The sequence below is a fragment of the Miniopterus schreibersii genome (assembly GCF_964146895.1).
Source record: "Miniopterus schreibersii genome assembly, chromosome: 3".
Classification (NCBI taxonomy): Eukaryota; Metazoa; Chordata; class Mammalia; order Chiroptera; family Miniopteridae; genus Miniopterus; species Miniopterus schreibersii.
This window is the reverse complement of record NC_138103.1, coordinates 7,178,115-7,300,010: the sequence shown is the minus strand read 5'-3', so window position 1 is coordinate 7,300,010 and position 121,896 is coordinate 7,178,115. Positions and strand designations below refer to the sequence as shown.

The window sequence follows — 121,896 nt, the reverse complement described above, 5'->3', positions numbered from 1 at the left end:
AAAATGATAAAAATGAAATCTATGATAACTTAACTTATAAAATCAATATAAAAATTAAAAAGGTTTAAATCGTTTGAAAATTAACTTTGATCTTTTACAAACCAAAATATCATGCTGGCATTATTTTCCATGGCAAATTTAAAGCCCTAGATCATGTCAAACGCTCTTCTTTTTATCTTGGAACTAAGGTCTTTTCTTATCTTATAACTGTAATACTGAAGCCTATCACACATAAATACACTTTTCAGTGCCCACGGAGAAAACATACATAGTTTAACAATTCTTTAAGACATTTTTAACTGTTTAAGTGGACTGCTTATTCCTAGAGTACACACATAAAATGGAAGTTTTTAATAGTTAATCTTTAAAGTTTTCCAAGAGTGGGAAACAGCAAAAAAAGGTGAGAGGGAGCTACTTTAGAGAAATATGAAATTACCACTTTAAAAATCTAATCAATGACCCCTCTGCTAGGAGAGGAAAAACAGTTTGAATGTAGAAAAACAGATTTTGACATATACGTGTACACACAAAAAGTGACATCCCAGCTTATTTTAAAAACTTAGGCACTTGACAATTTAATAGAGCATTTATTAATCTACAAAGTACAGAAATGAAATATTGCCTACACTAAACCAAATAATCTCTTTTTGACAGACAAGACAATCTCTTCATGAGGGTTTCTTCCTCTTTTCTGAGGTACCTCTCAAATAAACAATCTTATTCTTGTCAAAAGTTCCCCCAAATGGTCACTGCAATTCTAAATTGTTTTGAATGAAATTGTATCAGAAAGATAAAGGTACAAACTAGAGTAATAGTGAGAAAACATGAAGGAAGCAGATATTTGGCCGCAGATATCTGGCCCAGTTTTAGTTGGCACAAGGATCCATAAGGATGGTGCTGTGCAACCTGGTATCTCTAGAACTTTGCCAAAGGCCAACTGTCATTGATCCGACCAGAGAAAATGTCCTAATTCTAGGCAGAAGGAATGAAACAAAACAGTTTTCAGTGGCACAAAACACCTCCTCCCCCAGTTCTTCAACTCTAGTCTTCCCTCCTGAGACTTCCCTGACAGACATTAAGCTCTTCTCACCACACTTTCTCGTCAACGACGTGTTTCTATCTTATTTCTTTCTTTCAGGGTTGGGTATCTCAGGACATTCACTGGGATTCTAAGACCTTTTTGCTCAGCTACTCCAGCGACTCCTGACATTCTTTCTGCTCCGTATTACACCAAGCCTGTTCCGGCCTTGGAGTCTTTGTACCGGCCCTTCCTTCTGCTTGGCACTCTCTGCCTCATGCCTCCACCTGGCCACTTCTCAGCTTCAGCTCAGTATCAGCTCGGCAGAGAGGCCCTTCCACGACGACCTTCCCTACTCACACCCTGCATGTCCTCGCACTGCCGCCTCCTCCCCTGGGAAGCCACCCCCCCTTAGCCTTGTTTAAAAGAAGTAACAGCCCTGCCGGGTGTGGCTCAGCCGTTGAGCATCCACCTGGGATCCAGGCGATCAGGGTTCGATTCCCGGTCAGGGCACATGCCTGGGTTGCGGGCTCAACCAATGAATCTCTTGTCATTGATGTTTCTATCTCTCTCTCCCTCTCCTTTCCTCTCTCTGAAATCAATAAAGATATATTTAAAAAAAAAAAAAAAGTAACAACTGGGAGTGATTTGTGCTAAGCCCCACATCAGCAAACCAAAACTTAACACCTAACCTAACTGCAACCTCAAGATCTCCCAGGAATGCAAGCTTTAGTCAACATGGGATGAGCGGGTCAGCACCAGTGAGATACCCCACCCCCCCAGGCCCTCTTCCAGTCCCCTTAGGAGGGCCGCCTTGCCTGAAACAATGCATTCTTGGCTAATAATTTCCCTTTTTTTCACCCCCTTTCTGCCTTTAACAACCTTTTCTATAGCTTGGGGAGCTCTTTTCTATTTGCTAGATGGGATGCTGTCTGATTCATGCATAGCTGAATAAAGCCAATTTGATCTTTAAATTTACTCAGCTGGATTTGTTTTTCAATAGCCTGCTTTAAAAGCGCTTCCCTTGGTGCCTGTTCGCAGCTCTCTTCTGTCCAGGGCGAGGGGCTAGCGGGCGGATACCCTACCCAATCCCAAGCTTCTCTGGGCCTCAGTTTCCCTGTCGTGCCTGGGAATCGCGCCAAGAGCTGAAACCCAACCCCGGCACCACGACGTCCGTTTCCGCATCAGGCGGGGGGCCAGGCGCCGCCAGCATCTGGTCTCCGGTACTAACGAAGCGAACGCGCCTCAACCGCCGCACCCGCCGCACCCGCCGCACCCCGCGCGCGACTCCTTTACCGGCCGAAGGCCACTACGCATGCTCCGCACTCGCGGGCTCGCGAGGTCCGGACGGTACGCTGACGCGCCTGCGCGGCCGCTGGGCCGAGCCTCGGGGAGGTGCCGGCGCCGCGGGGCTGAGGGCCCGCGTCTCCGAGTAGCGGCGCCGTGGGGGCGTGTTCGCGCGGCCGCCCGGCGGGAGGGCTCGGGTCCCCGGGTCTTTGCGAGCGGCCGGAGGGCGCGGAGAGGGCTTAAGGTCGCCGGCCGCCGCCGCCGCCACCACCTGGCATGTCGGCCGAGGCCTCGCGCCCGGCGGCGGCCGAGGCCCTGTCCCTGGAAGCCCCGAAGCCCTGGGGACTCGAGCCCGGCTCCGCCGCCGATGGTCTCAAGCCGCAGACCCCGAACAGCAAGTACGTGAAGCTGAACGTGGGTGGCTCGCTGCACTACACGACGCTGCGCACCCTCACCGGGCAGGACACCATGCTCAAGGCCATGTTCAGCGGCCGCGCGGAGGTACTCACGGACGCCGGAGGTACTGCGATGCCCTTACTTGTGCCGTCCTCCTCCAACGGATCGGCGGCTCCCCTACCCCTAGTCTTCCACCGATCAGTGTCTTCATGTCCCTTCTCTTCTCACTGCCGTCCAGTCAGCTCATTCTCACCTCCTCCAGCCCCCACATTCCCTCTCTTCTCCCCCTTTTCGTTCATAATCTCCCTCCTCCCCCGATCTTGACTCTCAGCAGTAACCTACACTTACGGAACAAACCCCTCTCCAGCGCTGCCAGGCACTGTGGTAAGTGATGGAACATGTCACTACAGAACTTTCATTACCACCTCCACCCAATTCTCCCACCCTTCACTCCTCAGCTCAAAAAACTTGAGAACCAGCCCTGCTGCCACCGGCATCCGTCCAGGCAACCTTCATCAGTTTTTTCCAGCTGCCCAGCCTTTTGTTCCCCTCTGTATCTTAGCACTGCCGACAACCAGCCTGGAGAGCTGGAGGGTCTTGTCTGTCTCTGTGTTTTGCCTAATACACTCTAGGAATCCATTTGTAAGTGCAGATTGTAGAAGGAGAAGGCTGCTTTAGGTTTGCCAGGGACGCGGGAGTGGAGGGTGGAGAGTTCTCTTTGGCAGGTGAACCTTACCTTCTCCCAGGGTGCCATTCAGGTTTGGGCCTCACATGCCCAAGTGGAACCTTAAAGTTTTGGAGGGGAGATTCAGAGATGGTTAACAGAGATTGTGAGAGCAGGAAAATAAACATTTGGGAGGTGGAACTTAGTCTTCAAATATCTAAAGGTGAAGAAATTATTTATTCAATAAGTATTTGTAAAGTGCCAGTTAGTGCTGGAGATACTTTGTTTAGGTAAATAAACCTGAGGAGATTAGCCTTGTTGAGTTTACTTTTTTGTGGGGACAGGGGAGAGCAATAAGCAAGTAAACATACCGAAAAAAAAAGGGCATGTGCCCTGGCTGGGTGGCTCAGTTGGTTGGAGCATGGTCCCATGCACCAAAAGGTTGCGGGTTTCATTCCTGGTCAGGGCACATACCTAGGTTGTGGATTCGATCTCCAGTAGGGAGCACATACGGGAGGAAACCAATTGATGTTTCTTACTCACGTTGATGTTTCTCTCTCTCTCCCTCCCTCCCTGTTCCTCTCTCTAAACATATACTCAGGTGGGGACTTCAACAAAAAAAAAAAAGAAAAAAAGATTGGCCGGTGTTGCTCAGTGGTTGAATGTCGACCCATGAACCAGGAGGTCATGGTTCGGTTCCTGGTCAGGGCACATTCCCAGGTTTGGGCTCCATCCCAGTTGGGGGCGTGCAGGAGGCAGCTGATCCATGATTCTCTCATCATTGATGTTTCTCTCCCTCCCTCCCTCTGAAATCAATAAAAACATTTTTTTAAAAAAAAGACATGTAATTCCAGATAGTAATAAGTTCTATGAACAATATAAAGGTTAAAATGGTAGTGAACTTAAGAGGGTGGTGTAGACATTTTAATTAAATAGAATGCTCAGAATTAACACAAGAGATTAGAGATTTATTGATAAGGTAATCTGTAAGAACTTTCTCATGGTGAGAACCTTCTCAATGTAGAACAGACTTGGAAAGGAATTCTCTTTGGCTGGATACCTTAAAAAGGAGCCTAGCCCTGGCCAGTGTGGTTCAATTGGTTGGAGCATCCTCCATGCACCAACCAACTGGGTTCAATTCCCAGTCAGGGCACATACCTGGGTTGTGGGTTTGATCCCTGGCCCTGGTTGGGGTGCATGTGGGAAGCATCCCATCTATGTTTCTCTCTCTTTCACAATCAGTGAACTTGTTCTTGGGTGAGGATTTTAAAAAAAGGGGGGCCTATGGAAATACAACATGTTTTAACGGTATTTTCTTGGGTAAGGCAGAGGTTTGAGAAAAATTCAGACTTGTAGCTTTAAAATCCTTTTGTTCATAAAAGTTTAATAGTTCCAAGGCCCCCAGCAAAGCCATCCTTTCTCCTTCCTCTCCCTACCCCACCAGGTTGGGTGCTGATTGACCGGAGTGGCCGCCACTTTGGTACAATCCTCAACTACCTTCGGGATGGGTCCGTGCCACTGCCTGAGAGTACCAGAGAACTGGGGGAGCTACTCGGCGAAGCACGCTACTATCTGGTACAGGGCCTGATTGAGGACTGCCAGCTGGCACTACAGGTGAGGGTCCCTCCCCCACCTCCTGAGTCCTATGCCCATGTCCCTGTGAGAGCTACTCAAGTAGTTAGATACAAGGACATTAAAAAACTATAATAAAAGGAAATATGGGACACTGCCTAGAGAGGCTGCCTCTGTCCTGGCTTTGACCAGCCATGACCCCAGAAAATTTGGGGGTGCTGTCTTCTGCATCCCTGCTGTCTCAGGCAGGCCCCCCCACATCTCATGCTAAGACGATTGCAGTGGTTAAATGACTGCTCTCTCTGCTTCTTGCTATTTCTACCCAGCCAAACCAGCTGTTATACTACCATCTGATTAATTATCCTCAAACGTAATCCCAATCTAGTCTCCCCTTTGCCCAGAAATCAAATCATAAATAACTCTCTTGTGCCACTAGGAAAAAAATCTAAGTTTAAACTGGAATATAATGACCTCCTTGATCTTGTTCTGTCCTGGCAGAAAACACCCCACCCTGCTCCCATGGGCTTAAGATTTTTTTTTTTGCAATGAAATCTCATAGAAATAGGGTCACTCCCAATAAAATGGGGGTTCCAGAGCCCCACCTGCTGTGCTTAATTTCTGTGGATCTCTTGGGTTTTGAGATCTTAGAAAGCATAGCCAAGACATATGGGTTAAGTGTCATCTCCACCACAGCTGACTGGGTGACCTTGAGTGAGTCAGTTCCTACCTCTAGCATTCTGTCTTCATGTTCCTAAAGATAGAGAAGTGAGAAAAATTGTACAATGTAATGAGTTTTACATAAAGCCTTTAATTCTGTCCTGTTTTTACAATGTTAAAAATGTCCTTTCTTTTATGATACAATATTAGTGGAGACTATAAGGGTTTCTTTTTTTGATGTTTTTTATATATTAAAAAGTGGCAACTATGAACAAGTGTCTATTGTCTTGGGGAATACTTATTCTTGGAATCCAAAAGCATAGAATTTCTTCTGGCTGTATCCATGTTTTTCAAACTTTGTGACTGCATCCCATATATGTGACTATGAATTGTATTTCATAGTCACATATATACAGAGTGTCCCCCCAAAATATATATACTACTAAAAAGCTAATAGCTCAATTGATGTTTCTTTTTTTTTTTTGCATTTAAAAAAAATTTTTTTTAATCCTCACCCGAGGATATTTTTTCCATTGCTTTTCAGAGAGTGGAAGGGAGGGAAGGAGAGAGGGAAAGAGGGAGAGGGACAGAAAGAAACATCGATGTGAAAGAGACACATCAGTTGGTTATCTTCTGCACGTGCCCGGACGGGGGCCAGGGATTGAGCCTGCAACTGAGTTATGTGTCCTTAACTGGAATCGAACTCAGGACCCTTCAGTTCGCAGGCCAACGCTCTAACCACTGAGCCAAATTGGCTAGGGCTGATGTTTCTTTCTTTTCAGATTTAACCCATTGGATTTAATAATTATTCAAAGTGTGTATACAGTTTTTTTGAGATACCCTATATATATAACTGAAATAAGAGTTTTATAAAATGATACTTTCAGTGACATACTCTCTGATATATTGTTTTCTTTCCTTTTAATGCTGTTTGAGATCCATTAAACTTATTTCATGACCTGTTAATGGGTCACCACTTGCAGTTTGAATGGGATGATCTTGGAGAAGTGCATTCCTGAGTAATGTTATCCCACACCCACTCCTGAATCTAATGTTTATCTAGTGTTATCCACACCCACAGAATCACTCCTTGTGTCAGGAGTGGTTCTGCTATCTGCTTGTATGCACATCTTGTATTCCTGTTTGATTATTTTTTTTAAAAAATGAGGAAGTTGGGGATGCATCCAAGGTCAAAGAGCCAGTAAGCAGCAGAGCTCACATTCAGCCCCAGGTTATCTGACTTTCAAGCACAGTGCTTTTTCTTCTATGCTCCAACTACCTCTGTTACAGGTTTCCCTGAGACCATTCCCATCTCTACCCCACTTGGCTAGTGTTTGCTTGTTTGTTTGGAGGTTTTTTTGTTTTTGTTTTTAAGACTTAGGTACAGAATGTTGAGTTCATCATACTCCTCAGTGTGTGGCACTTAATCATCATTTGTCTATGCAAATCCTTTTCTCTTTTTATTTTTTTCCTTTATCTCCAATCCCCTGCCCACTCCCCTTTTCCGCATAGATATCCCTCCATATGCTTGGATTATGTTTGTACCCTGGAAAAGCTAAAGCATTGTTTTGTATGCATTTTAAGTTTCCATAAATGGCACTGAATTATGGATCATGTGTTTTGTTTCTTAATTCAATACTCTTTTCAATATCTATTCATGCTGCTCTTATGTACATTTAGTTCTTTGCTTCTAACTACTGCACAGAAATCGATGGTATGCATTCACCATATTTTATTTATGCATTCCCCTGAGGTTGGAGACCTAGACTAGATTGCCTCCCCACTTTCTGCCTCCACAAATGGTGCCACCGTGAGCATCTTCATACATGTGTCCTTGTGGGCCCAGGGCCAGAGTTTCTCATAATTGTAGCTGGAAGTGGAATTGCTGGGTCACAGGACACATACAAATGAATTTCAGCAATATCATCAGATTACTCTCCCAAATGGCTGTAGCATTTTACACTCTTGATCAGGAGTTCATAAGGGATCTCAGTTTTGCATATCCTTGACAGCACATAGCATGATCCAGTGTTCTAATTTTGCCAATCTGATTGGTATAAAGTGATCTCATTGTAATTTGCATTCCTCTGGTTACTAATGAGATCTTTTCATGTACTAGCTCTTTTGGTTTCCCTGTCTATTCATATTCTTTTTTCCCCCATATGTTTGTTAATTTTTAGAGAGAAGAAGTGAGAGAGAGAGAGAGAAAGGGAAAGAAACATCAGTGCAAGAGAGAAACATCATTTGGTTGTCTCCTGTATGTGCCCCAACCCACCCCAACCAGAACTGAACCTGCAACCTAGGTATGTGCCCGGACTGGGAATCGAACCCATGATCTTTTGGTGTACGGGACAATGCTCCAACCAACTGAGCCACACCAGCCACATACATTCATATTCTTGACCAAATTTTCTATTGAGATTTTTTTTTTTTTAATCTTTTTCTTGTTGCTTTACAGGAGATCCTTGCATAATTTAGTTTAGTTCCTAGGGAGAATTAAGCCCTCTTACCCTAAGACATGTATTATACATAATAAATTTAGTGTTCTCCAATGTATCTAGAATGGTACTATTTACCTACCATCCTTGGGAGAGTTGAGAAAATAGTTACTTAGATTACTTGCTAGGTTTTCAGATTCAGGAGAGGAATCTCAGTTGAAGAAATCTGTTTCTGATGATAATTTCTAGTTGGTTTTAGGTGTTGCCAGTGTTTTCCCTTAGAATGTCACCTCTCTGTAGCATCTATTCTTAATGGATTTTTTTATTGTAAATATTTATCTTTTTAAAGTAGTATGTATATATTATAGAAATTTAGAAAACACAGATAATTAAAAATATAAAAGTACCAAATATCCTTCCAGGTCTTTGTGTGTGTGTTTGCCAAAATATAATCATACTGTATGTGCTTTTTATAATCTGCTTTGTTAATAATTGCTATCTTTACATGTCAATAAAATTTTATCTAATATCCAGGGCATACACAAATTTCTCCATTCATACGAGAAATGTCTTTTATAGCTGGTTCATCTAAACAAGGGCCCAATCTAGATCCTTGCATCATGTCTGGTTATTATGTTCTTTAAGGCTCTTCTAACCCAAATCAGTCGCTTTTTTTTTCATGATGCTGACTTGCTAAAAAGACCACTAGTTTCCAAATTTGCCTGCTTGTTTACTTGTGGTATCATTTGGTTTGTAACCTACCCCATTCTGAGATTTATATAAACTAAGTGGTAGATTTAAAGGCTTGATATTAAACATTTTGGTTAGAATACATTTTAGGTAATTTTATATATTTCATATTGCGTTATATCGAGATGCATAATGTTAATATGACTCATCATTAGTGATGCTCAGAATTAGCCCCTTGATTCAAGTGATGTTGGTGTAATCCTTCCATTGTAGTTACATTCCCTCGTTGCCAACTATTAAGTAATCTGTGTGATGTTATTTTGGCACTATATGAATGGCAATTACCTATCAACCACACACCAGCTGATAACCCTTACCTGAAATCTGAATCAATAATTTCATTAGGGTTGTAGAATAATTATAATTCTATCATTCCTTCAACATTATTACATGGGATTATTTGTAAGGTTTCCATTGTCAGGAAGAGAAATATATATATTTTTTCTTTTTAATTTTTTTTTTTTGTTTAAAATATTACATATGTCCCTTTTTCTCCCCAATGACCCGTTCCACCCCGTCCCATCCCTCTCCCCACCATTGTCCATGTCCTTGGGTTGTGCATAAATGCGAAATTCTTTTTCTTAAATATATCTTTATTGATTTCAGAGAGAGGAAGGGAGAGGAAGAGAGAGAGATAGAAACATCGATGATGAGAGAGTCACTGATCGGCTGCAGCCCGCAACCCGGGCATGTGCCCTGACCGGGAATCGAACCCTGATCGCCTGGATCCTAGGTTGACGCTTAACCACTGAGCCACACCCGGCCGGGCACGAAATTCTTAATTTAATGTAGTCAAATACTTTTTCCTTTTTTTTTTTTTTGCCTAAAGATGTTTCCTTTTAGGATCTTGTTTAAAACTTTTTCCCATTCTACATTTTTAAAATAGCTTTATACTTTTATCTTTTTTATATGGGTCTTTTAATCTAAATGTAGAATCCACTGGGGTAAATAGGAATTTTGAGGGGATTTAACTCTTGTCCTCCTTCCTCCTCAGAGTGAGCTGGCTTCCCAGTGCATCTATTAACAGCCTGTGCTAGCCACTGTCCGAAATGGCCACCAAAAGTGTTCAGAATTCTTGCCTCCTCCTCACTCTGGCTCATGTTTAGTCCCCTCCCTCACTGAGTAGGGCTAACCTGTGTAACCAGGAGGATATTACAGAAATGATAGTGTGTGACTTTTAAAGCTAGGCCATAAAAGACATTGCTGTTTCTGCCCCTGTCTTGGATCACTTATTCTGGGGGAAGCCAGCTGCCATGTGAGGATACTCAAGCAGCCCTAGGGAGAGGTCTGCTTGGTGAGGAACCGAAGCCTCCTGCCAACAGCCAGCACAAACTCCCAGTCATATGGGTGAACTATCTCAGAAGCGGATCCTTGAGGCCCAGTCAGGTCTTCAGATAACTACAGCCCTGGCCAACATCTGGACTCCAGCTTCATGAGAGACCGTGGGCCAGGACCACCTAGCTAAGCCAATTTCAAGTTCCCAACCTCCAGAAACTGTGAGAGAATAAATGTTTATTGTTTTAAGCCAATAAGTTTGTAGTAATTTGTTACCCAGCAGTAGATAACAGATTTTGATATCTGGAGTGGGATTCTGCCATAACAAAAACTTAAAATGTGGGTGTGGCTTTAGAACTGGGAAATGGGCAGAAGCTGGAAGGACTTTGAAGAGGGTGTTAATAAAAGCCTAAAGAGTTGACCTTTGAGGAGGCTGCAGTGAGGAAAGTGTTAACTGGTGCAAAGGCGATCCTTGTTATGTAGTGGCAGAAGTTTAGCAACACTATCTGGACTCCAGTAATGTAGAAAGTAGAAAACATACTGAAGCTGAGGATGCAGTTGTTAAATCTTTTGTTAAAATCTCAAAAATTTCAAAGAAGATACCTCAGAGAATCATTCAATCAAATAATAGTGCATCTAAGAAGCTTAAAGGTGTTGTCCCTAGCAGTCTCAGCACAAGCCCAAAGTAGAGGAGAACTTATTTCACAGAGATTTGTGAGTGTGTGGCTTTTGCCTAATGAAGTGAATCTCAAGACTCACAAGAGAAGACACCCAATAAATGTTTAAGAGAATTCTATTGGCAGAAACACTGAAAGGAACAGAGGCAGTGCAAGAGGAGAAGAGGCCTTCAGACACCTCCTCCCCCAAAGTTCTATAGGCAGCAAGCAGGCTAAGGAAATCATGGAGCTGTAAGTATGGACTCTTTCATGGAAAAGGAAGGATGACTCAGGGCAGAGCCAAGAGCCAAAGAGAATCATTTTGGGGCAAGAATAGGCATCAGAGAGCTCCCAACATGTGTCCATCTGAATCAAGAATTTCCGTGAAGCCCTGGCCAGCATGGCTCAATGGTTAGAGCATTGGCCTCTGCAACTGGAGGGTCTCGGGTTCAATTCGTGGTCAAGGGCGCATACCTGGGTTGCAGGTCCAACTCCTTCCCCCCGGGAGGGGGTGTGGGAGGCAACCAATTGATGTGTGTCTGTTACATCTGTGTTTCTCTCTCCCTTTCCTCTCTCCCCACCCTCCCCTCCCTTCCATTCTCTCTAAAAATAAATGGAAAAAATATTCTCAGGTGAGGATTTAAAAAAAAAATTTCCGTGATACAGTGACTTCTAGGTGTCTCCTGTCCCCTGCCCTGCCCTTTTGAACAAGAGTGTGCTAGTGAGTATCCTAATGCCTATTCTACCATTGTGAATTGTGTGTATGGAAGAGACAACTTGTCTCTAGTTCACTGGTCTTCAGATCAAGAACAGATGTACTTAAGGAGCTATAGTTAAGGAACTACATCCAAGATGCCTCATCCTCACGTGGACCTGATTTAGATAACAAGATTCTGTACTTCAGGCTGATGCTGTAATGAGATGAGACTTTGGAGGACCATTGGAGGGGGTGAGTGTGTTTTGCATATGGGAGGGACTTGAATCAGTGGGAGCCGGCCTCTAAGGCAGTCCCCAGTGATTCTTGTTTTCAGTGTTCTCTTTGTAGCTTCCTCCCACACTGAATAGGACTGACAAAACTAGGTCATAAAAGCCACTGAGGCCTCCACCTTGCTCCCTCTGGAATTACTTGCCTTGGAAAAGCCAGCTGCCATGTTGTGACCACCCAGCTAAGCCACTCCTGAATTCCTGCTCCACAGAAACTGAGACATGTTGATTGTTGATTTAAACTGCTAAATTTTGGAAGTTTGTTACACAGCAATAATCAATACACATTCCGTGCTTTCCCCACTGATTTGTGGTATCTTCTTTGTAAATATCAGTTCTCAGATATACATTAGTCTTGTTTCCAAGTTCTCTGTTTTGTTCCATTGTTTTTGTTTGTTTCTGCAACTAAACTACCCTGTTTTCATTATTATGGTTTTGTAGGATATTTTAATATCTGGTAAGGTTGGCTTTTCCCCTTGGCTCTTTTCTAAATTGACCTACGAATAGTAGACTTTTATTCCATATTAATTTTAGGAAAAGTTTTATGAGTGTCTCAAAAATTTTTTTTGGAATTTGTGTTAGAATTGCACATCTAGTTTTTAAGTTGGGAGAGGTGAGAGGAGTTTTGGCATGAAGATTCTAGAAGACAGAGAAAAGGAAAGAAGCCTATGTGTCTGGTTCTGATTCTGCCTCCAGCCTCCCACCCAGTCAGGTTCATTCATTTAACAGATACTTACTGAGCACTATTGTACATGAGGCACTTATCACCTAGATGGGAAGAGACAGACCATTAGCAAATAGACCAGAAACTGAGAAAAAATGAACTGAGTGCCATGAAGAAAGTGAACTGATTCTGTGAAAAGGAAGTAGAGGAGGCTGCTTCAGCCTGGGAGCTTAGGGAGGAGGACCAGCACCCTCTGAGGGGCACTATTTGAGTTGAGATCTGAATGGTATAGAGGAGCCAGTCATGCAGACAGCTGAGTGCACACTGTTTCTGGTAGTGGGAATAGCAAAGGGCTAGGTGGGGACACACTGGACATGCTACACAACAGGCCATTGGTGGGGCTGAAGCCCAGCAGGCAGGGGAGATGGGTAGGGACAAAATCAGAGATGTCGGATGCTGCAGAGCCTTGTGGACAATTGAGTCTGGATTTTTTCCCAAAGGCTGCAAGCAGCTTTTGAAAGCTTTTAAGTGGTGAGTGAGTGACCTTTGGTTGTGCTGTTAACCACCTTCCGCTTCTTCTCCAGCAAAAAAGGGAGAACCTGTCCCCGCTGTGCCTCATCCCCATGGTGACATCTCCCCAGGAGGAGCAGCAGCTCCTGGCCAGCACCTCCAAGGTGAGGCCCCTGAGCCCTGTAGGGTGGAGGTTGTGGGCCTCTTCCTGCAGCCTGAGCCCCATGCTTCTCCATCCTCTCTCCCCCAACAGCCCGTGGTGAAGCTCCTGCACAACCGCAGTAACAACAAGTACTCCTACACGAGGTGACTGCCATGGGGCTAGGGAGGTGCACTGGGTGGAATCCTGGGCTCCAGACAGCCCTGCTCCTGGCTCAAGGGGAGGGCTATGGCCACACACACGGACGAATAGAGTGCCTGCCTGAATGGGAATTCCAGCTCTGCCACTTATCCACTGGGTACTTCGGACAGGTCATTTTCGCTTCTGAGCATTAGTTTTAATCAGTAAACGGGTTCTGGTGAGGATTAGATGATAATAACTAGCATTTACCAAGTGCTTATTTTATAACAGGCATTACTCTAAGTACTTTACATATATTAACTCATAATCCTCACAGTTGTTTGAGGGAGGTACTGTTGCGATCTCCTTTTTACAGCTAAGGAAATTGAGGCACCAAGAGGTGAAGTAATTTGCCTGGTTTCACCCAGTTACAAAGTGGTGGAGCTAGGATGCCAGGTGATGCAGCCTGACTCCAGAGACTGCACAGATAGCCACTGTGCCATGCTGGGGTTTGCTCAGATAATGCTACTTCCTTGCTGAAGCCTGCTTGGCCTGGCCCCAGGGGTGGAGGAAACTCGCTGCTCTGGGCAGGACCAGAGTGCTGGGTATATGGGCCCTGTCCTGGGGGGAACAGAGGGAGGGAAGCCAGTTGTGCTGAGGCCTCCTGGCCCCTGGTCTTCAGCACTTCAGATGACAACCTACTTAAGAACATCGAGCTGTTTGACAAACTGGCCCTGCGCTTCCACGGGCGGCTGCTCTTCCTCAAGGATGTCCTGGGGGACGAGATCTGCTGCTGGTCTTTCTACGGGCAGGGCCGCAAAATCGCCGAGGTGTGCTGCACCTCCATTGTCTATGCCACGGAGAAGAAGCAGACCAAGGTCAGAAGGGGCTCAGGGCCTGGTCAGGGAGGGCCATGGTGGTTGGCAGGACCAGGGCCCTGGACAAAGGCAACTCAGCAGATCAGGCAGGGGAAAGTCCATCACTGAGAGGAGCCGGAGTTCCAAGTTCTGGGGTCTTAACTGTAAATCATGATGTCATACCATCTAGCCTCTGACGATCTTATCAGCCTGGTCTCTTCTGACCCTCCTATGAGTGATGTGCCTCAGGTACACCAGGGTTCTTGCAAGTCTCTAAGTACCCAGTGCTATTTCACACTCCCCAAGTTTGTACACAGTATTCCTTTATCTTTTTTTTGTTAATCCTCACCCGAGGATATATATATATATTTAAATGTTTTTATTGATTTTAGAGAGAGAGGAAGGGAGAGGGAGATAGAAACATCAATGATGAGAGTCATTAATAGGCTGCCTCCTGCACGACCCCTACTGGGGATCAAGCCTACAACCTGGGTATGTGCCCTGACCAGGAATCGAACCTTGACCTCCTGGTTCCTTGTTTGATGCTCAACCACTGAGCCACGCCGGCCAGGCCTGAGGATATTTTTTCCATTGACTTTTAGAGAGAGTGGAAGAAAGAGAGGGAGGGAGAGAGGGAGGGGGAGAAACATTGATGTGAGAGACATCAATTGGTTGCCTCCCGCATGTGCCCCAACTAGGGCCAGGGATTGAACCTGCAACCCAGGTATGTGCCTTTTACTAGGAATTGAACCCAAGACCCTTTAAGTGCATGGACCGATGCTCTAACCACTTAGCCACATGGGTCAGGGCAACATTATTCCTTTTTCTTGGAATTAATTTTCCTCATTCCTGTCTGCCTGATGAACTTGTGCTTAATCTTTAAGACCCAAGCCAAGCATCACTTTGAGACATGTCCACACATGAACTTTCGCCCCAACAACCCCAGACAAAGTTGGTCATACTCCTTTCTTAGCTAAATACAGTGTTTATTGTGGTCTGGAGATGGCGAGGGTGGTGAGGGGGTTTTCTTCAGTAGTAAGGTGTTAGCTCCTTGTGACTAGGGCTGTATCTTTTTTCTCCTATTTCTCTACCACTAGTGGAGGCCAGTAGAAGTGTTTCTCACACAGTGGAAGCTAGGAAACATTTATTGAATGCATGACCCTGCTTCTAAGAGGCTTCCTCTGTTGTTGGGAAGACAGGAAGATAAACCAGTAATTAGAATGCAACTTGTTAAGAGTTATGTTAATTATATTTCTCCAAGCCACACAAGAGGAACCCCCAATCACCTCTTTGCCTCATCCCTTCTACTCTCTTTTCATCACTGTCGTTGCATTGGCCTTGCTGCTTATGTTCAAATAATACACTAGCTCAGTGCTGCCCCAGAGCTTTTACACTCGCCATTGCCTCTTCCCAGACTGCTCTTCCTCTGGTTACGCACTGGCTCCTTCCCTCCCCTCCTTTGGCCATTGGTCAAGTGTCATCTCAGTGAGGCCTTCTCTGAATTCCCTTTTACAGTATTCCTGGCCATCACCATCCCCACCCCTTTTCCTGCTATAGTTTTTTTCATAACATTTGTGATCATCTGACAGTTTGTATTTTATTAAATGTATGTCTGCGTCCTCCCCCTAGAATGCAAACTTCCTGTGGATAGAAACTTTATTTTGTTCGCTGCTCTATTTCCAGTGTCTAGAACAATACCTGTTTGTAGTCATTTAGTAAATATTTGTCTAATGAAAGAATATATCAAGAGACTTGGTAGCAAAGGAGAGAAAATAAATGACTGCCTGACTTCAGAGCTGCACCTTGAAGTATAAGTGTGACTTTGCTGAGTAAAGAACTTGCAAAGAGGACAGTTCAGGCCAAAGAACCTGTGATTGCAAAGACTAGGAGGTGTGCCAGTGCAGGAGCATCCGGGGGGAAAGGGGTCACTGTGTGGCTGGACCAGAGGATGGGAGCTGGGGATTGCTGGCCTTTTGCAGGTGGAATTCCCAGAGGCCCGGATCTTTGAGGAGACCCTGAACATCCTGATCTACGAGACTCCCAGGGGCCCAGACCCAGCCCTCCTGGAGGCCACAGGGGGTGTAGCTGGAGGTGGTGGGGCAGGCCGAGGGGAGGATGAGGAGAACCGAGAGCACCGTGTCCGCAGGATCCATGTCCGGCGCCACATCACCCATGACGAGCGTCCTCATGGCCAACAAATTGTCTTCAAGGACTGATCTTGACCTTTCTCCTTGTTTTCCGCCTGCCACTGGGGCCCAGTCCCTCTTTCTTTTCCTCCCCTTCCCACACCTTCACCCCGGCTTTGCTGGCCAAGCCGTGGGTCTCCCTTCTGTCCCTTTACTGCATGGTACAGTTCACTTTGGCCCTTTTCCATTCATTCTCATATCATTGCTAATAACATGGTACATTCCAGCCCCTTCCCTCAGATCCCTTCAGAAGGCCTACATTCATTCCCTCATCACCACCCTTGCTCTGCTATTTTCCCTTATCAGCTGGTTTAAAATGATTTAGAATTACCTTTCTCTTTTTTTAGTACATTGTACATGCCAAAGTGTCAAGGCAGCCCCTTAATAATTCCCTCCACATTCTGAGCTGCCTCCCAACCATTGTTCAGGGTATTGTTCCTCCCTCTTTCCCTTACCATTCTCCCTACCCCCTTAACTTTGTATTAGGCTGGCCTCGGCCTGCACCAGCTCAGCTATCTTCTCAGTCTGTTTCATATTATTTATTATTTTAATTTTCTATTAAATTATTGGAATAAAGTTGAATTGAGGATCTGGTGCTAACTCCCAGGGTGAGGGCCAGGGAGATGGCTTGTGTTAAGGAGGTACTTAGCTAGTTGGATGGGAGAAGACCTGTGCCCCTGCCCTGGGGCTGGTAGCTGGGAAGAAAGTAGCCAGGAGTTAGGAGAGGATTTAAGATTTGTATTTCAATGTTCACTAGCCAGTTCCCACCCTCAGCCCCACCCCACCTCCTGCAATGGAGAGGAGGTCCTAGCTACCATGCAAGCCATCCCTGAGTGCTGCATCTCTCTAGCCCAGATGTCTGAAAGCAACACCTTCCTTCCTTCAAGGGTCTGGTGCAAAGACAAAGTCGAGGGCCTGGCGCTCAGCCCCAGCCACATTGGGATGCCAAAGGTCCACGATGAATACCACTCGAGGCCCATCTTCAGGGGAGCCTAGAGTACATGGGAATGGAGATAGGAGAGTAACTGACATTAAGTACTTATGTGCCAGAGAGCTCACCATATACTGAAAAAAGCAAACACTTTGTAAGTAAATGCCAGGCACTGTTTTAACCCCTTATGTGCATTAACTCAACCATCAAAACAAACTCTGAAGTAGTTCCATAATTATTCCTATTTTATACAAAGTAACAGGTTAAATAACTTTCCCAAGTTCATACAGCTAGTAAGTACCAGAGGTATGTGTTGTATAAAAGAAGAGAAGATTAGCGCTCCCCTCGACAAGGGTGGAGGAGGCCCTCAGGCCTGACAACATGTATGTGGTTAGGTTACGGCATTGCCACTTACTTGGTGGCATCTAACCATCGTAAGTGCCAGAGGTAGCACAGGAACCCAGGTGGTCTAGGCCCAGGGTCTTGTGCTGTTAACCACTTTGCACCTACATTAATTTATTTAATGCTTCAGACACCTGATCAAGAAAGCAGTTTCCCCATTTCACAGGTGATTGGAAAAGTTATGTGACTTGTTCAAGGTTATGCACCTGGAAAATGGTGATGCTGGGACAGCAAGCCAGTGGGCCTGATTCTGCAGCCTCTCATCTATTCCCCTTCACTCTTTGTCCCTCCTAGCAGAATGGGAGCCCCATTACCATTATGAGCCACTGTGTGCAGGAAGGAGTCATCCACCAGTAGACAGTGTCCTTCAGCCCAGCACTGGGGCTCACCCCCAACCACCAGCTCACAGCCAGGGGGGATCTTCAGACCTGTGAAAAAAGATCCAGGCATCCAACATTCCTGCCTCCATGGAAGGGGCCCACCCCATTCAGTCAAAAAACAGACTGAGGGTCTTAAACACCAGGTTCTATGGTGGTTCCTCCTTGCTCTGGAAGATAACCAGAATTTAATTATAAAACAATACTGGCTGAAAGAAGTGCTAGGAGTTACAGAAATATGCAGTGCAAAGCGCAGTCTGTTCAGTTTCAGAGAAAAGGGAGGGCTTCCTGGAGGAAGTGGCAGTTTAACTCAAGAACCTATTGTTTTCTGGGCCTTCCCTCCCTGCGAGAGAGAAAACTAATGACTCCGTCCTTGCCCAGGGACCACACAGTAGAGTACTGTGAGAAAACTGAGCAGCCGCTTCCCGTGACAAGGAGTAAGAAGACATCCCAGAGGAGGTGACACTTGAAACATAAGTCCTGAAGGCTAAGTAGGAGTTTTCCAGGAGGTGATAAAATGATAAAGGTAAAGACATTTTAGGTTAAGGGTATAGCATGAGTGTGGTGTCTGCCAGGATTAGCCAGCAGGCTTTTATTTTTTAGAGCATGGTGGGAGGGAAGGCAAGGAAGGGAACAGATGGGAGATGAGGAGAGAAAGGATCTAGGCTTGATCCTGAGGCCAGTGTACCTCAAAGTGGAGGACACATCCACCTGGTAGCACAACACAGTCATGGAATTAAATAATCGGAAATTTGTTTTTCCATTTTCTCTCAGTTTTTAAAACACCAAAAAGAGAAAATCTCAGTTTGGTGCTACCATGACATTAACAACCACTAACATCACTCCCTCCTAAGCGAAGAGAGTGTAGGCTTGTCTCGGAGAGACTAGAGTCCTTGGCCAAAATTTGTAAAGCCTTTTTTTAAGTTTAAATTTGTTTTTATGAGTCCTTTCTATTTAGGACAAGTAATACTGATTATCATTGTTCTATAAAAATTCCTTTTAAATAAGTAAAATGTGGTGGAGTCCATATGAAGAAACATAGTACAGGTGGTAAATGACTATGGCAAAGCTTATGAAGATGGTTTGCAGATAACTGAAGCTTAGGGGAGGCCGCTGCTGTAGTGGAAGATTTCTGAGAAGAGGCATGGTCAGAACCACAGTGTAGAAAGCTCTGGTGGCAGAGAAGAGGCAAGGATGTTGTCTGCAGGCATCATCTACTTACCCAGATGGCATCTCACCCGGGCATTGGTGGGCCCACAGCGGCCTTCAAGCCGGGCTCCAGGAAGAAGGACAGAAAAGCCAGCATTGCCGAAGGTGTTGGCGCTCATGAAGCTCCGCAGCCCCCTCAGTGCCCGATAGGCCCTGGGGCACCGGCGGCAGTTGCTGGGTTGGCACCGGCCTGCTTGGTACAGCAGGAGCTGGTAGCACCCGGGAGCCAGTGCTGGGGACCAGCCCCGAGGCAGAGGGGTAGTCCCTGAGAAATCCCAGCTCACAGCCCCGAAGTCCCGCAAAATAGCAGGGAAGCTGCTTTCCAGGAGCTCCACATCATGTCGCTGGGCATCCCGCGGCACGAAGGGCACTGAGGGCAGGTCTGGCAGGAAAAGCAGGCCTGGGCGCTGAATGCCCAGGACACCTGGCCCTCCCCCAGGGACTGGGCCACCTTGAGCTGCCCGCCTCACCCTACCCATCCCTGCCCAGGAGTAGCGCCTGGCGTAGGCCCGGAGGCGACGGCTCACTAGACCTTCTGTCCTAGGTCCTTCCCCAGGCTCCCCAGAGCTCCCTAGGCTTGGCCTGCCAACCTCAGAGCATCCCCCAGGCCCACCACTGACACCCCCAACCCGACTCCCAACTGCCAGGGCCTGCATGTCTTGGGAGCCTAAGCAATAGCAGTACCAGAGGAAGAGAGAAGTGAGGGCTCCGAGGAGCAGGGTGAAGGCTGAGGAGGCCAGTGGCAACGGCCATGAGGGAACGATGGGCGGGGAGGCCATGGCCAAGAGGTCTGGGGCATCCTCCAGACCCCAGTCGCCCTGGCCCCCCAGTTCTTCCTCCATAGCTGCTCCCTGGTTACCCCCCAGGCTGTCTCCCTTCCACATTCCCACTCTATTCTCTCTCCTGAGCTCTTCCCCCCGCCCCGTGTCTCCCTTTCTCTCCTTCCTGCACCTTTAACCCTCCTTTCCCTCTCTTTCCTCTGCCTCTCTCCTCTCTGTTACCTCTTCTTTCTCCTTCCGGCAGTTTCCTCTCTCACCCTCTGTCTCCCTCTCCCCTTTCCCCTCCTCCCTGCACCCACCTCCCGTCCCTTTCCTTCTAGCTTCCCCGACAGCAGTCCCGACCCCACCTGGACCCGCAGCCCTGGGGACCTGCAACCAGCCGCCCTCCGCAGAGGCTTCTCTCCTCCCCGCCCCCTCTCCTACCTGCCCTCTAGTCTCATTCCACCCGACCGGCGGGTTCTCTCCCTCCCTCCCTCCCCCCGTCTCGCTCGAGCTCTCCAGCTCTTTCTCCCTCCTCGCTGCTTCCTTGGCTCCCACACACCCTGACGTCACTCCTCCCTACTTGAGTCTGCTCAGCTTAGCTACCCCAGCCCCTGCCCAGTGGAGGCGGCAACTCAGCCGGGGAAAAGGGGGGGGTGGTCTCCGGATTTCCCTCTCCCCAGACCCCAAAGGGGCGCCACGTGCGGCGCCAGGGGCAAGATGCCAACCTCCTGCCGCCCCGCAATGCGTATAGAAGGGGCGGGGCCTCCTGCGGGACAAACCAGGGGGCGGGGCAAGCGCGTGGATTGCGGACACAGATGCCCCGGCCCGTCCTTGGGTCCGCAGAGCCCTGGACCCGTCTGCCTGCGACTCCTCGCCCATCTCTCTCCGGAGCCAGCCCCCGGTGGCTGGCGGACGGGAGGCGGCCGCAGCCAATCGCCCAGGGCGCGGGGCGGGGCCCACAGGGCGGGGCCGGGAGCTGTCCGCGCCCGTGGTGCTGAAAAGGCGCTTCAGAGACGTTGCGAGAAATAAAAAATCAAAGTTGAAACCCCTGCTGGCTGGCCCGGCTCATGTTGTCCGTGAGATGACGGGCCTCTCCTCCCCAGATGCCAGCCTGTTTCCCCTTAGACTTCTCACAAACGTGCAAACTTGCCATTCTCCTAGAGGAGGGAAAGCCCATTACGCACGAGCTGCTGTAGGAAGGAAGGGGAAGTCCCATGGGGAGCCTGGATATGGGCTGGGGGCACACTGGGAACTGAGCAGGCGCAAGCCCAGCTGTGCCGCCCCTCTGCACCCTGGAAAGAGGAGATTCAGATTCCAGATGTTGCTGTAACGGCAGGGAGAGGGGCCCATAATTACTGCTGGGACCAGAGTTTCCCGTGCCTCCCCTAGGGGCCGCGGGAGTGAGGATTACAGTCCTGGCTCATACGGTCCTTCCTTCCTCCATCTGCACTTCCTCCTCCTCCCTCCCGCCCCCCAATAAATCCTAGGCTCCTCCCTTCGCCCGTCCCCAGGATCTGACGTGGGTTCGACACCTTTCTCAGCTTCTCCCTCCTTCAGCTCTAGTGCCCGAGCCTCGGCTCTCTAGGTTCCGCAACCCCCTCCACTCCCCGCCAAGCCCCTCTAAGGCCCAGTAGGGACCTTCCCGATCCTCGACCCCACCCCAGGCCCCCGGAAGCTATCTTGCCTTTCCTCAGCTGGATCCCACCTTGGGGTCCAATCAGCCTGGTGGACCCAGGAGCCCGAGCAAGAGAGTAACCCAGGAGGCCCGGCTCCTTCGGCCCTCTTGGCTCCACCCCCTGCAGCCGGAGCCGCGCCCCCTCTCCCACAGATCCCGGAGCGGAGAACAGAGATTGGGAAAGAGGGGTGGGCTCCAGGCGACTCCCCAGTCCAATTCTGCCCCTCCATCCCAAGGGGTAGAGAAATTGTCTTCCTTGCTAACTGCTAGCAGGAAAATAATTAAAGGGAAAGATAGGAGACAGAAGAAAGGTGACAGCTAGATTATTTAAGAGAGGCGCAGAGAAAAGAAATCAGTGTGAGTCGCCATGGGGACTCCCAAGGCCCAGCATCCGCCGCCTCCCCAGCTGCTGTTCCTAATTCTGCTGAGCTGCCCCTGGATTCAGGGTAAGGACATGGGATCGTGGGGGTGGGCCCCATGAAGGCCCCCAGGGGGGTCCTTTTCCCTTCTTTCTTGGAACACCCTGGGTCTTCCAAGCTCCTGGGGGAGGGGAGGGGCACAGCTGATGGGAAGGGACAAGTCAGGCCTTTCTAGTTTGTACCTGAAGCCCCTAACCCCACTATAGAGGAGGTGGGGAAATGAGTAAGGGTATCTTTTAGCAGCATCTCAAGGGTTAAATCCAGGAAGGAGGGCTGGGAAAGTTGGGGGGGGGGGTCTGTGGAGGCGGCAGAACACGCAGAGTACCTGAGTAGGAGATGGAGATGCTGGGAGAGATGCCAGGCACTGCACACACAACTGTTCTTGGATGTATGGACAAAGACAAATGAACAGAGGCACTGCTCTGAGACCAGATATTCAGTACCCCACTCTGCCCCTCAGCCAGACTCCAGGGAGAGACCACAGAGAATGAGGGAGAGAGAGAGAGAGAGAGAGAGAGAGAGAGAGAGAGAGAGAGAGGGAAGGGAAGAGAACACCACACTGCAGAGATAGAAATCCAGAGAGAAAGCTGGGCACTGCGGAAGCAAGGGCTGGGAGGTGCTGTCAGACCCTCCGCAGAGACCAGAAGACCACTGAGGTGAAAATGAATGCAGCACCAGTCCCGCTTCTCCACCCTGCCGGCGCTGTCCAGGGTTCATTAGAGCCAAGGTGCTCACTGAAGGCCCACACGGCCTGGGGGAAAACAGGGAAAGGGGTAGGATTGTGAGGGGCAGCTGGGAGCCCCTCCTTCCATCTTAGCTCTCAGCTCAGCCTGGGACCCTGTGAGCTCCTGCAGGCCCAGCGGAGGAGGGAGGAATAGCTCCAGGAAAGATCTTTCTGGTGAATCTAGGAGTGTGGGACAGTAAAAGGACTCCTACAACTTCATCTCTTAGGTCTTCCCATGAAAGAGGAGGAGGCACTGCCGGAGCCTGAAAGTGAGACCCCCACTGTAGCCTCAGAGGCCTTGGCCGAGCTGCTCCATGGGGCCCTGCTGAGGAAGGGACCAGAGATGGGCTACCTGCCAGGTGAGGCTCCCAGAGTGGCAAGAGTGACATAGAGGAAGAGGGAGAGACATGAACTCAGGGGAAGGGGGAACCAGGCCAGTAAAATCCAGAGGGAGATGGAAGGTGATGGTTAGAAAAAGACCAAACTGGGCATAGACAGAAAAATTGAGTCAGAATGGTCAAGAGACAGACAGAAACATAGACAATCAGAGAAAAAGACAGATGAAAACTCAGAGAACCAGAACCAGAAAACTGGTGAGAGAAAGACACAAAAAGAGAAAGAGAGAAATACAGAGGTTAGTAAACCTAGGATCATAAAATCAGAGAGTGATAAGAATTCTAATCAGAGAAATAGGGAGTTCCAGAGAGAGCCAAAGAGAGAGCAAGGCAGAGGAGAGAGGAAGGGGAGGAACCAGGTCTGACTGGGTGGCAGAGAGGGGCTCAGGGAGACTGTCAGGATGGAAGGGCCTGGTTCCCCGGTGCATGGGGGACAGAAAGGGGGAGGGTGTCAGGCAAGCCTTGGGAGGAGGTGGGGAATTTGGGTGAGGAAAGTAGAAGTGGGGGATGTGCACCTTGTGGTGGAGGTCTCTTGGGCTCAGTGGGGAACCTCCAGTCTCCCTCAGCCCTGTGCCCCACTCAAGACCCACCCATTTGCTCTTCCTGTGCCCTGACTTCCCTTCCACTGTCCCAGGATCTGATCCAGACCCCACACTAGCCACCCCTCCAGCCGGCCAGACCCTTGCAGCGCCCTTCCTGCCACGGGCCACTGAGCCAGGGACAGGGCCTCTGACCACAGCCGTCACCCCTAAGGAGGGTAGGGGGGCTGGCCCCACCGCGCCCGAGCTGCTGACCCCGCCCCCCGGGACCACGGCCCCACCCCTTGCCGGCCCCGCCTCCCCAGGCCCGCCCCTCGGGCCTGAGGGCGGAGAGGAGGAGACCACGACCACCATCATCACCACCACAACTGTCACCACCACGGTGACCAGCCCAGGTGAGGCGATTGAAAGGGAAGGGTACAGTGTTCCGGAGGAGCAGGGTCCGAGAGGCGGAGGGGCTGCCGGGAAGGTGTGAAAGAAGGGGTCTGGGTGCAGGTGGAGGAGCTTGCGCTTGATCACCAAGGCCGCCCTTACACACCCACGCTGCGTGCGCTCGCCGGGCACGGGGGCAGAGGAGCTCTGGGTACAGCTGGGGAGGGGCGCTGGGAGGAGGCAGAGCGGCCCCCCAGAGTTGCTTGGCTGGCAGGGCAAGAACACGGGTTTGTTCAGCTCCAGCCACTTATATCTTTTTAGTTTTGTGTAATAACAACATCTCGGAAGGTGAGGGGCATGTTGAGTCTCCAGATTTAGGGAGCAGCACCGGCGGCGCCTTGGGACTCCTGGACTGCACCTACAGCATCCGTGTCTACCCCGGCTACGGCATCGAGATCCAGGTAAGCGGACTTAAGCACATGATTGTGAAACCACCAAGCCCTTTCCTCTGGGCCCTGGGGTGTGCACGGGTTTGACCTGAGAGCCAGAGAACCTGTTTCCTAACACAAATGGGCCTGTTTTCTGATGGCCAGGAAGACGCCTGAAGTTCTACAACTTGCCAATGTCATTGTGGTGTTTGGGCTGCCACATACAGGGGAAAGGAAAGCGAGGGGCGGGGGCAGCTTCAGGGGTTTCCCGCTCCTGTTGACTTGTCCTGGGGGATCTGGGTCTTGGCTTCTTTAGGTGCAGACACTGAACCTGTCTCGGGAGGAGGAACTCTTGGTGCTGGCTGGTGGGGGAGCCCCAGGCCTAGCCCCCCGACTTCTGGCCAACTCCTCCATGCTGGGAGAAGGACAGGTCCTCCGGAGCCCAACCAACCGACTGCTCCTGCACTTCCAGAGCCCTCGGGTCCCAAGGGGAGGTGGCTTCAGGATCCACTATCAGGGTGAGGAGTCCAGGGTGCTGGTGGAAGGGCAGGGGCCACACTGGCACAAGGGACATCCCTAGGAGACTTCCAAGCACAGGGCAATGCTGGGGACTTTTCCTCCTGACTAGCTCCCTGGGGGCAGAATTCTCAGAAGAGACCTGTGCACAGTTATTTCACACACTTACAGACCTGCGCCTGAGTGTGCATGCATCCAAGTGAGAATTCATCCATTCACTCAGCAAATGTTTATCTAGCACCCACTTCATACTGGCCCTGTGTTAGCTTTGGGGAGAGGAATGAACAAGCCACATGTAAATCTGACTTCAAGGAACTCAGAATCCAGGTAGGAAGATGGACAAGTAACAGAATGATTATAGTTCAATGTGCTAAGGACCCATATCCCTATGGTGGAGGAATTCAGGCAGAAGGAACGAATATCAAAGGGACCTAAACTTCTCCTATGGAATATGGGGACACTGTCTTGGAGGAGATGGTGACTAAGCTGAAACCTCAAAGATGAGTTAGTTAGGGAAATGGCAGGAGGGGGCAAAAGAGAAAGGGAGATGTCTCGATGGCTGGAAAGGCACACTCCAAGACCCAGAGAGGAGAAAGAGCGTCAGCCCTTTGAAGAGTTGGAGTAATTCACCATGGGAGATAGAGTTGTCGTAGTTGTGTGATCTGGGACAAGTCACTTAACTTTTCTGTGCCTCGTTGTCTCATCTGAAAAATGGGAATTATAATTCTTGCCTTGTGGTGTTATTAGGATGATCAAATGAGTCAATACATGTCAAGTGCTTAAAATAGCATCTGATACACAGTGGGAGCTAAAAAATGTCAGTCATGCTGTTACAGTAAAAGCACAGGAAGGGGGAGGGGGGAGAAGAAAGCTAAGAGACCAGACCAGGAGGTAGGCTGGATTTGGATCATGAAGGGTCTTATCAGCTTCAGTAAGGAGTTCAGACTCCTTTCTCCTGCAAGGGAGGAGGGAATATTTTGAAGTGTTTAAAGCCAGATAGTGACAGCCTCAGATTTGAGACCTAGAAAGATCCTGCTGACTTGTGGGGACAGGGAAGGGGATATATTTGTGCATGACTGTATTCATGAGCACCCACCCACAGACAACCTATACACATGTACATCCACGATTGTCTGTGTGTACGGGAAACCTTCCCACAATGCAAGTATACATTCTAGCATACATGTGTGCATGATGCAAGGGGCCAAGCCCACTGTCCCATTCCACACACAAAATGCCTTCCTATGCTCCTCAGAAACAGGGGACTAAGTTGAGCCAATGTCCCCTTCATATCACCTCATGGCCTTACCTGCCCCCTTTTAGTTTTGCTGACCCCAAATCCCCTTCCCAGGACACACACAACTTATTCTCTTCATAACCTCTCTAGCCTATCCTGAGGCTTCCATTGGGGACCTGCCCCAGGGACTCGTATGTGCAAGGTGGAGGCACCCAACACTAGACCTATTTGTGGAGAAACCAGTGAACTGAGGGACATATAGTTGGTGGTCAGGGTCATATACAGTTGTTGGGGAGCAAGGGCATTCCTTGTGTCTAGGGCAGAGGGCTGGACTTCAGATATTACAGAATGGCCCCCTGCTGCCTCCTTGAAGCAGCCACTTCCCTGGGGCATTGAAAATAGGACTCTAGGCTAAGTAGAACATTTGGGGAAGCAGGGCTATTTCATAAATTGGCCTTCATTACCTGTCTCAGTCTTCTCTCTTTACGGCTTTTCCAGGCACCTTTGGGACCAAAGCCCTGTTTAAGCCCTTCCAAATCTGCCCTAGCTGGGGCCTCTGGTCCAGTGTGGCCTCATTAGCTTCTCTGACAGGCCAAAGTCTCCATCACCCCTCACCCCAAGCCCAGCAACTGTTGTTTCATTTGCTTCCCACAGAAACCCTGGGGATGGCCATTGTCAACTCCATCTCTGAGAGGAAAAAAAAAGACTGAGGTTATGTGGATAGCTGTCACCTGCAAATTCTTTGCAGAGTCAGAAATCAGAATCCCAAGTCCCTGACTCTTAGTCATTCATTAATTAAGGCTGGTTAGAGGCAGGTGATTAACATTTTCTGAGCACTTTTTATGTGCTGGGTGCTTTGCATGTTTGTTTGTTTGTTTTACTTTAAGGCCAGTCCTCATTGATAGGGATTATTATTGCCATTTAATGGGTTAGAGGCCCTAGCGGCGGAGTCACCTACTGAAGGTCATAGAGCTAATAAGTTATAGAACTAGAACTGGAATTCAGATCTGCCTGTCTCCAAATCCAGTGCTCTTTGCACTGTTCCACACTACCTCTTGGCTGCATCAATTGATCAGCTAATCCAGACTTTTAGGAGACAAAATAAACAAGGCTTGATTCAGTCTCTTAATGACAATAGACAGTAGTTAATGTGATGATAAAATTATATGTGTGGGACTGTGTATAGGCAAGAGAGCAACCAATTCTATCAGAGAGAGGAGGGGTCAGGAAGCCTTCCTGGAAGAGATGGCACTTCAGTTACTCATTGAAAGATGAGAAAAGCAGGAGAGGGCCTTGCAGGTAGGGGAAATGGTGTGAAAAAACATGGAGGTGAGACCATAAGGAGTCACAGCCTACACTGTGAAGGATATGTGGGTCATAGATGATGAGAATTGGAGGTGGAGGTGCTGGGCTTGAATGTCAATCTAAAGCACTGAGACTCGATCCTGTCGATCATGGAGAGCTATCACTGAGGCTAACATTTATTCAAATCAATGTTTTCTAGAAGGTTGTTTTTATGTCTGTCTATCTTAGTAGACTGTAGATTCCCAAAGAGCAAGGCCTGGGTCTTTTCATCTCTCTCTCCCCAGGAACCCATCAAGGAAATACTTGTTGAATTTTGAATATAGGGAGAGACCAGGTCTCTTACAGAATCGCTGAGGGCTAGAGAGTCAGAAAAAGCAAAGGCCTAGGCAAGCTGGGATCTCCCAAGCCCCCTGCTAACTGTAGTCTGCCCCTCCTACAAGACCCAGCTTTGGTGTATTTCTTCCAAGAAACCCTTCTTGATGAGCTCCACCTGGTCTGAAACAGACACACAGAGCTCTATCAAGATTGAATTCAGAGTCCATCATTTACTACCAAATCACTTTCCATTTATTTGTTTTATCCTGTATGATTCCACAAGAATTTCAGGAGGCTTTCAGAAATAATTCAAGTAATAAAATGAAATGGAACAAGTAAGAAACAATTGGTACCAGGTAAAGTTTATTAAAGTTGAGAAAATAGGGTGCAGATGGACAAGACTTTGTTGCTGGGGATAAGCCACAATGTAGTTCCAAGCTTCCTAGCAGCCGGTGCAAAAAAGGATTACAGGGTTCTCACAGCAAGAAAGGAGAAGACAAAACAGTTCCTTAACAAAAGCAAAGTTGTCCCTAGCACTTCACTTGCACTGGGAGATTCACTTAGGGAGCAGTGAGGATAAAGGCCTTTAGTGATAAAATATCCAGGTTCCTAAAGGAGTTTCATTTGGTTCCTCTGGGTGAGAACTGAGGGTAGAATACCATAGTGTAGCCCAGAGAAAGGCCACCGTGTGTGCAGAGGGGAGAAACTGCTCCGAGGCACCTAATAATTTGGAGCCACATTTTCTGCACCTGGAAAATAGGTCACAGTGTTTCTCTGACCACCTCAAAAGCACCATGTGAACTCACTTTGGAAGGTGAACAAGCTCTGCAAATATTATTTGTTATTATTAGAGCTGGATGGGGTTCAGAGTGGTCAATTGATTTGCCAGAGGTCACATAGCAAATGAGTGCTAGGATCCAGAATTTCTTTGAGTCTTTGGTACTTTATCTATAAAATAAGGGCCTAAGTGGGTAGGTAAGGGATGTTGAAATGACCTCTTCATGAGACAATGTTCCCACATGAGTATGGAGCCCATTTGTGCCCCCAGGGGTCCTGGAAAGAGGGGAGGAAGTGCTGGGGGACTGGTGAGAGAAGGAGGCATGGGAAAATGAGGCCCTGTTCCCTGTTCCAGCCTACCTCCTGAGCTGTGGTTTCCCTCCCCGGCCCACCCATGGGGATGTGAGTGTGACAGACCTGCACCCTGGAGGCACTGCCACCTTCCACTGTGATTCAGGCTACCAGCTGCAGGGTGAAGAGACCCTCATCTGCCTCAATAGCACCCGGCCAGCCTGGAGCAGTGAACCCCCCAGCTGCATGGGTGAGTCTCCTGCTACAATAGGTGGGGAGCTTCGGTCCTAGGAGTCCCTTTGGAAGGATCCTGTCCTGGGGGTCTCCATCTTTGGGGAACACCCATCTTGAAGGGGTTTCAACCCTGAAGAGTTGCTATCCTGAGGCCTCCATCTGGAGCTCTTTATAGTGAGGGTCTCTATCCTTGGAGTCTCCATGCTTGGGGGATCTCCATCTGGGAATGTCCATATCGGGAGTCACCATTCTGGAGGTCCCTTCTTTTGGAGACTCTTCATCCTAGAGGAAAACATTCTTGGGGGGGGGGTCTTAAATCTTTGGAGGGTCTCTATCCTGAATAGTCCTCATCCTGGGGATCCCAACTTGAAGACTTTCCATCTGAAGGCTTAAATTGGGGGGTCCCCCATAATTCCCCATCCCAGCATGTCCATATCTGGGGAGTCTTCATTCTGGTGGAATCTCCATCCTGGGGGGTGTCCATCCTAGGCTTTCCTATTCTAGGTCTGGGTGCCTACCTGGGTGGTAGCCCGGAAAAGGTCCTGTTCTCTGGGATGAATGTGTAGGGCAGAGGCCATGCTGAGGCCAGGTCCCAGGCAAAGGTGTGGATGCAACAGCCCTGAAGATGGGAGGACAAGTCACCTTAACCTCCTCTCCTCTGCCCACAGCATCCTGTGGTGGCACCATCCACAATGCCACACTGGGCCGCATCGTGTCACCTGAGCCTGGGGGAGCTGCAGGGCCCAACCTCACCTGCCGTTGGGTCATCGAAGCAGCTGAGGGACGCCGGCTGCACCTGCACTTTGAGAGGGTCTCACTGGATGAGGACAATGACCGGTGAGGGTTTGGGTCTTGGGTCAGAGGTCCCCACCTCAGGGAAATAGGGAGGCTGCAGTGGGGGTCAGACTGACCTTGGGTAGATCCTACTTGGGATCTGTGTCAAACGCAGGTTAGTCCTTCCTTTTCTGAGGCAATATAGCTCTGCAAACTTTGCCGAGGCGAGTCTCAAGCTCTCTGTGCCTCCGTCTCCTTATCTGTAGAATGTTGATAATAGTGCCTCTCTCAAGGTTTCTGTGAGGATAAATGCATTAAGATGCGTAAAGTGCTTAGAATGGTGCCCAGCACACAGTAAGCACTAGAAACGTGTTTCCCATTGTCATTTGCCATTGTGGTCATCAGTATCATTCTTTAACTGACAAACTGCTACCCCAGCTCTTCCAGCAGTTGCTATGTGACATTAGGCAGGTTACTTCATCTCGCTGTGCCTCAATTTCCCCATCTATAAAATGAAGGATAATAATAATAGTATCTGACTCAAGGACTCTTGTGAGGATTAAGATAAAATATGTAAAGGCTTAGAAAAGTACATGGCGTAAAATTAATGTTTGAAAATAATAGCTATGAAAATAACTAGAAGAGTAGGCAAGAGATGAGGCAGCTTCTCAGGGGAAACTGAGCTCCTGGCCACCCTCTGTCCACCCCAGGCTGATGGTGCGCTCAGGGGGCAGTCCCCTGTCCCCAGTGATCTATGACTCCGACATGGATGATGTCCCGGAGCGGGGTCTCATCAGTGACGCTCAGTCCCTCTATGTGGAGCTGCTTTCAGAGACACCTGCCAACCCCCTGCTGCTAAGCCTCCGATTTGAAGGTAACTACCCTCCACCCCCCTGCCCCCAGCCATAACCCCTGCACCTTCCCCTCTTCCTGATGCCCACACATGGCTACAAGCACATACTCTATCCCTGCTCATCTCTGTGTTTAGATTCCTAAAATCTGACTTGCCTCCCCACCCCAAAGCTACAAGGATCCCTTCATAAGAACCCCTTCTAATTTCATGAGGTGGCCTTTTCTATTTAAGCTTCATGTATGGCTGGATCCAGGTACACAACCAAGAGGCCAATTACCTTAAACTCTCAGTTCTTTTCTCTGCATTGGCTTTATTCTCAGGCACTCCAGTCTGTGGTGAACCTAGCACTTCTAGACTAACATACTACCAACTTAGTAACTCTATCAGAAAGAGCTTCGGCAAAACTTTCCTAAGAGCTTCAGCAAAAAAAATGCCAGGAAATGTTCTCATTAGCCTGGCTTAGGCCATCTGCCTATGCCTGAGCCAGTCACTGCAGCTAGGGGCAGGTGGTGCTGTGATTGGCAGATCCACATCACGTGGTCATCCCTAGTTGGCTCCAGCTGAATCTCATGGACTGGAAATGGAGGAGGCGTGTGTGCCAAAATGAAGGGGGATTGGGTGCTGGACAGATAGAAATAGGAGGTCACTGATCATGGGTGAAGAAGCATTTGAGCTGGGCCTTACAGGATAGAGATAATTTTAAAAGAGAGAGATTGGGAATTAGCATTTTGGGTGAAAGGAACAGTGTGAGCAATGGTAAAGAGGTAGAGAAAGGCCTGTTTGGGAAATGGAGCATTTCAGTGTAACTGGAGCAGAGGATTTGTGCAAACAGTAGCAGGAGAGAGACAAAGAAAGTGAAATGCTCAGAATGGGAGGGGTTAGTTCCTGGTATGAATCAAGAGAGAAATGGAATTGGCTCTGGGCCCTAATGGATGTGTAGGATTTGGCCATGACAACTTATAAGGTTAAGTAACAGTGAAATAGACAGTGAATGTAAAAAATAAATTGCATGTTATATTCTGAGAGTGCAAAGAGAATTCCTAGGTTCGAGGCCTGCCTGCAAAGTTGTGGTCCATGAGCTTCAGATTCCTGTTCTGTATCACAGGCACCTAAGTCTTAGCTCACAGATAGTTTTGCAGCTAAGGTATGATCAGGTGGGGAAAAACAAAAATGCTCTATAAATGTTCATTTTTGCTGATTTAGTCCAAAGTCAAAGCTGAGTAGCTTTTGCGTTAGCTGCACTTTTAGCTTCTAGCCACAGCATGGACAATCAGGACTTATCAGAATCCAACTGTTATTTTTGAGAAGACAGCACACCTACATGAGTGCTCCAAAGTCATGCTCCCCCCGCCCCCCTCACTCCCACTCCTTTGCAGTTTCCAGAGCCAAGTGTTTCTGGCTGGGAATTAAGCAACCTTGGTTTCAGATGTGGTTCTGCCACTGCCCTACTGTGTGACACTGGGCAAGTGGTTGTCTGTGGACCTCAGTTTCCTCATTTGTAAAATGGTGGCTGGGATTTGACTAGCTTAGGGGCTTCTCTCCAGAGGCTGGGGAGGTAATATAAATGTACAAATGAGGAGTGTTAGGGTTTTGGGAAAACTGGAGAGTGAAAGCTGAGTCCAAAGGCATTCAATTTTAAACAACCCACTGAGTAACCAAACAACACTTGAATTCAGCCCAAGTCCCCCAGTTTGAGACCCCTTAAGGCCTGTCCTAATGCTTAATTTGTGTGATTGACTCCTTAGCCTTTGAGGAAGATCGCTGCTTTGCCCCCTTCCTGGCACATGGCAATGTCACCACCACAGACCCTGAGTACCGCCCAGGGGCGCTGGCTACCTTCTCATGCCTCCCAGGATATGCCTTGGAGCCCCCTGGGCCCCCCAATGCCATCGAATGTGTGGATCCCACAGAACCCCACTGGAATGACTCAGAGCCAGCCTGCAAGGGTGAGCCTTACATATCCCCAATAAGTCCTTCAGTCTATAGACTACCCTCTGAGCTGGGAATCCTACGAAGGCCATTCAAGGAGACCTGCGTATCCAAACCTAATAAACCCAGGCCTTGGGTAAATCCCTGACCCTTTCAGAGACTCAGTTTTCTTAGCTAAATAATGGTGGGCTTGTTACAGAATTCAGGGTCACAACCCAAATGTCTCCAAGAGCTAGAAGTGGAGTTGGGCTAAGTCTTGAACTGGGTGGAGAGTGGGCAGAGTTTATTAAGAGCAGGGCTGGGGATTGGACACAACAGGACTAGGGGTGGTGAGAAAAAACAGGTGGGTGATAGATAATAGGAAACCTGTGAGGCGGTCTGGTGCATACAATTGGGAGTGGTGAGGACTGTGGTGAAATGGCCTGCATGCCAACCAGGGTCCTGACCCTAACACCCCTTCTACCCTAGCCATGTGTGGAGGGGAGCTGTCAGAGCCAGCTGGTGTGGTCCTCTCTCCAGACTGGCCCCAGAGCTATAGCCCCGGCCAGGACTGCGTGTGGGGCCTACATGTCCAGGAAGAGAAGCGCATCTTGCTCCAAGTTGAGATGTACGTTTGGGTGCTGCAGAGGGTGCGATGGGTGTGGGCTCAGCAAACTGTGGAGTAACAACACACTAGCCTGCCTTCGGAGCCTGACTGGCTCCTCTGTCTGCACAAGATTCGGTGAATATATGGTCTGAGGAAAGAGGCGACTAACGGTTCCTGACCGGGGTGCGGGTTGTCAGGTAGACCCAGGTACAAATCACTAATTAGCCAGGCCTTGGACAAGTAACTGCAGTAATGCAGCCTTCCTCAGGGGCCCTTGTGAAAAAGGGGCTCGGTCTGGTGTCTCTCACTCAGGCTGTTTCTGAGCCCCCCCACCCCCCCAGCAGGTCTCTAGGGACTGGGCTCAAGCTGCTGCAGCATCAACAGAACATGAAGTGGGTGGGGGGAGAGTCCAGGGAGCTGATTTGGGATGAGGCGGTCACGTGACTGGACAGAACCAGGGCAGAACCCAAAAGCAGGTCCTCAGGCGGGGCCTAGAGTTGGGCCGAATGGCCCTGAGCTTGAGGAGCCACAGAACTGGTGGGACCTGGAGAGACTAGCATAGAGAAGCCCATGACTGGTCAAAGCTGAGGAGGGGCCGGACGGATCGTAGGCCAGCCCCCATATCTGGTCCTACTCCCTGCAGCTTGAATGTGCGAGAAGGGGACATGCTGACACTGTTCGACGGGGACGGTCCCAGCGCCCGAGTCCTGGCGCAGCTGCGGGGACCTCAACCGCGCCGCCGCCTCCTCTCCTCTGGGCCGGATCTCACGCTGCAGTTCCAAGCACCGCCTGGGCCCCCAAACCCGGGCCTGGGCCAGGGTTTCGTGTTGCACTTCAAAGGTACCGAGGTCTAGGGTCCCAAGATGGGAATGGCTCCAGTAGGCCAGAGACCCTAGGAGGAGCGAGGCCCCGAGGCTGGAAGGGTGCCCTGAGCCGCAGGACAGCCTCTAAACTCGCTGTGTCTACACTGCAGAGGTCCCCAGGAACGACACGTGCCCCGAGCTGCCACCTCCAGAGTGGGGCTGGAGGACGGCTTCCCACGGGGATCTGATCCGGGGCACCGTGCTTACTTACCAGTGCGAGCCTGGCTACGAGCTGCTCGGCTCCGACATTCTCACCTGCCAGTGGGACCTGTCCTGGAGCGCAGCGCCGCCCGCCTGCCAAAAGAGTGAGCCGGGGACCCACCCCAGGCGCCCTCGCCTGGCTGGGTTTGCAGCTCCGCTTGGGCCCCGCCCCCATTTCCCTCTGCGCCCCGCCTCCGCCCTTTGTCCCCACCCCAGTCCTGCCCCAGTTCAGTCCCTTCTCGCTGGGTCCTGCCTGCATCTTCCTCAGGCCCCGCCCCTATACCCTTTGGGTTCCACTCTTGCTTCTCGGTGCCCCGTTTCCTCTGGACTCGCTGGGCCTCATTCTCATCTTCCCCAGGCTGCATCCCACTCTCTGCACCGCTCAGGGCCCTGACCCCGTTTCCTCTGGGCCCCGCCTCATCTTTTCAAGGCCCCGTCTGAGCTCTACCCCTTCCTGGCCCTGCCCCATCAATGCTTGGTTGCGCTCTACCAGTTCTAGGTCCTGCGCCAGCCTCTCAGTCCCCAACTCTTGACATTACAGGGAGTCACTTTGCTAGGGCCCAGGCAGCCATTGAAGGCCCATGCTGGGTTGGGGTTGGGGTTATGCGGAGGGATTGGGGTCCCTCCCTACCCTGACAGAGTTCACAGTCTGAGAAAGGGACAGCTAGTTAAACAACTCAGGATGTTACAGAGTGGTAACCACAAATACTTAACATCTCTGAGCCTCGGCTTCCTCATCGGTGAAGTAGGAATAGGGAGGGGGCTGTGAAGAGCCAATGACAGTTTTTCACACAGTGCCTGGTGCGTGTAAACAGTAAGTAGTAGCTGCTGTAAGTATGAAGAACAGCTGTGGGAAGAGGGGTAGGTTACTTGTCCCAGGGAAGGGGCAGATTTCACAGAAGAGGTGACATTTTTTATTTTTTATTTTTTATTTTTTTAAATCCTCACCTGAGGATATTTTTTCCATTGCTTTTTCGAGAAAGTGGAAGAGGGGGAGGGAGAGAGAAACATCCATGTGAGAGAGACACATTGATTGGTTGCCCTCTGCACTCCCCCTGACCTGGATCAAACCTGCAACCCAGGTATGTGCCCTTGACTGGGAATTGAACCCATGACCCTTTGGGAAGGCCCATGCTCCATCCACTGAGCCACACTGGCCAGGTCCAGAAGACGTGACATTTAAAGCAGCTGGGGGCCAGGCCAGCATGGCTCGGGTTGGTTGAGCATCATTTCATGCACCAAGAGGTCGCTGGTTGGATTCTCCTGTCAGGGGACATTCCCAGGTTGCAGGCTCGATCCCTAGTAGGGGGCATGTGGGAGGCAACCAATCCATGTCTCATCGATGTTTCTCTCCCTCTTCCTTCCTCTCTCTCTCAAAAACCAATAAAAACATATTTTTAAAAAACCATATACTTTAGAAATAAATAGAGGAGCTGGGAGTTTTTATCTTTTAGAAGAGCAAAAAGGGGTGGCATCTCACCGCTTTCTCCGTTTTGGGAAGCCTGTTACTAGGATAAGGGTTGTAGGTATTCCACCTAGCAGCCACTGGGGACAATGGTGGGTCAATGAGCGTAAGTTTCAGGAAGCCAGATTTGGGTTGGACACAAGCCTAGTTGATGCAGCTTCCCATCTCTGGGAGGATTCATAGGATATCCAGTTTGGAACCCAGACAGGACAGGGACAGGGACAAGGACAGAGAAGGATGGAGGCAGGATCCAGAGGGGGTAGGGCCTGGCCCCACTGCTCCAGGAGGGAATCTGCCTAAGGAGGCACATTGAGCCCAAAGCCGAGCTGAGATCCAACTCTCTGAATCTCAGCCCAGTGCTCCACAGCCATGACCCTGGGTGGTTCCAGCTCTGCCACTCCCTGTCTGAGTGGCCATGCACCAGTCATCTGACTGCCCCCAGGCCTGGGCCCCAAGGCAGATGACAGTGGCATTGACCTCTCAGGATTATCAGAGTAATGTCGCGTTTGTAAAACATTTAGCAGGATGCCTTGCACAGACCTATATACAAGAAATGGCTATGATTGCGTCTCTTCCACAAGGTCGTAAACTCAGGCACCTGCAGGGCCAGGCAGCACATCAGCGAGCAGGACGGGCTGGGAATGATGAGAATGGGGGGAGCAGGAGGGCCGGGCCCCTCTAACGAGGACAGCTGCTGTTCTGCTGCTGATCTGCCATGCAGGCCTGACACTGCTGGGATTTAGCTGGCATGTTCAATACAGTGGTTAAATTTTTAAAATTTTATCCTAGGATGGGGGCCTGGGTTGCCCCAATTACTCTGTTTTCCCAAAGAAGCCGGAAATATTGAATTATAACTTTTTCTAACTCCTGCTCCCTTCATTCTGAAGAAATAGTGGGAAGTAGGGGGTTCAGACCTCTCCTGGCCCTAAGCTTCTGGGAGACCTTTTAAGGCACTAGCTCCCCTTGACCTTGCCCTCTTGCCAACAGTCATGACTTGTGCTGACCCTGGTGAGATCACCAATGGGCATCGTACCACCTCGGACGCTGGCTTCCCTGTTGGCTCCCATGTCCAGTACCGCTGTCTGCCGGGGTACAGCCTGGAGGGAGCGGCCGTCCTCACCTGCTACAGCCGGGACACAGGCACACCCAAGTGGAGTGACCGGGTCCCCAAGTGTGCCTGTGAGTCTGGGGACATCTGGGAAGGATGGCTGGGTGGCTTGCTCAGCAGTGTGGCTGGCATGTGACTGACATGTTCCCTGCAGTGAAGTACGAACCATGCCTGAACCCCGGGGTGCCAGAGAATGGCTATCAGACATTGTACAAGCATCACTACCAGGCCGGCGAGTCTCTGCGCTTCTTCTGCTATGAGGGCTTTGAGCTCATCGGCGAGGTCACCATCACCTGTGTGCCCGGCCACCCCTCACAGTGGACCAGCCAGCCCCCGCTCTGCAAAGGTGCCTGGGCAGACAGGGCAGGAGGGGGCATAGTAGTGTTCAGGGAGTGACAGGGCTGAGAAAGTCAGGCAGCAAATTTGAGACCAATGGTAACCCTGCTGAGCTCCCCATTCACCTCCTGCGGGCTCTCATCCTCATGGCTACACCCAGAAGTCCTGGGGAAGTTCACAGTCATAAAGTTATCCTAAGGGGTTTAGAAGAAGGGGCTTCAGTTTGGAAGCCTCTTGTGCTCTGGATGGGTCTCAGTTTCCCTATTTTTGAAAGTTCTACAGACCTGGATGGTTTAGACTGCCCAGAGTTAGGAACCCTGAACTTTTAGTGGTCCGCAGGGAGAGGAAGAAGGCCCTGCCCTGACTCCTCCTACTCCATCCCCACCAAGGGAAAGATAAGGCCCAGGTTGAGCAGCGGGCAGGGAGAACCAGGCTCTCCAGCCCAGCCCCACTGGGCTCCCGGCCCTCTACCCAGCCTCCTTCCCTCCCTGGCTCAGACCCCGTCCCCTCCCCCTCCTCTCCCTGCAGTGGCCTATGAGGAGCTCCAGGACAACCGAAAACTGGAAGGTCAGTGAGGGCACAGGTGGAGACCCAGGCCTGGCTGAGTCGGGAGGGCAAGGCAGAGGCTGGGGGCAGGCCAGGCCCCAGAGGGATGAGGCCCAGGGTTCAGGGCCCAGGGCAGGAGGCTGGGAGAGCCCGGGGCTCAGCCTCTGCTCCTCCCACCAGTGACCCAGACCACAGACCCATCGCGGCAGCTGGAGGGTGGAAACCTCGCCTTGGCCATCTTGCTGCCCCTAGGCCTGGTCATTGTCCTGGGCTGTGGCGTTTACATATACTACACCAAGTAAGTACCGTACTCAGGGAGCTGGGTCCGGGGCGGACGTCCTGCCTGCCTGCTGAAGCCTGGGTGAGGCGGGTTGGGGGCTCACCTCTCTATAAGCCTCTCTGTCTCCTCCCTTTCCCAGGCTGCAGGGAAAATCCCTCTTCGGCTTCTCGGGCTCCCATTCCTACAGCCCCATCACTGTGGAGTCAGACTTCAGCAATCCACTGTATGAAGCTGGGGTGAGCCCTTCCCCTACCCCGGGAGTGCCACATAGCTCAGCTCCCCCAGGACTCCATAACCTTCTCTCCAGGTTTCTATCTTGGGAATTTCAAACTTAGCTGCCTACAAAGGCCACATCAATGAACAAAGCAAGTCAGGTGTGAACAATAGGGAGTGGTAAGGACTTTGGCTAATGGGAGAATTTGTGCCCCATCTAGTCCATAGTGGAAACAGGCCTAATTGCCAGATTGTTCAAGACAATCCAGAAATTCCGATTTTTATGTCATTTTAATTTACTGTAGGATGAACGAAACATATCCACTGGCCATATTCACCCCTATTTCCACCCCACGGCCCCGAAACCACCAATGATGTTACTTTAAAAGTCTAGGGTCTTTCCCCTTCTTTGTAGCCTCCCCCATGTTGCTGCTTCCTCCACCTCCATCCCACTCAGCAACTGATCCCATCTCTCTGTCTCCAGGATACACGGGAGTATGAAGTTTCCATCTGAACCCCAAGACTAAGGCAGCAGGATCCAAGACGCCCCTCCCCTCCTCATTCTGGGCAGGGAGGAGCACAGGACCTGGTCTCCAGCTCCTTTCCTCCCTGTTGTGTAAATAGTCTCCTGGTCCCATAGGGGGGCTTCGATGGTTCTGGGGACCCTACAGTAAATAAACCAGCATCCTGCCACCCAAACCTACTCTTCTCAGTTGCCAAACAAGGGGCCTACCCCACCCTACTGGCTTTTGGACCCTGGCATGGGAACTCAGCTCCCCTACAACTCCTGGGGCCCCTCCAGCCCAGGGTACCCCATAAGGACTGCCCCTGAGAGCTCTGCTGTTCCCTTGGCCATGAAGCCTCTGCCCTTCCCAGATGCTCTGGCCCAGGCCTAACCCCTGGGCCTTGGAGGGTCAGAAGAGGAGAGATGAAGGGGAGAGCTGGGACAAGGCCCCTATGCCCTTCCTGCCATCTACTCAACCCACAATCTCTACCTTTGCTTCTGGATTTTTGTTTTTGAGCAATAAACAGAAAATCACCATTTGTAATTGGGCTGGTGGGGTGTGGGAAGGTGGGTCACTGAGTTGGAGACGGTGATGGTGGCCTCTCTGGAGAGAGAGCTGGGAAAAGGGGAACAATTTTTTTGCGGGGGAGGGGGATGGAAATTAAAGACTAGGCTCAGGGCAATGTCAAGGGGTCAAAAAACCTGGCTTTAGGGTCAGCCTTTGTGGAGGAGAGACTGGGACAAGCCCGCTCTGGGCCTCAGCTGTCTGCCCACCAGGGCCTGATGGTTTCAGGCTCTTCTAGCAGGGAGAGAGCTGGCAGTAGCCCCCTCTCCTCCTGTTTGGCAGGAGACAAACAGTTGTCAATTTGTTTCATGACCAGTTTAACCCCCTTTGGGAATTTTTGTATCCGTCTAAGTATGCTATCTCCCCCGACTCACCTTTTTGGCATTTAAACATATCTGCTCTTAAGGGTCTACCAAGTATTGGTCATATTTGCAGCATGTCACAAACAGTGAGCTTGTTTTGTATCCTGTGTCATTTTCTACTTTAATTTTGAACATTATAAGGAATCTCTAGCCTGTTTGTCTAGAATTTTACTTAAAATTTTATATTTAAATACAATTAAACATTTAGGACCTTCAAAAAGATACTGAAATACTCAAAAGGGGGTTGAATTTTAGGAGAGCACAAGGCAAACTGATCTTGATAATAGTCTAAGTTTTGGGGCATTTATTCTGTGCCAGGCATTGTGCTAAGCACTTTGTATGCATTGTTTTTAACCCTCACAAGGACCCTGTGAGACAGTTATTCCCATTTGCAGCTAAGGAAACAGGCTCAGACATGTGAACTGACTTCCTCAGGAAGCTACAATAGTGGCCAGACTGGGATGTAAATGCAAACTTCACAAAGCCTACTGAACGGCCTTCTGGCTAGTAATGGATGCGATATGTCCCCATAGGCATGAGACCCCAAAGCTCAGAGGGGGGACTGCAGCACTGATTTTGATGGCAGAGGGGCACCAGAAGCAAGGGTAGACCTCAGATGCCACAGGCCTGGACCTTAAAGTGCTAAAGTTTGGCTAGGAGACAGACAAAGCCCTGAATTTAAACCACTCCAATAATATGCCATTCCAATAATATGCTCACACATCTGGCAAAGGAAAAAGGACACTCCTCCCACATTTCCTGCCAGAGAAGTCACGCTGGAGCACTGCCTGGGTTGGGAGGAGGGAAGGATCTCCGTCTCTTTATTAAGGCCTTGGATTTCTGGTGGTGTCCTTGCCAGCCGAGAGTGGAAAGCTGTGATGGTTCCAGATTGTTTTGGAGGCTTCAGGGGTGATGCTGCTCATGACCAGGAGTCCCCCCCCAAACTGAAGTGATTGATGAGTTGTGAAAGAGGACCTTTGAGGCACGTTCTAGAGGGGAATGGGGGAGGGCATGAGAGGCCAAGGGCAGCACCAAAAGGTTGGGATCATCCTCCAGATGTCAAGCTGTTAGGCAGAGCTCCCTAGAAAAGAAAAGGCAGCTTTGACTCTTTAGATCCAAGGCTCGTGTATTTTGTGTGTGTGTGTGAATCCTCACCTGAGGATACTTTTCCATTGATTTTTAAAGAACGGAAGGAGGGGAGAGACAGAGAACATTGATATAAGAGAGACACATCGACTGGTTGCCTCCTGCACACACCCTCTGGCCAGGGCGGCGATCAAGCCTGCAACCAAGGTGCGTGCCCTTGACCGGAATTGAACTGGTAGCCCTCCGGTCCGCAGGCTGACACTCTAACCACTGAGCCAAGCCAGCCAGGTGGTCGTCAGCTCATGCATTTTTATTCTTCCGTCTTCATCTATCCATCCAGCCCGTCCCCCACCTGCCATTCCCCATCCATCCATCCACTCACCATTCTGCTTCCTTCCTTCCTTCCTTCCTTCCTTCCTTCCTTCCTTCCTTCCTTCCTTCCTTCCTTCCTTCCTTCCCTCCATCCGTCCACCCACACACCTACCCGTCACTCCCCACCCAACTTTCCACTCTGCCCATCCATCTGGCCCTCACCCACCCACCCGCTCGCCCATCTCTCTACCATCTAATCCCTCACCCCCCATTTCAACTTCCTGAAGGCAGGCCCTCTATCCGGCTCCCTTCTACACTCCAGCTCCTAGAGCAGTACTGGCACATAGCAAGAGCTTATTGAACGTCCAGTGAATTTAACCATTTACCCATTTGCCCATTACCCGCCCTCCCCAAACTATTCATTCCCCCACCCAACATCTGCCCACCTACAATGCCCTACAATTCAAGGGGGAACTGGAGGATCTGTAGGCCGCTTTGTTCTTTCTTGATAAGGGAGTCTCCCGGGACCATCGGGGCTGGCAGGTGGGTGAGGGAGTTATTTAGCTCAGGATGAAATCCTCAAGTACCATGTGGGAAGGGGAGGTAGGGGATGGTGGGGCCCGCATGGGGCATTGTGTCTAAAGTTCCCATCTGACACATGGGGGAGGGGGAAGCAACTTGCGCAAGGCTAACTATCTAATAAATAGCAAATGGCTACTTAGGCCCCGGGCTTTTTTGCTACTTCAAGCTGCTTCAAAGCCCAATCGGGAGAGATCAAATGTCCCAAAGGTACTAGAAAGTTCCTTGAGGACAAGAACAATGGCTTGCTGTCAGCTGTATTTGCCTCTGGTCTTGGTCATGAACATTTGAAGTAGCAGCCTGGGTCAGAGACATGAGTATTCCCATGGCCTGCTGGACATGAGACATGGACACTCAATAAACATTCGGCGACTGTCAGTTCCTCTTCTGCCTTCTTCGTGGGCCCCTCTCCCCGCCTCTGCCAGTCTCAAAAGCAGAGGTGCTCCAAGCCTCCATCCTCAGCTCCTTCTCTTTCTTGCTCTGTACACCACCCCCACCCTGCCCCGGGCAATCGCACACCCTTCACGTGCCACCTCCCTCCCGGGTCAGATCTCTATCACCGGCTCAGACTGCTCCAATGAGTTTGAAGCCATGTTTTCAACTGGCTACAAGGTATTTCCACCTGGAGTTTCTACAGGCACCTCAAACTCAATCTGTTCAAAGGTGGGAGGATGACTTCCACGCTCCAGGAGGACTGAGAAGGATGGCATGACCGCGAGTGGGGTAAACCAGGGGGGCAGTTCTGGGCAACGAGGTCAGAGGGGCAATGGGGTGGGGGAGGAGTGAGATCATGTAGGGCCTTGTAAGCCAGGGAGGACTTTGGCTTTTACTCTGAAATGGAAACTATTGTAGAGTTCTGAAGAGAAGCATGACATCATCAGACTTAGGCCACCCAAATCAGAAACATGGCAGTCATCTGATTAATGAATTTCCCCCACTAACATTTCTAATCAATTACCAAACTTAATCTTCTTGGTCTTTATTTTTTTTTCTTTTTCCATTCAAAATTATATTACTTTCAGGTGTACAGCACAGTGGGTAGACAGTTACACAATTTACAAAGTGATCCCCCTGATAAGTCTAGTACCCACCTGGCACCATACATAGTTATTACAATATTATTGACTATATTCCCTATGTTGTGCTTTATTTGCATCTTCATGACTATTTTGTAACTACCAATTTGTACTTCTTAATCCCTTCACCTTTTTCACCTCACCCCAACCCTCCTCCCATCTGGCATCCCTGTTTGTTCTTTAGGTTTCACAGATAAGCAAAGTCATATGGTATTTGTCTTTGTCTGACTTCTTTCACTTAGCATAATACCCTGTAGGTCCATCCATGTTGTCGCAAATGGTAAGATGTCATTCTTTTTTATGGCTGAACAATATTCCATTGTATATATGCACCACATCTTCTTTATCCAGTCACCTATTGATGGGCACCTGGGTTGCTTCCATATCTTGGCTATTGTAAATAATGCTGCAACGAACATTGGGGTGCATGTATCTTTTCAAATTAGTGTTTTTTACTTCTCTGTATAAATACCCAGAAGTGGACTTGCTGGGTCATAAGGTAGTTCTATTTTTAATTTTTTTAAGAACCTCCATACTGTTTTCCATAGTGACTGCAACAATCTGCATTCCCAACAGTGCACAAGGGTTCCCTTTTCTCCACATCCTGGCCAACGCTTGTTTGTTGATTTACTGATGGTAGTCATTCTGACAGGTGTGAGGTAATACCTTATTGTAGTCTCAATTTGCATTTCTCTGATGATTAGTGACTTTGAGCATCTTTTCATGTCTATTGGCCATCTGTATGCACTGTTCGGGTCCTCTGCTAATTTTTAATTGGATTGTTTGCTTTTAATGGTGTTAAGTTGTATGAATTCTTTATAAATTTTGGATATTAATCCCTTACTAGAGATATCATCGGCAGATATCTTCTCCCATTAGGTAGGCTTGTCTTTTTGTTTTGTTGACAGTTTCCTTTGCTGTGCAAAAACTTTTTTTTTTTTTAAATATATCTTTATTGATTTCAGAGAGAGAGAGAGAGAGAGAAAGATCAATGATGAGAGTCATTGATCAGCTGCCTCCTGCTGATCAGGTCCCCAACTGGGGATCGAGCTCGCAACCCAGGCATCTGCCCTGACCAGGAATCGGACCGCAATCTCCTAGATCCTAGGTCAATGCTCAACTGCTGAGCAACGCCCAGCTGGGCATGCAAAAACTTTTAGTTTGATGTAATACCATTTATTTATTTTTTGTTTCCCTTGCCCAAGGAGATATATCCAAAAAAAATTACTAAAAGCAATGCCAAAGAGTTTGCTGCCTATGTTTGCTCCTAGAAGATTTTATGGTTTCAGGTCTTAATATTTAAGTCTTTATTCCATTTTGAATTTATTCTTGTGTTTTGTGTAAGAAAGTGGTCTAGTTTCATTTTATTGCATGTATCTGTCCAGTTTTCCCAACAACATTTATTGAACTGTCTTTACTCCACTGTAATTTCTTGCTTCCTTTGTCATAGATTAATTGACCATATAGGTGTGGGTTTATTTGGGGGCTCTCTATTCTGTTTCATTGATCTATATTGTCTGTTTTATGCCAGTACCATGCTGTTTTGATTAACATGGCCTTGTAGTATAGTTTGATATCAGGTAGCATTATTCCTTCAACTGCTTTTTTTTTCTTTTTTTTTTTTTTAAACATATCTTTATTGATTTCAGAGAGAGGAAAGGAGAGGGGGAGAGAGAGACAGAAACATCAATGATGAGAGAGTCATTGATCAAGCCCATGACCTGGGCATGTGCCCTGGCCAGGAATCGAACCCCGATGCATGGATCCTAGGTCGATGCTCAACCGCTGAGCCACGCCCAGCTGGGCTCAACTGTTTTTCTTTCTCAAGATTGCTGTGGCTATTTGGGGTCCTTTGTGGTTCCATATAAATTTTAGAATTGCCCTGGCTGGTTTGGCTCAGTAGTTAGAGCATCAACCCTCAGACTGAAGGGTCCTGGGTTCGATTCTAGCTAAGGGCATGGCACGTACCTCGGTTGCAGGCTTGATCCCTGGCCCTGGTCAGGACGCATGCAGGAGGCAACCGACTGATATGTCTCTCTCACATTGAGGTTTCTCTCTCTCTCGCCCCCTCTCCCTCTCCCTCCCTCCCTTTCACTCTATCTGAAAAGCAATGTAAAAAAATATCCTTGGGTGAGGATTAAAAAAATTTTTTCTAGTTCTATGAAAAATGCCATAGGTATTTTTTTAAAAAATATATTTTTATTGATTTCAGAGAGAGGAAGGGAGAGGGAGAGAGAAAGAGAAACATCAATGATGAGAGTCATTGACCGGCTGCCTCCTGCACGCACCCTGCTGGGGCTCAAGCCTGAATCCCCAGCACGTGCCCTGACCGGGAATCAAACCACGATCTCCTGGATCCTAGGTCAAAGCTCAACCTCTGAGCCGTGCCGGCCAGGCGCCACAGGTATTTTGATAGGGATTGCATTGAATATATAAGATTGCTTTGGGTTGACCTTTATTATTTTTTAAAATATATTTTTAATGATTTTAGAGAGAGAAAAAGGGAGAGGGATAGAGAGATTTCTGAAACATTGATGTGAGAGAGACACATCAATTGGTTGCTGTGTAGCCTGCAACCGAGGTACGAGCCCTCAGCTGGAATCAATCCCAGGACCCTTCAGTCCACAGACCGAAACTGAGCCAGACTAGCTAGAGCTGATCTTTATTTCTTATATCTGCCCCTGCTCTCATCTCTACTATCACTGTGACAATTCAGGATCTAATCATCTCCAGCTTAGTCTCTTGGAATAATTTCTAACTGGCCTCCCTACCTCTGGTCTCTCCCCTTTCCAGTGCACTCTTCCCACTGACCACCAGAATGACCGATATAAAATTCCCTGATCCAAACTCTTCAATGACTCCTTGGCTAGGAAAATATCAAGAACACACACACATACTCACACTTGATCTACTGAGACTCGCCTCTGTGCCTTTGCTCACACAAGCCTGCCACTTGCAATATTCCTACTAACCCATTTTTTTCCTAGAAAATTCTTTCTGTAGGTGACATCTCCTCCAGGAAGCCCCATGACTCCTTTTGTTTATGTCCCAACTAAGGCTGGGATTAGTGCTCTTCTTCCCGTTTCCATTTCTGTTATGGGCACTCACCCAAATTATGTTGTAATTGGCTGTACACTTGACTGGCCCCACGCTAAACTCTGAACCATACAAGAGCAAAGACTGTATCATTCCTTTCTGTGTCCCAAGTTCCTAAAACAGGGACTGACATATCATGCAGACTCTGAATGTTTGGTTACTACTGAATGACCTTGTCATCCGGAGACCCTGTACGTACCTTGTCATGAGAGGATGGCAGAAGGTGTGTGTTGGTGCAGAGTTGGTCTCTGTCAGAGCTAAAGATGGTGGAAGGGAAAGGAGAGGGATGAGAACTCTGAATTTGAGGGTCAGAGCAGAATAGAATAGGGCTGAATGGTTTAAAATCCCCCTACCCTGCTGGGATGTTGTCAAACCCTCACTCTCTCCCTCTACAGGCTCATCTTTCTCCCAGGACAAAGGGCATCTCCCCTGAAGCCTCACTTACCTAGTGTCCGTGCCTTGGGTCTTGGTGAAGAACTCTGGAAGTGGAGGCCCCAGGCAGAGAAATTACTACCCCCCAATTACATAGCCAGGAAGATATGTGGCTGGGGAGGAAGGGGCTGAGGTGGTCCTTAGCTAGCAGTGAGGAGTGGGTGCTGGGTTAGTGGGTCGGGGGTAGTCTGGCTGTGACATGGGCACAGACTCCTGGAGAAGTCAGCTATGGTTGGGAGGGAGTCAGGAACTGGAACTAGAGTTATTGGAAAGAGTCCCTGGACACAGCGGTCCTGACGTGGGGGGATCACCGTGTTTGAATATCTGAGTCCCTTGGTCTTGTGTCTGTTTTTCTTTGGTGGGCTCGGGGTTCATGTGGTAGCCAGCAGTAAACAAGGCCTCATCGGTGAGTTCTGTGCTGACCCGGGTCAGGAATTCCTCAGAGCGGGACAATGAAGCCTTCTGATAAAGGGAAAGTCGGAAGGGCTCAGCCTGGGAGTCCCCACGTGGGACCACGGGCCTGGCGGCTCCCAGGCTGGGGTGCGGCCTAAGGAGTCTGCTGGTGAAGGGCTGGGCCTTGAGGTTTGGCCCAGGAGGCCCTGGGAGTGGGCCTGGGGCCGAGCGCGGGGGTCTGTGGGCTAGCCTAGCGGGGGGCCCTCGGCCTAGGAGCTCTGGCTTCACTTCGCCCCTCCAGCAGCCGCCTCCAATGCTCACCAAACCTCCACTCAGGGACGCCGCAGCCTGGGACAGCCCGCTGCCCCGCTTCTCCTTATTCCGGGCGGGCGCGGATTCCATCCCCCTGGGGGCGGGTGGAGCCTCCGTGAGGCCGAGAAGCCAGCCCACCTCCCGAACCCCTTCCGGCACCGTTCCCCACGCCCAGGTTTAAAGGCGGCCTCCAGACAATCCATCCCGACTCAGTTCCCCCTGGGGGGTGGCGGGGGCTGGGGGCTCGGGTTGAAGAAAGTAACAAAATCGTTGCCTTAAATCTCCCCGGGGTGAGAAGTTCCACAACAATCCCCTCCCCCGCTTCGCCCCCGCTTCTCCTTCCTTCCCACCCAAAGCCCCTCCCGAGGTTAGGCGGCCGGCTGGCCGCCCCCGACCTGGCAGATGGGTTGAAATCCTGGGCTACTCGGCAGCAGGGAAGGCGGGGAGGTTTAAGGAGACCCTATTATAGGTCGCTGGCGACGGGGAGGTGAGGTGGGGGAGGAAGGAAGGGAAGAGGGGGAACGGGGGGTCGCGCCGCTACCCGTCGCTATAAAACCCTTGGCGGTTCGGCAGCCCGTTGCCAGGAGATTAGGGATTCTAGAACCCAAGGCCGGGACTGGGGAGGGGGGGGCGCGCTTTCCCACCCTGTAGCACTCGCTCCTCCAGTTTCTCCCCCACCCACCTCCAGGTCCCCGCTTGGGGTCCGTGACCCCGGCGCCGGAGGCTGGGGAGGCTCGGGAAGGGAACGCCGCTTAGGGTGGAGCCCGGGACCTAACTCTCCCACCACTAGGGGCACGCGAGCAGCGGCCTCGCCCGGGCCGGCCCAGCCTCTCTAGCCCGAGGCCAGCGAGAGCGGGGCGGCCGCGGCGCGGGGCGGGGAAGAAAACCATGCGGACTGTACTACGTGACCTGGCCTCGTGGGGACGCGGAGACTCAGGAGGGCGGAGTTTTTCCTCCTTATCTTTGTCTCCGGGGAGCCACACCCTCCTCAGGAAGCAGAGTGGCGATACCTACCCAGGCCTGCCGCTCTCTGGGCCTCTCCCGTGCCGTTCCTTCCTCCGTTCCGCGCCCACGCTTCCCTGCCCCCTCTTCTCCCTCTGTACTTTGGTACGAGCCGATGGAAAGGGGCGGAGGGACGAAAAGGAAAAGGAAGCGGGCGGGTCTTAAAGGGGCCGCAGCCATTTTTTAAAGCCTCTCTTTCCTTTCTCCAATTTCGGAAGTACGAGTGCAGAAGAGTAGGTTCTCGGAAGCTGAACACAACTGGAGCAGGAGGGACCGCTGCTGGAGGCTGCAGCGCCCGCGGGGCGGGCGGAGGGGAGGGTCCGCCCATAGGCAGGGCGGGGTGTGCGCGCCCCCAGCGCCCCGCGCACATCTGGGGCGGCCCATGCGCCCGCCCGCAGCGAGCTTCAACACCTGGGGCCCGGCGGGGGCGGCGGGGTCTCGCTCGCTGTGGGCGCGGCCGGTGCGCCAGGCCGGAGGGTGAGGCCGCGCAGCGGGGCCGAGACAGAGCTGGCACCTCCGGATCGGGCCCCGGGCGGCCAGGGGGCCGCCGTGATGCCCAGCGAAAATATCTTCCTGTTTGTGCCTAACCTAATCGGTGAGTGCTGCCCGCGGCTCCGGGCGGACGGCAGGGAGCGGGGCCCTGGGCAGCCATCCTGATCCCGCCCTGTCTGTCTTCCCTGTGCCATCCCAAGGTTATGCCCGGATTGTCTTCGCCATCATTTCTTTCTACTTCATGCCCTGCTGCCCCCTCACGGCCTCCTCCTTCTACCTGCTCAGCGGGCTTCTGGACGCTTTCGATGGATACGCTGCTCGAATCCTCAATCAAGGTGACAACTCCCAGCCGACCTTGAGGCACAACAACCCACTGCCCCCTTTTCCTGTCTCCTCAGGACCTAGGGGTGGGCGGGTGCTCTGGAATCAGAGGACTCCATCATTCCCATCTCCATAAGGCAGAACTGATGGCCTGGTTTTGTAGCAGAAGGGATTTAGGTTGGCTGTTGAGAAGAACCCACTGATAGTGCAGGGCTGTAATAGCAAGGCTGCAGGTGGCAGTGCTGGAGGTCTCTGAATTAATGTCCCTTCAGGTGGTGGTTACTGGGTATGTACTGTGTGCCAGGCACAGCAGTCCTGATTCCAGGAGGCCCGTTTAGAGGGAGGTTGGAGAGGGAAGGGAGTTGGCCCCTGGAGGGCCAAACCTGCCCTCCAGGCCCACCTCCACGACTTCCCCTAGGACTTCAAGTCTCCTTGTCTTGAGACCTGGACCCTTGGTTCTGGGACTGATGAGTTACTTGTAAACTAGCTTTCTCACTCCCTCTTCCACTCTCTCGTTTCATGTCATGGTGACCCTTGCCCATTGACCTCATACCCCATGAAGAGCAGCCTGTTTTCCTCCCCGGGCAGTGGATGGTGGACATTTTTTCTTCTTTTAGGCTTTGCATCAGAATGATCACCAAATATGGCCCCTGTTGTAGATCTGCTGCCCCCTAACAGTCCCTTTCCAACTAATAGCCCCTGTTTTTCAGGGACCCGGTTTGGGGCCATGCTGGACATGCTGACGGACCGCTGCTCCACCATGTGTCTGCTGGTCAACCTGGCCCTGCTGTACCCTCGCGCCACCCTTCTCTTCCAGCTCAGCATGAGCTTGGATGTGGCCAGCCACTGGCTGCACCTCCACAGGTCTGTGACTCTGGGGTTGTTGATCAGCTGAAGAAGGCACTGCAGTGGGGAGGAGGGAGACTTTCTGGGAGGGTGTCAGGATTGGCTTCAGGCTTCTTGAGAGGTTCCTTTTCGGCTTGCTTTGTTGAAGGGCAAAGTCTCTCTGGGTCAGCTTCAGTCCCGTTTGCAGTTGGATTAAGCAATCCCTAAAACGCTTCTGATTGGATATTTGAAGATTCCAAATAGCTAACAGCTCTTAGGAAGGGGTTTGGGGGCTTTTGAATGTGGCATTTGAATCCTGACTCTGCCCCCAACTAGGTAGTTGTGTGGCTTTGGGCAAGACAGTGGTCCTCAGCTGGGCTCCTGGTCCTCCTCTGTACAACAGAGGCAATCCCAGTACCTTCCTTGTAATGGTCGCTCTGAGGAATAGATGGGTGGCAGTGGTAATGAACGCTCATGGATTCCTCTACTTTCTCCCAAAGTTCTGTGGTCCGAGGCAGTGAAAGTCACAAGATGATCGACCTGTCTGGAAATCCAGTGCTTCGCATCTACTATACCTCCAGGGTGAGCATTTCCTACCACTCCCTTACCTACTCAGTTTAGGCAAACCCTGGGCTGGCCCCGGTCCCAGGTTAGGAGAGGCGAGGTCCCAGGTTAGGAGAGGCGAGCTTATGAGCACAAAGGAGGGATAACCAACCCAGGGGAAGAGAGCCCCGTAAGCTGAGGAATGGGGGAGGGTGGGATTAGTGGGGAGGGCCTATGTGAATTGCTCCACGCAGTAGGTGGTTTTTAAAGAAAGGAGTAATATGCTGAGGTTGCTCTTTACTCCTCCCCCCAGCTGCACCCCTACTTCCCCAGTACAGTTCCAGCTCCCCATCCTCAGAGTTTTGGCCCCTTGTCCCTGTGTGTGCTGGGGGAGGGTTGTGCACACTGGCCCACGGTCTTGTTTAAGCAGCCTTTCTGCTGTTTGTGCAGCCTGCCCTGTTTACCCTGTGTGCCGGAAATGAGCTCTTCTACTGCCTCCTCTACCTGTTCAGTTTCTCCGAGGGACCTTTAGGTAGGAAATGAGGGGCTGGGCTAGAGGGTGGGGTGGTTCTGGCCCGCCCAGGGAGATGAAGGCCAAAGACTTCTGGGCCCCCTCCCTCACCTCCATCCCATTTTCTCAGTATTGCCTTTGCTTCCCTTCCCACAGTTGGCTCTGTGGGTCTTTTCCGAATGGGACTGTGGATCACCGCCCCCATCGCCTTGCTCAAGTCCCTCATCAGTGTCATCCACCTGATCACAGCTGCCCGCAACATGGCTGCCCTGGATGCGGCAGACCGTGCCAAGAAGAAGTGACCCTGGAGTTCCAGCCTCTGGCTGCCCACCTGCCCTGGGAGGCTCACTGTGCCACGCGGCTCCCCTCTCCCTCCTAGGAGGTCCAGGCTCATGTCTTCCTAATATGTAGTCCAGCCTGCTGGAAGGGGTCAGCCTCTTCAGTGATGTCATGTTCTCCTGAAGTGATTTCATGTTCAGTGATGTCATGAAATCCTGAAGGCCAGTCCCACCCCTGGACTCCAGATCAGGACGGATGCTCAGGAGCCCCAGTGCTTCTGGGACGCTAAGAGGCTTATCTGAGAGCTGGCTTAGCCCTGGGGTCCGGCTTGGCCCAAGACTTTAGGGACACTTGCGTGAGGGAGATGGGGGAAGGGCCAGTTTCTCAAAAGGCAGGGGATCGGAACTCTGCCCCTGGCCAGAGGAAGCGCTGACTTTTCTTGTTTCTTCTCTATTCCTACAGTGAAGATTAACCTTAACCTGGCCTATCGCAGTTGCTTAATAAATATTCACAAGTAGTTAAGTTGGTTTCTCAGCGCAGTCCTTAGACCACCTATGGGGTATTTTTTAAAAATTCAGCTTCTAGGACGTGGCACCAGAGTTGGAATCTCTAGGGATGGCCCCAGAAGTCTGCACTTTTAATAAACTCCAGGTGATTGATTCTTCCTAGGGTTGAAGATCACTGTGCTCCTTAAACAGTTTTTGGGTCCCTACTGGATGGTAGACATTGTTCTGGGCATCTGCCCCTAACAGTTACCCCTATCATTTGAGCATTCTCTGCTGTCTGGCAATTGCTTTCCTTTTTAAAACTATATTGAGCCTACCATATGCCAGACCCTGTGCTGGGGGTTGTTTGCAGCTGTTATCCATTTTATAATAGCTTAGCCAGGAGGCCTGCATGTCCAAGAGAGCTGAAATCCAGCAGGTGTGTGTTAAGCCTCAACCCTGTGCTAAGCCCTCGGACTGTGGAGGTTACAGTCCGATAGGGGGCGTGCAGGAGTCCAGCAGTTAGGGAGGTGTTTGTTGGGGGATTGGAGCAGATATTGCTGTACTGCTTTGCTTAGGTGCCAGTGAAGGGTGTGGCATCTTAGGAAGCTGGTAGAGGTTGGGGCCAGAAGAGTTAATGCAGAGGAGAAGGCTGGTTTTCAGCTGAGGACGGAGGCCAGAGAGCAAGTTTCCAAAGTGGAACCTGATATAATCATGTTGCTGGTACGTGCTGGGGGTTGGGGGAGTGGAGAACTGGTGAGAAATTGGGGGAGCCATCAGGCAGCCTGAGGAGCCCAGTAGGGCATTTGGACTATCCTGAGGGCCACATGGAGCCATTGAAGGAATCTTTCAAAATAATAGGCAAAATATTCACAGGGTAAGAAAATGCAGTTGCACACTATACAAGGATGGGCCCTGGCTGGTGTGGCTCAGTTGGTTGGGCGTCCTGTGCACCAAAAGGTTGCTGGTTCGATTCCCGGTCAGGCCACATGCCCGAGTTGCGGGCTTGGTCCCTGGTAGGGGGCGTGCAGGAAGCAGCCTATTGATGGTTCACTCTCACATCGATGTTTCTCTTTCTCTCCCTCCCTCTCCAAAAATCAATAAAAACTTTTTTTTTTTAAAAAAGGATGAAGTCCACTACCACCTTAAGCTCTCACTTCTCCCCAGAAGCGACCACTGCTACTCATTGCTTATGTGTCTAAATTCTTCATGCTTACACATCTATCTTTCCATATTTTAAAGTATTTTGTATATGCTGTTCTGCTAACAAGCTACTGCTGTGCCAAGTGCTTTTTGCTTGTATTGCCCCATTTCACCTGACGCCTACACTGCACTGTATACTAGACAAATGCAACAAGCTTTGCCCATTTTCCAAAAAGGAAAGGGGTTCTAAAAAGGAGGCCAACCTGGTGAGCTTGACTCCAGAGCCTTAGCATTTACCACACAGCAGTCCACGTACGTGGTCTTACTGGCGGCGGTGGGTTCCATTATTTGTTTAATCCGGTTCTGCCACCGTGAACAGTACTGCAGTAAGTCACCCGGACTCTTGGACACATAGGATGGTGGCAGGGACACATACTTGAGGAAGATGGTGGTTCACAGTTTGAATCACTCCAGCTCTGCAGGTGTCCCCTTACCCAGCCTGTTCCCAGTCAAGGTGTGAGACGACCATCCTTCCTGAGTCGACTCCAGCCAATGAGGCTTCTGAGCACTCGAGCCCTCTGTCCCTGAAGGGCTCCTGGCTCTTGGGCCCTAACCAATTACAGTGATGTCTGGAGTCTAACTGTAAATTCAGCTACTCAACCAGAAAAAGAAAAGGGAGAGTTGGGCCGGGGTGTGAGCATCTTCCACTCAAGTACAGCATGTGCCGAGGCCTGAGGAGCCAGCACTGAAGACGGTTCCATGTCCAGTGGTCAGACATCCCAGGGGGAACCTGCAGAGGACAAGCCTGATTTTACAGCCTAGGATCAGGTGGCCCTGGGACCTCCTGGAGGAGGGGGCAGGGAAAGTCTGGGCCGAATTGGAGTCACTATATTTGGTCAGGGGGATGTAGTGGAGTCATCACATATTGCTATGTTCTGAATGTTTGTGTGCTTGCAAAATTCATACGTTGAAACCTAATGCCCAATGTGATGGTATTTAGAGGTGGGGCCTTTGGGAGGTGATTAGGTCATCAGTCCTCATGAATGGGGTTATTGCCCCTTCTAAAAGAGGCCTGCAAGCTCTCTTACCATGTGAGGACACAGCCAGAAGGTGCTGGCTATGAAAAAGAAGAGGGACCTCACCAGAACTTGACCATGCTGGTGCCTTGATCTTGGACTTGCAGCCTCCATAACTGGGAGAAATACATTTTTGTTGCTTTTAAGCCACCCAGTCTGGTAAGCCCCCCAGAGAATAGGCACATACTACCCCCCCCCCCCCGGGATGGATTAAGATATGTGCAGCAATCACTTTCTGGAATTCAACGCTATGCTTTCAGGCTAAATGAAGAACCTCCATGCAATGCATTCCATTTGGCTCACTTCCCTCAAGGGGCTCTGCCTCAGAGAGGTCACGGGAAGGGCACCTTGAATCTGCTGCTCCCTCAGGTGGTCTTGAGTCTCCTGGCTCTCATACTGTGATTAGTTAAAGGGGCCCTACCTGCTGTATCAAACCTCAAGATGTATGGTGCCTCAAAGATGATAGAACTTTATTTTTAACATGTTAAGCCCTAATCCGTGCTCCTGATTGTGAAGTAGCTCTCCTGACACAAGATTTGGGCCCTCGGGCCCCTCCCATCTTGCCGGCGTGGGCAGGCAGGGGTGATGCCCCTGGAGGGTGCGCACCGCTTTGTTTGGAAAGGCAGACAATGGGCACATATACTTCGCTGGCATTGCCTGCGCTGCAACTTCGTTACAGGCCACATCTGTGTACAAGGGAGGTTGGGAAGTAGAGATGAGTTTGTGCCTAGGAAGGAGAGAAAATAGATTTGGTAAATACCATCCTACCATGCTGAGTGTGCTTTTTGCTCTTTAAAGACAGATTTTTCTTTAACAAGAGCCCTTAAACAAAGCCGTTCCTTTATCTGGTATTCAACCAAGGAAAGACATTTGCTCCACTGCTGGAGAAAATCAGGCTGTGTTGAACTTCATCAGAAATCACACTGTTCCGTATTTTATGGGCAGTTTAAGGGACCTTCAAGGATAAGTTTGGTACCCAGGGACTGACAGAATCTGCTCCAGTGCGAGCTGGAATCCACTGTATTTCTATCAGGGCCTGCTTTCCTGTCAGGGAGGCAGATCTTGTCTCCCTGACCATACAGCCTGTGCTGACCCCCTCTTCATGCATACAGTTCAAAGAGCAGCCCCCTCTCCTACCTTTTAGTATCTCACAACTTTGTGAGCTGCACGTAGTCAGGATGAGCTAGACTGTGCTGCGGTGATAGCCCCACCCCCAAATCTCAGGGATGTAATACAGCAGATATTTTCTTCTTGCTCCTGCTGCATGTTTCCTGTGGGTGAGCTGTTTCTGCTTCATGCCACTCTTCTCTCTGGGACCCAGGCTGATAGAGCAGCCCCTACATGGAATATTGCTGGTCACCAGGGAAAAGGGAGATGAGAGGATGGTGATGGGACTTCCCCTGAATTTCATTGGTCAGAGCAAGTCATATGGCCACGCCTGATAGCCATTAGAGATTCCTATGGAGACTCTGAGTCATCAATGGAAATGAGCCCAGACCTCAGGGGTGAGGTCTGAGATGGAGAAATGGGTTTTGAAGTCGGTGGCATAGAGGTGATCTAAAGCCGGGAGACTGGCCAAGAATGTCGCTGAGTAAGGGATCAGGGTCCAGGGTGACTCACAATTTAGACTGAGCAGAGGACATGGAGCTGGCAAGGATACTGAGGAGTGGCCAGTGGGGTGGAAAGAAAAGTGGAGAGGGTGGTGTCACGGGAACCCGGTGTGAAAGGGGTGGACGCTGTTGCGCGATGGCAGAGGCTGAACAAGGAGAACCTAACTACTGGGTCAGCAACGGGGACACCATTGGCGATGCTGCAGTTTCCGTGAAGCATGGGGTGGAGACAAAAGCTAATTGGAGTGGCTTGAGGAGGTAATGAGAGGTGAGGACTGGAGCTAAGGAATTTGGCTGTGAAGGAAAAATAAAGGAGGGGTGGCAGCTGGAGGGAATGTGCGGCCGAGGGAGAGTTCACCTGTTGGTTCTATAAGGGAGAGAGTGGAGCATGTTAGTGTGCTGGTGACAATGACCCAGGGGAGGAGGAATTGGGGCGGCAGAGAAAGGTGATGGATGCAGGAGTGGATGCAGGACTTGAGATGGGGGGGACCTAGAGCCCAGGGGAGGAGGAGCGAGGCTCCTTGGGAATAGGAGGGGGGACAGAGAGAATGGATGCCTGTAGTTCGTTAGATTTGCTGGGGTGGGGCAGGCCTTCCTGCCCAATTTACTTCTGTTTTCTCAGAGGTGAGAGAACGCGGGCAAGGTGTGGAAGGTTGAGAGGAGAGGGTGTGGGAAGAGTTGTCCTGAAGGGGATCTAGCGCAAGCTCAAGAAGTATAGTCAGAGGGCATTAGGCCTCCTTGAAATTTGTTGCCACGAGTTTAAAATCAGATCAGTCAGCATGTGGCATGTTCCTCCTCCCGCAACACCCAGCCAGTCAGGGCGGGAGGAGAGAGGCGAGGGAGTTAAGGGAGGTTTTGAGTGAGTGAATTACAGGGACAAGGTCAAGGTCACCGAAGCCTTGACTTGGAGGAAGGTTGTTGGAAGGTGAGGGTGAAGAAGCAGCAGTTGAGGTTTCAGAGGTGGAGACCGCCGTGGGAGCTGGTGGCTAGGATGGGAAGGAATGTCCCCATCATGACCTTGCCTGCAGACACCCCCAGAGGCCCTCGGCAATAACAGTGCTAACATAACAACACCTGCCGGGTTCCAGCTGGAGAGCTTTAAATTAATTACCGCCCTCAGGGGAAGTTGGAGGAGAGTTGGGAGGAAGTGGAGGTGAAGGGGCTGACTCACCTGGCTGTTCCAGAACTCTGAGCCAGCACCAAGTGCTGTGGGCCAAACAGCCAGCCCCTGGCCTCAACAAGCTCAGACCCGAGTGGAGCCAAGAGCCACACAAGTGCAGCTCAACTGGAAAGGGACAGGGCTCATGGGGTCAGGCCCCAGTGGGGGGAAAAGGAGTCAAGACCCTCAAAAAAGCTGCAACCCTGCTCAGTAGGGGGACTGCTGGACCATTTCACAGACCAAGAGATCAGAGGCTGATCTGCCCCCTCTAGGCACACAGCCAGTAAACCCAAGCTTCCCTCCACCCCAGGATCTTTGTGCTTCCTCAGCAGAGACTGGGCAGGCCTGGCAACTACAGCGCTACAGGGCTGAAGGGATGGTTCACCTTGCAGTCCCCATTTGTGTGCCCAGATTGATGGCACAGGGACTGTTCTCCTAAATAAACGCTCCTCACTATTCGTGGGGGAGGGTGGGGAGGGGGTACCCTGCGTGCTCTCAAAGAACCGGTACTAAAGCCCAGGGAGGCGCTCCAGCTCCTACCGCCCCAGGCAGGATTCCCCTCCCCACCCGACATCCCCCTTCGAGGCAACACAAAGGACAGGTGCGGTGCGCGCAGGCCCGCCAGGTGAGGCGTGACCAGCAGGTGGCACCAAAGGGAGCCTCCCAAGGGCAGGGTGGATGCGCCTGCAGCCAGGGCATTAGACTCCACAGCTCCCTGACCAAGCTGGGGTCCTGGAGGAATCGGCAGAGATGTCGCTAGTGCAAGCCCCACCCCCCCGGAATCTCCCCCACCTGGAGTCTAGGGAAAGCTGGCTACCAGAGGGACAGTCTGGCAGATGAGTAAGACCTTGGGGCCGTCTGTCAGTGTGACCTTGGGTTAGTCTTCTCCCTGCCTCAGTTTCTTCTCCAGGTTACATATGGGAGGAGTCTCTGGTAACTATCTCAAGATTTCAGAGGTATCCTCTATCCCTCCCCCCAGCCTTCCCCTCCTCATTAAGTTTCCCTTTGACACAGGCTTGAGGCAACAGAAGAGGGTTTAAATGCCCAGGGTGTAAGTTTTATTTGTCCACACTGTGCGGAGCTAAGGCACGATGGGTTTGCTTCCAACAACTTGAGGGACAAGAGCGGACTGGAGAAGCATGTGTTCTTCGGAGCCGGGCACGTGGGCCGCCTTTTTGGCTGGTGGCTGGGCCTCCGACCCCAGCCCCAGCAGACCCAAGGCTGTGCTGAAGAGGTTGAGAGGAGTGGAGCCGTCAGTGATGAGGGTCGATTTCAGGCCCAGGCTCTGAAGCAGTTTTACCTGGAGGGAGCAAGAAGAGGGCGAGAAGATAGTCAGGCCCTGGTCCCTTCTCTCGTCCCCCTGGCTGCCTCTCTAGGGTGGCTGCCACCCGCTCTGATCTGCCACTGCAGCTTCCATCCAAGCCGTCCTCATAGGATTAGTCAGTGATCAGTGAGGTGCATAAGTGGAGCCTGACAGGCTAGTCCTCCGGGTCCTAGCAGGCCTGAAAGGTCTTGCCCTCCCTGCAGCTACCTGCATTCTACCCTGTGCTCTTTAATGTTCCTTTCTGTTCCTTTAATGCAGCAAGTTTCATTCTCTATGTGTCTTTGCACTTGGACCCTCTCCTGGGAAGCTCTTGTCAACTCTGCATAGTGCTCAAGGATCCCCTCTTCAGAGTGACCTTCTTTAGGGCACCTAATTTGAAATGTCACCTCTCCTTTCACCGTATCACCCCACTTGACTGGCTTTGAAGCACTTGTCACACTGATGTCCCACCTGTTTATTGTCCCCCCAGAAGCTCCAGTTCACTGCTGAGTCTAGTACAGTGCCCAATGACACCGTGCTCAAATGACACAGGTCAGGACATGGATACAGGGTCAGTTCCACCACTCCCTAGCATCACTCTCTAGATGTATCTGCCTCCCCAACTCTGCCGTCTTGGTTCCAGGTATGGCCCCAAGACACACACACACGTCCCTGTCCTCTCCCACTCTCACCTGCAACTCTGGCCCTGCCACTGCAAGGTCCCTGATGGTGCTGGGGCCCAGGGCCTCGGTCATCTGCTGGAACTTCTTCACCTCCACCTCAGCCAGCTGCTGGGCCTTGCTCACCTCCAGCTCCAGCTGGGCCCGGGCATACTCCAGTTCTAGCTCTCGCACTTTCTGTACCCGCTTGAGCTCAGCCTCCTGAAAGGGAAAACCCAGCATCCTTTCAATCATGTGGTCCCAAGGACAGTCCAGCAAGTCACCTAGCCAGCAAGCCTGGGGGAACTGAGGTGGAAGGGATGGAATTGTAAACTTATAGTCAATTAGGTATGAATCCTGACTGTGTCACCTTTTAGACAGTGACCCATGGGAGCCCCTTAATCCAAGACCCAGTTCCCACATCTGTAAAATGCAATCATACCCACCTTCATGGGATTTCAAGCGTTAAATAAGATCACGCATGTAAAACATACGCAATACCTGACACAAAGCTGTCCAATGTTTGAGCACGTATTACACGTAAGACTAGTGTAGTAATCATCTGTGTCTTCCAGGCAGGTATTAAGTGAACTGATAGAGGGCAAAGGACTTGGAAAACCACCAAGTATGTGAATAGAGCTGTACATTAGGGTGCTTGGTACCCCACTCGTCTTAAGGGGCTGCAGGGATTGGGCGTCTTCCAGACCCCAAGGCCACACCCTTCCAGGGGCATCCCCCCCACTCACCGTCTCAATGGCCAAGGCCTCTGCTTTCAGCTTGGCCTGCAGCACAGAGCCCTGTCCCTCGATGCGTGCCGCCTCTGCACGGGACTCGGCCTCTGCCTTGGCGGTCCCAGTGCTCTCCACAGCAGTGCTGGAGACATCCCACGGTCAGGAGGGACCCAGGGGAAAGCCCTGCCCTCCTCCAGCCTTGACTTATGCTACAGCAGCTCTCACAAACACATCCCTGGCTCCCCCACCAGCTGCTTTGCCAAGACCCTGGGTAGGCCACCTTTCCCTTTCATTTTTTTATTGATCTTTTTTGAGATAGATGGAAACATCGATTTGTTGTTCCACTTATTGATGCATCATTGGTTGATTCTTGTATGTGCCCTGACTAGAGATCGAACCCACAACCTTGCATATGGGGACAGCACTAACCAACTGGGCTACCCTGCCAGGGCTTCCTTTAGTTATTGACCCACCTCAGAGCCTCCAGCTCCAAGAGTTCCCTGCGAGCTTTCTCGGCTTCTGACTGGTCCAAGATCTTCTGCCGCTCAAGCCGGCCTCGGGCCTCTTGTTCTAGTCTCTGAGCCTCGTGTCTGAATGGGAGAGAGGACAGAGAAGATGCTGGTGTGGGGCCAGAGCTGGGACAGGAGCTCCAAAGGCAGGGACCACCGATCTACCCTGGCCCATGGGAGGCACTCAACATGAAACAGAAGAGCGGCGTGAGCACTCGAGCCTGGCATGGTTCTAGGCTCAGGGGAATGCGGTCCTGACCAAGGGCCCTGCTTTCACACAACTTGCCTTCCAGGGGGAAAGAAACGAGTAAAGGAGGGTGGTTTCAGACAATGACAAATTCCCTGAAAAGGAGCGATGATAACGACTTGGCAAAGAGGGCACTGCTTCAGTTAGGGTAGAAAGCAAAGGGCTCTCCAAGGAGGTGACCTTTGGGCTAAGGCCCAGGAGGAGCCTGCTAAGCCCAGCTGTGCATTTGAGGAGCAGAGAGACTCCAGAGTGCCTGGAAGACAGCAGAAATGAGTTCGGGTTCTAGCACAGCAAGGTGAGAAGCCAAAGGAGCAGGGTGGCATCTGTTCACACTTTAAGTGGGTCATGCTGTCTGCTGCGTGAGGATAACAGCAGACTGACGATCGGGGATGCCATGTTCTGGGCTAGAGATGGAGACCCTGGAGAGGTCTGGCCCCACAGTGGGCACTGTGGGCAGCTGCCCTCACTCACTTGGCAGCTGCCTCCTGGGAGTTGGTGGTGATCTCGATGGCCAGCTGGACGCTGCGCTGCAGGGCGTCCCGGGTCCTCTGGTCCACAGGTTCCACTGACTGCACATCCACGCTACTGACCACCAGTCCGTTTTGGGGGAAGATGGCCCGGTCCCGGGGCTGGAGCAGGGCCTCAGCTTTGGGCTCCTTGGTTCCCGGAGGCTCAAAGCCAAAGACAGCAGTGCGAATAATGCGGGCCGAGTTCTTATGGAAGTCGTCGAAGGTGACAGAGGCCACGGCGCCACGCACCCGGGATGCTATGGCCTTGCAGGCGTCTCCCACGAAGTCAGGCACAGAGAAGAGCTTAGCTGTCTCCTGGGGGTCCTTCCAGTCACTCAGCTCAAAGTGCCTGTGAGCAAAGGGAAGCATTTTCCTCCAGGAAACAACTTGCTCATCTTCAACTGGGACTCTGACACCCTCCCTCCGAGGCCGAGCAGGGTCTGAAGTCCTAAGACCCTTACACGTGTTCCCATCTCATTCTCTCAGTCACTCTATGAGGTGGGGAGGAGCATTATCCCCATTTTACAGACGAGAAAATAGAGGTCCAGAGAGATTATGTGATAGGCAGAGTCATACAGTATATGTCAGGCCAGAAAGTTGAACCCAGACAGTGTGGCTTCTAGGGTCTATGCTCTTGGCTGTCATGCTCTAGCACCCCAAAGATATCAGTGCCTCATCTGCCTCTGTCACGGTCCTGGCCACTCAGCCGAGAGGTAAAGAACACCTTGGGAGTTGTCGAGCACTGCTCCTCAGTGTGACATCTTTTCTATCTCTAGTCACTGCCATCTGAGCTCTAACTCTGAACAGGGCATCGTTCTGATGCTCACTGCATCCTCTCATTAGCCTGTGAAATTGATGGTCATGTGTCATCCTCATTTTACATATGGGGAAACCGAGGAAAGTGCCAAGTCACTGGCTCAGATCCACAGCTAGCAGATGGCAGATGGGATGCAGACGCCGGCCCCAGAGCAAGTGCTCCACCCACTCCCATCCCTAGCATCTGATAGATCTTCTGACAGCCTTACAGTTGTGTGTTTGGCTCAACACATGCTGGGACTTTGGCAGGGAAGTGTCCTCCTAACTTGTCCCCAAACTCCTGCTCCCAAGAGGTGAGCCCACACCCTCTGCCATTCCCCTGGGCATCAAGCTGGATTTGCGGGAACCCGCGCATGTCCCTCTTGACCACAGCCCTGAGTCAGGCGCTCTGCCCTTATTCTCAGCCCAGCACAAGGAGGCACCCCTTGTCCTCGGGGTTCTCCTGGGGCTGCCCCCTCCCCCTTACCAGTTGTAGGCCAGCTGCAGCTGCAGCCGGGCGTGGTCCGCGGTCTCGATGGTGATGACATCTGTGAAGAAGTCGGGCCCCAGCAGCAGGCAGAGCGCGCGGCGGGCGTGGGGACGCTTGGGCCGGCCGGCCGAGAGGGACAGCACCGTGAACTGCTCCTCGGGACCCAGAGACACCAGCTCCGGCCCAAACACCACGCTGCAGAGGGAGCCGGGCGTCAGGCACCCGAGGGCCTCCCCTGCGCCCACCCGCAGCCCAGCCCGCGGCCGCTCACCGCGCTCTCTTCTCTCTGTAGTCGTACACCTGCACCGCAGCGTTGTGAGGGACGCGGTAGCTGACCACGCGGGTCTTGTTCCGGGGCGCGGAGGGCTGAAGGGTCTTGGACATCTCCAGCCCCCTGTCCGCCAGGGGGTCCTGCCCCTTGTTCAGCAGCTCCTCGACCCCGGGAGGCAGCTCCTTCTCCCACAGGACCTCGTCCTGGGTCAGCATGTAGGTGCTGCCGATCACAGCGCGGACCTGGGGACGACAGGAGGGACGCTGCCAGGGAAGGTAAAGGGGGAGAGACCTGCCCCAGGCCTGAGGCAGAACTGGTCTGGGGGTAGTGGGGCTGGTGGTGACACAGTCTCTGGGATGAGCCGCTGGGTGGGCCCGACAGTGGCTACCTCACGGGGCTGAGGAATGAATGATATCGCACATGCCTAGCGCTGCGAGCGTGGGGTACAGTAAGTGCGTGATATTATTCCCCTGGAATTTTCCTTCCTGGGGCAGCTTGGACAGTGTCCTAGGGACAGATGCAGCCCTAGGAAACAGGGAATGTCCACTAACACTGCCTGGATTCTGAGCTCGACTGCTAGGCTGGACTCTCAAAGAGGTTGGAGATGTGGTCCTAGGTCAAACCAAGGTCAAGGTTTCAGGTGAGGGGGTGAAGAGGAAGGATTCCATGAGGGTAAGGGCTGGGGGGGGGAGGGAGGTGGGTTCTTACTGTTCCTACGCCACACCCCTCTGACCTTTACGCCAGGGACCAGACCCGCGGTGGGAACAGAGCCCCCACCCTGAACCTCGCTCACCTTCCCCTTGGGTGTTTCTAAAATTTGAAGTTAGGTTTTTAAGACAAAGGGAGGGCAAAGGCAAATACTCTGCAGAACGCCTGCGGCCCAGCTGCTGCTGTCGAGGCTGCTGAAGTCCCCTCGCCGCCTCCACCCTGCACCTCTCCCCACCAGCGTCACCCACTTGCCCAGAGCAAGCCACATCCACAGCCACAGCAGTGACAGTGTCCAGCCCTCAGCCGTTACCCTTCCAGTCTTGATGTCCTGCACGTAGATGCCCTCATTCTCGTCGAGGGGGATGGCCTGGCGCTCTTCCACCACCTCCACCTTGGCAGACGGCACATACTCCAGGGGCCCACGGATGAGCCAGTGGTCGCCGGCCTTGTGGGAGACCTTCTCCTCATCTTCCCCCTCCTCCAGGGCCTGCAGGGCCCTCAGCAGCAGCCCCTGCTGCTCCGAAAGCACATACACGTCCTGGATGCCTCGTTCCAGCCTCTCTCCCGGCTGGAGGAAAAAAGACTTCTCTCCCTAGTGGGGAGACATGGGTTTAGGAGCAGTTGCCACCCAGTTGCAGGTGCCTCTGATGGCACCTCTCCCAGCCCCATGGGGCCCCATGTTGAGCACAGGAGCCCCCAAAGCACCTTTCCCACCCCCCGTTATAATACAGTGAAGTGGTATCTGGACTGTGAGGCTCGCTACAAATGCCTGCAGATCTTATTTGGTCAAACCTGCCCTTAAAAGATCCTGTGAATTGTCAGGACCTGGATCCTCAAAAGCTCAAGAGATAAGAATTAACATATTGTTACTCTTCGTTTCTCCTATGTTTTGTTTTCTTGGGATGGTGTAGTCTGGGCATTGACAAACTCTGGTCTTTGGGCCAGATCTGGCCTGTTCCCTTTAAAAATATATATATACAGTGGTGGGCAAAAGTAGGTTTACAGTTTTGAGTACGTGAAACAGTTTATTCTTGTATTATTTATTTATTATTATTAACCTATTTTGCCCACCCATATGTATTTGAGCTATAATCCACATGCCATAAAATTTACCCAGTTCAAGTATATAATTCAGTTGTTTTAGTATATCCACAGAGCTGTCCAACCATCACCACAACCTACTTCCAGAACATGTTCATGACCCTGAAAAGAATCACTGCACCCAGTAGCAGTTACTGTCCCACCCCACCGCCCACCAACCTATCTTCTGTCTCTGTGGGTTTATCTATTCTGGACATTTCATATAAACGGGAGTTTATATGAAATATGCGGTCTTTCATGCCTGGCGTCTTTCGCTTTCCAGTGTATCCACGTTGCAGCAAGCTGACCGTGAGCACACGAACTTCAGCGCCTGTTCATTCTTTTTATAGCTGAATGATATTCCGTTGTATAGATATGGATACACCGCAATTTTTTAGCCACTTATCAACTGACAGACATTTGGGTTGTTTCTACTTTTTTCTGCCTGTTTTGGCAAATAAAATGTTACAGGCACACAGCGACCCTCGTCCATCGACAAGCTAGCTATGCTGCTTTCCCAGAACAACTGGAGAGCTGAGTAGTTGCAACAAAAACCATACCAGTCGTGAATTTGGCCCTTTATAGAAAAAGTTTCCCAACCCCTGGTAATCGTTGTTAGTTCAGAGAGGGAATGGAGGTGGGGGCTGGGGAGAAGGGTAAACCAAGAGGTTTTTTGGTGTTTTGTTTTTGTTTTTTTACACAGAATGACAAAGTTTCCAGAAATGTGACAGTGAGTTTCCTGGTTTTCTGCACGGGGCAGGGCCAGGGCCAGGGCCAGGGAGGCGCTCCCAGAAGAGGCAGCCTGCCAGGGAGATCAACAGGTCAGTGTCTTAGAGCTAGAACCTCGTGCGCATAGGCACAGAGGGAGCCGACAAGTGGGCATTTCCAGAATGTGGACCCCGGATGGGGAGAGAAGGGAGAGAGGGACAAGGCCCTCATGCTAACTAAAGGGCAGGCACCCACCAGGGAGGCGGAGGCACTTACCTTGATGACCAGCTTTTGTCCCAGCTGGTTCTTGCCATCCAGCCCAACTGGGTCGAGAATCACACAGTAGTTGCGGGGGCCCAAGGTGGTGATAGGCACAACCCCCAGCACCTCCTCGTAGACATCTGGCACATGGGCCTCCGTGTCTCGCACAGTCACCAGCCACTCCTCCCCAGTGCGGCGGGCCACTCCCCTCAGGTCCCGAAAGTTCTGCCGAGCGCGGAGGTGCAGGGCTGTCTGCAGAGCAAGACATGGGCATGAGTAAACCCACCTCCAACTTCCTCAAGGGACCTGGGAACCCCGCTGGTCACCAAACGCTCCCGGGTTTCAGTGCCAGTTTCTACTAACCCAGAAGGACTTTCTAACCCTTTCAGATGACCCAGGATACTCCTCAGGTTATGTGACCTCTAAACTTTTCTTCTAGTGGTCCTAGAAATATCGCTTCTCTTTTATGCTCATATATCTGCCACCATTTCTGCCACTCTGAGCGTGCCCTACCTCGGGGTCCCCTCACCCACATCCACCAGAGCACAGACCTTTTCCGTGAGGATCACCGCATCCACCAAATCCAGAACCTCCTCGAACACTGCCGGGAGGTATGCACCCACGGAGCGGACCAGCCATTCCTCTCCTGGGCCAAGGGTGCAGTGGTAAGGGTCAAGGGTCACCCAAGTCTGCTCCCAGCTGCCACTGGCCACAAACCCAGGCAAGCAATCTGATTTCTGTGTCTAAGTTTTGTTATGTGGAAATGGAAATAGTAGTGACTCAAGGTTGTCTGAGGACCTAATAAGTTATAATTTGTAAAGGATTTTGAACCACACCCTGGCAGAGTTAGCACTGCGTTTAAGACATTGTAAACACATCACATTTGTCAAATACAATTGCCAATTGCATGTGAACACCTGCTTTGCTGATCTAGAAACAGACACGGCCACTGCCCCCAGCTCATGATAAAGGGTGTGGGGAGGGAAAGGCATGTCAGCATGATCCCGACCTGCATGAAGATGGGTGGGGGAAGCAACTGTGGGCACTCCCAAAGGTTTCTAAGATTCCAGCGAAGCACTTCCTCCCAGGCTGTAGCCACTTGTAAGTGGCTTTCCCCAACCTTCCCCCACTCCCCACCCTGCAATTGAGAAAGTCAGAGCCATGGCCTCCCCCCGCCCCCCATGCTCCTTCACAGCCCCACCTGTCACCCTCTCCTTGCCGTCCCGGTCCCGGCACTCTTTTCGGGCCCTCAGCCGCAGAGCCTGGTTCTGCCTGATGATCGTGGCCTGAATGATCTCTATGACCTCCACCTCCTTCTGGGGGATATATGTGCCTTGGAAGAGATGAGGCAGAGGTGAAGGTCAGAAGATATCGGGGCTTGATGGGAAGGCAGGGAGCCTCTGAGCCCAACTCTGGCCCAACGGAAAGAACTTACCAGGTCCTTCAAATAGCCACTCATCTCCTGCGACTACCTTGTCTCCATTGCTATCCTCAAAATCCAGCAACGCCTTGAGATGGAGTGCAGTGTTGGGCAGAACCACCTGCAGCGGGGTGATGTCCTAATAGGAAAGAGGGGGGTCATGGAGCATTCAGTGCTGTGACCCCAGCACTTAAACCTGATACCTCGAAGGTCAAGAGCGACAGCATCAATCTTTACATATGTCCCAAAATAAGACCCAGAGCGGGACGTATAAGATAGGGGTAGTCCCAGAGCCATCTGGTCTGAAGGTCTAAGAGTTGACAGAGCAAGAGAATGTCACTGCTGATGAGCCAAGGACACACATTCCTGGAGGAAGTGCTTAAAGTTGTTTTGAACTAGAAATGTAGGCGGGAATCTGGGTAGAGGACTTGATGGGAGATGTGGGAGAAATATCTGGAAAGCTGAATAAATGAGTATCTCATGGCCTAGTGTGCACTGGAGCCCTCTAGGGAATATAAGGAGGTGGGAAGGTATAAACTGCTATAACAGGCACATATAAAGCATGTGCCTTTGTTTTCAAGGTTGCCTTATGGTCACATGATAGTCATTGTACTCCAGTCATCACATCTCCTTCCTTCAGGAAGGGGGACCTGGCAACAAGTAGCCAAACCTTCTTGAAGTTTATAGAAGTGTTTCTACGAGTAGGACTTCACGTGATCTTTGATCTGAGGGAGGCAGGAAAGTAAAGAAAGAGAGGCTCACAGAGGCTAAGGAACAGATCGAGGTCACACAAGAAGTAAGGAACAGAATCGGGACTTGAACCTCAGTCTTTAGTGAAGGCCACTTGCTGCTCCTTACTCCAGCTGGGTGGCCCTGGGGCAGAGAAGGCCAAGTAACTCTGCTGTGCCCGCTGAGACACACTGGGTTGGAGGGAGGCAGGGACGGAGGCTCACTGCGCTGGCGAGCCCTTTCCTCTGCACCGTACATGTGCATGGCCCTCTGCTGGCTGGGGTGGCAGCCGGACATACCTGTCCTCACGGACTTTCAGGTCCAGCAGGTGATAAGACGTAGACACAGACCATTCTCTCAAGCAGACTGTGCACAGTGTCAAGGGAGAGAGGTTGCAGAAGTTCAGATGAAGGAGACGTTAGGGAAGCCCTGAGAAGGTGGCATTTGAACTGGGGCTCAAAGGAAGAGCTGGCTTTCGATCAGGGTGTGGGAGGAGGAGGGCATTGTGGGAAGAGCACGTGACCCAGTATACCTCCCACACCTACTCCATGACCACTTCCGATCTGTTCCATCGCAAATCCCATCTAACTACCTATCCCTGCCATCGCCCTCACCTAAGCTGCCAACATCTCTTGCCTGGATGATGGAAATATCTTCTTAGTTGGTCTCCTGGCTGCCACCTTTGTATCCAGTTTGTCCCTCAAGCCTTTGCAGGCAGGCTCCCAGCTTGGGTGACTGGGTGCACAGTAGTATCACCAAGTGACATTGGGGATACAGGAGAACGGATGAGGGGGTCAGGGAAGGTGTTCTTTGGGTGTCCAGTGTGAAGTGGCTGTGGGACATCCAGGAGGGGGCTTCCTACAGGCATTAGGGGCCACCGAGCTAAGGTATGGGGTGGGTGGCTTCAATACAGACCACGAAAGCATGAGAGGGCACACAGGAGGTTCAGGACAGAAGCTGAAGGCGGAGAGGGCAGAGGGCAGGGGACACCTCCAAGGAGATGGAAAAAAGATATCTACAGAGCAAACTGTAAAGACACTGGTTTAATAAGAGAACAGATCAACAATGGAAGTGGTTGAGAGGGCCTGTGAGACACAGACGCCTGTCCGCTGGGCCTGCAGTTTGGATATCTTGGGGCCTTGTCCAAGGAATGCAGTGGAGGTGGGGGCAGGGGCTCGTGAAGGAACAGGGCAGAGAACACCAAGGGCAAGTTGACAACAAAGTAGGAAAGTAAAGCAGTAAACAGCTAGACATTAGATTCACAGGCTATTCATAAAAGTGCATACAAAGGTAGGGTGTGTACACCAGGACCCAGCAATACTTTCTACTCTTTAAAAAACAAAACCTAGCATGCACAGGACACGCAGACCAGGCTATTCACTGCAGCACCATTTTCCCTTATAAACTGGAAACATCCAAAATGACACCCTGTAGGGGAACGACTGAAGGTCTACACATCATGTGGAATTCCATACAACAATTAAACAAGATAGGACTTATGTACCAAGATGCAGAAACTCATTCAAAAGACACTGGCAAATGCCAGTGTGACAGCCCTTAGCAAACAGGTCCTAATACGTCCTTTGAAGCACTTCTATGTGCATGCACAGGCCCCTCTGGAAGTGTGCACCCTGGGGGCAGGAGCTTCCGCAGGGGATGGAAGGCAGGGAGGACTCGGCAGCCTTGTGAATGCATTCCTTAGGGTGAAAAGCTTACACAAACAAGCCTTTAAAGCCAGGGAAGGATGGAAGAGGCAGAGCGTGTTAGCTGGCCAAGAGAAAGGCATCAGTAGTAAAGAAGTTAAAGGCAGGGGACAGAAGTTCTAGGTGGGGAGCAAGGTTTCAAGAGATAGGATGAGCTGGTGTTGCTCAGTGGTTAGAGCGTCGGCCCTCGGACTAGAGGGTCCCGGCTTCGATTCCAGCCAAGGGCACGTACCTCGGTTGCAGGCTCGATCCCCAGGGTGCGTATGGGAGGCAACCAATCAACCTGTCTCTCTCACCTCGATGTTTCTCTCTTGCTCTCTCTCACTCTGAAAAAGCAATGGAAAAAAATATCCTCGGGGGAGGATTAAAAAAAAAAAAAAAAAGAGATAGAAGGATGAGTCTTCCTGGGTCCACCTGATGGAGAGGAACCTCCTGGAGGCTCCAGCAGGTAGGAAGCAGGTAAGGGTAGGCATGAAGGGAAGGGGAGAGAATCCAAATCGTGTCAGATGGCCTCAATTTCTAACTAAGTAGGCGGCTAAGTTGTTGGAGAGTGAGAGGGCAGGAAATAGGAAGAGAGTGGAGAAGGTGTATAGCAGCACACAGAGAAAAATGGAGAGAAAGCTGGTTGGGAAGAAAGAGAAGGGATGAGCAGGGCTTGGGTTAGAATGAACCACGTGACCTAGTCCCTGCGTCCGGTACTGTTGAGGTGGTGGGGCTGTCCACACGGCTAGCAAACCCCTCCTGGGTGCAAGTGCAGAAAGGGCAGGTGGCAACACTGATCCAGGGCCTGGTTTCACCGCAGGTCCAGGGCACAAGTGTTAAATGCTGAGGTTCAGCTGGGGTAGGAAAGCAAGGCCAGGAAGAGAATTTGAGGGACAGAAGATGGGATCAAAAGCCTTGAGCTGACATGGCAACAGAGGAGGGCTAGGAAAGGGAGACTGACGGTAGGAAGGAGGCTGGAGTTTATTTTCAGAGGCAGGGGCAGGTGGGAGAAGAGCCGAGTCCAGACTGGACATGGCATTGGGCGGGGTTGATGTAGAACAAAGAGGCAGGGTAGAGTTGAGGTCCGGAAGGCCAAGTTGTTAACAGGGTCATTGCAAGAGCATTAATGAGGCTCCGAGGAGGACAGGAGGGTGGGAGGAGGGAGGCCCAAGCCTGGGGCCACCCTTGGTGAAGACAGAAAGGAAGTGGTGCAGGCAGAGTGGAAAAGCATCATCGCAGGGGCTGGGCTCTGAGGGAGGGTGGCCGGGCCCTCCTGGGTTGGAGCACCTGGGGTTTGAGGGCCTGAGCCGCTATGGGCTGGAAAGCAGGAGTCAAAGAGGCAGGGATGAGGAAAGCTTTCTCTCCACCCTAGGGAGATTTTAAATACTGTCCCCCACCCCCATCACTCCCCACCCAGCCGGGGATTTAGTTGGTCTGAGGTAGGCCCTGGGTATGAGTGATTTTCAACTTTCGACAGTTTCAGACTTAAATAAAGGTTATTCTAATGCAAAGAATACCCCTACACTCTTTACTCAGAGTCCTCAAGGGTTGACATTCTAATTCTTTTTTTTAAATGTTTTTATTAATTTTTTGAGAGAGTGAGGAAGGGAGAGGGAGAGAGAGAGAAACATCAATCTATCAGCTGCCTCCTTTGAGCCCCCTACTGGGGATGGAGCAGCAACCCAGGCATGTGCCCTGACCAGAATCGACCGGCGACCTCCTGGTGCATGAGATGACGCTCAACCCACTGAGCCACACCGACCAAGCAACATTCTAATTATTTTTCACCACTTTCTATCTCTACACACACATTTCTGCAAAGTGTTTACATCTAAGTGGACAGGGATGTCTCAGGGTTCCCTGGGTCACACTATCGGGCTTCCACAATCAAGAAGCACTGCTAAGCAGAGGGACCCAGAGTGAACGGGTATAAAAGGACAAGGGCGTGAAGACAGGACAGTTATGGAAATGAAGACGGGATGCCCATTTGCTCAAGCCCGGGGCCCTAGTGTGACAGGAACAAGGACCTGGCTGCAAGTGCAGGCCTCCAGTGCCTTCCCGTGGGAAAACCACAGGCATCTGACCCTGGACTTCATCTTGTCCACCACTGCCGTCACTACCACAAGTGTCTGGCACTGTTTCTATGATTAAAATGCTTTTTCTTGGCACAAGTCATTCAGTGGCAGACTGGCCAGGAGTTTCCAGCAGGCTCTGGAGCCTGGTTGACTAGGTGAGATGGGCTGACAGCTCTCAAAAGGGGCAAGTCTGTTGTGGGCATGTGAGGAGGAAGGGGTATTTGGGGAAGGCAGTGGAGGGGCAATGAATCAATTTTACCCCTAGTGAAAACCAGGAAATGTCACCGCACTCCCACCTCCTCCCCCCCCCCCCCCCCCCCCCCCCCCCCCCGTCCCAATCTGTTTTCCCTCCAGAAGGCAGGGTGGAGCCCAAGGACAAGGTAGCAGGACAGGTCGAGTGGGTAGGGGGGAGGCAAGTCAGATACCTTTTCTAGTACCTCCCCTGGGTACAGGGGGAAGGGGTCCTGGGCCAGCCGGATCTCCAGGTCAGCGTGGCGGAGCCGTACTTGCCCTGTGACATCGAACAGCACTGAGCCCTCGGCATCCCGGGTCACCGGGTTGGCCACTGTGCAGTAGTGGCGTGGGGGGACGGTCACCATGCGCGTGGGGGCAAACAGGACCCTGTTGGAGGGCGAGAAGTGGAGTGAGGACCCAGGAGACTTCCACTCCCAAAGGAGGTACTGAATGGGAGAGGAAACTCCCTGTGACCCCAGCGAGGGCCAACCCGCAGAAGAGATGGGTGGCCGTGCCAGCCAGGCTGACAGGCCCTCCTCAGCCCGCGTCCCCGCAGCCCGGTCCTGACACCAACCTCTCATTGTCCTGCCGGATGTAAGTCTTTGGCCCAACCTCCACACGGGACACATTGCTGTTCTGGTCCAGCACATGGATGTAGTGGTATGGGGGGATGCGGATGACGGACTCTTCAGTTGCCATGGTAACTGCTGTGCCCAGGGCAGCCTAGAGAGAGACAGGTGGGGAGATACGAGATGAACACAGGGGGCCTCGGACGAGGAGGGCACGAGCCTGAAAACTGGCTGGAGACGGGAGAAAGGACCCTGCCTCCTCCGACTCAGGCTATTCTACACCTCACTGTCCCCATGCCCACTGGAGGCTTTTTCTTCCCACCAGGGCAGCACAGCTCACCCAGATCTCACCCCTGCCAAGAACTACCCAACACAGCTGCCCAGGGCTCTCGGCTGATCCTCTCCCTCCTTCCCATCAGCTTTACAGCCCCGTGGGGTCTCCAGGCCCCACGGTGGAGGAGCTGTGAGTGCAGGTCGGTCTCTGGCCTTCTCCAGCACAGTGGGGAGCAGTGGCTCCTCCAGGGCCAGGCAGCCTTTACTTCAGGGTATCCTGAGGACCCCAGCAGCATTCAAATGTTAGCCTATAGACCAGGAAAATTTGCATCATCTCTGTCTGCTCCTCCAGCCCCACCCAGGCTTGAAGCAGTCCTGGGATCCTGGACTGAACGGATGCTCCTGTAGAATCAGCTGGATTAGAAACAGCACAAATTATTCTGGTTCTTTTCTCTCCTTTCTCTCTGGTCAGTGGCCACCCGCAACTCCTTGGCCAGGTCAGAAAGTCACACCTCCTACCTGAACCCCATCACTGCCTTCAGCATGCCTTGGACTTTGGACAACATGTACCTTTGAGTCACACAAAGGGAACCAAGTTTACTAAGCAACTCAAAGCCTTGTCTTCTGAGATTTTGGTCAGACATTATTAGTAGTAGTAGTATTAGTATTAGTATTTTCAATCCTCACACGAGGATATTTTTTCCATTGCTTTTCAGAAAGAGTGGGAGGGAAAGAGAGAGGAAGAGAGAAACATTGATGTGAGAGAGACACATCAATTGGTTGCCTCCCACATGTGCCCTGACTGGGGCCAGGGATCAAGCCTGCAACCCAGGTACGTGCCCTTGGCCAGAATCAAACCCAGAACCCTTCAGTCCATGAGCTGACACTCTAACCACTGAGCCAAACTGGCTAGGGCTGGTCAGACATTTTGAAGCCACCCACTCCACCACTTATCTAGCTTCCAACCTGAGTGAGAAATGGGAAGCAAGGAGGGAGAACTGGCACAGGAAAAATCCACAGGAACCATGACATTACAGAATCAGGGAGAGGCCCAAGTTTCACTTGATCTATATAATCTGTAAAATTTCAGTTTTGGGATTTAGAAACTGGGAGTTTTCACAAATTCCCAATTCCTGCTTTTCTTGAAGAATTAGTAGGCCCTACATTCCTGCATAGCTCAACTGGCTACAGCCAAGTAGCAGCTGTGCCCTGTAGATGGGACACAGGTTTTCCTGCTGCTACAGTCCCCACCACTCGCTGCTCTCCGACACCTGGACTGCTGCACGCATACTGCCTGCCTGGCGCCTGTTAAAGCGCTCTAACTCAGCAGCACCCAACAGGACTTTCTACAATGGTGGAAATACTCTAAATCTGTGCTGTCTTTGGACTGGCCACACTTGAAATACGGTTAGTGTAACTGAGGATGTAAGTTTTATATTTTAATTAAAATAGTCAAGTGTGAAGGTACCAAATATGATGCAATAAATTGTTTTGGAAAAAAAAGCCAAGTGTGTACATCTGAAACGAATACAAAATAATATTGAATGTAAATTGTAATTGAAAAAAACAATAGCCAGAGTGGTTGGTTGATCCCACATTAGACAGCGTAGCTCTAAGTGGCTGAGTCTCCAGTAGGGACAATGAGTCATCGAGGCCACACAGCACGCTAGGGGCACTGCCCAGGCGAGAATCTCGGGGGATGCCCACTCCAGCAGCGCCCTATAAGGGTCAGCGGTGCAGGTTCAGACCGACTGCCTGGGCTTCCTCACAGTTCTGATCTGCTGCTTTCCTGCCTCCTGTTGTTTCCTTAACACCTTACCTCATTTTAAGAGGTTACAGTTTTGGCCTGTTTTCCTGGTAAGCTTTTCACATCACAGGGATGTTATTCTGCTCCTCATTCTTTTATCTTGCAACTTTGTATGGGATTTGACCTTGATACTTTTCCGTTGCTCCTGTTTTATGTGAATTCCCCTTAACTCGTAGGAGAGTGGCTTTTCTAAAGCCAGCGCTCCCCCTGCTGTTGATTTCAGGTAATGTTAAAAAAATACTAGGGCTGCCCTAGATGGTTTGCTCAGCGGTTAGAGCGTCCCCCGCGGACCGAAGGGTCCCGGGTTCAGTTCCAACCAAGGGCACGTACCTGGGCTGCAGGCTTGATCCCCGGCCCCAGTTGGGGCACATCGGTGTTCTCTCTCTCTCTGTCTCTCTCTCCCCCGCTTCTACTCTCTGCAAAAGCAATGGGAAAAATATCCTCGGGCCTGGCTGGCACGGCTCAGCGGTTGAGCATCGACCTATGATCCAGGAGATCGAGGTTCAATTCCTGGTCAGGGCACATTCCCAGGTTTCAGGCTCGATCCCCAGTAGGAGGCAGCCAATCAATGACTCTCATCATTGATGTTTCTATCTCTCTCCCTCTCCCTTCCTCTCTCTGAAATCAATAAATTTAAAAATAAAAAAATAAACATCCTTGGGTGAGGATTTAAAAAAAAAAAATACTAGGGCTGGCGTTCTGCTTTTAGGGTTCTGTTCCCCTCCTCACTCTTTCTGGACCTTTTCTTTCCTTCCTCTCTACTGCCCCTTCCTACTCAACTGTGCTTCCAACCCCTGAAATTGCTCCCTGGTGTGGGGCCCCTCATGTACCTCCAGGGGCTGGAACTGCCTAGATCTTTGTTTTCCCCTTTACTGGATAGGTGATCTTAGACAAGTCCTTTGCCTTCCCCATTCCTGTTTCCTGGCCAATAAACTTGGAATGGATAATTCAAAATAAAGCACTGGAACACAGCCTGGCTCTTCAGAAACACATGCTGAGGCAGGGAATGGCCTGAGGCCACTTCCCTATCCATTTAGAGCAAGTGACCTAGCAGAGGCTCCCCATCTCACCTGGCACCTCAATCTCAACCCTCACTGTTTACTGGTCAGGAATGTGGCAAGTCTTGTGTCACCCCACCTGTGGGGCTAGAACTGCAGAGAAAGGGGCATCCGGCAGCCAAGTGAAGTCTTTTCCAGCTGCTTCTTTGCCAGGTTCTCTGCCGGTGGAAGCCTGGCTAGGAAGTCAGATAGGGGGAGAGGAAGAGCTAGGGCTGTGGGCGGAGGTATAAACAGGGGTCCATGAGGCCCCAAAGGGAAGACTTGAAGTCTAGGTTATGCAAGGCTGGGAAGCAGGCTCTGGAAATAGTCTCCAATGGCTCCTTGTTGGATGATGCCCCCCCCCCCCCCAAGGCTGAGGCCTCTCCACCATCTGTCACCCCAGCTGGGCTCAGTCAGCGGGGCTGAGCCTGGCCCAGTTCAATGACTCAGCTGAGAATCATCCTTTCAAGTGATCAAACTGGGCGCCTGCCTTGTTCTGAAGCCCAGCCCTTGCCAACTATCCTTGTTTCAATAACAGGACTTAGTCTTGACCTCCCTGACTATGACCATCTGCCAAGTTTACACAAGAACAGACTTTGCCTTTTCACTCGCCATCTGCAGAAGTGAGTTTCAATGTAGGGCCTCTCAGGGGATCCAGAGAAACCATTTGACTCAGGCAGGATGTTTAGGACAAGTTTCAGATTTAGACTTTTGTGGTTTACCAGATGACATGTACAGCTAGAGCGTTTTACTTCTAGTAGGTCAGGGCCCTCAAAAGACAATGGTTAAGAAGTCTGCTGACCTTTGGAAGGTCCTGCCCTGACTTAGGTTTGGCCTCAGCTCCATCCAGACCTCCCTTTAGTGCCTGCTTCTGAGCTCTGCCCTAGTCTGCTCTCTGGGTACATGGCCAGACTTGCCTGACCACATGTCCCTCAAGTGTCATGAGGCTCCTGTAAGAACCAGTCAGCTTTCACCCAAAGTCTGAGACCGGCAGCTCCCTGCATGCACCCCCCCCCCCAAGGGGTAATGGATGGATGAGCAGAGAACAAAGCCTGTAAAAGCTGGGTTCATCCTCTAGTTAAGACAGCTTTCACCTGTGTCTCAGCTCAAACATAAACTTATGCTACAGCTAAATTTAATTAATGAGTGACGAGTCACTACATAGCAGAGATCTTCAGGGTCAACTGTGAGTGCCTGACAGTGAATCTTAAAGAACGGATGCCTGCGTTACCAGCCACTCTGTCTTGGTGTGCAGTGAGCAGCGGCAGCAGCCTCACCTGGAAGCTTGAAATGCAGAATCTTGGGCCCCACCGGAGAGCTGCTGAATTCGCTGGCACCTTAACTAAACCCCATGAGCAGCTCTGGTCTCAAGCAGCCGCTCTCAGCCCTGGCTATACATTAGAATCACCTGGAGATCTTTTGAAACCATCCATCTCTGGGGATTCTGATTTAATTAGTCTGGGGTGGGGGCTATATTTTAAAAGCTCTCTCCTGACTCCTATAGCAAGAATTGAGTTCTGTCACTGTCGGCATGATCTTGAGCCACTTGCTAGTTTCTGAGCCTTACTCTTCTAGACTTCAAAGTGGGAATAAAAGTGACTGTGTCCTAGGTTTAGATACTGGAGATTTGTGAATTTTAGAGGGTTTAGAGACTTGAAGGATATCTAGGAGGAGGAAGAATGAAGATGAGCTCAGCTTACAGACGGCTGTTCAAGGGCAGGGAATTTCATTTCTTCTCCCCCAGCCCCCTCACCGCCAGGGCCAAGCAGCCCCCTAGCCAACACAAGCCCCCTTGACCCAAGCCCTTGGCTCTTTGTCCAGTCAGGCCTGCAGTTAGAGGTGAGGTTGATGACTCAGCCTTGCCACCGTCACCTCTATCAAGCTTAGGTTTAGAAAAATGCACTTGAAGTGCAGCCCAAACAGGTGCTCATCTTCTCAGTTTCCCCTCACTGATTTTTTTTTTAAATTCTAACCAGAGGATATTTTTTCCATTGCTTTTAAGAGACAGTGGGAGAGAGAGAAATAGCGATGTGAGAGAGGCACATCAATTGGTTGCCTCCCGCACGTACCTTGACTGGGGCAGGGGATCGAGCCTGCAACCCAGGTTCGCACCCTTACACAGGAATCGAACCCAGGACCCTTCAGTCCGCAGGCTGATGTCCTAACCACTGAGCCAAACCAGATTGGGCCCTGTCAATGGTTTTAAACGTTCTAGTCTTTGTTGGGAGAATGAGAGTCACACACTCAGGCACTACAGAGAGGCTGTTTTCACCACACAGCTTCCTGGCTTAGGGAAATGATTTTCTGCTTTAGGGGCTGGGGGAGAAGAAATGAAATTCCCTGCCCTTGAACAGCTGTCTGTAAGCTGAGCTCATCTTTGTTCTTCCTCCTCCTAGACATCCTTCAGCTTTCAGACATCCTATAGCTTTAGGGGACTATAGTAAAAATTCTTGAGGATTTGTCTCACACCAATCATTTGGAAGCAGAATTTTAGGACCTTTTCTTCCTAGAAAAGTCTTATCTGAGCTCCAGCCCAACTGGGCCACTTTGTGGGAGGAGGAGCAGCTCTGCCAGCTCAGGGTGCCTGTTGTCTACCTCCATCCGCCCTCCGGCATGCTGCCAATTAATGCCAATCATTGAAGGCAAGGATTCCCTAGATTTGGAGTGACCCAGGAACCAGCTTCAGAACCCCTGATCCAGATCAATGTTTTCTAAAGCCGTCCAGTCGTAGGACTCAGCTGGTAGTACTCCAGGTCTCACCCCAGACTCAATGGGCTGAGGATGTTTCCAGGAGACTTGGGAACTTGTATCATTGGCAAGTACCCCTGAAAAACAGTTTCCACTTATTAAGAACTTCATCTGCCTCAGGCATGGTGTTAAGTACCTTTAACTCCTTTACTCCTCACAAGAACCTAGAAGTTAAGGAACTTGCTCAAGATCACAGAATGACCAATGACTGAAGCAAGAATTCCCCCCCAGGTACCTGGACTGCAGAGCCTCCAAACCAGGGGGCAGCTTGGCTTATCAGGCACAAATGTCTATAAGACTTAGAACAAGGACTTGGGAGGGGCTGGGTCCTCTCCAGAAAATACTGCCAATGGCAGTTCAAAGGTGAGCATTTTCTGCAACCCGAGGGCAGCGCCCAACAAGGAGGCCTGAGCTATTCAAAGTGGCTGCCCAGCCTACTCATGGCTTTAAAGAGCTGCCCTGCCCAGAAAGCACCACCCCAGGGCAGGCTAGGTGCCCTGTGTGCCAAGGGCAGAAACAGGCATTTCCAGGGAGTCAGTTGCCACCTCTCCGGACAGCCAACCTTTCCCCAATAACCCAGGGGTCCACCCAGGCAGGAAGCAGAACACAGGGGACATCTGTCTCAACAACCACCCTCCACCCCTCCATGCTTCACTCCTGAGACCTAAGATCCCCAGAATCACACGCTGGTGGGTACAAATGAGCTTCCTGTTTTCCACTTCCCCAAAAAGCAAGAGAGAGAGAAAGCCTTGCTCACCAAACTCCACACCTTCCTGAATCAAGCCTGCCTTAAGGTCGCTCTGCTAATGGCTTCTCAAACTAGCTGCAAGGCCCACAGTTGGCAGAGCCCAGAGTGGGGCAGTATGAAAACCTCAATATTTGATAAAGTTGAGGGATTTCAGTGGGGACAAATCACATCCCAAGAACTCAAGGGGCTAGACCAGAGCCCAGGCCCCCACAGGGAGAGGCCAGTACAGCAGGGCCCAATCTAATTTCAGGAGAGCGTGTGAATGGACCCCTTAAACTTCCTCTGTCCTTACTACTGATCTGGGTGAAGTCAGAGGCCTGAGATTTTGGAGGTAAGGGAGGTGGGAAGGTGACAAATTGATCTACCTTTACTTCAAAAAGACAGAAAAAACTCCAGCAAGGAAAGCAAAATCTCTGAAGGCCGAGCCTCCACCCACCTTCTCCCTACTCTGCTTCAGAAAGGTCTCACCTGACTGAGCAGAAGGAAGGCCCTAGGAGGCAGGACAGGTCTAGAGAGAGCCTTGAGGGACACAAGGCCCCATCACTGATTCGGGGTTTGGGGGCCCATTTGCAGTACTCACATCCAGAAGTGTGGCTGACTGCAATGACTCCCAGACTCCGGGAAACTCAGGAACCCAGCCCAGGGGATCACTTCCTGGCAGGGCAGGCAGGGCAGGCTCGGGGGTGGGGCTTAGGCATTTAAAGGGCCCTTGCAGCTGGTTCTCCGTTTCTCCTCCGGGCAGCTTTCACTGCAGATGAAGACACTGCAGCTCATTAACGCTCAGGAACTTCTGCCTCAGAACCGGCTGGCCTCCCTGGAAAGCCCGAGAAAGGTCAGAGGACCTGAGGCAGGTGCTCACCTCTGCCCCGTAAGGCTCTATAACTTCCCAGCCTGGGTGAAGGCAATTCTGCCTTCCACAACTGTTAGGGCCCCAGCTGCGGCCACTCCTCTGAGAGGAGATAGCTTCGTATTTTTATTTTATTTTTTATCCTCTCCTGAGGATATTTTTTCCATTGCTTTTCAGAGAGTGGGGGGGGGGGGGGGACACATCGATGTGAGAGACACACATCGATTGGTTGCCTCCTGCACGTGCCCCGACAGGGCCAGGGATCAGGCCTGCAACCGAGGTATGTGCCCTTAGCTGGAATCGAACCTGGGACCCTTCAGTCCTCAGGCAGATGCTCTAACCACTGAGCAAAACCGGCTAGGGCTGTATTTTTTATTTTAGATTCATAAATTTCAGTCCAGTTCTCTAAACAGATGTTCAACAGAAAACACACACACACACACACACACACATGTGCCCTCTTTGTGGCAGGGTGCTGTGTTAGGAGCTTGGAGTTTCCTCTTCCTCAGTCTCCCAGCACCCAGGGTTAGGGAAGGAAGACCAAGGCCCAGCAGTACACAGACTGCTAAGGCAGCACCAGTCAGTATTTCCGCTGCCGGGGGAAGAGACTACTCCCAGAGGACCGGAGTGGGGGGCTGTTGGGGCTGGGGTCCTCTGAGTCCAGGCTGAACAGGTCCCTGCCAGTACGAAGGATCTGCTCCTCCAGCTTCTTGTGTCGTTTCATGTCTGAGAGGACTTTGTCCAGGCGGGCTTCCCGTTTCTGGCTCCGGGCTGAGCTTCCTGGAGAAAGGAAGGTGAGAAATGTGAAAGGGAGTGAGCCAGTACGCACTTGCCTGGATGTTACTAATCACTTGGGGAATTACCTGGAGAAACCATCCCAGGCACTGGAAGAGCAAGTGCAAAGGCCTCAGAGTAGAAACAGGGAGGTCTGTTCAAAGAGTGTAGAGAGCTGGGGAGACGTGAAAGATGAGGCCAAAGAAATTAGGTGGAGGCCATGATAAGGAGTTTGGATCTCTTATTTTAAATGGAAATGCCTTTGGAAGCCTCGACGGCAGGTGGATTCCCTCTTGACACGCTCTCCCCTCTCCCCTCAGCAATGGAAACCTTTGGAGGATTTTAAACAGAGAAGTAACATGATTTATGTTCTAAAAGGATCATTCTGGTCACTGAGATTGGAGGCAGGGAGACGAGTTAGGAGCTATTGCAACTATCCAGACAAGAGATGGTGGCTTGGATAAGCGTATGGTGTTGAAGGTGGAGAGTAGCAGATGAACTTGGAAATGTTGTGGAGGCAGAGCTACTGGACTTGCTGCTGCTGGCGTGGATGTTGGAGTAAGAGAAAAAGAAATCAAGAATGGCTCTAAGGGTCAGTTCTAGGAAGGCATATAGGGTGAAAACTGGGTCAGGTTAGGAGATGTATACAGTAGTATAAGGGTGTGGATCTAGATATTAATGAATGACCAGCAAGACTTGGCCTTCTGGGGAGATGGACATAAAGAAATGGGAGCCATGATAGAATTACCTGTGATAGTCTCTTAAAGAAATATAGGGCTATCAATGTAAGCTGAAAGGATAGCACCATTGTGTGAATGCTCTCTCTTGCAACACTTTGTATAGCAACCAAGGCACCACACAAAGGCTTCTTGTAGAGAGTCACTTTTTGGGTAAGTAGGAGCAGAGGCCCTTCACCTCCCCCCAAGTCTTCCCTCCCTCTTGTCAGTACCTGGGGTGCGTCTCCGATCAATCAGGGAATCCTTTGGTGTCATTGGTTCATCATCAAAGTCAAATTCTGTGGGCATATGCGGTCTGGGACAGGTGGACAGAGAGTGAAGGGTGAGGGTGGTCTCCCCAAACACCCACACATATGCTTCCCCCAGCCTGCCAGCTCTTTTTCTCCCGCTCTCTTCCCTCCCTCCATTGTCCATGCTCCTGGGTCCCCCCTCCCCTCCCTATTTCCTCCTGGCTCCAGGGGAGCAGCCCAGGGACAAGGTGTAAGGGTGTGCCCTCACTTTTCCTCTTCCTCCTCTTTGGCCTCTGGCTCCTCGTCGGATCTCTCCTCCTCACTCTGAGCCTCCGGCGTGGGTGGCCGGCGGGGCAGGATCTCGGCCTGGAGCTCCAGGGTGCCCTGCGCAGCCAGCAGTTCGTAGAGCCGCCGGATTTCGGAGGGGGGCGGCATCCAGGCCTGCCCGTCCGCGGGCAGCTCCACCTCCTCATCGCTGCAGGGCACGCACCAGTCCTCGGATTCTCCCTCGGCATGCTCTTCCCCCTCGGCGCAGGGGGCTTCGCCCTGCACCTCCTCGGTACCAGACCCCTCACGCTCGGCCTCCTCCCGGGCTCTTTCCCCCTCTTCCTCGGCTTTATTGGCCGAAGCCGCAGGGCCCCCGGTATCTCCCACGGCCAGAGCTTGGAGGCCGGAGGTCACTTCTCCTTCTTCAGACAGAGGCGCCGCCGCGGTGGCCACAATGTCTCCATGACCCCGGACAAGGGACATAAGCCACTAGGGAAGGAACCCTGCGATTATAGGAGGCAGGAATACTAAGTTGGGGACCCCCCCGTCCCCCCGGAACTGGGTTCCCCAGGGGTGTCCCTAAGGATGTCTCTCCAACCAATCAGACTCCAACAGCGGCCCCTGCTACCAGACCGCCCGTGCCCAGGAGGGGGCGCTCAATTTCCTCCAAGGACCCCGCCCCACGGACTGAGATCCGGTACCCGAGGTTCCCAGGGAACCGCAGGAACCCCTTCCCCCGCGGGCCCGCTCTTCTCGCCTTCGGCCGTCACACCGCCCCTCTCCACACCTCGCGGCGCCGCCCCCCGCCCGCCGCACGCACCTGGAGCCGAGACCGCCTCGCGGGCTGCGCAGGGTCGCAGTACGCAGGCGCACCGAGATGGCGCGGAGGCTCCGCTCCAGTAGAGCTACTCGGCCCGCGAGCGAGGGAAGGCTCGCACATGCGCAGGTGGGCGCCGGGGCGCCGCTCCGGCCCACAGGAAAGATGGCCGCGGGGCCCGTCCCCCCGCGAAAGGGGCAGGACTTGCGCACCCGCTGGCGGACCAACGTGAGGACTAACTGAGGCTAGAAGCGAGTTTCATGCAGTCTCCATTTATTGGTGTTTCAGACTCATGCAGCATCCGGCATACAAAAAGGGATAATCAGTCTGATGTATCCTTTTTTTTTAGACTTTTGGTGTTTTTTTTTTCCCCAGAAAACAAAAAACCCGCTAATTCCCAACCTCGTCGTAGCTCGGTCTCCGCCTCCCTAGCGACTGTCGCGTGCAACACGTCTCCCACCTGCTCTTAGAAAATAATTATTATATAGCTCCCCGCCCCTCCCTCGCTCCTTGAGATTAGGAGCTTTGGTCCTATTTGGGGGGTTCTTTCGTTACAAAGCATGTGAGTGACCCCAGTCCCCGCCTTTAAGAAACTTGCCCACTGGGTTAAAAAGCCCAGGTGAGGCAGGTCAATTAAGGCTGACCAGGGAGGGTCAACAGCTGCACCCCTCCCTTCTCCCAGGTGCCTGTTTGGAACAGCGCTCACCACTCCTGCACAAGTCCCCAAAGGAGCCCTGGCTCGCCAGCTCTCGACCCTGTGGCACCCTGGAGGCATCCGGACCCGGGTGGTCCCAGCAGAGAACAGCCCCAGGCTAGAGAGTCCTCTCCTGACATGCTGCCCTTCCCCAGCCTGATCTAAGTGCTGGAGTTTTTGCAGAATAAATAGTGGCAGCAGGGTGGAGGAGAGGATCCTTAGAGGAGGAAAAGATGCTGAGGGGGAGATGAGGCAGGAAGAGGACCGGGGTGGAGCATATGGAGAGGGAAGGAGAGATGATAAAGGAGAGAAGGAAGAAAGGAATGGGGGAAGATGGCACAAGACAATGAAAGTTGAGGGGTGGGGGGTGGAGACCAGGTTTGAGGTGCAGGTAATTTGGGAGGTTGAAAGAAGTGCAAGAAGGTTGGGAGAGATGCAGGAAGGCTGAGGGCAAAAAGAGTTTTGGGAGATGTTCAGGGAGGTTTCCAGAAGTGCAGGGATAGAGAGGCCAAGGGGCCAGACTGGCTGCAGGCAGAAGTGCAGGGAGACTGGAAACAGTGCAGGGAGAAGGGAGGCCTACAGTTGGCACAGGAGCCTGGCAAGATGCAGGAGCAGGAAAGAAGCTGTAAACAAGGCTGCTCAGGCTCCCTTGGTCCCTATGGGTGCGGGCCTGGGCCATCGATTGGGCTCCCTGCAGGGGAGAAGGGAGGATGGGCCCAAGACAGCTCCCAACAGGAAGAAAAGTCTTGGAATGCAGGGCAGAGCCCCTCATTTATACACTGTGGAAGAGGAGAGGGAGGAACAGAGACAGAGACAGTGGGGGGGGACAACGACAAGGAGAGACAAAGGAGAAGGAGGGAAGACAGACAGGAGAGAGCAGGGTCAGGGGTTAGTAAAGCTGCCCTTGCCAACCCTTCCATTCCTCCCAACCTGTCCCAGACCCCCACTCACCGCCTAAGTTGATGACGCAGGAAGCGATGATGATGAGGACCCCCCCTACCAGCGCCACGATGCTTAGGAGCTTGGCCACTCGACCCAGACGCTGGGCCCCATCCACATCCCCCTGCTGCAGACTGTTCCGGGACTGAGGTTAGGGTGAGGAGTGGGGCACCATGGCCCAGGTCAGGAGAAGCCAGCCCAGCACGGATCAGGTGAAAGAGTCATCCAGAGGAGATAGGCCAACCCATGGTAAGAGAGGAAGGAGAGTTGGAGAGGCAGGGGGAAGGGGGCACAGGTCAGCAAGGCTGTGTGAAACACGTCTGGACACCCCTCCCACCTGAAGGGGTGGGGCAATAGTGGCTCAGAGGGTGAAGTCCTGTCATTTGGAAGTGAGATCCATGCAGAGAGGGAAAGCCAGGCTACTCCTGGGGCTTTGTTCCAGTGCAGGAAGCGGGGAGCCACAGCAGGCTTGGGCCAGGGTCCCGTGGGGCTCACCATAACGGCATAAGCGAAGGCCACGATGTTGACAGGCCACATGGGGCAGAAGCAGGACAGGATGGCGAGGATGATGTAGTCCCGAGGTTTCTGGGTGCCTTCACCCCCCTCTACTCCAGATCCTGCTAGCTGGGAGCTAGGGTGGCGGCTCAGGCTACCTCGGGGAGATCCTGGATGCCCACTGTGAGCCCTTCCTACTCGGTCCTCCTCAACAAGCTGCTGCAACACGCGGGGGGGTGCTCCATTGGCTGGGGCGTTTTTTGTTGAGGGCGATGAGTGAGGCTGGGGGGCTGGGCCCTCTTCCCCATCGCCAGCCTGCAGGGCAACCACTGCCCCATTCTCCTGCTTTTCCCCCACACTCTCAGTCAGGACCTCATGGGTGGGGTCCTCCTGGGTAGGGGGCTCAGTCTGAAGGGCTGGCTTGGGGGTGGGCTGGGAACCTGACTGGAGGTCCGGCTGGGGAGTGGGCTCTGAGGCTGGCTCAAACAGGCCTGCAGATTCCAGGTCCGACTCCTGGTCTGCAGTGGCCTCTTTGCTCACTTCTGGTTTGGATGCTGGCTCTTGGCATGCTTCTTTGGGGCTGGAGTTGGCTTTTGGTTCCCCTCCTGGGCTTGAGCTAAGGTCTTTGGCCTGGGCTGTTTCTGGGGCCCCTGTTGGGGTCTCTGTGATTTCTGGAGCCAGCCCAGCCTTGGGCTCTGAGTCCACAGGGGCCACAGTGATGTCTGGACCTGGCTGCAGGGCCTCTGGCTCATCTGGGACCACAGCTGGGACCTGGAGAGGGCCAGTTCCAGCCTTGGAATGGCCAGACCCTTCTCCCTGGGTCTGGGGACCCTCTTCTATCCCCTTCATCTCAGAGACTTTAGAGCTGCTGGCTGCCATCTTGTGATGGGAGAGGGGAGAGGGCCTCTGTGGGGAGGATGGAGCAGCAGAGACAGCAGCAAATCCTGGAGGAGGAGACAAGCCTGGTGTGAGAAGAGCAGCTCTCAGCACTGCAGCAGGAGGGTTATGCTCCTGTCTCAGGGCCAGCCTTGGGCTGCCTCTGGGGAGAGGAAGAAAAGTTGGGGTTTCCTTTGCCTTGGGGTGGGACATCTCTGGGGAGGAGTGCTCTGTTCAAATTCTTCTGCTTGGAGAACTCTGGGAAGATTAACCCTTTTGTAAACAGGATCCTCCCCATGGTCTCTTCCTGGGTACCCCCAACAAGATCCAGCCTCCCAGATCTTAGCAGATGCCCAGCACCTCAGAATTAAGCTGTGTAGACACCATATACTCCGACAGGCAGAGGCCCCATACTCACATTCCACTCCTGCACCCTCCCCTCCTACCTGGGCGCCAGTGGGTGCGGTTTTCTTGCTGCGTGTTTGGGGCGCAGATGTCCCCCCTCCTCCCTGAGGGTCCTGGGCATCTCCTCTGAGCCCCTTCTCAGCCCCTCCCAGGGATCCCCTTGCCCCCGGCGCCTCCTCCTTCCATTGGGTTGGCGCGCCCAACACCAGCAGCCAGTAGGCCGGGCGCCCGAATTCCCGTGCAGTGCAGCCCTGCCTGGCGTCTGCAGTCTGTCCGTCCACTCCTACCCATAGCCTCAGTCCATTCCCGCCTCACCTCAGTGCTGGCCGCCAGACTGCTCCCTCTGCTGCAGCTGCCACCGCCGCCGCCGCCACCACCACCGTTGCTGCCGCTGCAGCAGCCGCAGCCCGGGAGAGATCAAGTCAGCGAGGGAGGGAGGCTGCAGGTCTCCCCTCCGCTCTGCTCTGCTCGTCCCCTCCTCTCAGGTCCCCTCCCCTACGCTCTGCTGCCGCCGCACGGGCGCTGCCCCCGCCCCTCTAGGTCCGCCCAAGGGAGCCGCGCGTGCCAGGCCGTGTTGCCCAGGCAACTGGCTGGGGGACCACTCGCGCCACCTCCCTGCTCCTTCCCACGCGCACCTCTTGGGGGTATCCCCTCCCCAAGTCCCGGGCCCCTCCCGCCAACGGTCACTGGGGGTCATGGCAGAGGCAAAGGGTTGGGTGAAACGGAGGGGTCTGCGAGGAGAGGCAGGTCCACGGAGACAGGAAATACCGGGTGGACGCACCCCTACGAGAGGAAAAGAGGGGAAGGGAGATGAGGCAAAACTTGGGGAGCCCGCAGAAAGTACCTCTACCAAAGAAGCAGCAGCAGAAATTGGTACTGGAAGGCTCAAGAAAAGGGTCCCTGATAAGGATCAGGGGCTGGGGAGGGAATTCCAAGGGGTAGGGCAGAGGCTGCAGTAGCCTGGAACAGTACCAAGAGGCTGTGGCAGAGGACCAAGTGAAGGCAGGGTGGACCGTGCCAAGGGACAAGTGCAGTTTTATTTTCAACCTCACGGCTCCCGGTCCTAGGGCTCAGACTTCCCAGCCTTTCTGAAGCTACATCCTCCGCGTCAGTCACCTCTCAGGGCCTTTAAGGGCATGTAGGTATTTGGCTGGGTTCTAGCAACTGTTCGGGTTTCTAACCCAGGCCTCTTCAAACCCGCTGTGGCTGGCTATTCTGGTCCTGTCCAGATTAGGTACCCATCCGCCCTGGGAGTCCCGGAACTTGCTCTCCACAGCCTCTGGAGACTTGGCGTCACCCTGAATCTGGGCTGCAACCACTTGTGCTGCCTCTGGGGAGGAGCAAGAACTGCAGAAGACAGAGCAAGGCTGGGACTGATGCTAGGCCCAAGAAGAAACCCCTTGGGGGTGGAACAGGGACTTTGGTGAGAGCAATTCATTCAATCCAGAGCCAAGTTTTTATTTAAAATTTATTGTAATGGGATCCACGCCAAGAGGAGGGGGTGAAGGGTAGGGAACATGCAGGGGACACAGGAACACGATGACATGGCCAGGGCCACAGCTTCTATCTTGGGGGAGAGGGATGAAAAGGCCAGGGCTGGGGTGGAAGAGGAAAGGGGGAGACACTGCAGCTGCCTTCCCCCCACCTCCAGGCAGCACCTCTAGTCCCTGGATCTCCCCATTTACCCTGACCTCCTAAAGTTCCATCTCTTGTCCTGCCTCTGGCCCAAGTGGCTCCTTTTGCTCCCCTTGATTTGTTTTCCCCTGACAGATTCTTAAGTAGGATGATGCTTAGGGCTTGACCCTAAACAACCCCACCTTATGAAGGTACAACCTTTGCCTTCACTGCTTCTGTCCCTTCTCAAATCTCACCTTTCCCCCTCTCTAGTAGGACAGAATCTTTAATTCCCCTCCTTTCTCTCCTCCCTCCCCCTGGAAAAAAAAAAAAGCACCAACTCCCCAGGGAGGGGCAGCAGACAGTAGGGGGGGACTGGAAGGAGAGCAAGAAGGACCATCAAGGAAGAAGGCTCACAAATCCCTGGAAGGGCAGGGCAGGGGGTTACAGAGAGGAGAGGTGGTAAGGGCAGTGGCCACTCCTGTCCTCTGCCACCCCTGCCTACTGTCCAGGGGGCTTCAACACAACCAAGGGGACAGGTGTGTGTGGGGTCAGGTCTGATAGGGAGAAGAGAGGAGCAGGAGAAACAAATCGTTAAAACCTAGTGAATTCCCCTAAGAAAACATTTCTTCCTCCTTTCCTTCAGGAGGCTCCTTGGGTGGTGGGGAAAGCAGTGAAGAGTTGGTAGGAAGAGAAGGGGGGAAAGAAGATGGTACCAAGGGACTTTCCTCCATTCTCCTCTCTCCCCCTCACCAACTAGGAGTTCACCAGGGCTGGGAGGGAAGTGGCTGAGAGCTCACAGGCACCCCCTCAGCCCCAGAGAGGGAGCCCACAGCTGTGGGAGGGGCTGCCACTGATGCAGCTGCCGCTGCTGCTGCCGCCGCTGCCGCTGCCATTGGACAGACCTCACCGGTACCTGCATGGTGAGAAACACCAGATCACAGCGCCACCTGAATGGCAAGAGCCTTGCCCCTTGCCCCAGACTCTTTCCCAGACTCCCTCCCTTGGGACACAGCCGTTGCTCACTTCCTGTTTGGTTCCCAGAGGCTTAGGCCTGCATCTTTGCCCAGTTCTCCTGAAGGGCCCTCCCTGTCCCCAGAAGTCTCCCTAACTTGAGTGATAGATGGACATCCCTGGCCTTCCTAAGATCCCCTATTGGGCCCCTTGAGCCCCCTTGTCCCACACACACCACCTCCCCCCAGCCATGCCCCACGCCTTGCCTGGTGGGTGCGGGGGTCCCCCTCAGCAGGTGGGCTGTGGCTGGGGGGCATCTCCTGGGACAGGGGGGGTGGCCCCCCCTAGATGGGTCTGCATGTGGCCGGCCAGCTGGGCAGGGGTCTTGCAGTGCACGCTGCACAGCTTGCACAGGATGCGGTCAGCCCGCGGGGCCTGGAGCCCATGGTCCTTCACCGCGTGGATGCGCAGGTATGCTGCCGTGGTGAAGCCTATTGGGGGGGGGGGTGGATTGGGATGGGGGGGATGGGGTCAGCCAGGTGGAGACCCCAGAGACGGGGTTGTTCTCCTAGGCTGGGGACACCCTCCTCAGATGGCCCTGTCCTCCTCCCACATCCTTGGTAACCTGGGGCCAACTACTCTGCTGGGGCTGGTAAGTTACAGCCCCACCCTGAGCTTGGGACCTGATTGAGTAGTGTCCACTCCTTGGCACTGGTACCCAGAACCCATTCTCCATGGCTGGGGGATCTCTCCTGGGGTGACAGGCCACTCAATTTCTAGCCACTTGAAGCGTTAACCCTCAATAGAGACGGCTGTGTCCCCTCCCTCCAGTGCCCCACACAATCTCAGCCCAGTTATTCAGTGAATAAGCAGATCTATTTAAAAGCAACTCTCTCTGCTGCTGGGGCAGGGTGCGTGCTTGTTAAACTCCTGCCGATGTACTCCACTTGTCCCAGGAGCCGGAGGTGAGAACTTGTGGCTGCACAGCTGAAACCTTGTCTCTCAACCCTTGGGCACTGGCACTCTTGACCACTCCTCCCCTAAAGCAGCCAAGTCCCACTCCCATTCTCCCCACGCACACCCAGAAGCTGGCTCTTTCTAGTAGATTTCTTCTAGCCATGACCTCTTAGAACTTAATGATGTTCAGTGGTCCCAATGTTGCTTCATTTGCTTCCTAAAGGGCTCTAGATGCCACGAGCTCTCAGCTACAGCACCTTTAACTCACATCTGTGAAAGGGCTTCTGGCTTTGTCCCCACCCTTTGTCCCTGGCCCTCCCAGCATCCCTCAGCATGTACCTTTGTTGCAGAGCTCACAGACATGGTGAGGGCCCTGGCTGTGCACCTTCATGTGGTCCGAAATATAAGCCGAGCTCAGCATCTTGCCACATACATGACATGGCACCTTCTCCTCATGTCGTACTGTGTGCGCCCGCAGTCGATCCTTGGTAGCAAAAGCTGCCTCACATTTCTGGGGAAGGGGGAGGGGTGTGGGGGGTGTCAGGAGAGTTAAAGCTTCAGGGAGTAGGGAGAGGGGAACAAGAGGTTAAAGGAATCAGAATCTTGGGGATCTTTGCTCTGTAGGAAATGGGAGTGAGACGATGAGGCCTTGAAGAAGGGATGAGAAAATGGGAGTGAAAAAGCAAAAAGAGAGAAAAAGGGGGTCTGAGAGGCTGAACTCAGACAACTATAATGAGGATCAAAATCATGAAAACCAAGACAGAAAGAGGCGGGCTTCCTACCTCACATTTGAAGGGCCGTTCTGTTGAGTGCACTTGTCTGACGTGACTGTTGAGGTGATCCGGCCTGGGGATACGTTGGGGTTGGGGTTAGGGCCCTGGGGTGTGGAGATGCCCCCAAATCTGCCTAACCTAGTACAGGAGGCCTTTCAAAGGTCCCTGCATTTTCTCCCAAGCCCGGGACTTTAGAGTCCTAGTTAGGCAGGAAATCCCTCCCCTGGAGCTGGGCTGCGTTGTCCACGCCAAGCTTTCCAACAATCCAAGGACCCACCTCCTTTGCTAAGTACCACCCCCTGCTCCCTGGTAACCCAGAGAGGCTTTTCTCCCTCCTCCTTGGGAGTGGCTCCCAGTCCCCATCCTCAGAAACCTCTCCCTCCCCACCAGCCAAGGCCAGGCCACCTTCATCGCAGCCCCTCCCTCCCACCGCCTAGTGAGCGGCCAAGGCCCTGGGCCCCCGTGCACACCGGGAGAAGCTCTTGCCACAGTGGGAGCAGTTGTAGGGCTTGTGCACAGCGCCGTCATGTGAGCGCACGTGGTAGCTCATGCGGTCCTTGCGCTTGAAGCGCTGTTGGCACACAGGGCACTGGTAGGGCTTCTCGTCGGAGTGCGACAGCTTGTGTCGGTTCAGATGGTAGACGTCGCGGAAGGCCTTGCCGCACATCTCACAGGCGTGGTTCTTCCGGATGCGCTTTCCCGAGGCGGTCGTGGTCACTACGCCACCGGCAGCCACTGCAGCCGCTCCGCCGCCTGCACCCGCTTCTCCTCCGCCGCCACCGGCTCCGCTCAGTTGGGGCACGCTCAGAAGGCTCAGGGGCACCATGGTGGGCATCTTCATAGCACCCGAAGGGACTCTGCCGGCCTTGGCTCCCGTGTGGATGGCCTCGTGCCTCCGGAGGTTGTAGCCGTTCTTGAACTCCTTGGCGCACAGGGCGCAAATGTAGGGCCCCTTGCTCTTTGTCTTCTTCTCCAAGGCAGATGCAACCGGGGCCACAGCGACCGTCGAGGTTGGGGCTACGACGGCGGTAGCTGCGGCTGCGGCGATGGTGGCGGCAGAAACAGGAGGCGCGGCCTCAGCAGCGGTCGCGGATACCGGCGGGGGCGGCGGAGGGGGCGCGGGCGGCTGCTTCAGAGCCGCTGTGTCCACTGTGGAAGCAGTGGCCGGGGCTGGGGGTGCTGCAGCAACGGCGGCCGCTGCGGCGGCGGCGGCAGCGGCAGCGGCAGCGGCCGCGGACTCCTGGGCGGCGGCGAGAACCGGGAGCAAGTCCACCTGGAGGGGCTCGGCCGTCGGGGCCTGGGGCGTGGGTGGGGGCGCCGGCGCGGCCTGCGGAGACAAGACACCATGTGGGCCGCGGCCGCGAGTTGGCGCCCTCCCAGACTGGTCCGCCACGGCCGGCCACTACTCACCTGGAATGGACTCTGGGCGCAGCCCTGGGAGGCAAAGAAGCGGGACTGGAGCTCAGCCCCGACCTGCAGGGGGTTCTGGGCGTGACCCTGAGGTGGCGGGAAGGAGTTCATGAGGCCGCCCACCCCCCGGGAGTCCAGGCCCAGCACGGGGAAGGGGGGGGCCAGCAGCGTGCAAGGGAACACGGGGAACATGGCCTCGGCCACGGCGGGGTCCCTGGGGCTCAGCGGGGGCCGGGGGCGCGGGCCGCGTGGGGCCCAGGCTCGGGGCGCCACCCCCGGCCGGCCGGGCTGGGCCGCGCCGAACGCATGGCCCGAGGGCCGCCCCACCGCCCGCGCACCCCGGCCGGGAGGGAGGGAAGGAGGGCGCCTGGCAGGCCACGGAGCGCGGCAGCGACGGTGGGGGCGGGAGGCCCCGCGGGGCCAGGGACCGGGGGCGGGGGCCCGGGCAGCAGCAGCGGCGGTTGGAGCCTGGCGGGGCGGGGTGGGGGGAGCGAGGGAGCAACCTCGGCCCCCGCCGCGCGCGCGCCCAGCCGGCGCCTCGGGGAGGGCGGGGGAGGGCGCGAGGGAGGGAGGGGGACAGCTGCGCGCGCACCGGGTGTGCGGAGGGGGGGACGGGAGGGAGGGCGGGCGGGCGGGGGGGTGGGGAGGGGGGGCGGGGGGAGGGGGTTGTTACCTGGAAGATGAAGCTGCTCCAGTTGCCGGGATCCATGGCGGAGGGAGGGAGGGAGGTGGCTCGTGCTCACCCTGGGGCGGGAGGAGGAGGAGGAGGCGGCAGTGGGGGAGGGGGGAACCCAGGGAGGAGGCGCGCGGGGCTGGCTGGCGGGAGGGGGAATGGAGGAGGAGGAGGAGGGTGGGGGGAGCGGAGCACACTGCGCGCGGGGAGGGCGGGCGGGGGGCGCGAGGACACACAAGAGGCTGGAGCGGGCGCGAGCTCGAGTGCGCGCGCGCGAGGCCAGCCGGGAGGGGGGAGGTAGGAGAGGGACTCTGACGGGAGGAGGGACTGGAGGAGCCGCCCGGCAGCCAAAGTCGTCCCAAGCGCGAGACCCCTGAGGTGGCCGCTGATTGGCTGACGATGGCGCAGGTGGTGGGCGCGCGGGAGACGGCGGCTTCTCTCCCCCCACTTAAAAGATTTTACCCCCCCTCCTCCCTCCGCCAGCAGCCGTTATTTCTCGCGCACGCGCACAAAACCACTGTCGTTGATGAACGGTGGAAAGGGGAGCGCGCGCAGGGGCACGGGTAGGGCGGAGCTAAACTCCAAGCGCGCGCCCGCCTAACGGTCGGTCGTCGTCCACAGGCTTTTGCGTCAACTTTTTGTTTCCTATCGGCCACCGTCCTTTCCGGCTCCAATAGTTTACTCACAACCTTGTGCTACTTTAAAGATGTCCCAAAGATGGCGCCCAGAGAACTTACAGCGGAGCTTGTGGCACGTCCCAAGGGCAGTTATACCCCGGCCTCACCACCCATAGTCCCAAGAATCAGGCTGAAGCAACGGAGTTAAAACTGTATTTATACAAGAAGCGGTTATACAAGGACTGAAAAGAAAAAAAAAGGCCAAGTGAAGAGAGGAGCTGGCAGTCAGCAGGGGCTGCAGTGCTGGCCCGTGGCGGCAAGACCCAAGATGTTCGCCTGCAACAGGAGGAAGAGGAGAGCTGCTTTAGAGCCGGGGGCAGGGCACAGGCCAGGGAGAGGAGGGGCCAAGCCTCGAGCTCACCTTTAGGAAAGACTCCAGCTGTTTCCCTGACATGACCTTCACATGTTCCAAGTCCTCCACCTGACAGGACAACAGCGATGAGCAAAGGGTCTAGGGGATACCAGACTCTTCCCCCTAAATCCCTCAACTCCATTCCAGGGCTGTCCTCCTGAGCCATTACCTGGCTGAAGGGGCCGTGGAGCTCCCTCCAGCCCACGATGAGCTGGGCCTTTTTTTGGCCAATGCGCTGCAGGCTGCGCAGATCCCGGGCTGAGCCTTCATTCAGCATATCTAGTATTTTTTGGCGCCCATTGGCAAGTAGCTCTGGGCTGATCTGTAGCTCCCAGCAGTCCTCAGCAATTTCCTTCGACTCTGTGGCATCCAGGCACTCCAACTGTGAGGTAGGGGGAGGTGAGTGACAAAAACAGCAGAGTTTGCTGTTCAGCCCACTGCAGGCTTTGGACTCTTCTGCCAAGCATAGCCTAACAGAGGCTACTTTACCCGCCCTCTCCAGCCTCTTTTCCTTCTGTCAAGTGTCTGTCCAAAAACTTTTCCCTCTGGTCTGATTCTCATTTTATCCAACTTGTGAAAGAACGCTAAGAGTTGCTGTAAAGGTCGAATGAGTTGATGAACATAAAGCACATAGTAAGCTCTTAAATCTGGTCCCTCATTTCTAAAAAAGCAGCAGCTCTCTTCCACTCCTAGGGAAGCATAAAGGAGAAGGTACTCAATAAGTGGCTCCTCCCTCAACCATGCCACCTCGGTTTTTAGGTAGTTCTTCCACTGTTGTTTCATTTATCCAGTGTTTAGATCATGTTTTCCTACATGGGCTGATAAGTTTGTAGAGGGCAGGACCCAGGTTACATACCATGCTATAAGTGGTTACTGAGCGTGAGAATTATCAGGAAAAAAGGAAAGTAACAACTCTGCTAAGTACATGCATAACACTGCATTTCATTCTAAATGCCCTGTGAGTTATCTCTATTCAGACAGTAAGCAACTTGGAAGAGTTATAAATAGTTGGTGAATGTTCTGACAGGTTGTGTAACTCTGGCCTTAGCTCTCCCACTACAGCTTGCTAACCCCCTTACTTATAGGCTCTAGGTATAGCCTAAGCCTCTAGCTACTCTCACCTTTCTCTTGCGGCTTTTCTTCTTCAGGATATGGATGTTGGCATTTGGGGATGCTGCCTGCTCCTGAACTGAAAGAAAGAACTGGAGTCATTACAGAAGCTACTTTTCACCCTCTCTGGTAGCCACCTGGTTCTCCCATTTCTGGTTCCCCAGTTCTCCACCCCAAGTTAACCTCTTCTTTTGTTGTGTTCCCATATGACCTTTCTTTGTATGGCTATTTTTTAATTTTTTTCCAAATATGTCTTTATTGATTTGAGAGAGGAAGGGAGAGGGAGAGAGAAAGAAACATCAATGATGAGTCATTGATCAGCTGTCTCCTGCATGCCTCCTACTGGGGATGGAACCCACAACCCGGGCATGTGCCCTGACCAGGAATTGAACCTCGATCTCCTGAATCAGAGGTTGATGCTCAACTGCTGAGTCACACCGGCCAGGCTCCACATGACCTTTCTTATACCAATATTTGAAAGTAATCTCAGTTGGTTTTGCATGATAGTCAATCTTGCACTTGTCAGTCTACCGCATTGTGCTAAACACCTGAGAGCAGTGCATCTATTTCAGATCCTCCTCACCCATCCCCGGGGCTGGCATATGGTGGGAGGACATGAGTGACATGAGGACTACTGCTCCTAATACCTCCTCCCTCCTGAGATCTGTTATCTGTGCCCTTCTGGCTGGCCCCCAGAGCCAAACTTACTCAATTGTAGGGGAATCACCACAGCCTTTTTGAGGGGCTTAGCCACTGTGACGGTGCGGCGGGCAAGGGGTCGGAGCATTGTGGGAGAGCAATTCTCTTTTTCTTTTGGGTCCACAGTTTCCTGTGCCCGCACCTTGGCTTCCAGTTCTTTTTGCTTCATCTTAAGCCTCTGTTGGAAAGGATCAGGGAGAGATGTGACCCAGAACCAGCTTTAGGGCAGCCTGAAGGACAGTGGATTAGGAAAGTGAGTATGCAGGGCTCCAAGGCCCTAAAGAGCAGGGTGAGGACCAATGGGAGAAGCTACCAGAAGACAATTGGGGCCCAATATAATTAAGGGCTTTCTAATGATTAAAGCTGCCCAGAGGTAGAACAAGCCTCTGAAACACTGAAAGGAGGGACTATTCAAGCAGAGAGTCTTAATTTAATTTGAGAGCTAGGTTTTAGGAAATGGCAATGTTTTACATTTGTTCCTTTTACCTGGATTTTTTTCCCCCCTCGCACCTCCTCACATCTGATCTCAATTATTTTTCAAAGTTCAGCCATGTTAAGGACATTCAAGCAGAAGCTGAAAAACTGAAGGACTCCAGTGGTGGGTGAAAACTGGATGCTGTCCAGCCTTTCAGTGTCCTTCCTTATCTGAAGATCCTCAGAATGCTTCTCAAGGCCCAAAGGGATCCCAGCCCCCACCTCTCCAACACTTACTTCAATCTCCAGATCCTTCTCCTCTACTGTCTTCATGAGCACCATTCGTTCTCGCTTTGGGGTGCTCAGCAGAGGGGTCCCCTGGGTCCCCCGGGAGCCCAGCAGACGGTCCAAGCTCAGCAGGCGCTCTAGCATGGCCGGGTCCATGCTACTTAGCTTCTGTAGGGGGCTGAGCAGACAAAAAGGTTACTTCTCACCTACCTCTTCTCTCATCACCCTCTCCAGCAGCAGGATTCCCCTCATCATGCCTTAACTTGCTGTTTTATGTGGTTCTAGAACCCTATGTTATCGTATTGGACGACTCTGAACAAGTCATCCACTCTCTGGGTGCAGTGTAGAGATCAGTCACTACCTGGCTAAGTAACCTCTCAGGGATATCAGATCAGATGAAAACAAGCATTTAATGAACACGTGAGTTCCAGAAATTCAGGGCCTGTGTGCCCGTTCATTTGGAGGAGCAGTCAGGGAAGCTTCACAGAGGAGGTCATCAACAGGGCTCTGAAAGCAACTGAAGAATCTCAAATGCTGAGGCGTTCTCCCATGGGCAGTGGGAAAGGCCTATTCAAGTAAAGTCCTGAGCATGATAATGCCTAACATCTGTTCCTTCTGCCTGCAATCTTTTCCCCTCACATCTGATCTCAATTATCATTCAATGTGAATTTGATACCAACTCTCCCATGATGCCCAGCTTGATTGTGCATCTTCTTGCCTACATGCTGAACTAGCTGCTCAAGGACAGGGACTGCCCTGTTCTTTGTATCCAAGTGCCCAGGAAGAACAGGACCAGAAGATACGGGTGAACATTGGAAGTCATTACTTCTTTCCTGGCTCTTGCAGAACAAGCAGCTTCTCCTTCCTTATCATATACTCTGTACTACCTGTCTTACATCATATACTGATATTTCAGTCTTATTTCCCTTATTAAATCGTGGGCCCTCTGAGGTCAGGGTCGGAATATGTCTGATGTGCCCCACCTCTGAGCTCACCCTCAGAATGCCTACTTGGCAGACACCTTGCCTGTTCACATGTGGTACAGATATATAGGTGTGTATGAATGAGTTTGTGCACATAGAAGAAGGAACTGCTTGCTGACAAATGCCTTGGGAAGATGGGAGATGGGTTTCTGAGTGAACAAGCACATTTTTATGTGTATCATCCATCCTTAGCTACAATAGCCCCCCGGGGCACTGATCCTTGGTCTCTTCACTTCACCTCTGTTCAGTATACAGTTTAGAGAGGCTTTATTTAATTTTTCCCCTGGTTGAAACAGGGCAAAATTAAAACTGCAACTGGATCCTTGGATTTAGGGAGGGCAGGTGGTGAGATATAGAAAGCAAGACCACTAAACAGAGGTGACCTGAGGATCAGCGTATACTGGGCCACATGGCTATCAGAAGTGGGGGGGGGGGGGGGGGGGTTGAAGCCCCACACACAGAAGGGACTCAGTTTAGAGGCTTTGTTTGGATTGAGGGTAGAAGCAGGGCAATGTTATGACAGCAACCAGCTCCTTGGAGAGTCACGAAGAGATGGGACTCTATAACACACAGACTGAGAGGTCTCAGTGAGACATATCTCTTCATCTGCTCCCTGTGCTTTGCTCTAATACTCTGGACCCAAAAGACCTGATCCAGATTACTCTTTGCACCAGAAGCAAAAGTACTTGTCCTCGAAACAGCTACCCCAAAATACGTTTTTGCCTAAAGGGGTTGGAAAATGGAAAGGGAGGGGCTAGGTGCTCAAGTAGGAAGCCTCTGGAGGGACCCAGGCAGTAGCACTAAGGAGATGAACAGGTTCACAGCTCAAGGATCAGACAGGCTAAACCCACTGCTGCTCTGCATCCAACCCAGACATAACAGGAAAGGGAATATGCCCAAGGTCTCTCCCCATCTGCTCACCTGAATTTCTGGGAAGCAGAGGCTGGAGGTGCCGGGGGCTCAAGATTGCCAATCTCCTCTTCCTCGGGGCCTCGAGCTCTCTTTGCCTCTGAAGGACCTACCAGTTCTTTCTGAGACAGTTTAACAGGTGCCAAGACTAAAGAAAGATGGGGTGGGGGGTATGTCAGCCTCTGTGCTACTGCTTGATGGACTCAGCAAACCCCTAATTGTCCACACTGGCCTTTCCACTCCTGCCAACCCCTGTCCTCACCATTAAGCTGTAGGCTCTCATTGGTAAAAGGTCGGTTAATCACCTCCTTGGACCTGGCAGCAAAGTTGAGTGCAGAGACTGTGTCTAGGTAGAAGCATCTCTCAGGGGCAATGTTGGCAATGAGGATGCTGTGGGCTGAGCCACCCAGAGAGTCCTGAGGGATGGGTATTGGGCAGGATGGGCTGGTCAGAAGGCCCCATGTTTCCATTCCTTGACTGCTTTTTCCCAACCCCCCAGGAGGCCTGAGAACCTCCTTCTCCAGCCACTTTTGCCCTGATATGGGTGGCCTGACCTGCAATAGGCGAGTGAGCTTGCTGTCCCGGTAAGGCACTCGAGGGAGGCCCTGGTTCAGGGCATCCACCACCTTGCCCAGTACAAAGAGGGAGGAGTTGATGGCTCCACTCTCCTTCAGCCTCAGGCCCTTGTTGCCTGTGCGCCGGTTGTCCTCTGAGCCAGCCAAATCAATCAGGTAGAGTTTCCCCTCCCGCTGGCGAAATGGGGCCAAGCGTTCCCGCTGATCCACCTGGGGGAAAGAACAAAGGCCCCCAGGCTTAACTCATGCCCAAGGGAATTCCCAGGTCCTCACCCGTCTGTGGGCCTCACCTTAACCAGGAGTACAGCATGACTTCGGGAGGAGCGCTGGTTGAGCCGGGTGGCTCCTACAGTTCGATTTCGACTGGCTGGCAGGAAGTGCTGCTCAAAATCAGCAAAGCTACTGATGGGCTTCTGCGTGAGGCCCGGAATCAGTATGTTTCCTCGACAGTCTTCTCGGATCACCAGGTCTCCAGATGCAGGGTTCAGAAGGTCTAATACCTATTGGAGCAGTGAGAGATAGGGCCAATTTTCTAGACACAGGCTGCTTACTTCATGGGGATCAGGCTCCTTTTGTCTGCTGGGTTCTCAAAGTTGAACCATCTGCTACCCCAACCTCTGTCTTTCTAGGTTTTAAGTCCTTGCTACAGCAGAACTTCATGTTCTAGAACTAGGTCTTACTTTGACCCTTTGTCTCTCTTATCCCCAACCAGAACAGGGCCTCACCTTTTCCTGGTAGATCTCTAAGTAAGACATAGTGACAGAGAGGGCCCATGGCCGGCCCTCAGCGCCCTCCTCCCTTGTGAGCTGTAGGAGGTCCATGAGAGCGCGGGGAATCACTCCAGGTTGCTCTGGGCTGCCCAGCATTGTGTGCGTCTTCCCTGGAAAAAGAATGGAGAGAGCTGTGAGATTTTCCTCCCCTCTCCGTAGCTCTTTCTAACCCATAGCTGTTCCTTATCTGGCTCCCTTACCTGCCCCTGTGGGCCCATAGGCAAGCACACTGGCATTCTGCCCTTCCAGCAAGTGCCTTAGGATGGGCTGCACTGATCCAGCATAGATGTCTTGCTGAGAACTCCTCTCCCCGTAGAAGGCATCAAACCTGCAGGCAGGAAGAACGGAGGGAAATGATGGGTGGTTCCAGTCTCACCCAGACCTACAGGATAATACTAGCCTCAGATTTAAAAGAGTCTATCTCATTCTTACACAAGGACCCTCAAAAGCACCAACTGAACACTTGTTCCATCCCAATCCCTGTACTGGTGTTAGAAATACAGACATGAATCTGACGTCCCTGCTCTTGGGAGTTCTGCAGTCTGATGAGTTGGATAGATACCCATACTCTGCTGTGATTCAGGAAACAATGCACTAGAAGTAGTAACTGATTCTGCTTGAGGAAGGAAGATTTTGCCAGAGAAGAGAAAGATATTCTAAGTATCAAAAACAGCACACAGCCCTGGCCAGTGTGGCTCCGTGGTTAGAGTGGCAGCCTGTGCACTGAAGGATCTTGAGTTTGATTCCCAGTCAAGGGTATGTAACTTGGTTGCAAGTTCGCTCCCCATCCCTAGTCAGGGCACATGCAGGAGGCAACCAGTCATGTGTCTCTCTAACATCATGTCTCTCTCTTTCTCTCCCCCTACTCCCTTCTACTCTTTCTGAAAAAGCAATGGAAAAAATATATATCCTCAGGTGAAGATTAACAAACAAACAAACAAAAAATGGCACACAAACAAAACATGGTATGAAAGGCAGGGCTTCCCAATCTTTTTCACATCACAGTATAGTATATGGAAAGTGGTATTTGTACATCATAATGGAGTGAACAGAGGATGTTGCTTATGACTAGATGAGACTCGACACACCTATAGTTCATTCACTGCACTCTGATGGAGAAGCTATGGCCAAGATGACAGCAGGGGTTAATTTAAGTGGAGTATAGCAAGTATTTGGCGGAGATTAGAAAGAAATTAAAGACAAACTATCAAGGACCTAGAAGAGGGTTGGCAAACTTTTTATATAAAAGGCCAGATAGTAGTGCTGGCTGGTGTGGCTTAGCTGATTGAACATCGGTCCTGTACATCAAAAGGTCACGGGTTCGATTTCTCGGTCTGGGCAAGTACAGGAGGCAACCACTTGATGTTTCTCTCTCACATCAATGTTTCTCTCTCTCTCCCCTCCCCTCTCTAAAATCAATAGAAAAACATATCCTCAACCCTAGCCAGTTTGGCTCAGTGGTTAGAGCATCAGCCTGCAGACTAAAGGGTCCTAGGTTCGATTCTGGCCAAGGGCATGTGCCTCAGCTGCAGGCTCAATCCCCCTTGCGGGAGGCAACCAATCAATGTGTCTCTCTTTCACATCGGTTTTTCTCTCTCTCTCTCTCTCTGAAAAGCAATGGAAAAAATATCCTTGGGTGAAGATTAAAATATATGCACACATACACACATATATACATATTGAAAAAAAGCCAGACAATAAATATTATAGGCTTTGTGGGCCATATGGTTCCTTTTACAACTACTCAGTCCTGCCATTGGGAAGCAGCTTTAGACAATATGTAAATAAATAAGCATGGTTACATTCCAATTGTTTTATTATAAAGACTCCTGGTCAAACTCCTGCAGGCTGTAGTTTGCCACCCCTTGGCCTAGGATGACAGGGCAAGGAGTATGAACTTTAAATCTCCAATAGAATTTTAAAGTAACTGCCCTTGTGAATTCCGTCCCCCAAATCTGGGTAGTCTTCTCTGACACCACCCAGATATAGCCTAGGCTGGTTGGCTGGTTTATGTTCCCCCAACCCTTCCCACACTTCCCCCAGATCCTATTTGGGGCTCTCCTGCTCACCTTTGTTGCCCCTTCCCTACTTGGTGCCTATTTCCCCCACAAATGTGAATATATGTCTGATTTAGCCCTTGGTCTTTCCCCACAATACAGTATCCTATAGACGACCCATCACAATGGGCACCTGTGAACATCTCCTGAATGAACAACTGAAGGTGTGGGGAACAAAGCTGTGCTAAGGAAGGAGCAAGGATTCCGAGGAAGCAGGTCTGAGAAACCATGTGGGCAAGTGATAAATGTGAGCAGGCCTAGGAGAGAGGGGGATGGAAAGGAAGAATGGCCTGAACCTTACTGGTATTTGAGAGTCTCCTGGTGGTTCCTCCAGTTGGCAATCTCTAGAGAATAGCTGTCCAGGCCCCGTACACAGGGGGTATCATTTGCTCCAGATGTTTCATCTACAAATGGCCTCAGCCGCACAGCCACCCTTACTCGAGCTGGAGGGGGGCGCCGGACAGCTCCCACCTTGCTAAGCCGACAGCGACCAGCTCCTGGAGGAGAGAAGATAAGTTTTAGCATGAAGTATGGTGAAGCACAGAAGAAATAGGGACCAGCTTTGCTGAGAGGCAAGGGTAGGAGTGTTAGAGGAGGAGGTATCTAGTATAGCTGAGCTCTGAAGGATGAATAGGAGCTTGCCAAATATTCGAGGTAGAAGGAATAGCATGTGCAAAAAGCATAGAGGTGTGAAAACATGAGGCCTCTTGGAGAACTGGTGAGGCAGGACTCTGTTCTGTTAGTGAGGGCAAGCAGAGAAGGGCAGGACGGAAGAAAAAAAGAATCAAATACATGGTCTCAGGCAGAGTATGGTCGGGAGATTGGAGGAAATTATATATAGGTCAGGGACTGGAAACCATGACGTTACATGTACTTAGCCAACATTAACATTTATTAAGCTCTGACTACATGCCAGGCACATATGGTATTCCTGAAAGATAGGTTCTATTAGTCCCATTTTATCAATGAAGAAGCTCACAAAGGTATAGCAGCTCTTGTGAGCATCTTGGTATTTTATACCTGGGGCCAGGTGACCATTACTTAATCGTATATCATAGTCTATATTGTCTTTTTTGCTCTTCAAAGGAGAAATAAGCAGAGCCTAAAAGCAAAACAAAGCCCAGCATTTTAGAAGACTAGAGACCTCCAAAACCAGGGGCAGGAAAGAAGGCCTGGAGGCTGGGGCCCTGGGGATGACATTGGGAGGGCTAGTGGCCACAGCTCATTTTGGGAAGAGCTCTTTTCCCCCCTGCCCATTATGTAGATGGCCCCAAGCTTGGCCTCAGTTCCTTCCCTCCTCTTCAAGTAGGTCCAATGTGTATAGACCGTAACATGTACACAAATAACCTGGAAGATCTAGTTAAAATACAGATTTAGCTTTAGTACCTGGGGTGATGCCTGAGATTCTGCATTTTTAGCAAACTCCCAGATGCTGCTGCTGCTGCTGGGACACACTTTGAATTGCCAAGGTGTAGAAGCCCAGCACCAGACGGGGTTGTTCTAAGGATTAGGAGATGACATTTGCCCCCACTTAAAACCACTCAATGATGGCGGATACAGGTTTATTTTCTATGTGCCCAGTTCTATAATGCTTTAGTGTTTGCATTAAAAAAAAAAAAGAGAGAGAGAGAAAAAAAAACAATGACACTCTGGACAGGGATGTAGTTAAGAGGCAGCCCTCAGTCTCTTTCTGTCCCAGCTCAGTTTGCAAAAGGCACTGACATGCAATCCTTCTCTATTGTAAGCATTCTGTTTAGTACGTTTTGCTTTCGATAATTAAATCTAAGTCATTAAAAAAAGATTGAGTATCATTAGAAAACACATGAAGATAAAACTAAAAAAACTTCATTTTTGTGAGGATTGAATGAGCTGGAAAAAAAATCTTATGAGGAGGGTATTCCTCTAATTTATGTTGGAGGATACCATACTGTAGTTCACAACTAACAGCAAAATTCAAACCTAGATCTCTTCACCTCCAAAAATCTGCTTTTAATAAGGATGTCCTATTGCCTCTCTATTGTCTACCAACTAAGGAAAGTTCTTGGCAGCTCTGACTCTCTCTCCTTTTTTGCTGGTTGTAGCAGCTGGTTGTTGGGAGCCACAGGCCTCATATAAAGCAAAAGGCTGGTATGTGTTAGCCAGCACAGAATCAGCAAGACAGAAAGGTAGACAGACTACCCCTAGAAAGAATCTTATACATAAGTAAGATTTACCCACATGCGGATGGTTTGTTTCAAAAACTGGGCCTCTGTTCCTTCACCTGACAAATGAAGCTAATTATACCATTGCTCACTTTATGGTTTACAAAGCACATGTAGTTTGATCTTCATGGCAATCCTGAAAGTCAGCAGCAAGTAAGTAGAAATTAAATTCTCAGTTATTAGCTTATGATCTTGATCAAGTGACTTAACATCCATTTGTCCTGGTTTCCTTGTCTATAAAATAGGGTGAGGTGGGCCTTGGAAGGGCTGAATGAGGATTAAAAGAAGTAACACAAAATTCCAACACAATAACTAGCATACAGTAGGTAGGTTAATTATTCAAGGCAAGGCAGCCTAGGTTTAAATCCCAATCCTACCACTTACAACTAACTAAATAACTTAAAGAAATAATTTTCTAGTCCTGTGCCTTAATTTCCACACCTGTAAAATGGGAATAAATAAAAATACCTACTCATTGGGTTGTTAGGGCAGTAAATAAGGTTATTCATGTAAAAATGCTTGGTTCTTGGTAAAAGCTCAGTAAGTGTTTTATATTTATCCCCCATTTTTCAAATGAGGACACCTCAGTATAGAGAAGTTAGCTAGCTTGCTCATGGTCAACAGCTAGTTAGCAACGGAGCTTCAAAGAAAGGTCTAATGCCAAAGTTCATTCATTGCATGACTCCCCAGGCCATCTCAGCCCCTTCATTTTTGTATCCCTATGGGCCTTGGAGTCTGAGACAAGTTCCACTTACCAGCTGTATGACCTTGGGAAGGCTTAATGTCTTCAAGACTCAGTTTCTCTTTATAAAAATAACAATATCTCAACATACATATAAAAATAACAGCACCCTCATAAGATTGTGAGGAGTCAAAGAAAAAATGTACATACAGTGTTTAGCACAGTGCTGGCAGCAAGTGCTCAGTAAATGTTAGATATTGTTATTACCCTCTTTCTTGCTACTCACTTCTCAAGGCAGCAACTAGCTTCTGCCCTCACCATTCAGCAGGATTCCCAATGACCTCCTTACTGCTGAATCCAGTAGATGTGCTCAAACCCTTCCTATCTGACTTCCCAACAGTATTCAAAACTCTGATCTGCTTTCCTTTGGGAAATATACTTTTTCCTTCGTTTCCATGCCTCCCACACTGTTCACAACTTCTCAGGTTCTGCCATTCTTAAATTATTTTCCTAGGCTCCTTCTATCCTCTCTCTAGACCGGGGTTGCTCAATTTGGCTCTACTGACATTTTGGGCTGGATAATTCTTGTGGTGGGGCTGTCCTAAGCATTGTAGGAATATTTAGCACGCATGCTAAACACATATGCCAGTAGCATTTTGTGCCACTGCTCTCAATTTTAACCACCAAAAATGACTCCAAATGTCCCCATGGGAAACAAAATTGCCTCTAACTGAGAACCACTACTCTGATTCATTTCATGGGCACGGTCACCTGCTCTCTTCACTTTAATTACCATCTTAAAGGTGCTGAATCCTAATTGACACCTGCACACCTAATTGAGTTCTCTCCTGAATTTCAGATCTACATTCCAGGCTGCTGCCCTGACATCTTATGTGGTTCAAAGGTACTTGGAACTCCACGTGTACTAAACTGAACTCTTCCCCATCTCTGCAACATCCTCCTCCTTCTGTGCTAACTGAAATGAAAGGCACCAGCCCAAACATAGGAATCTTTCTTAACTCCACCCTCCCATTTCCCACATCAGTTATTCATTACAGATGTTAATTCTACCTTTTAAATGAGTCCACTTCTCTCTATTCCCACGGCACAATCTTTGCCAAGGTCATCATCATCTCAACAGTCTCACTCCCCTCCAATCATTCTCTCTCCACTTCCTTCCTTACACTCTTAAGTGCTCAGCCACAATGAATTTCCTTCAGTTCCCGCAACACATCAAGTTCGTCCACACCTTTGGGCCTTTGCACATGCTATTCTATCTCCCTGGAATATCTTCTGTATCCTACCCCCTCCCACCAAGAGACTAAAGTAAACACTTTACTCCTTATTTCCTCTAAAAAAAACCTTCTCTTGTAAAATCACTGCCCCACTAAGACTCACTTAGGTGCACCCATGGCTCACTTTAGCTCCTCCATCCAAGCACTAACCACACACCATTGTAACTGCATATTTGTTTTCTCCATCTAACTATAAACTCAGTGAAAACAAATCTTACTCTGCTCATCTTTATATCCCCAATGCCTAGAACAGAGTAGGCTCTCAGAGAGTATTAGCTGAACAGATTAAGATTTGATGAATAAGCTAACATAAAGTATTAACTTGTTCGTTTCCTGTTTTCATCATAAAAGTGGCTCACTACCACTCTTGTCCCAAAGCTCATTGACCAGGAGAGGAGGAAAGAGGCACATGTAAACAACTGTTTACAGGACAAGAGTCTCTCCCCTTCATAAAAGCAACTTGGAAGTTGGGCGAGGCTAGCAGGTATTTCTTCTAGTTTTCCCCTGTCCTACAATTCCCAAGTTTCATTCAACTTAACTCTTTCCTCTATTATGATGAGGAAATTGAGCCAAAGAGGGGATCTTTGGCCTCTCTTTACATCATAAATAAGAAATCACTTGGTAGTCTTTTTGCTCCACCAAGGTCTGGCAAACTCCTATCCAATCTTTGAAACACACCTCAAATATCGCTTTCTTAATAAAGTCCTCCCACAATACCCAAGGGTTTACTTCAGATTCTGTGCTCTTCATAGCAGTTTATATATACATATCTCTCATTGCTTTTCATGTTAATATATGTTTATATGATTATCTACTAAAACAGACTATAAGCTCCTCTAGGGAAGGGACCATATTCATTCAAGTGTTTTTATGATACTTAGTATGTACCAGATACAGTGGGTCTTGGAAGGGTAAGAGCAGGTTGTGCTCAAACAGAAGAAATTTTATGTGTTTGGACATAATGGTTAAGAGCAGAGGCTCTAGAATCAGACTGCCTAAGTGTGAATTCAGACCCCAATATTTACCAGTAGTGTTAACTTTGCACATCCTATTTAACCCATCTATGCCTCGGTTTCCTCATCTGTAAAACAGAGAATAATAGTAAACCACCTCATAGCAGCATGTGGAGATTACATGATTCATCACCATGAAGTGCTAACAATTGTGCTTGGCACCTAGCAAGGGCTCAACATGTGTTTGACATTCTACTAAACAGCGTTGTTTCTCCACAGGGCCTGACAAACAGTAAGGGACTCGAATAAATTACTGTGGTGCCCACCATAACCACTGACCAGAATTCGGTCTACAGGAAGGGAGCAGAGACATATGTAAACAAATACATACAAGATTCTGAATGTCCTAATAGCCTTTCCAACTCTAAAATAGCATCGACCTCCACGGCTAGAGAGAAAGAAAACAGTCCCTCATTTCCGTTTTCTGTGGTCTCTGCACATCTTACGCTGTCAACTCACGCTCAGCTGCAGTCCGTCTAAACCTTGGCCTGCCCTCCTACTCTCTCAGGGATCTCCCAGAACCCTGAGAGAACAACTCGTCATACACAGAACCTTCCCCCCTAAACGCGTATCCAGCTCCTTTGTTTTTGTCCTTACGGTTGGAGCGTTTGCCACTTTTCGCTCGCTTACTCACGTAATCTCCTGAGATGGGGCCATCGTCCCCATTTTACAAAGAAACTGGAGCTCACAGAGAAGTGCGCTGGGCTCAAAGGAGGCTCTAAGTGCCGGGATCTGGTCTCAACCCGAGTGTACTGATCCGCGCAGAGGAGGAAACAGTGAGAAGGGAAGAGCGAAGTGGGCTGGCCGGCCTGCGACTCCCACCTTTCGCCGCCTGTCCCCGCGCCCCTCGGGGACGGCCCCGGAGCCTGGATCAGATTCCGACGCACTACCCCCACCAGGCTCCAGACTTCAGCGCCTGGCCCAGGCCGGGCTTACGTACCTGAGGTCGCCGCCGCCATCTCGCGTCGCCTCAGCTGCGCCGGGACCCCGGCGTCCATTCCACTGCCTCCTTCGACCCGCCTCTCCCGTTCGAATTTCCCGGTGCCCCGCCCCTCCCTTGGCTCCACCAATCATGGCTCTTCGCCGCCGGAAGCCCCTGCTATCTCGCCCCCTAGGGCTCGCCTTGGAGTCCTGCAAGATATCTTGTCGGAACGCATGCGCGCACGTCAGCCACCCAGCCGTTGACGTCCGCGCCCGCGCTCCTGGGCAAACCCCCGGCCCGGGGCTTCGGGCTACAGCGGCCTTTGCGGGAGCTGCTAAGCGCCGCCCGGCTTCGAGGCGTAGACTTGCTTTAAGTGCAGACTTTTCGCCCAATTTTTCCTGTCAAATAACTGCGAATTTTGGTACGAATCAAGCAGACAGTAATTGAAGGCAATTAATCGATTTATCCAAAAATTTACCCACGCCAAATATTTTCGCGCAAGAGGCGATTATACGAATAAGGAAAATGTTGCCTAGAATCGGGGTTTTTCCAAACGACTGGTAGCGATCTTCACTTTATACAGATTTTGCTTCAGAAGTTGTTTTGCGCCTGTGAGACGGGGTTCGTTCTGTGGCCTGCGGGACTTGACCTCAGTGCCAGTCGGTGGTGCTTTAACCGCTGGAAAGTCCTGTAGGTTGCTGGGGACAGTCACTTTGCCCAAAGCCACTAAGTGAGGTGCAGGGGCCAAATGTGCCCCCTTATGTCGCATGTCTGAGCCAAGGAGACCCTGTCAGCGCCCGACACGTCGGAGTGAGCCCCGGAGGCCTGCTTAGTCTGTTTCTTAGTCACCTTCACCCAAGGCCGCTGCATCCTATGGGTTCAACCTCCTGGTAAGGAGTTCCCTGTCCTTTCCGGGAGCTTACCCAGGGAAGGTCATGGCATCTTTCGCTCCTGGTAGGGCGCTTGTTTAGACATTATGTCCAACCTATTAAAAATAGGCCCAAGCCAGGTAACTCAGTTGGTTAGAGCATCGCCCTGATGCACCAAAGTTGTGGGTTTGATCCCCGGTTAGGGCACACACAAGGAGCAACTAATTGATGTTTCTCTCTCTCTCCCTTTCCCTCTCTAAAAATCTAAGTGAAAATTAAAAAATAAATAAAATACAGATATTAGGCCAGTGGTTCTCAAATTTTTTTTGGCTTTGGAATCCCTTTAGATTCTTAAAAAAATTGAAGCTCCAAAGATCTTGTTTATATGGGTTTTGTCTATCCATATTTACTATATTAGAAATGAAAACAAATTTTAAATATTTATTAATGCACTTAAAAATTACAGTAACAGCCCTGCCCAGGTGGCTCGGTTGGTTGGAGCATTGCCTTGTGCATCGAAAGGTTGCAGGTTCCATTCCCAGTCAGGGCACATACGTGGGCTGTGGGTTTAATCCCTGTGGGTGCATGCGGGAGGCCGCCAACCGATGTTTCTCTCTTTCTCTCCCTAAAATCAATGAAAGCATATCCTCTGGTGAGAATTAAAAAAAAAAAATCAGTAACAAATACATAGAGACAAAGTAGATTAGCAGTTGCCAGAGGATGATGAGGGGTGGGTATACTGGGACTATTGCTAATAAAACAGACTAGTAAACCAGAACAAGCAGAATAGGGAAACTGAGACAGAAAAACGGCCAAGCAGTTTACAGCCATCTAGGAAATCAAAAAGTTATATCTTTCCTAAACCAAGGACACTTAAGAATAAATGGTTTACCCTTCTCCCCAACCAGAGGGTAAATAGCTTAAATCACCCTACTTGGGGAGATAGCAGAAATCCAATTAGTGCCATTTGCCAACCACACCAAAGGACAGATGGAGTTAAGGGAATGTCTCATTTTGGCACATCAGCATAAAACTGATGAATATTCTTTTGAGATCCTCCTCTAAACTCCCAGCCTTTAAAACTCCTCAAAAATGAAGATCCCAGCTCGTGCTCTCCCTCCTAGGAGCAGCCAGCGCCTTTTCCTTCCCCTTGTCTTCCCTCACCAGCATGCATCTCCTAAACTCTAAGAGACCCTACGAGACTTAGAACCAGGGAGCAATGGGCAACAGCAGCTCATCCCAGGCTAACCCCCTGAACCTGTGCCCTAGGCCCCCCTGTCTCTGACTTCTTAGTGAGCCAAAGCAGCCCAGCCTCAGCTCATTTCCCCACCTAGTCCCTCTCCAGTTGCTTCCTCTATCCTAGGTCCTTTCTTGCTTCACTGTCCCCAGCTTTAATAAACTTCCTCTAAAAATTGCCTGGACTTGTGCTGTGAAATCTTTCCTGCACGAAGCCAAGAACCCACACATTACTGGTGGGCCCAAGGCAGACCACTCAGAGTCAGGCCCCCTTTCCGGTAACACTAATAGGTATGGAATTTCTTTTGGGGGTGATGGAAATGTTTTGTAATTAGACAGTGGTAATAGTTGCACAACATAATGAATATACTAAAAACCACTGAAGTGTATACTTAAAATGGTAAATTTTATGCCATGTGAATTATATCTCCATTTTAAAATCTGCCCCAAAATTAAAATAACACATTACATATAACATAACATTTTAATTTAAAAATTAATGTTTCCAAAGGGGGAAAAATGCGACAAGGGAGACATTGTTTTACATTTTTGCAAATCTCATGTCTGGTTTAAGAGAAAATAGCTGCATTCTCATATGTGCTCTGCATTTGGTCTCTTGTGTTATCACATATCAAATCGTCCCTTGAAAACTCCACCATCCACTCAAAAATAGGATGCAGGGTAAAAATCAAATGGCATCTTAGTTTTATTATGAAAATAGTTTTGACCTTGCAGACGCCCCTGAAAGTGTCTCAGGGACCTCCAGAATTTCCTGGACCACAGTTTGAGAACCACTGACTTAGAGGATTGGCAGTTTGGTTTCCCTTGCACTTCAGAAAGGGCTATTCAGGTTTTCACATTTGTTGCCAGTCCCCAGATATTTGGTAAGATACCTGCCAGAAATAGTGGAAAGAGCATAGGTTAGCCCTCGCCGGTGGCTCAGTCAATTGGGGTGTTGTCCTATACGCCAAAAGGTTACGGGTTCGATTCCTGGTCAGGGCAGATGCCTGGGATGCTGGTTTGATCCCCAGTTGGGGTGAGCGTGGGAGGCAACCGATTGATGTTTTTCTCCCACATCAGTGTTTCTTGCTCTCTAAAATCAATAAAAAAAATATCCTCAGGTGAGGATTAAAAAAAAAAAGTCACGTAATTTAAAAAAAAGAAAAGAAAGAGCATAGGTCAAGGAGTTAGGAGTTCTAAGGATGAATAAATGGCTCAAGTACAGGACTTTGGTGCCAGGTCACCCATGGTAGAGATTTAGCCTCTTTGTGCTTCCGTTTCCTCAGATTTTAAAAAAAATATTATCTATTGATTTCAGAGGGAGGAAGGGAGGGGGAGAGAGAGAGAGAGAGACATCAATGATGAGAGAGTCGTCATTGATTGCCTGCCTGCTGCAGACCCCCTCCTGGGAATGGAGCCCATAACCCAGTCATGTGCTCTGATCAGGAGTCAAACCCTGGTCTCCTCGATCCATAGGTCATGCTCAACTGCTGAGCCACGCCGGGCTGGCCATTTCCTGGGCTTTTAAGGGAGGATAATGGTTGAATCTGCCTCCTAGGGTTGGTTTAAGGATTTGCATCTGCCTGGTGGAAATTAGGATTGTTAAACACCTAACATTCAAAGAGTAAGATAATTCAGTTCACAGTGTATTATTTGCTTGTCATGTTCTAGCCACTGTCCTAGGTTTGTAGGGATACCATGATAAACAAGAAGACAGACATTGTCCCTGTTTGCCTGGAATTTGTTTTTTGTGGGGATAGGGGTGTGTGAGTGGGTGATGGTGACAGACAATAAACAGAATTTTTTTACCCTCACCGGAGGATAGTTTTCCCATTGCTTTTCAGAGAGAGTGGAAGGGAGGGAGAGAGAGAGAGAAACATTGATGTGAGAGAGACACATTGATTGGTTGCCTCCTGTATGAGGCCCAACCAGGGCCAGGGATCAAGCCGGCAACAGAGGTATGTGCCCTTCGCCAGAATCGAACCCAGGACCCTTCATTCCATAGGCCGACGCTCTAACCACTGAGCCAAACCACTAGGGCTAAACAGAACTTTAAAGGGAAGAATGGGTATCAAGATCTGCATCTGCCTGGTGGAAATCAGGGTTGTTAAACACCTGATATTCATAGAGAAGTAAACTGAATTATTTTTAACTTCCAAGCTAGACCTTTAAAAAGCAAAGGAGAGCAGGGGAAAGTAGAACACAGAGTTTATGCCATAAAAATTGGAAAGAGACTGGTGGATGAGGCAGGTGATTCTGTTCTTCAAGCCTGGGAAAATTAAATGAGGGTCGCCTGGGGTGAAAGGCACTGTGGCCGTGATGAAGAAGAGAATGGAGGCTGGAAAAGAAAGGACCATGCTTGGAGGGCCAGGTGGAGAATGAGTCCTTAGGTCAGTGATTTGCAACCTTTCCATCTCACGGCACATACACTAATCACTAAAATTCTGCAAACACACCAAAAAATATACTTTTTGTTCATCTGACAAAAAAAGAGGTATAATTTTGATTCACTTACACAGGGTGGCTATTGTTGTGTTGGCTGTTGTCATTTTTTTATTTAACAATCTAAGGGAAAAGAGGTCAGTGCCCCTGACCTAAATAGTTAGGTGTTGCATGTTTTAAAAATTCTTCCAGCACACTGATTGAAAATCACTGCCTTAGATAATAGAGCACCACAGCTGGCCAGGAAGCTGGTGCCAGTCTCTCCAAAAGGACATTAAGCACTGAAGTTAGCTTTGGTGGCCGCTGTGCAGGGACAAGTTTGATGTGCTCACTGGAAGGATGAGGCTTGCTCTGCCAAAATTGCCTTGAGAAGACAAAAAATGTGATCTGGGGATCTCTGACCTCTGCAAAGTTAAAACCATTTTCATAATAATGCCAAGATGTTATTTGTCTTTTCTAAATATTTATTTATTTTTAGAGAGAGGAAGGGGGGGTAGAAAGAGGAACATTGACTGGTTGCCTCCACACATACCCTGACTGGGGATCGAACCAGCAACCCAGGTATGTGCCCTGACCAGGAATCAATCGAACCCGCCACCCCTTCTGGCATACAGGATGACGCTCTCTCATAAGTGTACAGTGGAGTTAATGTCACAACAGATTGAATGCAGAATGGGCTAAACTAGTGTATTGTGAAAAAAGTCAGAAGAGTGGTTGCCCCTTGGGAGTTGGGGGCAGGAAGTGATTGTGAAGGGCCCAAAGGGAATTTTCTGAGGTGATAGTAATGTCCTATGTCTTTGAAGGAGTTTGGATTATACAGGCATAGGCATTTGTCAAAGCATGACATGGTCTTTCAACTGTGATCCTCATACAGGAATTCCGTGTAAGATTTTGTTCCTAAGACGTTTGAAAATCATGGACAGGTAGAAAATGCCCAGGTTTTACAACATCAGAAAGACCCGAGTTGAACCCTCACTCTGCTACGTGCTGTGTTTATGACTTTGGACAAGTAACAGCACTTAGTAGAGTACCTAACACATCATAGGCACCTAATAAGTGTTTTTTATGTGACTGAATAAAGTAATATAATTTTTCTGAGCTCTAGTTTTGCACTAAGTCCAACAAATCTCATTTTAATTTGCTCTATCAAGATTTAGAGGGTTTCTGGGTGAGTTTCCCTTTGATGGCAAACCGAAGCAGAAACTAGAAAAGATGTTTTTTGCTTGAGTTTGTTAAATACTGGGGAATAGTTAAGGGTATAAGTTTGGGTGGAGAAGGGGACACAGCGACCTCTGACATCTGCCCTTGTGTGGCTCATACCCCATACAAACATATCAGCTGCTTTCTGTCTTGATGACTTCACCTGAAAAATGGGAATAATATTACTACTTTCCAAGAGGATTGTTGTCACAACTAAATGAGGTAATTTTGAAGGGTACCTAAACTCATAATGGATGCTCGATAAATGTTAGTTAGTTGCCTCTTCCAATTCTTTATCTCTTCCTACTGCTTTCCCTGAAATAACCCCCCAACATGTATGAGTGCTAATAAAGTCTTTCTGTCTGAAGCTATCCTTAAACGTTCGCTCATATGTCTGATGTTAATAATTGATCTAGTTTTGCCTTTCTCCACTTGGTCATCTTTGTATGAGTCCAATGGGGTGTTGCGGGGGGCGGGGGGGGGGGTGTTGTTGTTTTTGTTTGTTTGCTTTGGTCTTTCTTAAACGGTTTCTGGATGATATTCATGAAGAGCAAGTCAGTACCTAAAACTATGCCACTAATGAAAGGAAAGCCTGTCTGAGAAGGTGCGTTTCTTCCCAGAGCTGTCGTTCCACCCTGGGGACCTCTGCTGGGACAACAGAATCAGTCTCAAACGATGCCTTTTTAATTGTATCTCTAGTATTACAGATGCAGGGCAGGACTGTATCATGCCTCTGTGTATGTAAAATATCTTCTTCCTGCTTTATGATACATAGCAGTGACCGTGCTTTATCAGAGCTGTTTTTAATGACGTTATTCTAGAATGTTTTCTTTCCAGATGATGATGGAGAAGCTAATAAAAAAAATAAAAAATAAAAATGGTGCCAGGTACCATAATAGTAACAGAACAGAATTGTTTACCTTTTTTTTTTTAATGGAGTGTGCTGGATGTCTCTATAACTTTGTTCAGATGACTGCAGAACCTGAAAGAGCTGTTGCTGCTATCAATGCATAACATACTGCTATTGGTCTTTTTATATAAATATATATATATAATTTTACATATATAATATATATATTAAAATATATATATAAAATTTGAATTTTTGGAAGCTTTAGCTGAGCTGTCAACTTTGGAAAAACTATCCGAGTTGTACCATGTTGGGTTGGCATTGTACAGAAATTAACAGCCATATTGGTCTAGAAGCGTTCAACATAATTTTTTCCGTTTGTACAGAGGTAATGCACTGTATAAATATGTAAGGTCTTAATCTATATGGGTTTGATTACAGAAACTAATAAAGTATTCTCTAAATAATGAAAAAATAGTAATAATAATAATCGATCTATATTTGTTGTCCTTCCCCAGCACACACAAGTCCAAATTCATAATGCCAAGGATTGCACACTTTCATTGGCTGGGCTTGAATTTATTATGCCCAAAACTTTCTTGAAATCCAGGAACTGTTGTCTAAAGGGAGTCTTCTATTACTTGCAGAGTTGGATTCTGTTGGTAGCTGTTGTTTAGGGACTTGACCTCAGCTGTCTCCTGGATGACTGCATCAGCTTGTGCAGGTTGGGCTCTCTATTCTTGGGGCTGCTTGAGAGGCCTGGCCCTGTGTTCCCTTGGCATGGCTCTCTCCCTGCTCCCCTCTACAGCGGGAGCTGGAGGACTCAGTACCACCCACTGTGGAGTCCCTGATGATCCAAACGAGGATGTAGTCACATCACCCAGTTAACTTGGTGACCTCCTGTAGGCCTGGAGGTCTTCTTTTTGAGAGATTACCTTTCAACTCTCTATCATCAGAAGAGCTTTGGGCTCCTTTGCAGCTGGTGGCCTTTGGGCCCTTCGCTCTAGGCATGATCCAGAGCATTCCCTATGTGAGGAGGCCTCAGACTGCAGTCATTCCAGACACGCCCCCATTCCAGGCCATCTGGGGTTATGTGTCTGGGACCTCCCTCCTTCTCCATACTCACATCTCAGGTCTTTATAACATTCAACCACCGGACAATGAGGCCAGTTATTTTTATGTAACAATAAATTTCTAAAATTAAATTTCTAGGATGCGAGAGCTGGATAGGTAAGTCTTAGAGAGCATCTGACCCAAATAAGCTCAATTTACAAATGGGAAATTGAAACCAAGAAAGGTTAAGAGATTTGGCTGGAGTCATAAAGCTTAGGGGAGCTAGAACTTAGGTCTAGCTCTACTGGGACCTTTGATAGCCAGGTTCCCAACATTACTCAGTAATCCTTATACCCGATTCCCCACCCCAGTCCTAGTAGGTTTTATCAGGTGCAACAGGTAGTTTATGTGTCAATTTGGCTAGGCTATCTTACAGTATTCAATCAAAGCTAATGTAGGTGTTGCTGCGAAACTATTTTGCAGACATGGTTAGCATCTGCAATCGTTTTAAGTAAACATTATCCTGGATAATCTGGCTGGCCTCATCCACTGAGTTCAAAGGTTTAAGAGCAAAACCAATACTGTTTGGTATCACTTTATATGGAATCTAAAATTATAAAGTCAAACTCATAGAAACAGAGTAGAATAGTGGTTGCCAGGAACTGGGAAGTGCAGGAATTGGGGAGATGTTGGTAAAAAGGTTCAAACTTCCAATTATAAGGTAAATAATTCTGAGGCTCTAAGATATAGCATGGTGATTATAGTTGATTGTATAATTTACAGTGATTATACTGTATTGTACAATTGTATAATTGAAATTTGCTAAGAGAGTAGATCCTAAGCTCACCCTTTTTTTAAAAAAAGGGTAATTATGTGAGATGATGGATGTGTTAATTTGATTTGGGAATCCCTTCATAATATATACATATATCAAATTATACTGTACACTTTAATCTATTACTATTTTATTTGTCATTTGTACTTCAATAAAACTTGAAAAATTTTAAAAGAAAATGAAGTTACTAACAGTATAAATTTTGATAACCTAACAAATTAATTTGTGGGGGGAAAAAAGAGCAAAACCGAGGTTTCTGGTAGGGGAGTTTTCAAACAGTGGGCCTGCCCTGCAGAGTTCAGACTTGCCCAGGCAGCCTCCACAGTTGCATGAGCCAGTTCTTTGCAGTAAATCTCTTTATGCATGTATGTATATACATCTCCCACTGGTGCTTTCTCTGGCAAAATCTGACTGATACAGCAACTAGCTCTATTTACTCAACTAAACAAGTAAAGGTTGGGTATTAACTCCCTCAAGGTTTACTCCATAGAAACTAACCAATATCTTCACTCATATTTATTTTCTTCCTTTTAGTTTCCCGCTGCAGCACCTTCATATCCTCCTCCCCAGTCACCTCTGGCACCACGTTTGATCAGCTGTCTTCTCTCTCCTGAGGGTTCAGCCTCTTCCTCTAACCCCTTCATCATATAGACATGCTCATGTCTCTCCTCCCTTACATCCCTTGTAAATATGACTCAGTAGCCTATTTTCCTGCTTACTAGAGCCAAACTTTGTTGACTCTTGCTGCCTGTATTTCTCCACTTCCTATTTATTTCTTACCCAGTTGCAGCCTCGCTCCAGCTACCCCTAGTCCACTGAAACTTTATCAAGATAATGAATGACCTGATTGCCAAAGCCAAGGAAACCGAAGTTCGTCCTTTTCTTGATTCAGTGGCGTTAATCACTCCTTGAAATGTCTCCTTTGCCTTCCAGTGCACCATTCCTCGCTCCCTTTACAACGCCCGCCCCACCCGCCCACCGATCGCCCTTTATTTCTTTGGACCAACCTTCAAAAGTTGGTCCAGTATTCCACATTCCCTGGGGGACTTCTTGGCTCTCATGACCTGAACTTCATTATCTACATGCTGATGTCTCCTGAATCTAAGCCCTGTACCAAAGCTTTATTCCCAAATACCTCTCTGCCTGATGTTGGACCTCAACCAGGCTGTACCACGGGTTCATCAAAATACAACAGGTCCAAAAGCTAATTAAGGTTTCCTTTTGTACTCCTCTGCCTCAGAGAATATCCTGGTCGCCCACAGGTGGGGTGGTTCTCTTAGACCCTCCTGCTTCGCTCCCCTCATGCTTGCAGTTATCAAGCTCTTCCACGTCTGCTCTCCCCTTCAAATCTCTCAAGTTCTTCCTTTTTCTTTTTCCCTCATATTACTGCCTTCATACAGACATTTTATCATTTCTGACACAGACCTAGTCTCTTAAATATTTTCTTCTTTAAAATATTTTTTTATATCTTTATTGATTTCAGAGAGAGGAAGAGAGAGAGACAGAAACATCAATGATGAGAGAGTCATTGATCGAGCCCACAACCCAGGCATGTGCCCTGACCGGGAATCGAACCCTGATCACCTGGATCCTAGGTTGACGCTCAACCTCTGAGCCACGCCCGGCTGGGCAATATTTTCTTTTTTAAAAAAATATGTCTTTATTGATTTCAGAGAGAGGATGAGAGAGGGAGAGAGAGAGAAACATCATTGATGAGAGAGTCATTGATCGGCTGCCTCCTGCACACCCCCTCCTGGGGATCGAGCCCGCAACCCGGGCAGGTGCCCTGACCGGGAATCAAACTGCGACCTCCTGGTTCATAGGTCGACGCTCAGCCATTGAGCCATGCCGGCCGGCCGGGCTTAAGTATTTTCTTATCCTGCTTTCACCTTCAGTCCATTTCCCCCACCTTCACCAGAAAATTTATTTTCTTGTCAATCTTATCAGTCCCCCGGTTCAGTGTCTTCCTGTAGCCCATAAGATAAAGTTTAAATAGTTAAGCATGATATTCAGGGTTCTCCGCCTTTCCGGGAGACTTCATCTTTTCCCAATTGTACTTTGCATTTTAGCTGTCTGAACCACTTAGGAGTTTCCATATCTTCAGATTTCTGCGTAAGCTGGCCTCAGCACCCCATACTGCCCCTTCCTTCACGAGGTCTCTCCTGACACTCCCAGAGAGATTTACCCCCCTGGCTCCTTTAGCACCCTATGCAAAACACCTTTGTTACAGCACCAATCAAATCATTTGACTGGCAGAAAAGAAACAGTTCTTCAGCAGTCTTTATGTTCCTAGAACCTAGCAGGGAATGTTTGATAAACGTGTGACTGGCTCAGTTCAGCACTGAAAAAACTTCATTAAGTAAAGGACAGTTTTCTTTAAGTAAAATGTTCTGCAACATTCTACTACGCAGACTCGGCAAAAGCCAGGGATCCCACCACTTAGCCGTCCGCTGCGGCTGCCTCTGCAGCGCCAGCGCCCTCGCGGGCGGTGAGACCCCTGGCTCGCAGGCCGTCCTGAAGCCCACCGGGTATCTGATCTGTCAAAAAGCTGTCCGACTCTGCCGGGAAAATGATCCAAGTGCTGATACATGCTGCAACATGAGTGAACCTTGAAAACATGTTAAAGGGAGAGGCTCGACACAGAAGGCCACATCATTGTAAGATTCCATCCGTAGGAAATGCCTGGGATAAGCAAAGCCATAGAGACAGAAAGGAGATGAGTGGCAGCGAGGGGACAGGAGAGGAGAATGCGTCCCTGCTTAAAGGGTGTGGGCTTTCTTGGCTTGCTTTCCCTTTCTTTCTTTCTTTCTTTCTTTCTTTCTTTCTTTCTTTCTTTCTTTCTTTCTTTCTTTCTTTCACAGGAGAAAACCAAATTTATTTATTTTTTAAATTTAATTTTTTTTCCCATCACCACTTATCCCTCCTATACCCTCTTCCACCTCCACCCCCTCCCACCCCCCCAGGGTTTCTTTTTTTTTTTTCTTTTTTGTCAATCCTCACCCGAGGATATTTTTTTCATTGATTTTCTTTTTTAGAGAGAGTGGAAGGGGGGGGGAGAGAGAGAGAGAGAAACATGGATGTGAGAGAGACACATCGCTTGGTTGCCTCCTGCACACGCCCCGACCGGGGCAGTGATCCAGCCTCCAACAGAGGTACATGCCCTTGGCTGGAATTGAACCCAGGACCCTTCAGTCTGCAGGCCGAGGCTCTAACCACTGAGCCAAACCCGCTAGGGCTTGGGTTTCTTTTTGAGGTGATGAAAGTATTATGGAACTAGAGAGTGGTGATGGTTGTTCAATCTGTGAATATACTAAAAACCACTGAAAAGGCACAGAGGGTGAATTTTATATTATGTGATTTACATCTCAATAAAGAAAATTACAGAGACATTATATTCCATTCCATGGACTTAATTGTTTAAGACAAAGGAACTTTTATAAAAATAGACTAGGCATGAGTTCATTTCTATGATGTTAATATTTCTTTATAAAATTACATGTACATGACTGTTATCTTTGTCTAATTGGGAAGAAATGTTTTAGGACTTGGAACTAGAGTCCTAAGAATTATTTTCAAAGCATCTTTATATTGCTGAATCTATCCGGTCACTCTAATGCTTCCCCTGAACTCTAACCCATCCCTTATGTTCATGGAAACCCACAGTGGAAATCTCCCCACTTTGGAATGCCCTTTTTTGAGGAGGTATTGGCAGTATAGAAGCTGTGAGGAGGTGGTGGCTTCTTAAGGAAGGAGCCTCAGTTCTAAAGGAGCTAAGCAAGGACACCAGGGCTTATGGGTAAAGGTGGGGAGGAACTAGGCTGGGGTGACAGGCAGAGGCCTTGACACATTAGGTGGCGGGTGGGTTCTGGGAAAGAACAAGGGATAATGGTCCAGGTCACCCACATATAGTGAGTGGGTTAAGGTCAAGAGAGTGAGGTGACAACCTTGGTGAAAAGGTGGTATCTCAAGGGGAGGGGAGGACAAGGGGAGGACGAGGGGAGGGGAGGGAAGGGGAGGGCTGGAGAGTGGAGCATCTCGGGTTTTGGCAGTAAGTCACATCGGGGCCTTACCCTCGGCCTCAGAACTCCAATTTGGGTAAACACTCTCAGGAGCTATCCTTGAAAATGAGTTGGTGCAAATCAGAATCTTATCTCCTTTTGATAAATAATAAAGAAAAGCCCAAGACTTTCACACCTTCCCCTCATCCTCCCACTCATCCCCAGATTAACATCCTGCAGAGAGCCAAGAATGAGACTCGCACATCCACACCCAGAGTAAGGAGGCAGATCCCAGCTGCAGACACCCACATACACACTAGCTTTAGCCATGTCCTTTATTGTTTTAATTGAGTCATGTGGATGGGGTTAGTGGTAAGGGGGTTCTCCCCCCCTCCCCCCACTGCATTGCCCTGCCTAGGAGTAGGCTGAGGCTCAGCAGCTGCTGCAGTCACTGGGGTAGACGTCCCAGTGCAGGCTGATGGCATTGATGAGGGAGCCAGATCGGCCACTGATGAATCGTAGCACGGTGTTGGGGTGCAGGGGGACAGCATTGAAACTTGTGCCTGTATCTTTTCCAAAAGGCAGGTATCGGCCCTTGTCAGTCACAAAGACCAGCTTCCTCACGTAGTACTTGTACTTGCCAGACACCTGGATCACTGATTCCCCAGGGTGCAGGAAGATCTCCTCCAGGTCTCCCTGGGTGCCACCCACGTAGTCACTCCACACCTTGCCATAGCGCACCTGGAGACTGGGCAAGGAGGGCAGGAAAGGAGACACTGAGTAGGGTGAAGAGAACTCCGGACCTCTTGGCCTGTACCCCGAGACCTTCAAACTGGTGACAGGGATGATAAGTCTCCTGCCAGTGCCACAGTATGTGAGGGTTGGGTGAGCCCTTGGAGATCATACAGGGAAATTCAACTCCTCCTTTTGACCACAAACAGACTCACAGAGGGAAAACACCTTGCCCAGAATCACCTAGACAGTGTCAGAGCTTGAGCTTGAAGTCTAGACTCCCACTATGCCCCTACCCCTACTTGGGAAGAAACAAAGCAATTTCTCAAACATCTGAAAGGCTCCAATGAGGAAAAAGTCTTGTCTCTGCTGTCCCAGGACGTGGATCTGGGATCAGAAGGATACATGTTTTGGGAGAGGCATCATGCAAAGATGGAGGATGCCAGAGGGGATTTAAACCTCTGGTGGGGCCTCAGCCAGGTAGCTCAGTTGGTTAGAGCGTTGTCCTGATATGCCAAGGTTTCGGGTTTGATCCCAGGTCAGGGAACATACAAGAAGCAATGAGTAAATGCATAAATAAGTGGAACAACAAATCCATGTTTTTCTCTGTCTCTGTCTCTGTCTCTCTTCCTCTCTCTCTCTCTCAAATCAATAAATAAAAGTGAAAAAATAAACCTCAGTTGGGGACTAAACTAGACAATGTCCAGGCCCCTGAGAGTTTATGGTATGTGATTTACCCAGGGTCTCTCATGTTCGGGTTGCAGAGGTTTCAGCAGCACAGGTCTCGAAACCAAGCCTCTAGCAACTTTTGCATACCATGTTATCCCTGGGCCTTGGTGATTGAGACAGGTGTGACCCAGGCTGACTGAGAACTTCCCAAGTTAGTAAGACCCCAGAAGGTCCCCAAGCCACAGAAACTCAGAGAATCTTACCCAACGATGTAGTATCTGTTGACTCGGACTCGGATGGCAGTGATGGGGCCGTCCAGCTGGTTGCCAGAATGAGAGAAGCGCTGTCCGCCACCGCCTCCGTACTCTCCACTGAAGGAGGAGGACCTCGCCTGAACTGCAGGGGAAAGGAAGAGATGGAGCGAGAAATCCCCTGAGCACTCAGTTTCTCCCTTTCTCCCACAGCTCCATTCCCACCGCCCCGGGCCTGCCTCTGAAGCCGTGGCCACCAGCAGTGACCCCTGTCCTGGGCTCCCGGCTTCTCACTTACTGGCATTGGCGGAGGCCGACGCGCAAAGAAGGGCAAGAAGAGCAATGGTCAACATCCTGGGGCTGCGTGGGAAGAGAGGAGAAAGTGAAGACGTACCCTTTTCCTCCGGACTTCATTTACCCAGGCAGCCCTGTCCTCCACCTGAGACTCAGACCTAGCCGACCCAGTCTTGGCTTTGAAAGGGTGGCGTGGCCTCTAGTCCTGTTCCTTGCAGACACTTGTCCTCAACCCTTCTGCCTCTCCCTGGTCTGCCTGTAGCCAACCCTCCTCTTCTGTCCCGAGCCAGGAGATCAATCCTAACCCTGTATCTGGATTAGGCTGTGTCGAGTGCTGCTCCCTCTGGGCACAAAGCAGGAAAGGAGTTTTCTAAAGAAGTAGAGGAAATCTCCAAACCATAGAGATGGTTGACTTTACCAAACCAGGAGTCTGAGAAAACCTAACTGAAGTCCACCGGGGATAGATTGGCCTGGCTTATGGGGCATCTGGGGCACAGTTTAAATTCCTAGCTTCACCCTGGTCTCAGAAGGAAAAGAGCACTTTAGAGGTGTGTCCCTGAGTCCCCTGCAGAGAGAAGGCAGTGAGAGAAGAGACTGTGCCAACACTAGTTTACAAGCAGTGCTGGTGGAGGTGGGATAGACTGACAAGTTGTAGGAGTTAGAACTAGCTCAAGATATTAGATCCCTGGTGCCTAGTCTATTTGTCATAATTCTTTCTCCACTAACACAAATTTGGCCCTGTCCATGCCCCTGAGCATCCCAAGTGTCCCCAGTTCTTCAGCTGAGGCCCAGATATTGATGCACCTATAATTAGCTCAGATCCAGATGCCCCGGTTTATTGACACCCAGGTCTCCTCTCTGCCATTCAATCCAGGCAGGCTCTTCTCCTGCTCAGCTTGAATTCCCCCTAACTCAAATCCAGGCATCCTCGTCTCCTCTTAGACCAGCCTCTGTCACCCCTTACCTGGCAGTTTCAGGTGCAAAGTAACCCCCAGAATCTTCCAGATCTTTTATAGTAGGTCTAAGCCCTCCCCCTGCTCTTT

At 50.8% G+C, this 121,896-nt stretch overlaps 11 protein-coding genes across 26 annotated transcripts; 3 read left to right on the top strand and 8 right to left on the bottom strand.

The window, feature by feature from the left end:
* The first annotated feature begins 2,386 nt into the window (after nt 1-2,386).
* On the top strand, nt 2,387-16,776 carry KCTD13 (potassium channel tetramerization domain containing 13). Of its 2 annotated transcripts, none has more exons than XM_081133370.1 (6): nt 2,387-2,825; nt 4,810-4,979; nt 12,946-13,035; nt 13,125-13,177; nt 13,834-14,029; nt 15,988-16,776. In XM_081133370.1, the coding sequence occupies exons 1-6, from the start codon at nt 2,582-2,584 to the stop codon at nt 16,222-16,224; spliced, it is 990 nt and encodes a 329-aa protein (XP_080989496.1). In that variant the 5' UTR covers nt 2,387-2,581; the 3' UTR covers nt 16,225-16,776. The 2 variants fall into 2 exon arrangements, with proteins under 2 accessions (XP_080989496.1, XP_080989497.1); XM_081133371.1 differs by lacking the exon at nt 15,988-16,776 and adding an exon at nt 15,106-15,808.
* A 136-nt stretch (nt 16,777-16,912) lies between these two features.
* ASPHD1 (aspartate beta-hydroxylase domain containing 1) lies at nt 16,913-20,369 on the bottom strand. The gene is made up of 3 exons (XM_081133369.1): nt 19,127-20,369; nt 17,842-17,955; nt 16,913-17,186 (listed from the first exon to the last, which is right to left on the bottom strand). The coding sequence occupies exons 1-3, from the start codon at nt 19,995-19,997 to the stop codon at nt 17,077-17,079; spliced, it is 1,095 nt and encodes a 364-aa protein (XP_080989495.1). The 5' UTR covers nt 19,998-20,369; the 3' UTR covers nt 16,913-17,076.
* Nucleotides 18,365-39,841, top strand: SEZ6L2 (seizure related 6 homolog like 2). Of its 3 annotated transcripts, none has more exons than XM_081133368.1 (18): nt 18,365-18,430; nt 22,920-23,051; nt 23,722-24,021; nt 24,320-24,459; nt 24,743-24,944; nt 28,932-29,117; nt 29,770-29,938; nt 30,586-30,749; nt 32,474-32,674; nt 33,126-33,264; nt 33,887-34,083; nt 34,217-34,411; nt 36,760-36,951; nt 37,035-37,226; nt 37,745-37,783; nt 37,943-38,060; nt 38,182-38,278; nt 38,740-39,302. In XM_081133368.1, exons 2-18 carry the CDS (start codon nt 22,928-22,930, stop codon nt 38,767-38,769), a joined length of 2,685 nt encoding a protein of 894 aa, XP_080989494.1. In that variant the 5' UTR covers nt 18,365-18,430; nt 22,920-22,927; the 3' UTR covers nt 38,770-39,302. The 3 variants fall into 3 exon arrangements, with proteins under 3 accessions (XP_080989494.1, XP_080989492.1, XP_080989493.1); XM_081133366.1 differs by lacking the exon at nt 18,365-18,430 and adding an exon at nt 21,380-21,995 and having other exon boundaries at nt 38,740-39,788; XM_081133367.1 differs by lacking the exons at nt 18,365-18,430; nt 37,745-37,783 and adding an exon at nt 21,391-21,995 and having other exon boundaries at nt 38,740-39,841.
* A 123-nt stretch (nt 39,842-39,964) lies between these two features.
* On the bottom strand, nt 39,965-48,073 carry LOC308555301 (putative protein T-ENOL). The gene is made up of 6 exons (XM_081133375.1): nt 47,988-48,073; nt 46,983-47,067; nt 46,580-46,730; nt 46,282-46,315; nt 46,036-46,093; nt 39,965-40,768 (listed from the first exon to the last, which is right to left on the bottom strand). Exons 2-6 carry the CDS (start codon nt 47,061-47,063, stop codon nt 40,733-40,735), a joined length of 360 nt encoding a protein of 119 aa, XP_080989501.1. The 5' UTR covers nt 47,064-47,067; nt 47,988-48,073; the 3' UTR covers nt 39,965-40,732.
* A 70-nt stretch (nt 48,074-48,143) lies between these two features.
* CDIPT (CDP-diacylglycerol--inositol 3-phosphatidyltransferase) lies at nt 48,144-51,468 on the top strand. 2 transcript variants are annotated; one of them, XM_081133372.1, is made up of 6 exons: nt 48,144-48,570; nt 48,668-48,802; nt 49,499-49,652; nt 50,114-50,195; nt 50,607-50,688; nt 50,824-51,468. In XM_081133372.1, exons 1-6 carry the CDS (start codon nt 48,528-48,530, stop codon nt 50,967-50,969), a joined length of 642 nt encoding a protein of 213 aa, XP_080989498.1. In that variant the 5' UTR covers nt 48,144-48,527; the 3' UTR covers nt 50,970-51,468. The 2 variants fall into 2 exon arrangements, with proteins under 2 accessions (XP_080989498.1, XP_080989499.1); XM_081133373.1 differs by having other exon boundaries at nt 48,311-48,570; nt 50,587-50,688.
* Nucleotides 51,469-57,437: 5,969 nt separating this feature from the next.
* MVP (major vault protein) lies at nt 57,438-78,673 on the bottom strand. Of its 4 annotated transcripts, none has more exons than XM_081131641.1 (15): nt 78,596-78,673; nt 71,408-71,556; nt 71,025-71,220; nt 66,126-66,249; nt 65,892-66,023; nt 65,242-65,336; nt 64,706-64,942; nt 62,952-63,233; nt 61,934-62,175; nt 61,660-61,857; nt 60,340-60,726; nt 59,586-59,702; nt 59,128-59,254; nt 58,415-58,603; nt 57,438-57,719 (listed from the first exon to the last, which is right to left on the bottom strand). In XM_081131641.1, the coding sequence occupies exons 2-15, from the start codon at nt 71,530-71,532 to the stop codon at nt 57,501-57,503; spliced, it is 2,670 nt and encodes an 889-aa protein (XP_080987767.1). In that variant the 5' UTR covers nt 71,533-71,556; nt 78,596-78,673; the 3' UTR covers nt 57,438-57,500. The 4 variants fall into 4 exon arrangements, with proteins under 4 accessions (XP_080987767.1, XP_080987768.1, XP_080987770.1 ...); XM_081131642.1 differs by lacking the exon at nt 78,596-78,673 and adding an exon at nt 78,484-78,501; XM_081131644.1 differs by lacking the exon at nt 78,596-78,673 and adding an exon at nt 74,620-74,690.
* A 352-nt stretch (nt 78,674-79,025) lies between these two features.
* PAGR1 (PAXIP1 associated glutamate rich protein 1) lies at nt 79,026-83,386 on the bottom strand. Of its 3 annotated transcripts, none has more exons than XM_081133172.1 (4): nt 83,333-83,386; nt 80,872-81,359; nt 80,586-80,668; nt 79,026-79,642 (listed from the first exon to the last, which is right to left on the bottom strand). In XM_081133172.1, exons 2-4 carry the CDS (start codon nt 81,351-81,353, stop codon nt 79,443-79,445), a joined length of 765 nt encoding a protein of 254 aa, XP_080989298.1. In that variant the 5' UTR covers nt 81,354-81,359; nt 83,333-83,386; the 3' UTR covers nt 79,026-79,442. The 3 variants fall into 3 exon arrangements, with proteins under 3 accessions (XP_080989298.1, XP_080989297.1, XP_080989296.1); XM_081133171.1 differs by lacking the exon at nt 83,333-83,386 and adding an exon at nt 81,691-82,544 and having other exon boundaries at nt 80,872-81,373; XM_081133170.1 differs by lacking the exon at nt 83,333-83,386 and adding an exon at nt 81,691-81,950.
* On the bottom strand, nt 81,947-85,600 carry PRRT2 (proline rich transmembrane protein 2). 2 transcript variants are annotated; one of them, XM_081133169.1, is made up of 4 exons: nt 85,412-85,600; nt 83,816-84,759; nt 83,333-83,465; nt 81,947-83,160 (listed from the first exon to the last, which is right to left on the bottom strand). In XM_081133169.1, the coding sequence occupies exons 2-4, from the start codon at nt 84,692-84,694 to the stop codon at nt 83,150-83,152; spliced, it is 1,023 nt and encodes a 340-aa protein (XP_080989295.1). In that variant the 5' UTR covers nt 84,695-84,759; nt 85,412-85,600; the 3' UTR covers nt 81,947-83,149. The 2 variants fall into 2 exon arrangements, with proteins under 2 accessions (XP_080989295.1, XP_080989294.1); XM_081133168.1 differs by lacking the exon at nt 85,412-85,600 and having other exon boundaries at nt 83,816-84,978.
* Nucleotides 85,601-86,546: 946 nt separating this feature from the next.
* MAZ (MYC associated zinc finger protein) lies at nt 86,547-91,748 on the bottom strand. 6 transcript variants are annotated; one of them, XM_081131275.1, is made up of 7 exons: nt 91,478-91,748; nt 90,805-90,891; nt 89,865-90,721; nt 89,404-89,467; nt 88,961-89,132; nt 87,931-88,155; nt 86,547-87,626 (listed from the first exon to the last, which is right to left on the bottom strand). In XM_081131275.1, the coding sequence occupies exons 1-6, from the start codon at nt 91,511-91,513 to the stop codon at nt 87,953-87,955; spliced, it is 1,419 nt and encodes a 472-aa protein (XP_080987401.1). In that variant the 5' UTR covers nt 91,514-91,748; the 3' UTR covers nt 86,547-87,626; nt 87,931-87,952. The 6 variants fall into 6 exon arrangements, 4 of the variants coding, with proteins under 4 accessions (XP_080987401.1, XP_080987402.1, XP_080987399.1 ...); XR_013998378.1 differs by lacking the exon at nt 91,478-91,748 and having other exon boundaries at nt 88,961-89,269; nt 90,805-91,091; XM_081131276.1 differs by lacking the exon at nt 87,931-88,155 and having other exon boundaries at nt 91,478-91,709.
* A 543-nt stretch (nt 91,749-92,291) lies between these two features.
* On the bottom strand, nt 92,292-106,522 carry KIF22 (kinesin family member 22). Its single transcript, XM_081131482.1, has 14 exons — nt 106,443-106,522; nt 100,613-100,808; nt 98,455-98,582; nt 98,210-98,364; nt 97,775-97,984; nt 97,464-97,694; nt 97,172-97,325; nt 96,922-97,057; nt 95,027-95,195; nt 94,325-94,493; nt 93,628-93,695; nt 92,676-92,888; nt 92,516-92,575; nt 92,292-92,430 (listed from the first exon to the last, which is right to left on the bottom strand). Exons 1-14 carry the CDS (start codon nt 106,498-106,500, stop codon nt 92,380-92,382), a joined length of 1,998 nt encoding a protein of 665 aa, XP_080987608.1. The 5' UTR covers nt 106,501-106,522; the 3' UTR covers nt 92,292-92,379.
* Nucleotides 106,523-119,339: 12,817 nt separating this feature from the next.
* ZG16 (zymogen granule protein 16) lies at nt 119,340-120,912 on the bottom strand (the record flags this gene model as incomplete). The annotated part of the gene is made up of 3 exons (XM_081132293.1): nt 119,340-119,655; nt 120,572-120,704; nt 120,858-120,912. 3 exons carry the CDS (start codon nt 120,910-120,912, stop codon nt 119,340-119,342), a joined length of 504 nt encoding a protein of 167 aa, XP_080988419.1.
* Nucleotides 120,913-121,896: the final 984 nt, after the last annotated feature.

What these genes read in the sequence shown, in the direction of transcription:
- KCTD13 (XM_081133370.1), top strand. Translation starts at nt 2,582, where the DNA reads ATGTCGGCCGAGGCCTCGCGCCCGGCGGCGGCCGAGGCCCTGTCCCTG. An exon ending in AACAAGTACTCCTACACGAG is followed by an intron (nt 13,178 to 13,833) that starts GTGACTGCCATG and finishes CCTGGTCTTCAG; the next exon opens with CACTTCAGATGACAACCTAC. An exon ending in CGGAGAAGAAGCAGACCAAG is followed by an intron (nt 14,030 to 15,987) that starts GTCAGAAGGGGC and finishes GGCCTTTTGCAG; the next exon opens with GTGGAATTCCCAGAGGCCCG.
- ASPHD1 (XM_081133369.1), bottom strand. Translation starts at nt 19,997, where the DNA reads ATGTGGAAGGGAGACAGCCTGGGGGGTAACCAGGGAGCAGCTATGGAG. An exon ending in CCGGGTGAGATGCCATCTGG is followed by an intron (nt 17,956 to 19,126) that starts GTAAGTAGATGA and finishes CTTTTTTCACAG; the next exon opens with GTCTGAAGATCCCCCCTGGC. An exon ending in GCACACAGTGGCTCATAATG is followed by an intron (nt 17,187 to 17,841) that starts GTAATGGGGCTC and finishes CATGTACTCTAG; the next exon opens with GCTCCCCTGAAGATGGGCCT.
- SEZ6L2 (XM_081133366.1), top strand. Translation starts at nt 21,917, where the DNA reads ATGGGGACTCCCAAGGCCCAGCATCCGCCGCCTCCCCAGCTGCTGTTC. An exon ending in CTCAGAGCCAGCCTGCAAGG is followed by an intron (nt 32,675 to 33,125) that starts GTGAGCCTTACA and finishes CTTCTACCCTAG; the next exon opens with CCATGTGTGGAGGGGAGCTG. An exon ending in GCCGCCCGCCTGCCAAAAGA is followed by an intron (nt 34,412 to 36,759) that starts GTGAGCCGGGGA and finishes TCTTGCCAACAG; the next exon opens with TCATGACTTGTGCTGACCCT.
- LOC308555301 (XM_081133375.1), bottom strand. Translation starts at nt 47,063, where the DNA reads ATGGAATCCGCGCCCGCCCGGAATAAGGAGAAGCGGGGCAGCGGGCTG. An exon ending in CGTCCCTGAGTGGAGGTTTG is followed by an intron (nt 46,731 to 46,982) that starts GTGAGCATTGGA and finishes TCCCTTTATCAG; the next exon opens with AAGGCTTCATTGTCCCGCTC. An exon ending in GACTCAGATATTCAAACACG is followed by an intron (nt 46,316 to 46,579) that starts GTGATCCCCCCA and finishes CTCCACTTCCAG; the next exon opens with AGTTCTTCACCAAGACCCAA.
- CDIPT (XM_081133372.1), top strand. Translation starts at nt 48,528, where the DNA reads ATGCCCAGCGAAAATATCTTCCTGTTTGTGCCTAACCTAATCG. An exon ending in GTTTGTGCCTAACCTAATCG is followed by an intron (nt 48,571 to 48,667) that starts GTGAGTGCTGCC and finishes TGCCATCCCAAG; the next exon opens with GTTATGCCCGGATTGTCTTC. An exon ending in CACTGGCTGCACCTCCACAG is followed by an intron (nt 49,653 to 50,113) that starts GTCTGTGACTCT and finishes TTTCTCCCAAAG; the next exon opens with TTCTGTGGTCCGAGGCAGTG.
- MVP (XM_081131641.1), bottom strand. Translation starts at nt 71,532, where the DNA reads ATGGCAACTGAAGAGTCCGTCATCCGCATCCCCCCATACCACTACATC. An exon ending in CTGCAGCTGGCCTACAACTG is followed by an intron (nt 60,727 to 61,659) that starts GTAAGGGGGAGG and finishes CTTTGCTCACAG; the next exon opens with GCACTTTGAGCTGAGTGACT. An exon ending in TCCCAGGAGGCAGCTGCCAA is followed by an intron (nt 59,703 to 60,339) that starts GTGAGTGAGGGC and finishes TCTCCCATTCAG; the next exon opens with ACACGAGGCTCAGAGACTAG.
- PAGR1 (XM_081133170.1), bottom strand. Translation starts at nt 81,810, where the DNA reads ATGTGCGAGCCTTCCCTCGCTCGCGGGCCGAGTAGCTCTACTGGAGCG. An exon ending in CGAGGCGGTCTCGGCTCCAG is followed by an intron (nt 81,360 to 81,690) that starts GTGCGTGCGGCG and finishes TTCCTTCCCTAG; the next exon opens with TGGCTTATGTCCCTTGTCCG. An exon ending in TGATCGGAGACGCACCCCAG is followed by an intron (nt 79,643 to 80,585) that starts GTACTGACAAGA and finishes TCCTTTCTCCAG; the next exon opens with GAAGCTCAGCCCGGAGCCAG.
- PRRT2 (XM_081133168.1), bottom strand. Translation starts at nt 84,904, where the DNA reads ATGTCCCACCCCAAGGCAAAGGAAACCCCAACTTTTCTTCCTCTCCCC. An exon ending in CCTTCGCTTATGCCGTTATG is followed by an intron (nt 83,466 to 83,815) that starts GTGAGCCCCACG and finishes CCCTAACCTCAG; the next exon opens with TCCCGGAACAGTCTGCAGCA.
- MAZ (XM_081131273.1), bottom strand. Translation starts at nt 90,996, where the DNA reads ATGTTCCCCGTGTTCCCTTGCACGCTGCTGGCCCCCCCCTTCCCCGTG. An exon ending in AACGGCCCTTCAAATGTGAG is followed by an intron (nt 89,133 to 89,403) that starts GTAGGAAGCCCG and finishes CCCCTTCCCCAG; the next exon opens with AAATGTGAGGCAGCTTTTGC. An exon ending in CTGTGAGCTCTGCAACAAAG is followed by an intron (nt 88,156 to 88,960) that starts GTACATGCTGAG and finishes CCCCCCCAATAG; the next exon opens with GCTTCACCACGGCAGCATAC.
- KIF22 (XM_081131482.1), bottom strand. Translation starts at nt 106,500, where the DNA reads ATGGACGCCGGGGTCCCGGCGCAGCTGAGGCGACGCGAGATGGCGGCG. An exon ending in CTATGGGCCCACAGGGGCAG is followed by an intron (nt 98,365 to 98,454) that starts GTAAGGGAGCCA and finishes TTCTTTTTCCAG; the next exon opens with GGAAGACGCACACAATGCTG. An exon ending in AGAAGGATCTGGAGATTGAA is followed by an intron (nt 94,494 to 95,026) that starts GTAAGTGTTGGA and finishes CCTTTCCAACAG; the next exon opens with AGGCTTAAGATGAAGCAAAA.